This window comes from Dipteris shenzhenensis, chromosome 23 (assembly GCF_047967505.1).
Source record: "Dipteris shenzhenensis isolate YYH24624 ecotype China chromosome 23, Dip_SZ_1.0, whole genome shotgun sequence".
Taxonomy (NCBI): Eukaryota; Viridiplantae; Streptophyta; class Polypodiopsida; order Gleicheniales; family Dipteridaceae; genus Dipteris; species Dipteris shenzhenensis.
Window position 1 is genome coordinate 53,213,109 of NC_141618.1, and position 144,179 is coordinate 53,357,287.

Sequence of the window (144,179 nt, forward strand, 5' to 3'; positions counted from 1 at the left end):
AAATTTGCAACTAACATGCTATCACAGGACTTTTGTTTATATGCCTCCAATAAGAGAGAGAATTGTGTCCTATTCTAGAAGGAGCTTCTCTCTTGTGGTACCATTGTAGACTCATGGATTATTGGAGGTGATTTTAACATGGAGTTGCCTTCAAATAAGCTATGGTTGTGACATAGGACAAGAAGGTTCCCACTAAGTCTATCATTGCCAAATACACAATACAACAAGAAGGTAAGAAGTCAATTTATTGGTAGGAACAAAACCCATTCGTGCCATAGTTACGGGATGGGTCCAAGAAAGATAGCCTCCAATGGTCGATGTATAAGGTCAAGACACTTTGACCTCCAGTGTAGCACGTTCACTATCAACTACCTATGGCAATGATGTGGTACACCACCCAAGCCTTGGATATTCCAACTAACAATCCTTTTCGGTGGGAGGAACTAGGTTGGAAAAACTTACCAGGGCTGGTGTCAAAAACAACTCCCTCTTGTGTGGCAGATCTCTCAGAGTAGTGTAAAGGAGGAAATCTAGAGGAGAAAGAATACCAACTCCTACAAGATGACACTCTATTGATATGCACTAAGAACTACATCATCAAAAGTAAATGCATAAACTATATCTCTCTAACATCATCCAAAGGAGGGAAAGGGTTCCTTTGAGCCAAACATGGCACCAAAGTATGTATTATCCATGCTTGCAAAAGATATGACAAGGCAATAGCCACATCCTTCCCTCGATCCATGAACGAAGACTAAGAGCTTAGGTAGAAGGGGGTTGTTTAGACAAAAGTCAAGGATCTAAAATAGGATCTGAAGGCAAAATACTAATGCCCCCATCACTAGCCATAACCAAAATTGGAATATCCACCACCCTAATCAATGTGGGGTTCAAGGCAAGAGAAGGGCCCTCCTGATCTAAAGGTGGTGGAGGAGTTGCAACTCTAACCACAACCCAATGAGGAATAGCAAGTTCTTGGACATGATGTTTGTCCTAGACACAATACTATTGCTAGACTAGCGGGATGTGCTATTCTCTAGTGAAATGTTGCAAATCTTGGATTGATCTTGCCTGCTTGCATGAGCCTACACCTGTAGCAAGCCATCCATACCCTAAAGCATAATATGGTCATCTCTGATGTTATGATTAGAAACAACAATCATAACTCTAGGAACCCAATCATACTTTTGCCTCCACTGAAAAAGAAGGCAAATTAGGGAGGGGGGATCTCTGTTACCAAACCAAAAGCAGCTCCAATGGTAGCAGGAAGTCAATGATAAAACTATGGAAGACCAAGAAAGTTAATAGAAAGAGAAGTGACCATCTATCCTCCTCTACTTGATGTGAAGGCTGAAAGGAAAATTCTCCCAAAACCAAGTGCCAAGTGTTAGCCTTGAGCATGGTGCTCTTGGCCTCAGGAGAATCAAAAGCCACCTAGAATAAGCCACATCCCAATTATCAAACATCAAAAAAGTGGGGAGCAAGGTCTTGAGGCATCAAAACTCTAGCCTATGATCTAGAAGGGTGGGAGCCATCAATGCACACAAAAATAGCGGTGAAGCTTTCAAGATCTAGATCCTTTTTGAGCTGTTGCCAACTCGTCTTTTGAAAATATATACATTCTTCCATCGATGAAATGGATTGAGGATTGGCTGAATGGGTATCCATTTGTCAATCAAGGGTGAAATACTGACTCAATCATAGGTAAAGTTCTGTCCATCAAAGACAAGGATGAAAGAAGGAGGCTAAGAGAAAAAGGGTAGAAGGAGATGCTAAGAGCCCGCTAAGAGGGTCTAGGCTATGAGGGAAGAGGCTGAGGGAGGGTCTAAGAGAAGTTAGGAAGAGAGGGGAGAAGTTGAGGGCATAGTTTACAGGGGAATAATGTATGAGAGGATGTTGGACTAGCTAAGAGTTGAGGCGGGGGTGCTACTAAAGGAGATGTTAGTAGGCAAGAGGGGCAGGTTTTAGGTTAGTGCTACGAGGTAAGACATGGGGATGAGAGGTGAGGCAGGGAGTTGGAGGGGAAATTGGGGGGTAGAGAAGAGAGGCAGGGAGTTGAGGGAGGGAGGTGGGGAGTAGGGACGAGAGAGGGGTTAGCAAGGAGGGTGGAGAGGGCAATAGGGGGAGAGGGAGAGGACAGTAGGGGAGGGAAATATAGAGAAGAGTAATAGCTCACCTGGCTTCAAGTATGGCATAGACCTAGTTTGTACATACATTTTAATTTGTTATAGATCTTATATAGTGTCACAATGAAACACATGGTATGGTTTACCCTTTGAGTGTACTTGCCTTGAGAGAGTATGATCCTAATTTCCTCACTCCATATTTCAATCCCAAGAAACATGGATCTCTCCCATATCCTTCATGTCAAGCTCTAAGGTGAGTTGATGCTTGGATTTTGAAATGAGACGCTTGTTGGATGCAGTGATGATCCAATCATCAACATAAACATCAATACTAGAAGGATGTCTTATATATCCTCTTGATGTAGAGGGACATATCTACATCTAGTGTCTAAAAACTAGACAATAGGAAATGATGGTGAATCCTTGCATTCCATGCACAAGGGGCCTATTTCAACCATAAGGTGACTCCTTAACTTGCAAAGTTTGTGTTCCATCCCAAAAATAGCATACCCTGGAGAGTATGTGATGTAGATCTCCTCATTTGAAAACCATTAAGGAAGGGATTCTTCATATCCATATGGTGGATGGTCTAGTGAGATGTAGATCACCTCATTAAAAAAACATTGAGGAAAGAAACCTTCATATCCATCATGTGGATGGTCTGGTGGATGTAGATCTCCTCATTAAAAAACCATGGAGGAATGGATCCTTCATATCCATTTGGTGGATGGTCTGAAAAGCAAGAATCATGGTCTTCCCAACTATGCTCATCGCTGGTACTACACATGCCATACTCTTGGACATATCCCTTACCTATACTAATCTAGCCTTGTATCTATCAACCTCTCCATCAGAGTTGATCTTGACTTTGTATACTCATTTGCATCCTATGGGATTCTTCTCTACAAGTATATCAAGTTCCAAGTATGGTGTTGGTGGATAAGAGCATTATACTCTTCATTCATTGCATGTTGCCACTTGGGAACTTGCACTGCTTCTTTGAGATAGGTCATCTCTTCAATTCCCATCACTGTGGTCATGAATACAAAGACTCTCTTATAGAGAGAGAGAGAGAGAGAGAGAGAGATTTCATTAAAAGTCTTTATAAGACCTAAGCACCTAATACAATGAGCTGAAAGGGTGGAGCCTCTAGGCTGGGATTGACACCAATGTGAATACAAAAAAGCCACAATCATAATAATGCCAATACACATTAAAGAGAAATCTATGAGCTCATGGAAAAGATGGGGGCTTGCAGCATTGTGATGATAATTTGGAAGCTAGCAAAGAGGTCAAGCCAAAGAGGGGGTCAACAATGTATAAGGCTTTAGTAGCATGAAGTTTGTAGTAGAGTGCTAACAAATGTCAGTATATGTGGTCTGCTATGGTCTCCTAGCTATGTCCCTATGACAAACAAGTGCCATTGTCACTCCATCCACCATGCCTCTGATCTAGCGAGCATGGAGGGAAGGTCCCCTAGTCTTATTTGTGCCTCACCCCATCTATTGTGTCTCTCGCGTTGGTCCTTAGATCTGTTGTCTCCTTGAGACTTGTCAATTAGCGTTATCTAGGGGGAACAACTTAGTGATCATGCTTTGGATGGAGTCTGGCTACACACTCTAATCTTACCTATCTACCCTAAGCAATGTTCCCTATGTTGAATAGCCTCATGGATGAAAGTCCCCATGCATCTCTGATCTTGGTAAGATAAGAAATAGATAGGGGTCTGCAATCATCCTTAAAGAGAAAGTGATGGTGACCTCAGATCTCATAGTATTGAACACATCTAAAAGCAAATTTCTCCTTTGATTCAATCTCCTACTGATCACATAAAGTGTAGGTACAACCCTCTCTGGGTACATCCCATTCACTCTCAATGCAAAGTTAGTATGATGGAATGCAAAATTGCCCAATTGGTATCCTCAAGGAGTGGGGGAGATGGATCTGTGTGTATCCTGGCAAATCGATGAACTCCTCTGTTGGAATTTGGAAGCAGTGGTCCCTGAAGAAGCTGAGCTTCATAGGAATCTTGTGAGGTGTCAACCAAGTTGTGAATGTGTAACTCTAAGAGATCCACTTGGATAACTTGGCTCACATCGTGATATGTGAGCAGGATGGAGGGGGCCTTAGTGATGTACTAAAAGGGGGGTAGTTTGTCTATGTGGAGCCCAAACTCTCAAACCATCTACATGTATGTGCATTCCAGCAGCTCTAGTCACCCTTAACTGCCAAAGCCATGGATGAAGATACGACCAACCACGGTAGCTTGTGTTGTCGTGTAATGCAAGAGACATTCTCCCTAACTCGGTAGAGGTGCATGATAACCTGGAATCTTGTATCAAGTTGTAGAGGGGATGTTCCAAAGTCAAGCAAGACTATCTGATGTGGGACTAAAAGGCTTCCTATGGATCATCCATGAAAGCAAGAGAATATGAAGCCTCTCCACTCTAGCCTAATTTGTCTCTGATAGATCTAACCCCCAACAAGGTCTACCATACATACTCATTAGGTGGACCAAAGAGTCAAAGAAAGAGACTTGGTCCAAGATCCTAGAAATAAGAGTGGAAGCACTGCTACTCGAGTCTAGCAAGCGTGGTGCATCCCCTACTCATTTAGGCTTGCAATGCTAGTTGCATCCTGAGATCAGGCTAGAAAAGAATTTGATGCAACCACCTCCATTGGTAGTCTATCTAGTGTGAAGTGCTCTCTATGCATGTCTACCCGAGATGTATTGAAGATCATGACCTTGGTTTTACCAAGGTTGACCTTTAAGTTAGGTGTATTGAAGATCATGACCTTGGTTTTACCAAGGTTGACCTTTAAGTTAGGTGTCTTACATAGAAAGTATGAAGTGCATCTACGTGTTGTTGGAGCACCTCTGTTGAGGATGAGAGTAAGACTACGTCATTTGAGGATCAGACAATCTGAAGCGAGTAAGGATCTAGCTAGAGAGTAGCCAGCCCTCCTAGAGCACCAGTGAAAGTCTTGAGCTTGTATATACAGAGACCAAAGAAGGTCGGTGATAACGGACAACCATATTTGACCGCAATAGTACTCATAATCTCCTCTGTCCACCCTGGCACCTGCATTTGTCCAAACCTTGCCAGAGACACTCTCATAAAGTGACATGACTACCCAAATGATCTCCTAATCATACCCCAACTCTTGTAGATGTCCAATGAATCGAGCTCTTGGCATTGTGTCAAAACCTTTGTGAAAATCTACAAAGCAACAATAACCCTCTGTCTCCATGCCCTAGCCTCTTCAATGACACCTCTGAGGGTCCTATGATCTCTCCAGAAGCCAGCTTATCCCATCGTTGTGAGTCCTCTAAGCTCTATATACTAGCTAGTCTCTACGCTGAGCATTGATGCATAGATCTTGGACATAACATGTCCAACCATAATGGTCTTGTAGTATTTTAAGCATGGGATCCCCTACTTTGTGAATGGGAGTGATGGTGTTATGAGTCTATATGTGAGGGAAATCGGTGCAAACCATTTCGTTAAAAAGATTTGCTAAGATCCGGAGCCAAAGTTTTTAATTCATATGCAATGAACTCAATACATAGGCCCTCATGGTCCTTCACTCCGTCATTGTGAAGCTTCAAGGCTCTGTGTGATACCAATGGCTTTGAAAAGTGTGCATGATGTAAGACGTGGTACATGCGAGAGATCGGGTGGTGCTTGGCTTGTTAGGGACATCATATAGCACGCGTACATAGGAGCACTAGAGTTTAGTGTCCATGAGAGGGAATAGGGCTCACTACTCAAGGTACTTCTTCCAAAAGTCTTCAGAGTTGTTACTAAACAAAATGCTTATTCAATCCTCCACATTCTCACAAACAAAAGCCTACTTCTTCCATCATACCTATCATCTATGCCTCACTTGGAAGATGATGATGCTTATTGAATTTGAGTTGTTGGCATAAAGTCTTACACTTTTCGTCATACCAACTATTTTAGGTATTGAGCCAAATAGCGGTGGACGAGTGGAACGGGTGGTGTGGAAAATGTGTAGGGTAGCTTCTTGGATGTAATCAGAGCAGCTCGATCCTCTAGAGCAAGATGTGGTTGATGTATGTGTGTTATGTGGTCGATGTATGTGTGTTGAGTGGAGAGGCATGCAAAGTTCTCAAGTGAACTGTTGTGATCAAAATGTATGTCATGATAAACAGTGTGAGTGGTGTCGTGGTGTGCATCGTGGATATTAAAATAGATAGGTGTGATTAGCTCCTGGAGGTGATGATGTGGACTGATGATGGTGTGGTAATGATGACATGGCTAATGATGATGTGGCAATGATGATGCGATCGATGATGATATGGCTAATGATGATGTGGTAATGATGACATGGCTAATGATGATGTGGTAATGGTGATGTGATCAATGATATGTCATTGTCGATGTGGCAATTGAGGTGGTTGTGCCGACGTGGAACTCTTAGGATGATGATGACATGGCAAATAAGGCGATATCTCTGCCACATGTCAGCCTTCCATTCCTTTGGTTACAAGGACAGGCTTTGAGCTACACTGAGTGATGGCGAGGTAGATATCCTATGGGAGAGCAACGATAGTGGGCGGCAGTAGACAAGGAGGGAGGAGCTATGGAGTAGCGTGGATGGTCAAACGATGGAGTCGTCAAGTAATTGAAGCATCGGTGGAGTAGGTTGAGCGGAGTAGCTTGGTGCAGGATCGACAACGGGGGCTTGGAATGTTTATTACGAGTCTTAGGAAGACCGATGGGACAAGGAACCTAAAGGTGGAACGACGAGGAAAGAGGGCAAGCCATAACTTGCTAAAACAAAACACGCTATTTGGGAGGAGGAAAGACGCTACCCGATAAACACCCCCATGGCCAAATCCATAGGCACGAGCAATTAATTAGATAAGAGGGGGTAATTATCAAACCAAGATGCTCCAATGTATGAAAGACATCTGTAGTGCTAGCACAAGGTCGGCAAAAGTCACACATTTTTTCTCAAAGATTCAATCTAAGGTCATAAGGTGGACAAAGTGCTAAAGACATCATCATCACTGAAGGCTATATGGTGTTTGGTGCATCCAAGTATCTTCTAATGTCCACTTTGGTACATGTGGAGGATGAAAACATGTTCATTTTGGAAGGATTGGCATGCAATCGCACTGGCGTTTACCATCACAAAATCTTTCTTCTTCGTGGTAGTCAATCAATGCTTATCTTGTGATTTCCTTAAGGTGATATAGTGAATATGCTCAAGGTGTAATAAGTTTGCATTATTATGAGATAATTCACCTAAATACATTTTGTATTGACTAGTCGCACCCATCCCTCTAAAATTATAAAAAGTCCACATTGCTGCAATTCAGTCTACACAAGCAAACCAACCACTCAAAACTTTGATAAATATGAAAACATCAAACAATTTGTTGTGGATCTCAAGACCGCTGGCCAATGAAGATAAATCATTGAAATAGGCTCATGCCATAATCCGTATGCATATTTGTATCAAATGCACATATTATCGCATTTAAGTAGTTGGATACAATACGCGAGTGTTAATTCAGACACATGTAGAACTTGTCAGGGTAAAGTACATAACATCATTTTGATGGTGAATGAAGAGGAGTTTAGTCTGCTCCAGGCTCAAAAGCCTATCCACTTTCTGCTTTGTAAGAGTAACTGATATCAAAGAACGAGTATTACTAGCTTAAGCTTGATGCACTCTAAAAATAGTTGCAAGGACCTGTGGAAATTCAAATACATTGCCCGATAGAATCCAATCTACTTTTAATACACTAGCGCCTTATCTACACTTAGCAACCTGGTAGGACTAAACATATAAGAACATCTAAGGTAATGCAGTCTCCATGCATCCTCATTTTTTAATGAAATGGAACCTAGAATAGGCAAAAAATTGCCACATCATGCTATGTGAATTACAACTGGAAGGAACATATGGAAAGTTTGTGTTAATTGCTGGAAAGTGCCAAACATATCACAATTCGTAACAAGATCTTAAAAACAGAGTTCCTGCAATACATTAAGATGACTTTTTTAATCTTTATTTCCATTTGCCAACTAGTCAAGATGAGAAATGAGCTACCAGTCGTTTTAACTAAAACTTGAAAATGGATTCTGCATATCCATTGCCATCCAACGAGCAGCAGGAAATTGGGTTTATTTACTGTCTAGAAGGGACAATTGTTGAATACAAAATCATTGTCCTCAATTTGTGATGCTCATTGTCAAATGATACTCAGCTGAAAATAGGCCTGCAATACAGTTAAACTAGGCTCTTGGAGCATCCACTTTCCCATCATTGTAGCAAGGCATACCACCCACTTCCTCAGTAACCTTAACAGTTGTAGCCAAGACATGCTTGTTCCATCCATAAAAAGTCCGCACGATATTGCTATAAACAAGCAGCTGGATGTTAGGGTTGAAATATCCATTGTAAGGGAAACTGCAAACGTCGGTTGCTGACCTAACTAGAGGTATGAAAAAATTTACACATTTCTGAATCAAAGGTGTTCTAAGATCACCTAAATATTGAAAATTATTGTCTTCTACAGTACAACCTTCCTCTACATTGCTTGTATCACCACTGTTAGCGTGGTTTCGATTTCACTAATGAACATGTGAAGCAAGAATTTACAGGTGAGCATCAATAGCTCTTTGAGAAATCTCAAAAAGAATTTTAAGCATTCTACAGGTATGTTACAGTGTACAGGTGCCAAAATTGTGGCAGTCGTACCAAGCTTTTTGGCAATGGACTGACCCATAACTATGTCTGCTATTTACAAGGACTGCTTTTTGGGTCGGCCTCGCCCACCACCACTGCTCCCTCGTTTGCGTTTCTTTCCTTTACCACTGTAATCATTATCGTTGTCATCATCCTCATCAGCAGCATCAATATCATCATCACTTCCTCCATTGTCCTCTTCAGCCAACCCAGCCTTAGTGGTCACTGATATACTTTTCCTTCGCAACGGTCGTAAATTAGGTGCATGGCCATTCATCTGAATTCCCAGGTTGTTTCCATCTTCAATCTGCTGCACCACCGGAGGAATAGACATCCGATTTCTCTTCTTTGGTATGTTAGCAGTATATGCAGCATAGTCCATTGAATCTTCCTTCATTAATTTTTTGAAAGCCTGTCAGTAAAAATTAAGCCTCCATTAGAATATGTGAGAATTGACGTGTGGTATTTAAAAACACAGAAAAAACAAGTGAAGAAAGTAAAAGGTGGAATAGGGCCCTTGTTATTTTACCCATGATTTTGTCGTGCATGCGCATGTGTGTGTGCGGGGGACCAGGAGGAAGAAGGAAGATAGAGAAGGGGGGGGGGGTTTGGATGGATGCAAAGGAATTTGAATGGTAGAAAGGGCTTGGCAGGGAACAATCTTTCAAACTGCTCCATAAGACCCAAAATGTCTGTAAGCTACTTGACAAGTTGCTGCTGTGTGGGCATATGTTCATGTGCGTGCATTGAAGTGAGACTAACAGATACTGGCGTAAGCCTGAGACTGAATGCAATTGTGCCTGTGGCTGCCAATGTAACAGTAATTATCACTGTCACGGTCAATCTTTGTGTGTGTGTGTGTGTGTGAGAGAGAGAGAGAGAGAGAACAGGGGGGATATATGTGCATGTACGCATCTTAACATGGCAGTGCAAGCGTACAAGGAGGGGTGCGAGCGAAAGAGAGAGAGAGAGAGAGAGAGAGAGAGAGAGACGTCCTTTGGAGGCCCCATGGGCCTATGACACAGTACACTCAAAAATATCATCATACAAGCTGCCATGGGCTGATGCAAGAGCTCACTAGGACCCTTGCTGAGTGCTATACTAAAAACCCCAAATCCAAAACTCAAAAGCATGATAGAACCAAAAGATCTAGAAACCAGAGCTATCAGCTATGATCAAGGTACCTCCCTACTCCTTAGTCAGAGAAGGACTAAGACATAAATTCCGGAAATTGATGATAAAGATATATATCTTTGTAAGACTAGAATATATCCAATCACACAATTTCAATTTTTGTTGTTCTAAAGTCCTAAACTCTACAATTTTTTAGCTGTTGGGGCTTCTGCACCCGCATGAGATATTTCGATAAAGTTGAACAGCTGATCACCACTTGAACGAAAATTCAAAGAATTTGCATGTCCGCTAAGGTGATAGAAAAATATACCTTTGTAAGACTAGACTATATCCAATCGTACAAATTCAGATTTCTGAAGAGAATCAACACTTTCCCAAACGCTATCATCATCCGAGCAATCTTTGCACTTAACCTTCAGCTCGAGAACAATCATATTCCTAAGCTGTCACTTCCTATAGTCCAGAAGGCATTCCTGTTCATGGAGTACATAAGTGAACAGAGCTTCCAGTCTTATGAGTTAATCCTCAGAGACCAAGTTATCTCACCCAATGCAAAGACTGGATGTACCAGAACTCTATTAGGTAATTGCAGCTTGTAAGCCGTGTCATGTGCCTATAAAGGGTATCTTCACCAAAGCTGAGCTATGATAACTGTCAACTTGTAACTTCCACCAATGGGAGTTTTCAAAGATATATAACTCCCCCATGTAAAAAAATTATAAAAATATCAGACTTGTGAGAGATGTTCCTATGCCACACTTCAATACCCAAACACTAATGCATAAGTACAAATTTTCCATTTCAAATGACTTGGGCAAATCAACCTTTATAACTATTACAAGGGGGCATCATTGTTTCTAGCTATGAGTCTTCACCCTCTCTGAAGAAAGTGTTGATTATGACGTACCATGCAGGTGCCTGCTTCCAACTGTATAGTAATCTGAACACAAGATGCTTATGTCCTTTGCCTACAAAGCCATCTGGTTGCTCACATTGACCCTTCTTCTAGATAGTCATTCAAAAATGCAGATTTAACATCCTACTGGAATCTGGGCTACATCTCCCTCCACAAGTCCACTTTGGCATGCTAAATTTGGTCATGCGAATCATAGGAGCTTGCCATTTATAACATGGCTGAGAGGTACGAGAGAATTGCAGTTCATGAATAGTGATGGTGGTGGGACTATGAACGTTACCACTCATCTGTTCCCTTTACTTTGTGTCCCTTACACACTACATTCGATTGGATTTTGCTATGAAAGTTAGTAGTGATTTCTCATTTATGGGATTTTTAAGCCCTTGGCAAAAAATCAAAGCGGTTGTAAACTCAAAACGCTCAAAAGTAACAAAGGAAATATCATGTGGATCCTATCATATGGCATCAGTACACTCCACCACAAAATGGGAGTGCCGAGAAGGGGGGAGTCATAGAAATGCCAAATGTTTGCTAAAAAACCAAAAACTGTCTTAAAGATTTTGGGTTGACGTTATAGTAACAGCTACATCGTACATTACCAACACATGCCCTACCAGAACTTTGCTGAATATTACTATGGTGTTAATAGCCCACTTTCGAGCTTTCAGATTTGTTGCTTATGCCTTGGTTCCTAGTCAAATAGGGGTGTCAAATATGTGCATACTTGAAGGATACAGCAATGAAAGTACCAGTACGAAATTTGGATTCCCAATACCAAAAAGATGATCAGCCAAGATATCTTCTTCCATAACGGTGCTCATCCTCCCACTCCTTTTTCATACAAAGCATGACACACATATAGATATTGAGTTTGATTAAATGCTTGATAATCAGCAAAATGTTATGTCACATGGTCAAGAGCAACTTAATACCCAAGATGCACCAAGTGTGCAGCCGCCTCTTGCTCCACAGGTGACAGCAAGGACTGAGAAGAGCTTACCGAGATGCTACATGAAAACATTTCAGCACAGCCATGCACACCCTACTTTTGGTAGAACTAGGGCAACCAGGAATGAAGAGGTCAAGTATGCATTGATGATCAGCTTGATGGATGCTACGAGCTACTCATATGAGGATGCTAAAAACCATGTGACATGGTAAAAGGCAATGGAATCTGAGTACAGATCAATTGATAAGAATGGTCGGTGGACCCGCCGCCAGGTAAACATATTGTGGGCACCAAATGGGTCTATAAACTTAAACATCACTCAGTTAGGACAGCAGAGAAGCATAAGGCAGCCACTCCATCAGAGAGAAATTCGAAAATCGATAAGCACAACACTGCATAGAAGATTCATATCACGGTCTACAAACAGCTTGTGGTCATCTTGATGTATGCGTGTTCCACAAGACCTGATATTTTCTATACAACTGGTCCACTTAGTCAATATATGCACTGCCCTACAATCACAAATTGGAAGGCAGCCAAGTGGTTATTGAGTACATATATGATGTACTTACTTTTGGCTTGTATCCTGCCAGAGGTACTGCTTTGAACTTCATGGGTTTACGAAGTTGATATATGAGGCTCCACTTCATGCTATTGTTGCTCTGCTTGGCTGAGTACGTAAAAGTATGTCTATCACATCAATTGAAGCATAATATAAGGCAGTCAATGCAGCGAGTATGGAATGAATGTGGTTCCGATAGTTATGCACCATACACCTGATACAAAAGAGATGGCCACTACCATTTCCTATGATAGGCAGAGTCTATTGCTATAGCAAATCTTTCATGTCTTCAAAAAACGTCAATTCAGAGTGTTACTCACATTGGTTGATTTATTTTAATTCAGGATGAACACGTACAACCATGGTAGGTTGTCCAGGGTACTTCATCCATTCCATTGAGCCTATAGGTGAATCCTCATATGACTAACCTACATGTCACTTTTAGATTCCAACTCTAATTAAGCTAAGGTGTCTTATATGTTAAAGGTGATAGTAACCCACATCATCGTCTTCTTAGGGTTATGTCAAAATTTTCTATGTGAGCTCATATATTTGATTTGTGGCTTTCGTCCTTCATCTGCCCTCTTTTGTGCTATCCTCGCCCTTTCAATTATAGAGGTTGACGTGATTTTGTATGAATCTGTGTGGGCACTAGGGTGTCTAGGACCGCAATCTAGTATTGCCTTTACAAAACCCTCATCCTAGCTCCAAAGTGGCACGCCACATTACTGTTGCGAGTCTATCCACAAAGCCAATATGATTGAGTGACCATCTGGGCTTGACTCCGCCTAGCCCAAGCAAATAAGTTTCCTAACAAGAGAACTACCATGATAGAGCTCTACAATGTGAGCAGGTAAGAATTGTGGCCTTCCTCACGAACCAAATATGACACACTAAAGAATTTTCTGGTGTGAGTCCAACAAGACACCTATTTTCAAAGCTACAATTTCCTGTTGCTAGCCGTGTGTGTGTGTGAGGCGTGCTCTCTCTCTCTCTCTCTCTCTCTCTCTCTCTCTCTCTCTGCTCAGCCTCCCCTCCGCTCAACCTCTCCACCTCAGCCCCCCCCTCCTCTCTCTCTCTCTCTCTAGAATATTACCAAGACAACATAAATCCCACATGTTGGTCTACATACATGTCCATAGAGACTCATACTCAGTCTTATATTAGCACACCTATCCCCCTTCTATATCGCAGAAACATCGCCAGGTTCCATACCAGATCTCATACATTTGCCATTGAGCAGGGAGCTTGGATACACCAGCCTAGACATGCTAGAGTCTGTACCCTTTGTGACATGCAAACAGTTGAGACGGAGGCACATGTAGCTCTACAGTGCCCCCGATATGCACATATCAGGGAGGACTACTAGCAGATACTGGGGGACTCCGCTCAGTTGACATCAGTTCTCTTCACTACCTCTCCGGCAGCATTGGGATCTTTTGTCACTCGTCTTTTTACCTGTCGTCGGAAACTCATAGACTCCTAACCCCTCTCCTTGAGGAGACTCTTTCTACATTGTATCGAGACGGGTCCCATGGGTCATTTTTAGCCCCCCGAGGACGCTAATAAATTCTACTTCTACTTCTCTAGACTCCTGACCCCTCTCCTTGAGGAGACTCTTTTTACATTGTATCGAGACGGGTCCCATGGGTCATTTTTTGGCCCCCCGAGGACGCTAATAAATTCTACTTCTACTACTACTCTCTCTCTCTCTCTCGTGCATAACTCGCCCTAACTTTCCCTCCCGTCCATACAGTCCATCGCCCGTCAACAGCAGTGCACCCGTACCTCTACATCAGCAACCCGTACCTCTACATCAACAACCCGTACCTCTCATTACCTTTTGGTACAGTCTGTCAACAGCAGCCCGTAACTAGTCCGTACCCCGTCCGTACCTCTCCGTACAGCTCATCAGCAACAGCCCATCCCATTAGCAACCCTCCACACTAACCCTAAACCCATCAGCCCTTTGCCTTAGCCAACAGTTACCTCGGCTAGCAGCCCAAACACACTAACCCTAACCCCGAGTTGGGCTAAACCCCCAACCCAACCCGAGGGTTAGGTTAAGCTAGATAGCCAATTATAAATTGGCTATCTAGATAGCCAACCCGAGGGGTCAATAGATAGCCAATTATAAATTGGCCTACCCTCTCCTCCAAGTCCCCCTCAACTCCTTCAACCTCCATCAGGACTCGGTACTCTACAGTTGTAGCCATGACACCCTCTCCATATGCACAGAATTACTAACAAGAAGGCTCAAAACGACCCATCCTTGAGCAACAAGATCAGATTTTTTATCCACAGCAGGCAGTGAGAGAGCTACGATTGGAACTTGCAAAAGTAAAGGCTCGACTTTACATTCTGGAAGGGCCTGGTAAGCAGGCAGCAATTGATGAGGCTGTACAATCTTGTAAGGCTTCCCCCCCTACCCCACAGCTAGTCTCTACAGTCAAAGATCTTGTTCACATTGAAGTGCAAAGTGCTAACAAGGAAGTGACTATGGAAGTGGACACCAAAGCAAGTAAGTTTGATATTCAAGCAGAGATTAAAGAACACGAAGCTAGATGTGATAATGCACTGAAGATTAGAATAGGGGGACTCCCAGAAGATTGGTACAAGAGGAGGACACATATACTGAAATATTGACAAAGATCAGAGCAAGCTTGCCCAACATTGAATGGGTAGATGGTGATGAGCAAGATGATGACGACTCCAGGCCAACTTCTATTATGCTATAAAGGTCATGCAATCCTTACACTGAAGTAAACAAATATGCGGATCAAGCTTCTTCGACAATCTTACAAGTTGAAGGGTACCAAAGTATGGATAGCAGAGGAGCTTACACAAGCTCAACTCAAGAATAAGGTAACTGAATTAGCTGAAGTCAGGGCTGCCAGAAAGGATGAAAAATGGGCAGTTTACCATGAGGGAGTAGCTCTAATCAGAGAGTTTAAATCAAAACTAAAAGACTCTCAGTCTTAAACTGATGTATGGCTGTTTACTCTTACAGACTATTATGTAGGTACTCTAAATAATGGGGTTTGTGTTTGCACTCCTTGGGAGCTGCCATGTGCCCTCCCTAAAGTAGATGTACTAGAGGGTTTCTTGCTGTCCCATAGACCTTTTTGGTTTCTAGTGGACGTTAATAGACTTTCTTTCTTTCTTTCTAAGAAAAGGACAAAGGTGTCCTTGAAGCAAACAAAGTAGCATGCAACCAATGAGACTATCGTCGCACACCTACATGAGGCCAACAGGATTGTCATCGGCTATATGCCAAAGAAAGTGAGGTGACAAAGATGCTGGCCGTGATGTTGTAGCAAGTACAAAAATGATACATTCAAAGATCTCCATGTTGCAATGCTTTACTTTCCACTGATGGCGTGATGGTCATGTGTGCAAAACTGCAGCCCTGTTGGGTCAAGCAGGATCACAGACTCCTTTGGCATCGGCTAAATCATCTGCTGCAAAGATTACACCAGCACACCATCACTTTGCCATCCATTTCTTCAAACAGCACCCAGGCTCATGCTCCAATAATGATCACACATGATACTAAGAATGTCAGGCTCCTTTGACATTGGCTCCATCATTTGCTGCAAAGGTAACCTTCACCACATGGAAGCCATCGCTTTGCATCCCATTGGCTGCAAGCCCTTGCTGGAGTAAAGATCAGACATGATCAACATGAACAACCTATGACTGAATAAATGTTCTCTAGGTGGCCCTCATCACTCTTTGCTTTCAGATCAACAAGGGAGAAGGAGAAGACAAAAATCTATACCCTGAAATAGCCGTAGGCCATTATGCTGCTCTTGTTTTCCTCCTAAATTGACATTGCTTAACACATAAATCAAAACTGAAACATTTCAAAGGAGGATAAATGTGTCAGGAAGTTGCAACTCAGGACTCAAAACAGAGACCACAAATTTGAATACAGAATCTTCTTCCTCCTGCAGAGATGGGTTCATAACACTTCAAAAATGGATTTCCTACTTAATAAAAAAATGGACAGCAACACCAGCACCACCAAAAAAAGGTTTACATACAATCACATTGGCTGTTCAATAAGCACAAATATATTCAGATGGAAGTTAAAATATTATATAAGAAGTACAGCTAATTCAACAATATTTGACAATAGTATGCCCAGATTGCTGTTGCAGATGCAGAATTTTGCCTACTCATTATTGGAAACCAGATGTTGCCTGGCTATAAAATATATCGAGTAATTAAGTAACAAAAAAAGGGGAAAAAAGCCTTCATACACACCTGATATTGCTCCAACATTTGCTTGATAGTCTTTGTGGAGCTTACTGGGATTTCTTTGAAACTAAAGTCCTTCACACTTTGTCTCGACAATACCTCTCCTGACTTGATGACTTCAGTTGGCGTGAAAGCCTATTCCAAAAAAACTCTTGAGATATCTCTCTCTCTCTCTCTCTCTCTCTCTCTCTCTCTCTCTCTCACATGTGCAAAGAGGGAGAGCCATTTCAACAAAGAGACGATATGTATAGGATGGATTGATATCCGTCTTATAATATTGGTTCTTTTGCATGTGAGCACTCCAAAAATCTAGTTTCAAAAGGCAGCCTGTTTGTTGGCATGCCTGTCACTTCGTGGATGTACATGGCTACTCTCTCCATTGCAAGTAGCTCAAGAGGTAGATGCCTAGTCAATAGAATATGGTGTTGTGTGGCCCTCTTTGATTTAACGGACCAGTCATAAACTGTTTTAAAGTTTTCATCTCATTCCATGTGTCTTGTAAAAGGCTGCCTCCTTAAAATTGAACCTCATACACTAACAGTGTGTGACATGTATTTAACAAACTATAGCAGCACGTGTTTGCTTTTTTGCAAATGGCATTAACCGGTCTCTGTTCTTTTTCCAGACATGTATTCCCATCTATGGTTGGAGGGAATCTCCTCGTCAGTCTTAACGACCTTGACCTTGTCTTTCAAATACTTTCATCAACTCTCTTTCTTTCTTGCTTGTCAATACTATAGTGCCAACTGTGCTGGCTGAGTTTTTGTTCTGTTCCTGGAGAAAGTTGGAGAGTTCTCCTTCTAGAATAATATTCTTGAACCTCTTCCTAATGTCACAGGGCACTATGCTATTTGCCCTCCCGCATGTGCACAGATGCAGACACACACAATGAAATGAAATGCTTGTATTCAAGTCTGCAGGAAACCCGTTCGGATTCATGGGACTGGAACAAAAGCACGTACCAAATACAAAGTCCAGAGAGTTCTACGCATAACTCCGCTGCACTAGGGTAAGTAAACCTACCCAACTCAATCTAGAGTTACGGAGACCATGAAACAAAATTACAATAATGTAGAACAAAAAATGAGAAAACTAGTTACAAAGAGTATGGACATATATGGTCCTAAAGAGAACTACATTTCCCTACAAGCCACCCAGTCTCCGGTGAAAGACTGTAGAGGACTTCTCTTAATCGTTTGTCATGGCTGTGTCATTGGCTGCACCAGTCCTTGTTGCAACTGCAGCCGGAAGCACCAAATCTGCCAGATGAGCAGAGGGACATGAATTGGTGGAGGCAGCATTGTTCCAACTTCCAAGGATGGAGGTTTTACATTGGAGCTTGGGTGAATATTGAGTGTAGTGATCCTTGGCTTTTGTCTCTCTGTACGTGCATACCAGCACCTCTGATCTCCTCCTGCTGCAAGTGCCATAGAAGAGGATAGAACTATCCATGGTAGCCTGCTACGCCCCGAGGTATAATCCCCATATTCCCTAACTCGGTACAGATATGTGATGACCTGAAATGCAGCATCTAGCTGTAAAGGGGGTGACCCAAACTCAGCCTGAATGATCTGGTAAGGAACGGATGACTTACCACGAATCATCCGTGATAGCATGAGAACATGTAGCCGCTCCACACGGGCCCACTCTGTATCCGCGACAAGTCTGGCCCAAGGACTACCGTACATCCCCGCTGGGCGAGCCAAGTAGTCAAAAAGCAACCCCTTGGTGCGTGGATCCTGAAAGTGTGAGCGGAAGCACTGCCTCTCTAGCCTGGCCAATGAGGCATACCCTCTACTCAAGCGTGCCTGCATCGCAGGTCTCATAGTGAAGCTCGGTCCGGAGAAGATAACCCCAAGATAGGTGTATGATGAAACTATCTCAACAGATGACCCCACAAATGTGAACTGATCCTGACGCATGATGGCTCGCGATGTATTGAAGATCATGACCTTGGTTTTACCCAGGTTAACCTTCAAATCATGAGACTCACAAAAGGACTGTAGTGCGTCTAGGTGTCTCTGAAGCCCCTCTACTGAGGAAGACAAGAGAGCCACGTCATCTGTATAGAGCAAAATCTGGATCAGCGTGCCCGCAAGAGAGCAACCTACACCCCCCTGTGTCTGCATCATTGTCGTCAATGTAGAGGCCAAACAAGGTAGGTGACAAAGGACACCCTTGATTGACCCCAATGGTAACTCATGATCTCGTCTGTCCACCCGGATCCTACCCGAACTCTACCAGAAACTCTCTCGTAAAGTGCCATGACAGCCCAAATGATCTCCTCGTCATAACCCAAAACCTGTAGGCGCCGTATGAGGCGGGCTCTCGGGACCGTCAAATGCCTTGCGAAAATCCACAAAGCAACAATAAACCCTTTGCTTCCGTGACCTCGCCTCCTCGATGATACATCTGAGCGTCAGAATGTGGTCCATGGTTCCATGATCACGTCGGAATCCGGCCTATCCTGCTGCTCTGAGTCCTCGACACTCTGCAAGTCTGCTAACCTCGGAGTCAAGTACTGATCCATAAATCTTGGACATGACATGTCCAATCATAATGGTCCTGTAGTTCTCCGGGCTCATGGGATCCCCTGCCTTGTGGATGGGTGAGATAGTGTTAATGGTCCAAGTGTGTGGAAATCCCAAACAAACCGCTTCATTAAAAAGCTTTGCTAAGATCGGGGCTAGGAGGTTAATCCCATATGCAATGAACTCAGTGCATAGTCCCTCATGATCCTTCGCTCGGCCATTATGAAGTTTCATTACAGCATCCTTTACCCCTCCTCTAGTGAAGAGGATGCAGGATGTGGGATGAGGCATGTGTGAGAGACTAGGGACTGGCTGATTTGGGATGTCATAAAGTGTGCGTGCATAATCAAACCAGATCTGGGTGTCAGTGAGTGGCGGAGGGGACCGTCCTTCTAGAAATCTCCACCAGAAGTCCTTAGAGTTGTTACTAAACAAAATGTTCAGTAGCTCCTCCTCGTTTCGACGAACAAGGTCTAGTTTCTTCCTCCGTACCAGTCTACGGTATTCACGTAGCGTATCTGGTGCGCTCGGAAGACTGTTTTTGGTTTCGAATATGAGTTGACGGCGTAAGGCCTTACACTCATCATCGTACTAACTATTACACGGTACGGTTCCAAGGGGTGGTGGGCGGGTGGAGCGGGTGGTGTGGGGAAAAGCGTGAATGGCAACCTCGTGTAGTGAGTGGGTGACAAGGGCAGCACGATCCTCTAAAAGGAGTATGAAGTCAATATAAGCGAGAAGTATGTACAAACGGCCAGAGTAAGAAGGTGAGTGATCCCGATCAAAGCGTATATCGTGGTAGGTGGAGTAAGCACTGAGTGGGGTGGAAGGTGCTGTGCGAAGGGAGGTGGAGATGCGAAAGAAAAGGTATGTATGATCAGCCCTTGGGGGGAGAGGTGCTACAGCGAAGTCAGTAATGCGAGATGTGAAGACAAGGGATCCCATGATGTAATCAACAACACTGGAGCCCCCCGCATGTGGAAAGCATGTGAAACCACCTGAAGCGGGCCATCTCTCAAGACCATTATAGATAATATATTCCGCCTAGGTCTAATAGGGTCTGCCCATAGGATGAGAGTGGACCTCGCCTGTCAGCCGAAACCCATAGCATACCTGCCTCCTCAAGGTCAACATCTGCCAGTAGAGTGGAATCATCTCTGAAATCAAGAAGTGGTACCTGACAGGCCCTTGTCCTCGCGTTGAAGTCCCCTACTAGAAGGACTTCTCCGCGGCTAGAAAAGTCAACGATGGACTAATAAAGGGTAGCAAATGGGGATGTCTCATCATCACCTTGAATATCTCTGGCAAAATGGGAGGTCTCCGAGGGGAAGTAGCAAACTGCGACAAACAGATCCTAGCTGTCCATGTGTCGTATCCAGATTCAAAGAAATCTGGAATGTGTATCTCTCTGCTCTACTGAAATGATCCCCCGAAGTGTGGATCTGAAAAGGACTGCAACTCCACCTGAACCTCAAACTCCTCCTGTACCCCTCACCTCATCTCTGTTGGCAGACTCCCATGTATATCCGCTAACTATTGGGAGAGGGCGCTCTGGACTCTGATGTGTCTCTGTATAGAAGACTATGTCATGGCATGTATAGGATTCCGAGAAGTTCCCTGGTTCTGACCATAAGGAACCATTACAGTTCCAAATGGTGCAGGACAGGGTCTCGGATATCTGAGTCTCATAGGCCCCGCTTCCCTATGTAGGGGAGGGGACAGGTGTCCTACGGGGGCCTGTAAGAAGTCGTCCCTCTCGTACCACTGTCCACTTCCCCTCCTTTCGGGCCTAATCCCGCTGCTGCAGCAAAGAGCGCCTCTCCTCAACCTGTAGAGGTGTGAGGTCCTCATCCATAGAGATCACAGGCTGATCTCGAAGGATTGACCTGCGTCGTAGAGGTGAAAGTCGTGCATGAGTGTCATGAAATCGTATGATCAAGGGTTGCTCTCGGTTGGGATCTCTCCCCACCCGCCATGCCCTCTCTATCCTGTGCTCAGCCACACCCAAGGTAGCGGTCACGAACGCAGTCGCATCTACCATCGGTGTAGCCTCAATGCGTGGGATCCCGCGTACTCTGATGTTGAGAGCCTTACTGGCTCTCTGCTACTGCTCCATGAGGGTAGCCGAAACGGTGACCCTTGCGGGTTCCCGTTTGGCCACGTCAACCCATCTGGAAGTCTCCTCAATAGCAGATTGCATGTTCACAATCTGTGCCTCGACCACCGGGGTACTCCCTGGGGCAGTATGTATGGCTGTGACCTCCTGTCGAAGCTGCATGATATCCTGTCTGAGTCTCTAAATAAGACCCGCCTGGTCCCAAATGGCCCTAGCCTGTTCCTGTATGATGCAGCTCTACTCATGGTTGAAGCGGACCTGCTCCCGTGCGAAGCGAGCCAGCTCCATCTCACGCTCACGAAAACTATATATCTCTGTGAGTAGGGTCTCACAGGCCTCTGGTGTGTCAATCCACCCATGTCCATGCTGAAACTGTGGTGACTGTGGCATGAAAGAGTCGGACTGAGTCCGAAAACTGGACGGTGGCTGAGTGAGGAACGGAGATGACAGTGGAATGGATGAGGCAGTCCCAACGGGGTGTGGGAGGGTGGGCTGACTGAGAGGGAGAGGGGAGAGTGAAGCGTAATGCGGCACAATGTATGACACCTCCGAAGTAGGGGTCATAAGCTGTGCGAGAGCTATAACAGGAGAAGAGGGAAAGGGAACAACAACTGGCGCCATGGGCATCAGTATGTCACTGATCGTAGATGGAGATGGAGCTGAGACTGGAACTAGAGTTGGGCCTGAAGCGGGGACTGAAGTCGACGTAGAGATAGAGATAGAGGGAGCTGAGGTTGGAGCTGAAAACGAAACTGACACAGGGAGCGAGCGGGGAGCGAGGGTGAGCGAGAGAGAGCGGGGAGCGAGGCTGAGCGAGGGAGCGGGGAGCAGAGAGGCTACCGAGGCTAGCGGAGAGCAGGGAGCGGGGAGCGGAGGGGCTAGCGAGGCTAGCGGAGAGCAGGGAGCGAGGGAGCGGGGAGGAGCACGGCAGGGAGCAGGAAGCGGGGAGGGGGAGGCTAGCGGAGAGCAGCGGGGGGGAGAGGGGCTAGTGGAGAGCAGATCTGACTGGTCTATTACAAGGAACTAGCTCCAAACAAGCTTAAACAAAAAACCACAGAACTCACCAAGGCAAAGGAGCAGAGCGCTTATGGAAGACTTCATGCCTAAAACCAAAGGCCCTCAGCCTTAATTGGTGTAATGAAGTTTTAGTTCACGTTAATTTGACCACATATACCTAGATGAGTCCAGGCACATGCCCAAACTCATCCTCTAAAAACACAACATAGTGCAGTTTCAATCTCATGATAGTTACTCACAAGGTTGAAAACAATAAGCTCGATCATGCATAGCAAGGACTAGCTACTATGACATCCCCACTGACGTCATCAACGCCCAACAATGGGTGTAGACCATGGTATAAACATATGCTCTCACACATACAAATTCAAACACTCACACATACTTAAGCATCCATTTATACAAAGTCTTCATACTGAGATTCTGTCGGACTCGTTAGGTAAGGGGCAGACTTAGCCATAACGAAGGCTAGCACTAAAGGAGAAGGCTAATTTGACCACAATATGCCTAATTGGTGTAATAAAGTTTTTGACACACAATATGCCAGCAGCAGCAAGTAGACATGATTTTTAGTGATTATGGAGTTGCTTGAGGGACACATGGAGACTTATCTCCCGAGAATATAGAGGCAGTTTGATTGGCACTAAAGCTAGTCTTGTCTTGTGTTCTCCCTCCCCTTTTTTTGGGGCACGTTTTCGCGTGCGGGGAGGAGGGGGGGTATTCTGATACGAAGATGTTGTCTGTGACAACCCATGGAAAGTTCAAATGGGTATTTTGGATTAGGCTAGTGTATTATAAAGTTCATCATCGGTGCTAAGGTATAGAACATATTGGTTGTAATAATCGTCCAAATCAAGAAAATATATACAGTATGTTGCTTTGTGTGGAGTATCTAAGGAATATAAAGTCAAAGAAGTCTTCAGTGAAAGTTAACCGGTACACACTTAACCCCAAAAAAAGGGAGGAAAAATGTTGAAACTTGAACTTTGAGTTCCTATATTCTATACCTACCCCTTTCACACTTCCCCTTTTTGTCTCTATTGTGCCTTTTTCGACTCTCTTAATTCATAGAAAGAGGCCATAGGCTGCTCTTCATGATGAGCCATTACATATGTAATGGCATACCTTCTACAAGACCAGCTATCTAAAGGATTCCACCATACCGTTAATGCTAACTTGGTGGAGATATTGAGCTATTCCCACAGTAAATCACAGATCCCACAGGATCCGATGGACGCCAAGCCGGCTAAATGGTGGCATCCGACAAGAGCTATATATTGAGAAGCTTGCAAGGTCATCAATTTCACATGAAAAAATGAAGCCTAGGAAAATGTATGAGACAGATCACCCTGGAACTATACACAAACCTTCATCAATTTAACACAAAGTTAGATGAAAGAATGCATCTCATGATATGAGCATATGCACTGCCAGGTCACAATAAAAGAGGGTATCAGAGTTTTTCACCAATTATGTTGGATCAAGCAATCCTTTCCGCTCTCCACAGTTTGCTTGACCTATGTAGTACACACAGGCAAGGTTGAATAAAATGTGCACAACAAAGGGGACCCATGTGCCCACAACTACAAGCGATCATGGTTTTATTGTCTGTGGGTCCTCTTCTTATGCTAACAAGAAGGGCAAAAACTAGGACATGCACTGAAGCAATTCTATTAACAAACTTACACTAGATGTGGGCCAAACAAAAATCATGTTAGGACTGACAAATTGCACTTGCCCCCAACTTCCTTTTTCGTTGCAGCCAAGCTGAGGGCGCAGACACTTTGAAATATCTAGGGACTGGCTTCTCCCAATCAAAGAAGACCAACGTTTGGTGAAAACATCAGCACACCAGTACGATGCCATGCCTCCAAGAACACATGCAGATCGGAAAAATTTTGGTATTGGGGTTTGAAGAGTACATCTTTCATGTACTAGAGGCCATTCTTATCCATAGAAAATTGCAATTTACCTTTGAATCTTGAGAAATGTAAAGCAAGCGAGGACATTTGCAAGTGGGAGGAAATAATCGAGAGCACCCAATCAACATGGATACAAGACACATTATATTTGTATAAGAGCCCCTAATAGACAACCTCCTTGGATGGAGATGTCCAATAGCGCTAAGTTTTTGGAGTGATAGGAGGGAGGCACTCAAGACCTACTATGTGTGGCACCTATATCCACCACGTAAGGGATGCTCACCATAGTTGCAAGCAAACGTAGCAAAAGAAAAACAATTACATTTAAAATGTTTTATCAGGGGTGGTGCTGGAACAAACGTGTGCCCAAAATACCCTCTTTAATATAATAGTTTTAGGTCTCCACATTTATAAACAGAAATTAGAAATCACAATTTTGGGTATGAAATTCACAGCAAGCATCAATGATCATGATCCGTGGTTTAGCCTACATCCACGTCTGAACGGCAGGAGCAGCTGGACCATTTGCAGGAACATCTGAATATCTAGGTTCACATTTTCTGAGACCAGGCAAGAAAACGTAGGATTAAAAACATGCTATGTGTGCAGTGCATTTATGAGTGAAATTTCACCATATTTCATTTCCTCACAGAAGGGTTTTGCAGGAATGCTATGTGTGCAGGTATACACATGTGAGCACGCACAGCACCTACATTGCTGAGTATGGAGGCCCGAAAAAAACATCAGCAACCTCATGACACTATGCACACTAACCCAGCAACCACTGGTGTTGCTTTCAAGCCATAATTTAATACCCTTGCAATGTGTTATGTACCATAGGCTGTAAATTGGTTGTCAACACAATCATTACCGTCCTCATCTCTCCGATAGCTTTTTTTTTCCGGATTCCTAAGGACAATGTCAAATGATAGGGAAGGCCCTTTGCCCTACAAGGACTAAAGAGGATAAAAGAATTTGTACATTGTGATAAAAGAGACCAAAAACATATTCATATCTTTTAGAGAACTCATTCCATTGCGCATTGCCAAGTCACACAAAAGCACTAACAAAAGCTTCACCCAATTTACGTAGTACAAGGAAATGAGAGACACACACTGGTCAACCAAACCATGCATAGCAAAATGCATCAATCAGCTGAAACGTTTTCGGAAGTAGGTCAAATCAGAATTCCCTGCTCCATCATGTGTATTAGAACCAACATTAAGCACGTATAGTCAGACTTATACAAGGAGCAAGGAGCTGCCTTCAACAGCAAGGCACTCCCATGGTGAGAATCTTTACCTGACAACGAGCATCATTGAGGTTGTACACTACTTTCAAGTGACGTTTTAACCGCAGCAACAATGCCAGTGCTGCTGCTGCAAGGCATTCAGCCTGACAAAAACAAAAACGCATAACCTTTACAATCTCTTTCTTGGGGGTGGTTGTTGTTGTTGTGTGTGTGTATGTTTGGGGCGGGGAGAGGAAGGCAGCGGGGGTTTGAAAACTTCCTATCTCAGAAGAAGAACTACCATGAACCTTTTTCATTGATCCGTTTATTTCCATGTACTAGTATTTCCATGGCCACACTAGCCTTTTTGAATTATGATAATTGCAAAGGGGATATGCACAAGGGAATCACATAAATATCATAATTGTACTAAAATTGACCTTTAACTTTGACACAGAATCTTCTGGAAGGCCTTCAGTGTCATCGACACAGAGGTCTTCATTCTTCTGATGCTGTACTGCATCCAGGTTATAGACATTCTCAGCCTCTCTTTGCCTTTCAGCTGCCAAAGTCTCTGTCACTTGCTTTGCAACAACTCCAAGTGGACCCTCAGAAATTAAAGCTTTGACATTGGCTTCAATCCCTCCTGCTCGAACTTGCATGATGCGATTGATTGCATATATAAGATATAGAGGCTCATCTGGTAAAGCAAAAGGTAAGGATGCAAGTACCTCTGTGCAATACCTGAAAAACACAATCAAGGCAGCCAATTTTTAGAACATTCGTCAAGAAATCGTACATTAACACACAGGCAGAATACCATAAAAATGCATTAGGGAAACCACACATATGTAGCTATCATCCTCAAGATGTGTACTCTTGTAGGCCCCATGGACAACTGTTAGAAAAGAGAGTGTGAGAGCAAGAGAGAGCTGAACGTAGTGCTTGCAATAGAAGAAGTAAGTAATACAAGAAGTGGGATAGCTTTTGTCTAAGTGACAAAACCTTATCATTCACTAACCGTAGTTAGTGAACTAACTCTGGTTAGGGGAAAAAGCCTCTAAATGAGGGAAAAGTGCCCCTAACCTACTTATTACATTACATTGGTCACTGCTAAATTATAATAATAATTCTAATAATTCTAACACCCCCCTGCGGTGCCAATGTCATGTACAAGGAAATGATCAATCACCAAAAGGAGATAAGTTCAGGGCATTGCGAAATGCCTCAAACTTTTCACGTGGAAGTGCTTTGGTGAAGATGTCTGCAACATTGTCATGTGTTGACACATAGATCATACCGATCTCTCCTGCATGCAACTTCTCTCTGACATAGTGATAGTGAACCTCAATGTGCTTCGTGCAAGCATGAAACACAGGATTAGCACTCTAGCTATCAGTAAGAATCGGAGAAGGACCCTCCAATGAAAGATGAAGATCATTGGAGGTAGCCAGCTGTAGATTGTTTCTTGCTGCCCTGTACTCAGCTTCACATGAGGAGGTAGCCACTGTAGATTGTTTCTTGCTCAACCAAGAAATGCAAGCATGTCCTAGAAAGAAACAATTCCCACTGGTGGACTGCCTAGTATCATAGTCTCCAGCCCAATCTGAGTCACTATAAGCATGCATCTGCAAGTCACCCCCCTTGGGAAACATCAAGCCAAAAGACTTTGTACCTTGCAAGTAACGAAAGATGTGTTTTACAGCCTACCAATGCATAATCTTTGGGCTGTGCATATACCTGTTCACATGAGAAACTGAAAACTGAATATCAGGTCGTGTATTGCAGAGATAAATGAGGCATCCAACAGCCTGACTATAGAGTGTGAAATCAATTGATTCACCCCCATCATGCATTGTAAGCTTCAGCCCCGGCTCCATGGGAGTTGACATAGGCTTGCAATCATGCATGTTGAATCTGTCCAAGAGCTTTTGAACATACTTGGACTGAGACATAACAATGCCACGTTTCTCTTGAATAAACTGGATCCCCAAAAAGAAATGTAACAAGCCCAAGTCTGACATATCAAATGTAGCTTTCAATTGGGCCTTGAAATCTTCAATTAGTTCCTCATTTGATCCGGTGAGCAGCATGTCATCTACATAAAGAATGATGACCAGAATATCCCCCCCATCCTTCTTGATGTAGAGGGTGCTCTCAGTTGGACTATTGTGCAGCCCCTTGCTGGTCAGGAAGGCATCAATTTTGGCATACCATGCACGTGGGGCTTGTTTCAGCCCATACAAAGCTTTATTCAGCTTGCATACCTGAAGTGCATTTCCTGAAATTTCAAAGCCCGGAGGTTGTTTGACATAAACCTCTTCCAACAAGTCTCCATTAAGGAAAGCTTTTTTAATGTCCAACTGATGAACATTCCATTCAAAATTTGCAGTTATGGCTATAACTGACCTGATGGTGGTCATCTTGAATGTAGGAGCAAAAGTCTCCTCATAATCTATGCCTTTTTTATGAGCACATCCTTTTGCAACCAGCCTTGCCTTGTACCGATCAACGGACCCATCTGGCTTTCTTTTGACTTTGAAAACCCACGGTGCACCTATGGCATTTTTACCTGGTGGCAAATCCACAACATCCCAAGTCTGATTTTTATGAATGGACTGCAACTCATCGTGCATGGCATTCATCCAATGCACATTATCTTTTGCTATAACTGACCTGATGGTGGTCATCTTGAATGTAGGAGCAAAAGTCTCCTCATAATCTATGCCTTTTTTATGAGCACATCCTTTTGCAACCAGCCTTGCCTTGTACCGATCAACGGACCCATCTGGCTTTCTTTTGACTTTGAAAACCCACGGTGCACCTATGGCATTTTTACCTGGTGGCAAATCCACAACATCCCAAGTCTGATTTTTATGAATGGACTGCAACTCATCGTGCATGGCATTCATCCAATGCACATTATCTTTTGCTATAACTGACCTGATGGTGGTCATCTTGAATGTAGGAGCAAAAGTCTCCTCATAATCTATGCCTTTTTTATGAGCACATCCTTTTGCAACCAGCCTTGCCTTGTACCGATCAACGGACCCATCTGGCTTTCTTTTGACTTTGAAAACCCACAGTGCACCTATGGCATTTTTACCTGGTGGCAAATCCACAACATCCCAAGTCTGATTTTTATGAATGGACTGCAACTCATCGTGCATGGCATTCATCCAATGCACATTATCTTTTGCTTCTTCAAATGTCTCAGGCTCTTCCTCATCAAGAAGAGTACCTGCATAAGCTGATTCAACTGAATGAGCTCCCCCCATGTGCCTTACTGCACTACGAGTTCTGCCAGGCAATGGAGCTTCAAGCCTACTCTCCCTGAGAGTCTGAAGCAACCATGCGGGACTGTTTTGGCTGCGTTTATCTCTTGAATTTCTTGCCTGATAACTTCATCCACACCCTAGAGACGATAGCCTTTGCTTTGTGAACTATATCCCACAAAAATGCATTTTAGTGCCTTATCTGACAACTTGTGTTTGAACGCCACAGGCACGTGGGCATATGCAACACAACCAAAAACTCTGAAGTGGTCCGCTGAAGGCTTTCTCCCATGCCATGCCTCATAGGGAGTGACAGTCTTCAAAGCCTTTGTAGGAGCCCGATTTAAAATATAGTTGGCACACATGAGGCCTTCCAGCCAAAACCTGTGAGGCAACTTCTTACTTGTGAGCATGCATCTATCCATTTCCATGGCGGTGCGATTCTTCCGCTCAGCTTTGCCATTCTGTTGAGGTGTAATTCTCACTGTAAGCTTATGCATAATGCCTTTTTTCTTTCAGAAATGTCTCAAATTCATGAGACATGTACTCCCCCCCTCGATCTGTGCAAAGTGTCTACACCTTGAGTCCTGTCTCATTCTCAACCATAGCCACGAAGTGTTTGAAATGCATAAACACTTCTGATTTTACAAAATAGACAACCCCCAAAAGCAGGTGTCCTCATGGGACCGCAGACATCACTGTGAATAAGCTGCAATTTTCTTGTAGCTTTCACTGCACCATCCTTTTTGAAGGGAAGCCTATGCATTTTGCCAAGAATGCAACCTTCACATGCATGAGGAGGAGGCGACTCCAAAGGAGGTAATGCATCAACCATATCATGCCTCTGAAGTGTCATTAAGCTGGTCATGTGTCCATACCTAGCATGCCATAACTCTGCATTCTGCATCGCAGCAGTGGGAGTGCTAACTGATAATGCAAGATGGGATCTTTTTTCATACAGATCAAGCTGAAAAAAACCCCGATACAAAGTGCCAGACAACCTCAAAGCATATTCATTTTCTTTGTCTCTGACTGTACACTTGTCATCATCAAAAACAACCTGAAATCCTCCTCTATTGAGTGACGACACTGAAAGCAAATTCTTCTTTATACCTGGCACATAGAGTACATCTGAAATTCTGAAATCTGTGCCATCAGTGGATATGAGAATAATGTCTCCCACTCCACACACTGAATAAGAAGAATTATTTGCACAAGTTACCTTCTTCTTGGTGGGTGAAGAATGCAGAGTTACAAACAGATTTTTCTTGGAAGTAATGTGCTTTGAAGCACCACTATCAAAATACCAAGTATGTAGTGTTTCATCAACACTGAAAGAGCATTCATCCTTTGAAGGATCGTAACTGCAAGTCAAAAAACCATATGGGTCATCATGATTAGTGGCTGTAGTATCTGAACTACCCACTGAAAAATCTGAAGTGCAAGACAAAAAGGCATAGTGCTGTTCAACCAAGTTGGCTGCAACATCTCCTCCATCATGGCAATGTGGACCTGATGCATCTGATACAGCCATACCGGAATCCCTTTTCTTTACTTTGGCTATGCGCTTCTTGCACTCTCCAATATAATGACCGATGCCCTTCTTTTTCTGCTTGTCTGTATCACCCTGTGCCTTATAAAAAGGCTGTCCAGAATCAGCTTTATGCTGATGTGTGGGCTGATTGGCATGTGGCTTATGCTGCCCTTTACCCTTGGGCTTGAACTTAGAGAGCATAGCATGCTCGCCAGCCCGGGTTGCCATATTTCTGCGTGTTTGTTCCTCCTGCAACAAAAGTCCTACCATTCGTCAAAGGAGAGAAAGAAAGAAAGAAAGTTTATTAAAGTCTTCGGAAGACCGATGGGTCTATGAGACTGTGAAAATCCTGATACAACGAGCTATGGTAGTGGAGCTACTAAACGAGCGTCCATACCAATGCAAAAAAATGAAAAAATGCAGAATGGCAGTACTAAGTCCTAGGTCCTAAGTACAACATAGTCATGTCAATGGTCGACTATATATCAATCTCAGCATCATCATCAATATCATCATCATCCCCAGCAACAGCAAGATATCAGGATGGATGAGGCAGTGGAGGCATGAAGTCGGCAATAGAGTGCTGTGGGCCACTCAAAGGTGCTGTCCTGGCACGTCTCTTGGTCGTAGCTCTGCGTCTAACCAGGGCTAATGTGACCCCCGTCAGCCGGGCTCCGACTCTAAACAAGGAGGGGATGTCTCCAAGTGTGATCTGTGTGTCGACCCTCTATCTGAGCTGTCGGGTCATGGGCTCTGGGTCACGGTCATGTCGGGGCCTCGTCTCGTCGATTGCTGCCCCCCCTCAATGACAAATTCAGCCAGGTGTGGAAACCGAGATAGGACTCAGGAAGAGAGTTCAAAGTGGTGGAGATCATCTCTGAATCCAGAATCACTTCATCAATGTTAAGCAATTGTTCCCTGAGATCCTGAAGCTTTGTGAGGTGAGAATTCATGGAATCTCCCTCCTCCATGTGTATGGGAAAGTTCTCACTTCAGAAAGAAAACCCTTGCATCGTTCCTTGCTGCAAACATACTCTCAAGTATTACCCAAGCTGCCATAGATGTCTTGCATGACCGAATATGAGGTATAATGAACCTCTTGACAGAAAGAGAAATTACTTAAAGAGCTTGTGCATCTCTAGAGTCCCATCTTTTCTGCTCTGTTGTGGGAGCTCCTGGAGCGGCTGCTCCAATCACCTGTGCTGTATTTGTACCTCTACCCCTGCCTCCAGCTGTAGGAGTGACAGGTATAGGCCTTGTATCTGGTCTTTCTTCATCTCCATTGACATAATCCCAAAGATTTCTGCCAACCAAGATATTGCGAACCATGAAACTCCACAAGGAGTAGTTGGTGCCATCCAACTTATCCTCCTGTGTGAGAACCCCGAACACCGCATTTGAGTTGTTCTGAGCCATTTTCACCAAATAATCTCAGAAAAAATACAGCAGACAGACCAAGTGAAATCCCTTCCTGGGATATAAAATGCACAAGTCTAGTCTGCAAAGAATAATATGCCCACAGTGACAAATACTGTCACAGCCTGTCAAAGGCTCAAAATGCACCACACTGCTCTGCTCAATGCCCCAAAAATCTGCAAATAGAATCTGCAAAAAGTGGCAAAAGTCTGCAATTTGACTCGTACTGAGTCCAAAACTGTTTGCAAGCTTCCGAAATGCCCTTTTACCTGCAAAATTGCAACCCAAATGCAAAAGCCCCAATTTCTTGTGGGAAATTGCATACAAAAGAGGGCAAATGGTCTGAAAGCCCCAAATGTTGCACAAATTGCACTCTGCCTGCAAAAGCCCCAAATTTCACTGCAAAATTGTAGTGTGATTGCAAAAGCACCAAATTTTATAGCCAAACAATGGCTCAAATGCAAAAATGCGTGACAAAAGCGCCTTTCAAAATGTCCTGCAAAGGAAAACTACTCAAGGTACTAACGCCTCCAAGCTATACGGACTGACAGTACGGAACTATCAGTACGGCTAAGTACAATTGTACGGTCGGTACAGCTTGTACGGATGGACTCCGTATACTTGTACGGAACAGTACTGCGTTGAAGTACGAACGAGCTGCCAGCTGTTGTACGGCAGCCTGTACGAAAATGCTGGTACTCTGACAGTACGGATGGCGTGCATGTACGGATGACAGTACGGCGCAAAAGTTGTACAGAATGCTACAACGTTGTACGGAATGATGGCGTAAGAACTGTACGACGGATCAGTACGGATGTCGAAGTGTACGGACGACTGCTGCACTGAAACTTTTATGAAATGGCGGCACAGGCTGGTACAGAGCAGGCAGTACGGATCCGTACATTCGTACAGATTGTACGGACAAAAAGTTGTGGGCTGGAGCTGTACGGACGGGAGCTTAGTGCAAGGAGCAAAGAGCAAGTATGGAAGCAGGGAGCAGGGAGCTTGCGGGCTAGGAAGCAACAAAAAAGCAGAACCTGGGCTCTGATACCAAATGTTAGAAAAGAGAGTGTGAGAGCAAGAGAGAGCTGAACGTAGTGCTTGCAATAGAAGAAGTAAGTAATACAAGAAGTGGGATAGGTTTTGTCTAAGTGACAAAACCTTATCCTTCACTAACCGTAGTTAGTGAACTAACTGTGGTTAGGGGAAAAACCTCTAAATGAGGGAAAAGTGCCCCTGACCTACTTATTACATTACATTGGTCACTGCTAAATTATAATAATAATTCTAACAACCACCACCAAGAGAAACAGCTTAAAAGAGAATGAATGCCGGTTCAGTATGCATATAGAGGAATAGACTACTCCTGGCATTCAATGCAGACTCAATAGAACATCTAGAAACAAAGTAGCTATGAATGAAAGAGGATGCCCTTCAAGCTCATCGTCCTCTTGATTAGAGCACCTTGGGGTGCATTAGTCTTAGGATTTAATAGAAATAACTTCACAAGCATGTCATTAGCAAGTAACCATTGAGCTGATCTGAGTTGTTTTGCCACAGCATTGCCCAACAACCAAGAGGGTCAGTAGAAAGAAAACCAAAACTGCTCCCAGAAACTGCACCAAATTTTACTGTATAATCCCATCTACTGTATATTCCCAGAAAACCAAAACTGCTCCCGGAAACTGCACCAAATTCTACTGTAAATTCCCATCTAGGATATGACTACAAAAAGCATTAAAGAAATAACCAGTTAAGCCTCTTGCACAGCATTTCCCAATCCAGATATCAAGATCTTTCCTTGCACAGCCTTATGAAAGTTCCAAGGCCCATAAAACACAGCTAATAAAACATGTATAAACTCCAGTATATCATAGGAACCTATCCAACTGGAATAAATAAGCATGAAGTACACCCTGACAAACTTTAAAACAAGAGTAAACAAGGGCCTATCATGATGGAAAACCTTAACATATGGACTTACACAAGGAAGGAAAGTGAAGAAGGGCCCCACGTTCCAACGTCAAACTTCCGAACAACAGATGAAATAAATTTGTTCCTTGACACACGGCTACTCCGAATAAGCTTGTATGTGCGACTGATCCCTGACTTAGCAGAGACCGCCAAAGTTGCTTCACCTTTGTATCTTGAGCTAATGGAGACTTTTACCCCATTTGACGTCTGGTAAGAGCTCGCCGCACCAGATTCAATAAACTTGAAAGAAAGCTGAAGTCCATCTCCCAAACGACTCTCAAAAAAGGAAGGATACCTGTAGGGATAACTAAGCACCAATGAGTTCAAAGAATCTGCAAACATGCATTGCAAAATGCTCAAGCAAAACTACGCACTTTTCATTCATTTGAGCCAGTAGACGGTGAGCAATCTTTGAATTCGGTTCCTGTTGATCCACTTCAAGGGCTATTAGATGTGGTACACAGGTCATAGGGTGAACTAAGCCCTGCCGCAAAACAATCTCAACAACCTGCAATTACCATACATCACAGTTAAGAAAGTTCATACCAGACATTTACAGAGTAAAAGCACTGCAGCTGATTGAAAACTTCTTAAGCTGGAAGCCAAGTAGCTGCATATTCATCACACACCTTGACAGCTGCCTGACGGACCTGATCGTTCATATCCAGACACCTTTCCAGTATATGTTCCCAGTGCAACTGAATGATACCTCCGCAAATATTACTATCGCCAGCTCCAGCAGCCACTGGCACAGCCCCCACTTCATGCCTACTTCTATTCGATGTCTCATTGCCAGCTTCCTCACAGCCCATTTTTTCCTCAACATCTACCAGATAGTCATTAAAGTTCCTCAATGACTGTATCTACATGAACAATTTGTAAGTCAGCAATATCCTGCAAGATTGCCTGGTTTAGTCATTAGTGCTACAGGCCTTGTACCAGTTTCTCTTTAGTTCATCCATGATGTTAGTCCTTGTGGAAGATTAAGGTGGAAAGAAGGATATACAGCAATTTCAACTTGCAAGAACTAAAAGCTTTGAAGCAAAGCTCATGCTTGCTAGATTCTCTATACCAGCGGCAATGGTATATTGACTTGAACATCATGCATGTAGAGCCTAATATACCTTAATCCGGGAATCAGCAGAAGCAGAAAGAGTAGCCTCTAACATTTTCCCCATGTCTTTCTCCAGCATAAATTCTGGCCTTGCTATGAAAAAAAATCCTAGCGCCTGCATGTATTCTTCTGTTAGAATCAAAAATTAAAACCTCCTTAAGGCATACTTCCAATATTAATACCATAATTCTGAAGGATAAAGGGGTGGTTACTTGTAGTGAGCGGGCTTTAACATCAAAATCCTCAGATAAAAGATAGTGTTTATAGAGAGATAACAGTTGCTCCATGGTTGTCTCCTTATCATCCATAGAATCTATATTGTCGGCACCATATCGCACCAGCAAACCAAGGCAAAACAAGCAGCGCAAGACATTCTGCAATTGAGAAACCACTTGATCCAGTTAGATATTTACAGAAAGAATAGCTCACTCCATCACTCCAAGTATATAGCTTACTCTCTTGTACTTCACAATTCAAACATCCACAGCACTCTAGAAAATCCAAGCTCTTAGCTCTTGAAATGGCATGAAGAAAGTAACCATAATTCTGAAATGTATAACTGTAATCACTTCAAATATGAAAAAAGATCTAATACGCATTGACATCAAGAGGATCACATCTGACAACTACCGAAAGATGAAGAGGAAGGGAGTCACAATCTCTAGTTAAGAGAAAGCATGAAGAACATCATGAACAAGAAGATCATTTTGCAAATGGTATTTAGCTTATGGAGATCCAAGAGATTACTCTCTCCTTTGTTTCACACAATTAGTTCTAAAGATGGCTCACATAATGGAAGTCAAGGCTAAAACGATCTCATTCAATACACAATCCTAGCAACTATAGACCACCAAATGAACTCTCTACTGCATCTAACATTCTCTCTCTCCAACCAAAGTAATGCAAGACACATTATAGTGTGATCCTTCCAAATGACTGTTCGCTAGTAACACTTCCTTGTGTATATCCCTTAGCCAATACTAGATGGATATCATCTTGAGTGTGGATGCCCGCCGTAGTAGCTCCACCCATAGTTTTCTCATTATATCCGGTTTTCTTCAGTCTCATAAACCGCTTGGTCTTTTGAAGAATACAATAAACTTTCTTTCTTCCTTTCTTTCTCTCTCCAAAGAATGGTCTTAAAAGAAATCTGCTTTTAGTTACAGCCATGTGTGATGATGGAAACATCATTCTCTTCACAAAGGACAAATATATCCATCCATTCTTTAAGGCTAAGGGCACAAGCACTAGACATGAGAACATGTACGTGGCATAGTGGTGAAAAAACACGTATGTACTTCTAAGTAGCTTACTATTGACCTGTTGGAAATGGAAGCGAGAGAATGGGACTGAGAGAATGGAACTGACGCAAATATCTAGATGAATGCAAGAACATGCCCAAACTCACCCACACCCACGATCCAACAGTGGGTCTAGCAGGACAATAGTATAAACATATGCTCTTACACATACAAATCCATACACCCACACATACTTGAGCATCCATTTATACAAAGGTCTTCGTAATGAGTTTCTGTTAGCACTCCAGAGATGAAGGGCAGACTCAGCTGTCGCCAATTGCTGCTTCTCCCAAGAAATAAAGAGGAATCTTTATTAGATTGACTTCGATCAAAGAAAGTTGACTTCTGTTTACTAGAATAAGTTTTAATTTGCTTTGCATTGATTTGGGGATGCCCACAAGGGACAAGGATTAGTCCAAGAACTAGAATGCATGCATTTGACTAACCTTTAATGGGTTAAGGCGTTGGTGTATGTTTAATTGATGTGTAGGACTTGGAAGAGTGCAAAAACGCCAATAATTAATGGAGCAAGTGCCAAAAAGCAGGCCCCACAATGTAAAAAGAACCACGAACTCCTAGAAAGTGGTGCCCCATTAATGAAGGAGCCACTAGGGTTAAAAAGGCCATTACAAGTGCCCTACAAATGGGCAAAAGCGAAAAAGCCAGCTATTTGTAAACATTAGCTTTTAGAAAGCAGGTCTAGCTTTTTGCTAGGCCAAGTCCAGCCTCATAGCTCCAAGTATAAAGAAGTATTCATGCTCTTCTTATAGCCAATTGTACAAATTTATTTCTATTGCAATAAAGACCTTCCGGGGACAACCCTTCTTTCTGGCCCCTAGTGATGTGTGCCTCTCTTTCCCCCATCTCCCAGCTCACCCTCTTTGCTACGATTTTACTCCACCATCCCTTGCACGGTTTCCAAGCATTGTATGCTTAATCCGTGCGAACTATTCCAGAGGGAGAGCCCTTGCTGCAATGTACTTTCCTATCACCGGTTAGTGCTTCTTCCAAGAAATAGAGAGAAATCTTTATTAACTTTTCCCCAAACACATCATCCTATGCACGAGAAGTCACCATTGACGGACACAAACCATATGAGACTATTCATGATGATATCACGGAGTTCTCCAGACAAGGGGACACTGTCATTCTTGGTGACTTCAATGCACGTACTGGGAACAAATGGGTGGGCCTGTTAGTGTAAGACTTTACGCCGTCAGCTCAAATTCGAAACCAAAAACAGCCTTCCGAGAGCACTAGATACACTACGCGAGTACCGTAGACTAGTACGGAGGAAGAAACTAGACTTCGTTCGTCAAAACAAGGAGGAGCTACTAAACATTTTGTTTAGTAACAACTCTAAGGACTTCTGGTGGAGATTTCTAGAAGGATGCTCCCCCCCACCACTCACTTACACTCAAATCTGGTTTGATTATGCACGCACACTTTATGAAATCTCAAATCAACCAATCCCTAATCTCTCACACATGTCCCGCCCCACATCCTGCACCCTCTTCACTCGAGGAAAGGTAAAGGATGCCATTATGAAACTTCATAATGGCCGAGCGAAGGATCATGAGGGACTATGCACTGAATTCATTGCATATGGGATTAACCTCCTAGCCCTAATCTTAGCAATGCTTTTTAATGAAGTTGGTTGTTTGGGGTTTCCACGCACCTAGACCATTAACACTATCTCACCCATCCACAAGGCAGGGGATCCCATGAGCCGAAAGAACTACAGGACCATTATGATTAGACATGTCATGTCCAAGGTTTATGCATCAATACTTGACTCCGAGGTTAGCAGATTTGCAGAGTGTCGAGGACTTAGAGCAGCAAGACAGGCCAGATTCCGGCATGATCATGGAACCATGGACCACATTCTCACGCTCAGATGTATCATCGAGGAGGCGAGGGCACGGAAGCAGAGGGTTTATTGTTGCTTTGTGGATTTCCGCAAGGCATTTAACACGGTTCCGAGAGCCCACCTCTTACGGCGCCTACAGGACTTGGGTTATGACCAAGAGATCATTTGGGCTATCATGGCCCTTTACGAGAGAGTTTCAGGCAAAGTTCGAGTAGGATCCGAATGGATAGATGAGATCATGAGCACTATCGGGATCAAACAAGGGTGTCCTTTATCGCCTACCTTGTTTGGCCTCTACATTGACAAGCTTGAGACAGTGATGCAAACACAAGGGGGTGTAGGTTGCTCTCTTGCGGGCACGCTGAGCCAAATATTGCTCTATGCAGATGACGTGGCTCTCGTCTTCCTCAACAAAGGGGCTTCAAAGACACCTAGACGCACTACAGTCCTTTTGTGAGTCTCATGATTTGAAGGTCAGCCTGGGTAAAACCAAGGTCATGATCTTAAATACATCTCGAGCCATCATGTGTCAGGAGCAGTTCACATTTGAGGGATCACCTATTGAGATAGTTTCATCATACACTTATCTTGGGGTTATCTTTTCCGGACCAAGCTTCACTATGAGACCCACGATGCAGGCACGCTTGAGCAGAGGGTATACTTCATTGGCCAGACTAGAGAGGTAGTGCTTCCGCTCGCACTTTCAAGATCCACGCACCAAGGGGTTGCTTTTTGACTCCTTGCTTCGCCCAGCAGGGATGTACGGCAGCCCATGTTGGGGGCTAGACTTGTCAGATACAGAGTGGGCCCGCGTCGACCAACTACAGGTTCTCATGTTATCACGGATGATTCGTTGGTAAGCCATCCGTTCCTCACCAGATCATTCAGGTTGAGTTTGGGTCACCCCCTTTACAACTAGATGCTGCATTTCAGGTCATCACGTATCTGTACCAAGTCAAGGAATATGGGGATTACACCTTGGGGCGTAGCAGGCTACCATGGATAGCTCTATCCTCTTCTATGGCACTTGCAACAGGAGGGGACCAAAGGTGCTGGTATGCACGTACAGAGAGATGGTTTAAGCGACTGGAGCTCCACATGGATAGACTACCTCCCTTCCAGTACAGCATGGATGCTCCGTTTTCTCCCCTCCTATCACACGAGGTCAACCAAGTTATCCGTGAGGATCTACTACAGCTACACACATTTCGGATCTGGTTGGGACCGAGTGAACTCCCAGTGAAGCTTAGCTTCTACAAAGATCACTTCTTACATATCATAGCGGAGGGTTTCATTGACCCACCAAGATACACGCAGATTCACCTACCCCAATCGCTGAGGATCTCTCTTGGGCATTTTCGGGTCTCTTCACACAGACTTCGCATCGAGAGCAGCAGAGCAGAGCGACTACCAAGGAAGAGGCGCATATGCACACTGTGTGACATGCAAGAGGTTGAGACAAAGGAGCAGTTCATCTTCAAGTGTCCTATTTACTATGAGATCCGAGGGCGTTTCTACTGTCTCTTCAAAGATAGCTATGGGATTTTGGCCCGTTTCCTCTCCTACCCAGACCAGCGGTGTTTGGCAGGTTTCATTCATGAGGCACTTAGACACCGCAAGAAGATACTCCGAGCACGGAGACAGGAGCAGACTTCTTCCTCGACTGATCCCTCTCAGAGCTCTATCATGGAGTTCTTTCAGCCAGATAACATGGACCCCCACGAGACGAGGCCTCGACATGACCGTGACCTGGAGCTTGTGACCAGATAGCTCGGATAGAGGGTCGACACAAAGATCACACTTGGGGACATCCCCTCCTTGTTTAGACACTAGCCGTCAGCCTTCAACCCACTTCGCCAGCCCTCAAACAGCTCAAGAAGTCCTCAGCTCCAATCGCTGTGCCTCCACACCTCGACTTCAAGCTGCAAAAAAAAACAAGGGAAAGAAGGCCTCAGCCACATTACAATGAAAGTGGGGATAGGGATGGGAACATGAAGGGCGGGCAGAAAAGCACTATTTGATTGAAGCACCATGCCTACAAGAGCAGAAGTAGAAGACACATGGAGCAAACTAGCTTTGGAGACAGCCATGGCAGCCCTCTCTAGAGGGACAGCTCACAAAGGCACTACAAAGTACTCACATGCCTCAACAAAATTTACCTCGTGTTGATAGAAAAAATAGACAGTTTGACCACCCCTCTTGTATTGAACCATCTCCATCTTCAGCCAAAGAAAGACCCAATACGCAGCAACAAAACCAGGGTTTATATACAGCAAGAAATGCTTGAACAAAAGCAAGGTTTAGGGAGAGTAAAAGGCACTGTGGTTTAGGGAGAGTAAAAGGCACTGTGAACACTGTTCTATGACAGCCTTGTAGACAGCAGAAAAAATCAGGGTTTAGGGAGAGCAAAGAAGCTTGCCAAAGAGGGATTTTAGACAAGGAAAGAGTAGGTCATACAAGCTTATGGACAGGTCGTACAAAAGAGCTATGAATATGTCATTGAAGCAGGAGACCAAAAGCTACGAGCAGCAAAATTCCAGCAGACAGGACTGCACATGCCCCCCCCCCTCCTCCCTCCTCAGGCACTCACACACCCTGTGGACAACAGCAGAAGCAAGCTAAATCAGGCAGCACATGCCCCCCCCCCCTCCTCCCTCCTCAAGCACTCACACACCCTCCTTGGTCTAAGAGGTGTAAGAGGTGGCCCCCTCCTAGGTGTAAGAGGTGGGATCAACTGGGCTTAACCCACCTAGGTAGGGGGGGTTAGGACTCCCTTGGACCCCACAAGAAGACTTGCATTAGGCCTAATCCATTTCTTAACCCATTCCTTATGAGGCCCTTTGGCTCAGGGAGTGGCACACAGCTGGCGACTACAACATTTGAGGGTTCTAGGGGCTGCGTGAACCAGCAGGGGACCCAAATGAAGGGGTAAGGAGGCTGGAAACCCCCATAGGGGCTGGCTATCCGACTTGCACACAAAAAAGGGAAGGGGGGAGCTCCACCGACCTGCTCTCTCTCTCCCACACACACCCTTTTTTTTGTAAAAGAAGCTCTTCATTAAGAAGAATGAAAATTCATAGCTGTCCCAGAGATGGACAGCTGCTACTCAAGACTAAAAGCACTGATAGAAAACTTCCAACTGGGCCAAAGGAAGGTCTCTAAGAAAATGTGCATCTTGGAGAGATCAAAGCAAGGATGAACAAAAGAAATGAAAGGCATCCACACAACAATGCCCATACAGTCGAATGTTACGGGCATGATTCTCTCTCCCCCACACACACACGCGCGCGCGCACATATACACACACACCTGTATGCGCACATACAAGCGCGCTCACATACACACACACACACACGTGGTGTTCCCAAATATAAATTGTTGGTCACACAAGCAACGACGGAACATATAATAACTTGTGGCAATTCAGAAATATAGAAACAAATGTTCAGTTCTCACAGGCTTCTCTGAAGCTCCAAAATGACCTTTTCGCCAGCTATCGAGTAATTTGTAAAATTTACGAATGAGAAATTCAAATGAGGAAACTCCTTTTGCCGCCACCTTGCCAAGAGCACATAGGCACCTGCAAAAGACACAACCCATAACATCAATTATCATTGTGGGACCAACTTATGATGAAGATAACCTAAACATCATGCCATAAACTTTGTAAAATGAGACGAGACAGATTGGGAGCTCACTTGATACATGCATGTACAACAGTAAGGAAAGAATAGCGAACTATCAGCTGCCTCAAGTCCCGCTCAAGCTCTTCAACAAAGTTTGGGGGCGGTCTGCGAAGCAATGGCAATACAGTGTCTATAACAAACACGATACTCTGAAGCAGCTGTGCCACATCTCGGTTGTCAACCTGCCCAATTAGAGAAAACAAGTAAATATTGGACTACCACGTTTGTTCTCCACGAACCTTTCAAAGGCCCGAGTTCTTGAAATACAGCAATCAACATAAAATCTCATCAAACTCCATAGTAAGAGAGGTTGATAATCATACCCAGGCACCAAAGGCAGAAAATACACCTGACCTGTGTCTTCAGATAAGGCTGCAAAGTTACAGCATATCGTGATGGATCGGCTGCAGGAGCACAAAGAGTTGGGTCTACCATACAAAAGGAATGCAAAGCAAGAACGTATGGTAGTGCCCGTGTCTCAGCTTCTTCACTGGTCCCCTCCTCAGCCTGCAAGACAGAAAGGCAAACGCAATCACAAAAGGCCATAGTTTGAACCCATAGTCAATAATCTAGAAAGGGTAACTCTACATATGTGCTCGGAAGAAAGATCAAAACAAGAATAGAGCATAAAATAGAATGAAATTATTGTGTTCAGAGCCTAAAAGACACTCGAACTCAGAGTGATAAACTATGTGAGCATTTAAGATCATGTCATCAGATTCACACACCTTCAATATGCTCTCCATCAAACATTTACACATTAACTCGCAACGATTTCTCACAGTGGCTTGAGATACTAGACTCGTAGCAGAGTTCTTAGCTGTCTGAGGGCAAAAGTCGAGTGCCAGACTCCTCCTGATAATAGTAACCATTGCTTGGTTGTTTGGCAGACCCCTGAGAACATCTACTAGCTGCTGTGCACGCTCTGATATCTCAGAAGGAACACTACTGCTATCTCCAACGTAAAGGCTGTGATGATTCGCTGGTTCTTCAAACCACAACTCATAGAATGTCTTACAAACAAGGTCCTGCATCAGAAACATAACATGAGCACAAGTCTAAAAAACTTCTTACGCTTTCACTCTAAACTTATGAATCCTGAAGGGGGCAATGAATATATTTCCCAAGGAATGAATTGGCACTAACACCACAGAAGACTTGGGGAGAATACATGATCTTGTCATCTACAATGGCCTGATCGCTGACCCTCTTCTGATGGGTTTACCTGTTTTCCTCACAAAGGGGGGTTTAGTGTAGTTGACTACCTCATGGGATCTTTTGCCTTCACCTCACACATTATTGACTTCTTTGTGCAATGAAGGGCTGAAATGGTGAAGGCTAGAGATGGCAGGAGAGGGGGAAGAGGGGAGGGGAGAAGGAGGAGGAGAGAGAGATAGGAGGGAAAGGGGTAGAGAAGAAGAAGAAGAAGAAGAAGAAGAATATATTATCGTCCTCTGAAGACCAAAAATCGGCCTATGGGACCTGAAACAATACAAAACCTTACATACATAAAGACTCCTCCCTCAAAGGGGAGGGTAATAAGAGAAACTACCTTTATGTCTAGGTGAGTTTCTGTGCTTGAAAAGCTTAGATACAAATGTTCCTAAAGCTGAGGGTGACGCTTTATGTAGCAAATCAGCCAGTTTGTTATGTCCCTCAAGAAGAGAGCTGAACTTTTTCCTAATGTGTGCATAGTAAGGGCATATCATTACCATGTGTTCTTCTGTTTCTAGCATACCCTAGTCACATAATTGGCATATTCTGCTCTCTCTTGGCATGTCTTTCCATCCTCCCATTTCAATTTGCAGCTGGTGTGATCGGGTGCGAAGTGAATCCAAAGCCCTCCGCTTATGCATTGCCATAGGTGTGCAAATGTACTTCTGCGTGGCTGACTCCTCTGCCGCATAAGTGGGCCAATATTGGGGGTTGATAAATGTGCAGTAGTACTCGAACTTATCTCTAATTTTAGCTGTTCGCCATTTCCTGTGTAGTGCATTCAGCAGGTCACGATGAAAAGCATCTTCATCTACCTCCTCTGGTGAGTAGTTCAAGTACTCCTCTACCTCCCACTTCCTGAACCAATTTCTCAGATCTAGTGCCCATCCAGATGCCAAAATCTTGCTCTTGTTTGTCTTTTGGGGCTTTTGACTTTCTCCCCATGCCCTCTTTGGCAGCCTTTCAGCATCCATGCCTTTGACCTTTGTAATGTATCTGAGTACCTTCTTTAAAGCATGTAATGCCATGGTCGGGGACCCCCATGGTGGTGGTCACAAAGGTGATCGCCTCCTCCATGGGCGTCATAGTGGTGCTGGTGCTGTCTCGCGTGATCCCTCGTATCCGGATGTTGAGGTCCTTCGAAGCCCTCTGCTGCTGCTGCTCCTGTATGGCGGCTGAAACCGTTGCCTCCATCTCTGTGACTAGGGTCCCTCCAAGCGCTGCTCTGAGGGTCCCGAGCTCCTCTCGAAGCTGTGTGATGTCGTGCCTAAGTCCCTGGATACAAGAGTTGGGATACGATCAAGAGATCATCTGGGAAGTCATGGCACTATATGAGAGAGTCTCAAGTAGGGTTCAGACTGGTACAGGATGGACTGAGGAGATCATGAGCACCATCGGGTTCAAACAAGGGTCTCCTTTATCAATGACCTTGTTTCACCTCTACATAGATGAGCATGAGACTTTTATCAGAGACCGGTTGCTCTCTAGCCGGATGATTTCTTCAAATACTTATATATGTAGACGACGTGGTCCTATTATCTTCTTCCACAGAGCGTCCCCAGCGACACTTGGACACGCTACATACTTCTGTGACACACATCACTTGAAGGTCAACCTTGGTAAAACCAAGGTCATGATCTTCAACACATCCCGAGCAGCCATGCACAGAGAGGATTTTAACTTGGATGGGTTACCAGTGGAGGTGGTTGCATCCTACACATACCTGGGAGTCCTATTCTCCTGCGTGATCTTTATGATGCGACCAACACTACATGCCCGAATGAGCAAGGGTGTATGCCACGCTAGCCAAACTCGAGCGACAATGCTTTTACTCTCGCTTCCCGAACCCTCAGACCAAGTCTCTCCTCTTCGACTCTTTGATTTGCTCTGCAGTTGGGAGTCCTTGTTGGGGACCTAGCATATCAGAGATGAAGTGGGCTCGAGTTGAGAGGCTTCAAGTTCTCATGCTTTCACGGATAATCCGTAGTAAGCCTCTGTTCCACATCAGATAGTTCTCGCTGAGTTCTAGGCATCCCCAATATAGCTCAATGCAGTGTTCGAGGTCATCACGTATCCCTTCCACATTCAACAGTATGGATCTTGCACTACAGGGCAACGTAGGCTTCCCTGGCTGGCTTTATGCTCCTCCATCACACTAGGGACCATATGTGTTAATATGCACGTACTTACAGATGGTTTGAGAGCCTTGGGCTCGATATAGATAGGCTAACCCCCTTCCAATACAGCGTTGAGAGCCCCTCTATCCCACTCACATACCACGAGGTGAAACATGCCATCCGGGAGGATCTCCTAAAATTACATACCTTCAGGATCTGGTTGGCACCCCGTGAAGCTTAGTTTCTACAGAGACCACTGCCTAGGGATTTCGGAAGAGGGCTTCATCGACCCACCGGGATATACGCGGATCCACCTCCCCCACTCTATGAGCATTTTGATTGGGCAGTTCCGAGTTTCATCACACTACCTCCGTATAGAGAGTGGTCGAGTGGAGGGGATACCCACCTTGTGCAATTTCCGCCCAATGTACTACAAGATTAGATGCCAATACCACTGCCTTTTCAGAGATAGCTTCAGCTCTCTCAGTGGCCGACAGCACTCTATTGCCGACTTCATGCCTCCACTGCCTCATCCATCCTGATATCTTGCTGTTGCTGGGGATGATGATGATATTGATGATGATGCTGAGATTGGTATATAGTCGACCATCGACATGACTATGTTGTACTTAGGACTTAGTACTGCCATTCTGCATTTTTTGCATTTTTTGCATTTTGCATTTTGCATTGGTATGGACGCTCGTTTCGTAGCTCCACTACCACAGCTCGTTGTATCAGGATTTTCATAGTCTCATAGACCCATCGGTCTTCCAAAGACTTTAATAAACTTTCTTTCTTTCTTTCTCTACCCAGCCTCCTATCCTACCCAAACCAGAGATGCTTGGCAACCTTCATTCATGAGGCTGTGCAGCACAAAGAGCGGCTTCTCAAGGCCCACAAGGGAGTTCCCGACACACACACACAGACTCCACTCACAACACAATCACTGAGTTTTGAAGAATGATGGCCAGGGGGCTGCCTTTTATAGGCTCCCTTGGGCCCTAAAAATGGCTGACTGAGGCTGATGTTGCATCGACTAGAAGACTGCTGCTGCACCGACCCTGGAACCTGCACCGACCCGTTGACATGGCAGTCAACGTTGACTGCCGATGTCATCGCGGGTCTTGCACCTACTCTTGCACTCCGTCTCTACCTGGGTCTTCCATGGGCTGAACAGCAGTCCATGTGGTTATTGTGCTACCAGTCAGCAAGCATGGCCACGGGCTTGTGGATGCTTGTGTCAACTCAGTACCTTCTCTTGAGATTCGACTGTCTCAAAGACTAGGTTCTTGGATGATCATGGTTGCCCTGCACTACTATTAGATGATATCATGTTTGCATCTTTGTATAAGGTTTTGCTGCCTCCTCCTTGGTGTTTCAGACAGTACTGACCCACAAGGCTCACAGAGGCGGTGACCGCGGGGACCCGAGATAGAGTCAGAGACACACCAAACTCGGCAACGCACTAAGGCACAGATCACGCTAGGGGACCTCACTGCCATGCTCACTAGGTCAGACACGCAACCTAGAGGAGTGATCGTGGCAATTGTTCACTGCAGAGCTACGACCAAGAGACTTCAGCGGGCTGTACATGTCGACAGCCGCCAGCGCTCTATTACAGGATTTCTACAACCACTACAGCCACGCACACCTCAAGCCTCTCTTAGGGCTGACACTCCCGCTGGCCTCTACACTCATTCTGTGCACCAACTCCATTATGGGCATGACTATGGATAAAGGATTTTGCATTCCATCTGGGTGTTGACGCTAGTCTAGTGGCTCCACCCATCAATTCATCATATGAGTTTTCTTTCCATTTCACATATTCTTTTTTGTCCGATCAGTTCATTGTATCACTTTTCTTTCAGTCTCACAGATCCTTTTTTGTCTCTCTCTCTCTCTCTCTCTCTCTCTCTCTCTCTCTCATGCCTACACGAGTCATACAAATATTGCTCTACGCTGATGACATAGTCCTCATATCATCCGCAGAGACAGCTGGAGGGTCTAGAGGTGTTCTACACAGAGAGAGAGAGAGAGAGACTTGACTGTCAACCTTGGGAAGACCAAGGTTATGGTCTTCAATACCTCACATGTAGTGACTTGTCAACTCAGCTTCACTTATCGTGGTGAGCCAGTGGAGATAGTGCAGTCTTACACATATCTAGGAGCAATCTTCACAAGACCTCTTTTCACAATGACCCATGTAGCCCAGGTACGAGTCACTCGAGGACAAGGTGCTTTGGCCCGACTAAAGACAGTGCTTCCACGCACACTTTCAAGACCCACCGACGAAGAGCTGGCTCTTCGACGCACTAGTGCGACGGCCATGTATGCAGCACCCTTCTGGGGGTGTGATCTACCGAAGACCTAGTGGAGGAAATTTGAGCGGCTACCAAGTGACAATGGGGTCCAAGATGATTCGGAGTAAGCCCTCAATTCCACATGAGATAGTAGAGAGTAAGTTCGCCATGACTCCCATACAGATTGATGCTTTCAAACATGACTTTCATCCATAGAGCCTGGGACTTACCTCGATGGAGATTACCAAGACTCGCCCTCGAGTCATCCAGACGACTAGCAGAGAGTGGAGCAAACACATGGTATGCACGGATATCCACATGGTTTACCAAGCACAATATTCAGATGGACAGGCCCCCCCCTTTTTAGTGCAGCATGGACGCACCCCTTGAGTCGATCCCGTGAGATGAGATTAACCGTATCATACGGTTAGATCTCCTCTAGCTCTACACGTCTCGAACTTTTGGAGAGGGGGGGGGACCAGGAGCTTCCCACCAAGTCCCAGTTCTACGGGGAGCACTTCTTGAAAGTATCGGAGGAAGGATTCATCATCAGACCCCCAGTATCTCGAAGACAGAGAGTCTCGCATGCAATGAGGATTGCCATTGTACACATGTGCATTTCATCCCATCAGTTGAGGATCAGGACGGGGAGAGCAACAAGCATACCCAAAGACTAGCAAATATGTATGCTATGCACACTAGAAATGATTGAGACAGAGGAGCAATTTCTATGTGCCAGCCCTGCCTATTATGAGATCAGGGGACGATACCATTGCCTCTACCAGGAGGGGAGCGGCTTCGGCCCACTCTCACGAATGATCCACTTCCATGACCAGGTCTGCATTGGCCTATATCTACTTGAGATGCGCCGACACACGCACAGAGGCATGAGCCCACCTCAAACGAGTGCAAGCCCTACACACAGGATGGATGAGATTATCAGATCATTTCAAGGAGGAGATCCGACCACTAGATAGGAGCTCTTATCAGAGAGGAAGCCACTTATTCCCATCACTGATCCGCGTGTGTGGCACACTTATGCATGCTCTCTATAAGATTTTCCAATGCAGGCACCACCAGACATGTCCTCTATGCCCAGGTCCACTACCTGTCAGTTGCACTCCACTGGCAACAAAACTGTAAAGCACGGGATCATGAGGGCACATACTAAGCATTTTGCACATGGACGGGAGGTCTTGGCCCCGGTTTTAGCACAGATGTGCAACCATGTATGCCACAGCTTCCCACCTACTTGGAGCACTACCACTATTGTACCGATACACAAAGTAGGAGACCCCATGGATACTGGAAACTACCGCACCCTCATGATTGGCCACACATTGGCCAAGATTTATAAATCAATACTAGAGAGGAAGATCAGCCGGACATGTCCTCTATGCCTAGGCCCACTACCTGTCAACTGCACTTCGTTTTGGCGACATAACTGTAAAGCACAGGATCATGAGGGCACATACTGAGCATTTTGCACATGGACAGGAGGTCTTCGCCTCGGTTCTAGCACAGATGTTCAACCATGTATGCCACGGCTTCCCACCTGCTTGGAGCACTACCACTATTGTACCGATACACAAAGCAGGAGATCCCTTGGATACTGGAAACTACCGCACTCTCATGATTGGCCACACATTGGCCAAGATTTATAAATCAGTACTAGAGAGGAAGATCAGCAGTCATGCAGAGGCTCGGGGGCAATAGGCACTAGAGCAGGTACGATTCCAGAGGCAACATTCCACTCTAGACCACATCTTCACTTTGAGGGCTATCATTTAGGAGGCAAAGTCTAGACACCAGAAAGTCTTCGCTTGCTTTAGACTTTCGACAGGCTTTCGATACTATCTGCGATCCCTTTTCGCTTAAGAAGGTATCAAAAGAGATCTTGTAAACACAGGCACCCTATCCGACAATAGGGTGGCTGAGAGAGAAACCAGACAGTGGTGGAGATGGCATAGCCCATGTGGAGCACCCTGAAGTTCCTCGTTTTCTCTAGAGGAGGCTACATCAACAGCAGTTCACATCATAAATCGTTCTCTGACGACTCCAATCCCGAAGGTAACTCCTTATGAGGCATATTTTGGTAGAAAGCCTAATATGTCTTAGTTTTGGGTGTTTATATGGATGCATATGTCCATTTTTGCCAAAAGCAGAGAGGGAAGATAGGTGCAAAATCCCAGAAGCTGGTCTTTGTTCGGAACAACTCACAGTCTACATGGTATAGGTTACATGACCCTGTAATGATGGAGCCGCAGCTTCAGACGACATCAAATTTGGACATGTGATACTTATTTTATTAATTAACATATGCACATACGTGTCTAGGTCCTAGGGGCAATAGGAAGGGAAGGGTGCATTAAGGTGCATTGAATGGTAGATGCATGGGTCATAGAATAAGGGTAGGTGTAAATGGGAACATGGAACTTGAGTGATCTCAAGGGACATTAATGAAAGGGTATTACCCTTCATTATGAATCTCATGTAGCATTCTCTATGTTTACCTTGCATTCATTATGAATCTTCACTAGAGGAGGGGTAAAGGATGCCTTAATGAAACTTCCTAATGGCCGAGCGAAGGATCATGAGGGGCTATGTACTGAATTCATTGCATATGGGATTAACCTCCTAGCCCCGATCTTAGCAAAGCTTTTTAATGAAGCTGTCTGTTTGGGATTTCCACACACTTGGAACATTAACACTATCTCACCCATCCACAAGGCAGGGGATCCCATGAGCCCAGAGAACTACAGGACCATTATGATTGGACATGTCATGTCCAAGATTTATGCATCAATACTTGACTCTGAGGTTAGCAGACTTGCAGAGTGTCGAGGACTTAGAGCAACAGGACAAGGCAGATTCCGATGTGATCATGGAACCATGGACCACATCCTCACGCTCAGATGTATCATTGAGGAGGCGAGGTCACGGAAGCAGAGGGTTTATTGTTGCTTTGTGGATTTCCGCAAGGCATTTGACACCGTTCCGAGAGCCCGCCTCATACGGCGCCTACACGACTTGGGCTATGGCCAAGAGATCATTTCGGCTGTCATGGCACTTTACGAGAGAGTTTCTGGCAGAGTTCGCTGGGTGGACAGACGAGATCATGAGCACCATCGGGGTCAAACAAGGGTGTCCTTTGTCGCCTACCTTGTTTGGCCTCTACATTGACGAGCTTGAGACAGTGATGCAGACACAAGGGGGTGTAGGTTGCTCTCTTGCGGGCACACTGATCCAGATTCTGCTCTATGCAGATGACGTGGCTCTCTTGTCTTCCTCAGCAGAGGGGCTTCAAAGACACCTAGACGCACTACGGTCCTTTTGTGAGTCTCATGATTTGAAGGTCAACCTGGGTAAAACCAAGGTCATGATCTTCAATACATCTCGAGCCATGAGAGAGAGAGAGAGGAGAGAGAGAGAAAGAGATTGTTAAAGTCTCTGAAAGACCAAAGTGAATGGCCTGAAGGGGGAAGAAGAGCAAGAGGGAGAGAGTGAGAAAGAGAGAGGACTCCAAATGTGCGGGTGTGAAGTGATGAGCCACACCACAAACTCATTAGTTTTATTAGGATTAGGTTTTATCCTATGACTGTCTTAAGACAGTCATAGATGTCTTAACTTTAATAAAGGGGTGGCAATGTGCCTTTACCCCAACAACCTCCCACCTAAAGGCCAATGTGCCTAAAGGGGAGAAAAGAATAAAAATTACAGCAATATACAGTTACTGTATACAGGACCATAAAATAAGAATGGTCTCATCCTAATCCCATGATGTGGCGGCAATGTGCAAATCGCTCAGTAGGCAAGCTCTTAGTGAGCAAATCTGCAGGATTATCATCAGTATGCACCTTCACAAGCTCAAGTCGCTTGTCTTCCAGTACCTCCCTGATAAAATGATATTTCACATCTATGTGCTTGGTCTTCTGATGAAAGACCGGATTCTTTGCCAACATGATAGCACTCTGACTATCACAATGCAAAACTGGCATATCTCCTGTAATGCCCAAGTCTCCCACCAGCCGAGTAAGCCATATTGCTTCCTTGCAAGCCTCAGTGGCTGCAACATATTCAGCTTCAGTAGTTGACAGTGCAATGCATTTTTGCAACCGAGACACCCATGATATAGCACCTCCTGCAAATGTGAAAATATAACCGGTAGTAGACTTCCGGTTATCTGCATTCCCTGCATAGTCTGAATCTGTAAAACCATGCACCAATGCATCCTGCCTACCATAGCATATGCACAAGTCTTTGGTACCCTTGAGATACCTCAAGACACCTTTCACTGCTTCCCAGTGCCTCTTGCCTGGATTTGCCATATACCTGCGGATGACTCCCACCGCAAAAGCAATATCCGGACGAGTGGCAACCATGGCATACATCAAAGATCCAACTGCAGATGCATACAGAACCTTGGCCATTTCAGCCTTATCATCATCTGATCTAGGGCTGTCCTTACTGTTGAGTTTTAAATGTGGAGGCAACGGGGTACTAATAGACTCCCCCCCTCCATTTTAAAGCGCTGCAGTACTTTGTCAATGTACTCTTTCTGTGACAGAAACAAAAGTCCCTTGGAACTGTCACGAGTAATCCGCATGCCAAGAATATGATTTGCATCACCCAAGTCTTTCATGTCAAAAGACTTATGCAGTTGTTTCTTCAAAGCACTAATCTCATGCTGAGATTTACTGGCAATAAGCATGTCATCCACATATAGAATGAGTAGCATCAAACTGCCATCCTTTGCCCGTTTGGTGTACAAGCAATGATCAGTCTCACACCTATGATACCCTTGGGACTGCATGAACGCATCAAACTTCTTGTACCATTCTCTTGGCGCCTGCTTGAGTCCATACAAGCTCCTCTTGAGCTTACACACAAGCTGCTCTTTCCCTTTAACAGCATATCCCTCTGGCTGACTCATATAGATCTCATCATGGAGATCTCCGTGAAGAAAAGCTGTCTTCACATCCATCTGACATAAATCCATGTCGTCATGAGCAACAAGAGCTAACACTGCTCTCAAAGTAGTCATCTTGACTACAGGGGAAAAGATCTCATCAAAGTCAATGCCCTTCTCCTGCTTAAATCCCTTGGCAACCAATCTGGCCTTATACCTCGGTAAAGCATTTGAATCCACTTTGACTTTGTAAACCCACTTGCATGGCAAAACCTTTCTGCCTGCAGGTAACTGCACCAAGTCCCATGTATCATTTTGAAGTAGGGAGTCCATTTCTGACTGCATGGCTTTCTCCCACTTCTTTTTCTCTGTTCTTCCCATAGCTTCCTTGAAGCTGGAAGGCTCACCACAATCTGTCAGCATGATAAAATCAGCCACATTATTGGCTCCTGGAACAAACCTGGCAGGAGGCCGTAGTACACGGGTGCTCCTCCTAACAAAATGTTCCGGAATAGGCTGCTGTCCAGCCTGTTCTTCATGCATGACGGGTGGCTGTACCACCATATCTGGCTGTTCTACAGCCCCATCTGCTGGCATATCCAGTGGTGCATCATTGGCAAAATTATCTGGCTGATTTTCAGCCTGTATACCCTCTTGAACAGGGTTATCTGCAGCAGTCTGCTGCTGCATATAAATGGGCATTCTTTGTTGTCCAACATCATCATAAATAACCCTCCTGTATTCCACAGGTTGCACAGGTTCCTTGTGTACACTATCCTCTTTAAAGATGACATCATTGCTGCGTATAATCTTCCGTTTAACGGGATCCCATAACCTGTACCCCATTTCACCTTCGTCACCATAACCCATAAAGATGCATCTAATAGACTTTGGATCCAGTTTGGTGCGCAGTTCTTTGCGTACATGAGCAAAGCACTCGCAGCCAAATACACGTAAGTGCTTATATGAAGGTGGCTTGCCAGACCGCACCTCCTCTGGCACTTTCAACTCCAAAGCCTTGTTTGGCGACCTGTTAATAATGTGAACTGCTGTTTGCACGGCTTCTGCCCAAAAGCCATGGGGTAATGCAGCATAAGACAACATACATCGAACCTTCTCCTGAATAGTTCGATTCATCCGCTCACTTGCACCATTTTGAGATGCATTATGAGGAGCTGTGAGTTCCTGTTTGATGCCCTTAGCTTGGCAAAACTGTACAAAAGCATGTGACACATACTCACCCCCATTATCGGATCTGAGGCATTTCAGCCTGTAGAACAGAAAATTCTCCCAGTTACTGTACCTTCTGAAACACTGTACCGTGCTCAAATAGGCATAAAAACAGTAATTTCAGACTGCTGCAGCTGCTCAACAAGTGCTTAACAGTGCATAATCAGCTGACAAAGCACAAACACTGCTGTAAACACTGCTGTACTGGCTGTACTGATCACTTCTCCCACCTCAGATGAGGTATTGCACTGAGTTAATATGCATAAACCACTTGGCAAACACCCAAAAAAAAATGACACTTCAGCCTGTCACAAAACCTGCAACAGAAAATGGGATAAATCCCAAGCAATCACCCTTCTGCCAAGGGGATAAAATGCATCTGAAGATCTCTGTCGGTGACCCAAGTGCTATCAAACAAAATCTGGGCAAAAGCCCCTTGATCTGACACCTGAACCAAGTGAAGAACACCTCAACACTGAGGTAGCATGCAATATGAAAATCTCTCTGACAAAATCATCCAACAGTGTAATGCATATACTGCCCTGTGTAGAAATGACATACACAGATCCCAACGTACAAACACTCAATGAGGAACCTTTTGAGCACTGTCAACGATGGACAGTTAGGGACCGAGTAAACTCGATGCGCCCTGGCCAAGCGTGGTTCAACTGAGGTTCTCTGAGTTTTTGCACAAGAAATGTGACCTGCAAGAAAATGTCACCTCGACACTGCGGAAATCAAGACAAATGTGTGCTCTCTGGCACCACACTGCCTCAAGGCATACAAAGCATCACCTGCCGGGGAAAAGCCCTATGATCTGCTCACCTGTAAACTGAGATTCAAACCCAGTAAAAGCATATGTCCTCTTGCAAAATCAAGGCATTACCTTCCCAGAACAAAATAACTGTGCAATCAACCACACACTGTGGTTCTCTTTTCCTCAAGCACGAGGTAAATGAAGGTACTTGCTGTACTTTCAAGAAAACACAGTTCTGTGAACTGAAAGATGATCCTGAATCAAGAGGAATGAAGAGCAGAGTGCTCTTTCTCCTCTCTTTCTTCCCCAAACAAAAAAAATATGCGCCTGCTGTACTTCCTGTACCTGCGCAGTGTACGGAATCCCAAAAGAGGGAAAACAAAAAATTTCGAAAGTGTTGCCCTGATGTAGCTCCCTGCAGGTACGGCGGCGTCGTCCGTACTATACGGACGCCCGTCGTACGGACTGCCGTACAGTCGTGTACCTGTAGACTGTGCGACGCCCGAGAGCTGCTATGCAGCTGCTGGCGTGACGCGGCGCCGCCCTGCTGCAGCTGCTATACAGCCCGCGCCCGCGCCTGAGCTAGCTCTCGTGCCCTGCTCGATGCTCGCGCCCGCGCCCTGATCCGATGCGTGCCCACGCTAGATGCCCGCGCCTGCGATGCAAGCCGTCGCTGCTCGATGCCCGTCCGTACGGATGTACGGACGACGTACGTCCGTACGGCTGCTGCTTGCTGGCTAGGTAGAGGTCGAGGGGTAAGGGCTAGGCTAGGGTAGAGGGGAAAGGTGGCTCTGATACCAGTTGAAGGGCCTGAAGGGGGAAGAAGAGCAAGAGGGAGAGAGTGAGAAAGAGAGAGGACTCCAAATGTGCGGGTGTGAAGTGATGAGCCACACCACAAACTCATTAGTTTTATTAGGATTAGGTTTTATCCTATGACTGTCTTAAGACAGTCATAGATGTCTTAACTTTAATAAAGGGGTGGCAATGTGCCTTTACCCCAACACAAAGGGTATACGAGACTGAAAAAAACAGATACAATGAGAAAATCTGAATGGGTGGAGCCACTAAGCAAGCATCCACACCCAAGACTAATACTTATATGTAAACCTCACACACACACACACACACACACACACACAGCTCTGAAACGGAGTTCTCACCTGAATGCTGGTTTCTTCATCATTGATACGAGATATGATGCGAACACAAGCATCAGTTGCCTTGGAAAATGCATGTCTAGATATACAAATATCACGAATAATTTTTATCACCCGCTTACGTACGCTAACACCTGTGTCCATGATCCGCTCTGCTATTTTCTCAAAATACTGCAAAATATGCGTAACAAAAGCAAATATCATATTGAATTCACTCTGCAAACAGGGATATTTCAATGAAATAGAAATTCATCTCAATAATTTACGCGTAACAACTATAGAAATAACTTAAATTTTGCAAGGAAACTTTCTTAAATCCCTTCAGTAGAGAAGGGTGATCAGGAATTTGATGCATACTTTAACAGCAACATCTGGATGAGAAGCAATATGCCTGCCAACAAGTTCCATTGCAGCTTCACGTACTGATATGGCGGAGTCCAGAAACCGACCTTCCACCGCCCGTTGAACTCTTTCATCACCTAAGACACCAGGATCTACCTCCACAATTGCACTAACCTGAGAAACAGGGACATATCAAGCATCCAGAATAAAAATGGAGAAAACAATATAAATGAGTATTTAGCATAAACAAAGATTGAGGCATCCCCACAGCATCAATCATAAGGGGAACTATTTTGATTTAGAAAGACCACTCCAATGAACATGAAAATTTTGATGTGAAGATTTTGTAATGGGTAACCTAAGTTTAAGCATGAACCTTCACTTAAAATCAATTCCACGTCATCCACTATGACCTTGCAGGATGTGTTCAGTTCAAAACCTCAAATGCTGGCATCACCCCCCTCATGTAGGGCCTCCAAAATAAATGCCTTAATTAAGCTATGTGATATTACAAGAATGTTAAATTCAAGAAATTTGTAACCATAAAAAAGCATAAGAAGAAGTGCAACGTTGGAATTTTTACTTTTGACACAATGAATAGCAATTTAGGAAGGACAGCAGAAGATGAAAAGTAACAGACCACTATGCACCATCCATACAAAATAGCCTTGAGAAAAGAAATACACAGACTTGTCACACGAGGTCTAAAGCTGATATGGCAAGCCCTCCAGAAGCAATCATCGACAGCAAACCCACACTTTCAAGAGATATGTAGAAGGAAATGAAAGATGAGTTTTGTGTGTTGACTCTGACTTGAAAGTAGCTAGAGTAATATGATGGATCTCGCAAACAAAAGCAGATGTAATCTTCTTGCTAAAGAAAATTGAGGAAATTATGAGTATGAAGCCAAGTTGAGTGCAAGAGACCCCAAAAGGTATTGGCTGAGGGTCCCAAGAGGTTAGACTGCAACACTAGCGAACATAAGACAACAACAATAACAAATATGTACACAAGGCCTGCAAACAAGAGAAGGGGTGGGAATTTTAGGGCTATCATAGATTCTCTCTAGGTGACACACAATAGGATAAAAAAGCTGCCAAGGATGTTGGGCAAGCCAAAAACGTGCAAGAGCACACGTTCTCCCTTGGACCAGAAGGTTCACCCTTGCTTTGAATTGAGGTAAAGTTTGGCTAGGAAGGAAGCAACAACAAAAAAACTGCATCCCTGCCCGCTGCTCCCCGTCTCCCCTCCCCCCCCAAAAAAACTCAGATCCTCCCCTCCGCCCCTTCCACCCGTGCATTTCTGCTTTGCTCCTTTCCTTCTTCCTGCCCTGTTTGTCGCCTCTCTCCCCTTGTATCCTCGCCTCCCTTTGCTGAGACCCGACCACACTCCGAGTGGTCGGGTGGTTTGCTGGAGCGGCTGGGTCACAGAAGCAGCCTTCCTAGCTGCCCCTCAGGTCGCATTTGCCCCCAGGGACAGCTGCTCGGTTGTCGTGCATCCTCCGGTCGTGTTCCAGGCAGCAGGCATTGCACTCAAGAGTCCTCTTGCGAGTCACATTTCTGCAGGCCTGCCTTGAGAAGTGCGCCAACCCATTGGACAGCCATAGGGAGGCTCTCTGAGCCTCGCAACGTGCAGAGTTCCAAGGTTTTTTGGTGGCAGTTTTGTACTGTTCTTTGAGCTGCTCTTGCAATGGGAACAGCCCTCTCCATTCGTGCGCCTTCTTAGCAGGCTAAGGCTTTCCTTTTGAGGACTCTTGGCAAAGGTTTTCTTTTTTTTTTTCAAAAAAGAGACTTCTATTAAGTAAGAAAGAAAACCGCTAGAGCAAACTCTGTGCGGAAATACACCATGCTAAGTATGTAATAAAAACACCTCAAAGGAATGAGGTAGAAAGAAACCAAGGCTGAGGCTGAAAATGCCATCTCAACCCTGTAGAAGTCTCAACAAAGAAAGGAGAGTCTCTCCAATCTCTGAGAAAAGTAACTCTCTTGGAGGAGGCTGCTCGAGATGATCCTTGCATGGTCGCCCAAATGGCCATCAAAGTGTGTATCGTATCTGTCCAAGTATTGGCCAAGATCTGAGAAGGGTGAACCTGAGAACCCTCCAAAGCCTCAGTGCACCTGGCTCTCCAAATGTGCCATGCTGCAATGCTAGCTAGGATCTCCCATGGAGAGTCGACCGAGGAGTGAGCAGCCCTGAAAAGAGTGGCCGGAACATCCTCTAGAGAGCACGACTCCACAAGGTGTCGTCGGATGTGAAGAGCCCAAGAGGAGTCAAGTCTCTCAAAAAATACCTGGGGCCCTGAAAGCCAAGCCACTGATCCCTAGGTCATATAGAAAGGTAGGCGAACAAAAGTGCTGAAAAGTCTTGCAATCCCCTTCCATATGATTCTCGCCTGTCTGCAATCCCATAGGCAGTGTTGTATTGTCTCCAAAGCAGAAAGGCAGCGAGGGCAAGACGGGTCAGCTCCGAACTTGGATCTCCAATGATTCACTGCTATCCCACCATGAATAAAAAGCCAAAAGAAGAGAGTGATTTTTCTATTCCGGTGGGATTTCCAGAGCCTCTGCCAAAAAATTCTCTGCAAGTCAGCAGAAATCTGAAAGTTCTCCCAATGAGGAGCTCTAGTAGGCTTCCAACCCCTAGAGCTGAGCTGGAATTTCCTAGCATTACTGACCGTGTAACGAAAGAAGGGGATGCCCTTCTCTTTTCCAGATTGGGAGTTCCTTTACAGGTGATTGCTTTTCTTGACCCACATGAGGACGCCTTAGTATTTGATGTTTCTTTAGGGGGCAGGTTGTCCAGATCCACAGACGATATCTTGTTGGAGGTACCATTTCAGCCAGTCAGGATAGTGGGCTTCATGGAGCATGGCTCTATTTCACAGCGGTACTTGGATCCTGACCCGCTTCTCCTCGCCCTTCGCTCATGGAGGCTGTGGCTCTATGGAGGTGTCCCAATTAAGTTTTTGCAGTGGGACCCTGGGGAATGGGAATGGATAGATGAAGGGCACCGAGAGAAGGGCATCCCCTTCTTTCGTTACACGGTCAGTAATGCTAGGAAATTCCAGCTCAGCTCTAGGGGTTGGAAGCCTACCAGAGCTCCTCATTGGGAGAACTTTCAGATTCCTCTTGACTTGCAGAGAATTTTTTGACAGAGGCTCTGGAAATCCCACCGGAATAGAAAAATCACTCTCTTCTTTTGGCTTTTTATTCATGGTGGGATAGCAGTGAACCATTGGAGATCCAAGTTCGGAGCTCACCCTTCTTGCCCTCCTTGCCTTTCTGCTTTGGAGACAATACAGCACTGCCTATGGGATTGCAGACACGCGAGAATCATATGGAAGGGGATTGCAACACTTTTCAGCACTTTTGTTCGCCTACCTTTCTATATGACTTGGAGGCCAAGTCAAGTTTCGCTGAGCTCCAGAAAAGGAGCTTCCTTCTGATGCTTTCCAACACCGGAGCAAACTGTTGTGAGGGAGAGATGCCCACCCCAACATGGCAGCCCAAATATCTGACGGAGAAGCCCCTCTGTACCCAAGTGAAGCCAATATCATTACCCCAATTTGGGGTGTCATCCTCGCAAATCCAAAAACCACTGGATTTATGCCAATTAATGTGTGCACCTGCAGCCGTGCAAAACAAATCCAAGGCTGTCCAGAAGGAAGTGAGTGTCCTGGGGGAGGCATCCAAAAAAACAGCCGTGTCATCTGCCAACTCACTATCCAAGAGCTCTTCTTCCCGATGGATAGGAAGCCTCGGCCCATAAATATCAACTTCAGATCTAATGTAGATACTCATAGCTTCCGCCACAAACAGAAAAAGAAATGGGGCAAGAGGACATCCCTGGCGGACGGATCTAGAAATCTGAAACCTGTCCCCTCTTACCCCCCCAATGAGCATCCTCCGGTCGTGTTCCAGGCAGCAGGCATTGCACTCAAGAGTCCTCTTGCGAGTCACGTTTCTGCAGGCCTGCCTTAAGAAGTGCGCCAACCCATTGGACAGCCATAGGGAGGAGGCTCTCTGAGCCTCGCAACGTGCAGAGTTCCAAGGTTTTTTGGTGGCAGTTTTGTACTGTTCTTTGAGCTGCTCTTGCAGTGGGAACAGCCCTCTCCATTCGTGCGCCTTCTTAGCAGGCTAAGGCTTTCCTTTTGAGGACTCTTGGCAAAGGTTTTCTTTTTTTTTTTCAAAAAAGAGACTTCTATTAAGTAAGAAAGAAACCCGCTAGAGCAAGCTCTGTGCAGAAATACACCATGCTAAGCATGTAATAAACACACCTCAGAGGAATGAGGTAGAAAGAAACCAAGGCTGAGGCTGAAAATGCCATCTCAACCCTGTAGAAGTCTCAGCAAAGAAGGGAGAGTCTCTCCAATCTTTGAGAAAAGTAACTCTCCTGGAGGAGGCTGCTCGAGATGATCCTTGCATGGTCGCCCAAATGGCCATCAAAGTGTGTATCGTATCTGTCCAAGTACTGGCCAAGATCTGAGAAGGGTGAACCTGAGAACCCTCCAAAGCCTCAGTGCACCTGACTCTCCAAATGTGCCATGCTGCAATGCTAGCTAGGATCTCCCATGGAGAGTCGACCGAGGAGTGAGCAGCCCTGAAAAGAGTGGCCGGAACATCCTCTAGAGAGCACGACTCCACAAGGTGTCGTCGGATGTGAAGAGCCCAAGAGGAGTCAAGTCTCTCAAAAAATACCTGGGGCCCTGAAAGGTTTTCCAAAGGTCCATGCCTTCAATCTTTGCGGGGAGCCCTTTGTTGCTTCCACCAAGTCTATTGGAGGATCCCAATCCTCTCTTCTCCTCGTTTCCCAAGCACTGGTGCCTGTTTCATTAGGGGATCATACCTTGGTGGTGACCCTTAGTCAGGCAAAAGGGGCTCTCATGGCACCTGCCTTGATGCCCCTATGCCGTTAAGGTCCTCCTTTCCCCAGCAAACAATCAGCAGGTTCAGATTTGCAATTAACGCCATTCAAGGAGGTAGAGTCGAGATGGTCGTTGTGTTTGCAGTTGATGGATGCTAGGATGAAGCCATGTTGCCAGGGTCGGAGCTCTAATCCCAATGTAGAAAAGGGGGTAGGGGCAGTTTAGAGGAAGAGGGTAGAGGAGCGGAAGGGAGGAAGAATGAGGGAGAAAGAAAGAAAGAAAGAAAGTTTATTAGAGTCTTTGGAAGACCGATGGGTCTATGAGACTGTGAAAATCCTGATACAACAAGCTGTGGTAGTGGAGCTACTAAACGAGCATCCATACCAATGCAAAATGCAAAAATGCAGAATGGCAGTACTAAGTCCTAAGTACAACATAGTCATGTCGATGGTCGACTACATATCAATCTCAGCTTCGTCATCAATATCACCATCATCGGCAAGAGCAAGATATCAAGATGGATGAGGCAGTGGAGGCATGAAGTCGGCAATAGAGTGCTATCGACCACTCAGAGGTGCGAACCTGGCACATCTCCTAGTCGTAGCTCTGCGTCTGACCAGGGCTACTATGACCCCCGTCGGTCGGCCTCCAACTCTAAACAAGGAGGGGATGTCCCCAAGTGTGATCTGTGTGTCGACCCTCTGTTTGAGCTGGCAAGTCATAGGCTCCGGGTCACGGTCATGTCGAGGCCTTGTCTCGTGGGGGTCCATGTGATCTAGCGGAAAGAACTCCGTGATAGAGCTCTGAGAGGGATCAGCCGAGAAGAAGTCTACTCCTGTCTCTGTGCTCGAAGTATCCTCTCACGGTGTCTAAGTGCCTCATGAATGAAACCTGCCAAACACCGTTGGTCTGGGTACGAGAGGAAACAGGCCAAAATCCCATAACTATCCCTGAAGAGGCAGTGGAAACGCCCTCAGATCTCATAGTACACAGGACACCTGAAGATGAAATGCTCCTCTGTCTCAACCTCCTGCATGACACACAGTGTGCATATGCGCCTCTCCCTAGATAGTCGCTCTGCTCTGCCGCTCTCGATGCGAAGTCTGTGTAAAGACCCGGAACTGCCCAAGAGAGATCCTCAGCGAGGGGGGTAGGTAAATCTGCGTGTATCCTGGTGGGTCAATGAAACCCTCCCCTGTGAAATGTAAGAAGTGATCTCTGTAGACGCTAAGCTTCACTAGGAGTTCACTCGGTCCCAACCCGGTCCGAAATGTGTGTAGCTGTAGTAGATCCTCACGGATAACTTGGTTGACCTCGTGTGATAAGAGGGGAGAAAACGGAGCATCCATGCTGTACTGGAAGGGAGATAGTCTATCCATGTGGAGCCCCAATTGCTCAAACCATCTCTCTGTACGTGCATACCAGCACCTCTGGTCTCCTCTTGCTCCAAGTGCCATAGAAGAGGATAGAGCTATCCATGGTAGCCTGCTACGTCCAGAGGTATAATCCCCATATTCCCTAACTCGGTACATATCCGTGATGACCTGAAATGCAGCATCTAGCTGTAAAGGGGGTGACCCAAACTCACCCTGAATGATCTGGTGAGGAACGGATGACTTACCACGAATCATCCGTGATAACATGAGAAGCTGTAGCCACTCCACACGGGCCCACTTTGTATCCGATAAGTCTGGCCCCCAACAAGGGCTGCCGTACATACCCGCTAGGCGGACCAAGGAGTCAAAAAGCAACCCCTTGGTGCGGGGATCCTGAAAGTGCGAGCGGAAGCACTGTCTCTCTAGTTTGGCCAATGAAGCATACCCTCTACTCAAGCGTGCCTGCATCACGGGTCTCATTGTGAAGCTGGGTCCAGAGAAGATAACCCCAAGATAAGTGTATGATGAAACTATCTCAACAGATGACCCCGCAAATGTGAACTGCTCCTAGCGCATGATGGCTCAAGATGTATTGAAGATCATGACCTTGGTTTTACCCAGGTTGACCTTCAAATCATGAGACTCACAAAAGGACCGTAGTGCGTCTAGGTGTCTCTAAAGCCCCTCTGCTGAGGAAGACGAGAGCCACGTCATCTACGTAGAGCAAAATCTAGATCAACGTGCCCGCAAGAGAGCAACCTCCACCCCCTTGTGTCTGCATCACTGTCTCAAGCTCATCAATGTAGAGGCCAAACAAGGTAGGCGACAAAGGACACCCTAGTTTGACCCCGATGGTGCTCATGATCTCGTCTGTCCACTCGGATCCTACCCGAACTCTGCCTGAAACTCTCTCGTAAAGTGCCATGACAGCCCAAATGATCTCCTCGTCATAACCCAAGTCTTGTAGGCGCCGTATGAGGCGGGCTCTCGGAACCGTGTCAAATGCCTTGCGGAAATCCACAAAGCAACAATAAACCCTCTACTTCCGTGACCTCACCTCCTCGATGATACATCTGAGCGTGAGAATGTGGTCCATGGTTCCATGATCATGCCGAAATCCGGCCTGTCCTGGTACTCTAAGTCCTCGACACTCTGCAAGTCTTCTAACCTCGAAGTCAAGTACTGATACATAAATCTTGGACATGACATGTCCAATCATGCCTGTCCTGGCACTCTAAGTCCTTGACACTCTGCAAGTCTGCTAACCTCGAAGTCAAGTACTGATGCATAAATCTTGGACATGACATGTCCATAGTTCTTCGGGCTTATGGGATCCCCTTCCTTGTGGATGGGTGAGATAGTGTTAATGGTCCAAGTGTGTGAAATTCCCAAACAAACAGCTTCATTAAAAAGCTTTGCTAAGATTGGGACTAGGAGGTTAATCCCATATGCAATGAACTCGGTGCATAGCCCCTCATGATCCTTCGCTCGGTCATTATGAAGTTTCATTACGGCATCCTGTACGCCTCCTCTAGTGAAGAGGGTACAGGATGTGGGACGAGGCATGTGTAGGAGGTTAGCGACTGGCTGATTTGGGATGTCATAAAGTATGCGTGCATAATCAAACCAGATCTGAGTGTGTGTGAGTGGCGGAGGGGACCGTCCTTCTAGAAATCTCCGCCATAAGTCTTCGAGTTGTTACTAAACAAAATGTTCAGTAGCTCCTCCTCGTTCGGATGAACAAAGTCTAGTTTCTTCCTCCATACCAGTCTACGGTATTCGCGTAGCGTATCTGGTGCACTTGAAAGACTGTTTTTGGTTTCGAATATAAGTTGACGGCTTAAAGCCTTACACTCATCATCGTACCAACTATTACAGAGTACGGTTCCAAGGGAGGAGGGTGGTGGGCAGGTGGAGCGGGTGGTGTGGGGGTAAGCATGAATGGCAGCCTCGTGTAGTGAGCGGGTGACAAGGACAACACGATCCTCTAAAAGGGGTACGAAGTCAATATAAGCAAAAAGTATGTACAAACGGCCAGAGTAAGAAGGTGAGTGATCCCGATCAAAGAGTGGGGTGAAAGGTGCTGTGCGAAGGGAGGTGGAGATGCTAAAGAAAAGATATGTATGATCAGCCCCTGGGGGGAGAGGTGCTACAGTGAAGTGAGTAATCCGAGATGTGAAGATAGGGGATCCCATGCTGTAATCAACACTGGAGCCCCCCCCATGTGGAAAGCATGTGAAACCACTTGAAGCGGGCCATCTGTCAAGACCATTATAGATAATGAGATCATGTCTCCTGCCGAGGTCTAATAGGGCTTGCCCATAAGATGAGAATGGACCTCACCTGTCAGCCGAAACCCGTAGCATACATGCCTCCTCAAGGTCAATATCTGGCAATAGAGTGGAATCATCTCTGAAGTCAAAAAGTGGTCTGAGGGGCCCTTGTCCTCGCGTTGAAGTCCCCCACTAGGAGGACTTCTCCGCAGCTAGAGAAGTCATCGATGGACTGATAAAGGGCAGCAAATGGGGATGTCTCATCATCACCTCGGATATCTCTGGCAAAGTGGGAGGTCTCAGGGGGAAACTAGCAAACTGCGACAAACAAATCCCAGCTGTCCATGTGTCAAATCCGGATCCAAAGAAATCTGGAATGTGTATCTCTCTGCTCTACTGAAATGATCCCCCGAAGTGTGGATCTGAAAAGGACTGCAACTCCACCTAAACCTCGAACTTCTCATGTACCCCTCGTCTCATCTCTGTAGGCTGACTCCCATGTATATCCGCCGACTATTGGAAGAGGGCGCTCTGGACTCTGATGTGTCTCTGTATAAAAGACTATGTCGTGGCCTGTATAGGATTCCGAGAAGTTCCCTGATTCTGACCATAAGATACTATTACAGTTTCAAATGGTGCAGGATAGGGTCTCGGATATATGAGTCTCATAGACCCCGCTTTCCTATATAGAGGAGGGGACAGGTGCCCTACAGGGGCCTGTAAGAAGTCGTCTCTCTCGTACCACTGCCCACTTCCCCTCTTTCCGGGCTTGATCCCGCTGCTGCAGCAAAGAGCGCCTCTCCTCAACCTGTAGAGGTGTGAGGTCCTCATCCATATAGATTGCTGGCTGATCTCAAAGGACTGACCTACGTCGTAGAGCTAAAAGTCGTGCCTGAGTGTCATGGAACCGTATGATCAGGGGTTGCTCTCAGTTGGGATCTCTCTCCACCCGCCATGCCCTCTCTATCCTGTGCTCAGCCACACCCAGGGTAGCGGCCACGAACACAGTCGCATCTACCATCGTTGTAGCCTCAATGCGTGGGATCCCACGTACTCTGATGTTGAGAGTCTTACTGGCTCTCTGCTACTGCTCCATGAGGGTAGCCGAAACGGTTACCCTTGCGGGTTCCCATTTGGCCACATCAACCCATCTGGAAGTCTCCTCAATAGCAAATTGCATGCTCGCAATCTGTGCCTCAACCACCGGGGTACTCCCTGGGGCAGTGTGTATGGCTGTGACCTCCTGTCGCAGCTGCATGATATCATGTCTGAGTCCCTGAATAAGACCCACCTGCTCCCGAATGGCCCTAGCCTGCTCTTGTATGATGCGGCTCTGCTCCTAGTTGAAGCAGACCTGCTCTCGTGCGAAGCGAGTCAGCTCCATCTCACGCTCACGAAAACTATGTATCTCCATGAGCAAGGTCTCACGGGTCTCTAGTGTATCAGCCCACCCATGTCCATGCTGAAACTGTGGTAACTGTGGCATGAAAGTGTGGGACTGAGTCCGAAAACTGGACGGTGACTGGGTGAACTAGGTGAGGAACGGAGATGACAGTGGAATGGATGAGGCAGTCCCAACGGGGTGTGGGAGCGTGGACTGACTGAGAGGGACAGGGGAGAGTGAAGCGTAATGCGGAACAGTGTATGACACCTCCGAAGTAGGGGTCATAAGCGGTGCGAGAGCTGTAACAGGAGAGGAGGGGAAGGGAACAACAACCAGCGCCATGGGCATGAGTATGTCATTGATCGTAGATGTAGAGGGAGCTGAGACTGGAACTAGAGCTAAGCCTGAAGCGGGGGCTGAAGTTGAAGTAGAGATAGAGATAGAGGGAGCTGAGGCTGGAGTTGAAACCGAAACTCAAACTATAGCCAGGATGAGGTTGAGGTAGAGATAGAGGTTGACGAAGCTGAGGCGGGTCCTGCCTTTGCCTTGCTGTCTACCTTGAGTCCCCTTCGGTTGTAACGTGTGTTCACATCCTCCATGCAATCTGCTATTGAGGAGACTTCCAGATGGGTTGACGTAGCCAAACGGGAACCCGCAAGGGTCACCGTTTCGGCTATCCTAATGGAGCAGCAGCAGAGAGCCGATAAAGCTCTCAACATCAGAGTACGCGGGATCCCACGCACTGAGGCTACACCGTTGGTAGATGCGACTGCGTTCGTCCCCGCCACCCTGGGTGTGGCTGAGCACAGGATAGAGAGGGCATGGCGGGTGGGGAGAGATCCTAACCGAGAGCAACCCTTGATCATACGATTTCATGACACTCATGCACAACTTTCAGCTCTACGACGCAGGTCAGTCCTTCGAGATCAGCCAGCGATCTCTATGGATGAGGACCTCACACCTCTACAGGTTGAGGAGAGGCGCTCTTTGTTGCAGCAGCGTGATCACGCCCAAAAGGAGGGAAAGTGGGTAGTGGTACGAGAGGGACGACTTCTTACAGGCCCCCGTAGGACACATGTCCCCTCCCCTACATAGGCAAGCGGGCTCTATGAGACTCAGATATCCAAGACCCTGTCCTGCACCATTTGGAACTATAATGGTACCTTATGGTCAGAACAAGGGAACTTCTCGGAATCCTATACAGGCCACGACATAGTCTTCTATACAGAGACACATCAGAGTCCAGAGCGCCCTCTTCCAATAGTCAGCGGATATACATGGGAGTCAGCCTGGGAGTCAGCCTATAGAGATGAGACGAGGGGTACATGAGGAGTTTGAGGTTCAGGTGGAGCTGCAGTCCTTTTCAAATCCACACTTCGGGGGATCATTTCAATAGAGCAAAGAGATACACATTCCAAATTTCTTTGGATCCGGATACGACACATGGACAGTCAGGATCTGTTTGTCGTAGTTTGCTACTCCCCCTCGGAGACCTCCCACTTTGCCAGAGATATTCGAGGTGATGATGAGACATCCCCATTTGCTGCCCTTCATCAGTCCATCGTTGACTTTTCTAGCCGCGGAGAAGTCCTTCTAGTGGGGGACTTCAACGCGAGGACAAGGGCCCGTCAAGTACCACTTCTTGATTTCAGAGATGATTCCACTCTACTGGCAGATGTTGACCTTGAGGAGGCAAGTATGCTTCAGGCTTCGGCTGACAGGCGAGATCCATTCTCATCCTATGGGCAGGCCCTATTAGACCTAGGCAGGATATATGATCTCATTATCTATAATGGTCTTGACAGATGGCCCCGTTCAGGTGGTTTCACATGCTTTCAACATGGGGGGGGCTCCAGTGTTGTTGATTACATCATGGGATCCCCTGTCTTCACATCTCGCATTACTGACTTCACTGTAGCACCTCTCCCCCTAAGGGTTGATCATACATACCTTTTCTTTCGCATCTCCACCTCCATTCGCACAGCACCTTCCATCCCACTCAGTGCTTACTCCACCTACCACGATATACGCTTTGATCGGGATCACTCACCTTCTTACTCTGGCCGTCTGTACATACTTCTCGCTTATATTGACTTCATACCCCTTTTAGAGGATCGTGCTGCCCTTGTCACCCGCTCACTACACGAGGTTGCCATTCACGCTTTTCCCCACACCACCGGTTCCATCCGCCCACCACCCCCTGGAACCGTACCCTGTAATAGTTGGTACAATGATGAGTGTAAGGCCTTACGCCGTCAACTCAGATTCGAAACCAAAAACAGACTTCCGAGCGCACCAGATACGCTACGTGAATACCGTAGACTGGTACGGAAGAAGAAACTAGACTTCATTCGTCGAAACGAGGAGGAGCTACTGAACATTTTGTTTGGTAACAACTCTAAGGACTTTTGGAGGAGATTTCTAGAAGGACGGTCCCCTCCGCCACTCACTGATACCCAGATCTGGTTTGATTATGCACGCACACTTTATGACATCCCAAATCAGCCAGTCCCTAGCCTCTCACACATGCCTCGTCCCACATCCTGCACCCTCTTCACTAGAAGAGGGGTAAAGGATGCTGTAATGAAACTTCATAATGACCGAGCGAAGGATCATGAGGGACTATGCACTGAGTTCATTGCATATGGGATTAACCTCCTAGCCCCGATCTTGGCAAAGCTTTTTAATGAAGCAGTTTGTTTGGGATTTCCACACACTTGGACCATTAACACTATCTCACCCATCCACAAGGCAGGGGATCCCATGAGCCCGGAGCACTACAGGACCATTATGATTGGACACGTCATGTCCAAGATTTATGCATCAGTACTTGACTCCGAGGTTAGCAGACTTGCAGAGTGTCCAGGGCTCAGAGCAGCAGGACAGGCCGGATTCCGACATGATCATGGAACCATGGACCACATTCTGACACTCAGATGTATCATCGAGGAGGCGAGGTCACGGAAGCAAAGGGTTTATTGTTGCTTTGTGGATTTTCGCAAGGCATTTGACACGGTCCCAAGAGTTCGCCTCATAGGGCGCCTACAGGACTTGGGTTATGACTAGGAAATCATTTGGGCTGTCATGGCAGTTTACTAGAGAGTTTCTGGCAGAGTTCAGGCAGGATCCGGGTGGACAGACGAGATCATGAGTACCGTCGGGGTCAAACAAGGGTGTCCTTTGTCGCCTACCTTGTTTGGCCTCTACATTGACGAGCTTGAGACAGTGATGCAGACACAGGGCGGTGTAGGTTGCTCTCTTGCGGGCACGCTGATCCAGATTTTGCTCTATCCAGATGACGTGGCTCTCTTGTCTTTCGCAGCACAGGGGCTTCAGAGACACCTAGACGCACTACAGTCCTTTTGTGAGTCTCATGATTTGAAGGTCAACCTGGGTAAAACCAAGGTCATGATCTTCAATACATCTCGAGCCATCATGCGTTAGGAGCAGTTCACATTTGCGGGGTCATCTGTTGAGATAGTTTCATCATACACTTATCTTGGGGTTATCTTCTCCGGACCGAGCTTCACTATGAGACCCACGATGCAAGCACGCTTGAGTAGAGGGTATGCCTCATTGGCTAGGCTAGAGAGGCAGTGCTTCCGCTCACACTTTCAGGATCCACGCACCAAGGGGTTGCTTTTTGACTCCTTGGCTTGCCGAGCAGGGATGTACGACAGCCCTTGTTGGGGGCCAGACTTGTCCGATACAGAGTGGGCCAGTGTGGAGCGGCTACAGGTTCTCATGCTATCACGGATGATTCATGGTAAGTCATCCGTTCCTCACCAGAGCATTCAGGCTGAGTTTGGGTCACCCCCTTTACAGCTAGATGCTGCATTTCACGACATCACATATCTGTACCGAGTTAGGGATTATGGGAATTATACCTCGGGGCGTAGCAGGCTACCATGGATAGCTCTATCCTCTTCTATGGCACTTGCAGCAGGAGGCAATCAGAGGTGCTGGTATGCACGTACAAAGAGATGGTTTGAGCGACTAGGGCTCCACATGGTTAGACTACCTCCCTTCCAGTATAGCATGGATGCTCCGTTCTCTCCCCTCTTATCACACGAGGTCAACCAGGTTATCCGTGAGCATCTACTACAGCTACACACTTTTCGGGCCTGGTTGGAACCGAGTGAACTCCCAGTGAAGCTTAGCTTCTACAGAGATCACTTCTTACATATCACAGCGGAGGGTTTCATTGACCCACCAGGATACGCACAGATTCACCTACCCCACTCGATGAGGATCTCTCTTGGGCAGTTCCGGGACTCTTCACACAGACTTCGCATCAAGAGCGGCAGAGCAGAGCGACTACCTAGGGAGCGGCGCATATGCACACTATGTGACATACAGGAGGTTGAGACAGAGGAGCATTTCATCTTCAGGTGTCCTGTGTACTATGAGATCCGAGGACATTTCCACTGCCTCTTCAAAGATAGTTATGAGATTTTAGCCCATTTCCTCTCCTACCCAAACCAGCGGTGTTTGGCAGGTTTCATTCATGAGGCACTTAGACACCGCGAGAGGATACTCCGAGCACGGAGACTTCTTCATCGGTTGATCCCTCTCAGAGCTCTATCACGGAGTTCTTTCAACTAGATCACATGGACCCCAACGAGACGAGGCCCCGACATGACCGTGACTTGGAGCCCGTGACCCAACAGCTCAGATAGAGGGTCGACACACAGATCACACTTGGAGACATCCCCTCCTTGTTTAGAATCGGAGCCCGACCGACGGGGGTCACAGTAGCCCTAGTTAGACGCAGAGCTACGACCAAGAGACATGCCAAGACCGCACCTCGGAGTGGCCGACATCACTGTATTGCCGACTTCATGCCTCCACTGCCTCATCCATCCTGGTATCTTGCTTTTGCTGGGGATGATGGTGATATTGATGATGATGCTCAGATTGATATATAGTCGACCATCGACATGACTATGTTGTACTTAGGACTTAGTACTGCCATTCTGCATTTTTGTATTTTGCATTGGTATGGACGCTCGTTTAGTAGCTCCACTACCATAGCTCGGTTTATCAGGATTTTCACAGTCTCATAGACCCATCGCTCTTCCGAAGACTTTAATGAACTTTCTTTCTTTCTTTCTTTCTTTGATCGATTTGACCTCATTGGTAACCATGTCATGGACTTTGGTTACCAACTGTGGTGCAGGTTCTACTTCCATGTGTATCTGTAGTACTTCATGTATAATGTCTTGTTTGCCATTGTTCTCCATCTCCTTCACTTTCTTCCCCAGAGCTTCAACCATAAGTCTAACCTCCCTTACTTCCTGCTGTAGAAAATATATCAGCTCCTGTGGGTCTGAGCCAACCCTCCTCTTTTAATGCAATGTGTATGGGCTGGTTGTTGCTGCGATGTCGGAGTAGGAGGGTTTTCCGATAGGGGTTGAAACAAAGGGCTCCATGATGGCCTGTGAATAATTGGGGGGCCTCTTGCCATCTCTAACACCCAAGACTGAGCCCAGGGCTCAGCTCAACCTGCGCGCTAAAGATAGGTTGCTCTTAAGCTGATGATGTGTGAAAAGAAGGCTGCTCCCTCCCACGTGACCTGGGTTTGAGACGAACTACTGCTACTGACACTTCCACTGCCACGAGCTAGTACTGGGACTGCCCCTTTGCTGCTGTGTGATGTGCTATTGTGACAACAGCAGCCCCGCTAGGCGGGAGCGGGAAAGGAGATGGGAGGAGCCGGGGGAGCTAGGCGCTAGGCGGGTGACGCAAGCGCAGGTGCAGGCGGGAGGAGCTAGACAACGCAGGGGGGGGGGGAGAGAGAGAGAGAGAGAGAGAGAGAGAAGAAAGAAATTTTACATTAGTCTTCGGAAGACCGATGGGTCTATGAGACTGGAAGAAAACCTGATACAAATCACAGTAAGGGTGGAGCTACTGAAACGAGCATCATCACCTGTGTTGAATCCTAAGTCTACTAATCATACATAATCAAATACATCTGGGTGTAACAATGAAAAGAAAAAGACTGGAGCGGAGCGGAATCCTCCGTATGTCATGTCGCCTGGCTGGTGCATAGCCGATGATGGGACGCTGGTGCCCGTCAAGGGGTGCCGTGCGTCTCGGTCTCTGAGACAAGGCTCGACGCAAGACCAAAGCCACCGTGACTCCCGTGGGACGTATCCAGGGTCTAAACAATGATGGGAGGTCCCCCACAGTGATCTGTGTGTTCCCTCGATGTCTCGTGTGTCGTGCTGCGATCATCGGGTCGGGGTCTCTGTCACGTCTGCGGCTAGAGACTGAACTATCAATGTCACTCGATGGAAGAACTCTCTGATCCTACTCTGAGAGGTGTCTGATGATGTGGCCAAGCCCCCTCGCCCAAGTAAGTACTCTCTGTGTCGGACCCCCTCGTGAATGAAGGCCACGAGGCATATACCTAGATGAATCTAAGAACATTCCCAAACTCATTCTCTAAAAACACAACATAGTGCAGTTTCGATCTCATGATAGTCACTCACAAGGTTGAAAACCATTAAGTCCATCATGCATAGCAGGGACTAGCTACTATGACATCCCCACTGACGTCATCAGCGCCCAACGGTGGGTGTAGACCATAGTATAAAAATATGCTCTCACACATACAAATCCACACACCCACACATACTTGAGCATCCATTTATACAAAGCCTTCGTACTGAGTTTCTGTCGGCACTCCGGAGGTGAAGGGCAGACTCAGCCATGACGAAGGCTAGCACTAAAGGAGAAGGCTAATCAAAAGGTAGTCCAAAATCTCTTCATTCAAGCTACAACTGCTTGTGAAGTCTATAAACGTTTTCATTTTAGTCTCTCCCCAACGAGCATCTAAATCTAAATCTAGCTCATAGGGCAACGCACCATTTAAGATAGAAAGAATTATCACAATAACAGCCGGCCGCAACTTGGATGAAAACTTCACAAGGTGAAACTTGCATGTCCGTTAATACGGCAAAAGCATATACCAGCTCAAGCAATGCTATATGGAACTTCAACGACGCGGCTCTCTCGGATGATGAAAGCTTTACGGCAGCTCTAGCGTGTGTATTATGTCTCAACCCCAGCTGAAAGGTTGCATAAACAACCAAAAGCTACTCTCACCCCCACTCCATTGCACATCGAGCCAACTCGCGTCTTCACCCATCAAGCATTTTTTTCCTTGAAATGAAGATGTTTGTTAAAGCAAGACTAGCTTAAACTCATAGGGAACCAAGGCTCTGATACCAAAATACTAGGTTTGGGGATGAGAGGAGTACACCAAAGCATGGAGTTGTATTGAGAATGCAAGAGTTGTATATGTTATTAGAATAACCAAAATGTTATATCCAATGCCTAGGAGACTAACCCTAATAGTAACCCAAGGGGGAAAGGTGTCCCAAGGCACATTCACACCACACAACTCATAATCTAACAACTCTGGGACAGTCAATACAGTGACAGTACTCACCCATGCATGTGTGTTAACGCATTCTTATTGAGCTCACAGTGTCAGTGCCACATAGAAGTGGACTGAAGCCCTAGCCATTTTATGATGCCACAGGATGGCTTCTCCCTCACACCTCCTCAGTTAGGGTTTGATTCATATGGTTCAATCATTGCTGCATTTTCAGTAGTGTAGCCAGTAATTGTCATTCTCTATGTGCAGCGAGTCAGTTCTTTGTGTGATTCTATCTCAGTGTGGGAGCGCACTTCAATCTAGTAGGCCTCTCCTTTGTATTTTTTCTTAAACATAATGAGATCCATTATCCACCAGATCAGGTTGCAAGGGTTAGCTAGACAGAAACGACCATACAAACAAGCAGTATTTTTATGTATATTTGAATCATCTTGGTTGTTCCTCTTGATTTCAAGTCACAATGCCAAAAGCAAGTAGTGTTAGAACCCATACCGCCCTCAATGCTTTAGCACGAGGTGTAGGAGAGTTTTCCTGCAGACTAACCTGAAAAGAATCAGAAGGAAGGATAAGCATGGCCCCAAAATATAATTCCATAAGCATGATAAATAGTCTGCACAAAAACAATCAAAACATAGTATACCAGCAGCCTTTCCAGGATCCTGTCAAAACCTCGAGCTAGAGGTCTTTGCTGACCTAGCACCGCAGCAATTCGTACAATCACATCCCTTGTAAAAGGAGAGGGAGCAATTCCAAAGCCATGAAGAGAAGCTTGTGATGTCCACCTTCCATGATAGAAGGGGAGATTCTGTTCCCCTTGAGGATCATCCCGATACCACTGCCATAGGTAGAAGCTGCACAAAATTCAGACAAAAATGCATTTAACCCTTTCAGTATGGTTGAAACCAAATGAGTTCAGGATTGAAAGAAAAAAGCAAGAAAGGTCACCTCCGTGCATATGCAGCTGTACTATCATTTGCAGCAGCATCTTGAAGGTAATTCAACAACATCTGTTGAAGAATAGCAGACCCTGTCTTTGGAACTGTGACTTCAGAAGGAATCCGGGACTCAATAACCCCCTTACTGCTTTTATACTTTAATTTACCCTCTGTGGCTCGTGCTTTTAAAAAAGACTCCAAAGAAATGAGTTGCTTTTTACACAGGCAGCAGTGACAAAGCCAACCACGACCAATAAAATCATGTCCTGTGATTCCAACACAGTCACCATGGAACCACTGATGACAGCTATCACAATGGACAATGAGCTTAGAACCTCTTCCCCCACTGCATGCGACACAACTGTCCTTCAATGTGCTACTATCACTTTCCATGCCTTGTGCCTCCTTGAAGACCCATAATTGATCTCTGCTGCATGAAATTTCATCCTGCTTTAGGCGAGCTGCAATCTGACCAAGTAGCTCAATTGCTGTGGCACGGACAATTGCGTCTTTTGATTTCAGGCCTGCAGAGCCAAACAGCAGCACACACAGCACCTGCACAGGAAAGCTGCTGTCATGTGCTCCACCTAAGCCTTCCAATATGTTACATGCATGTGTCTGCTGGTGTATCTTTGAAATAGAATGTGATAGAATTTACCTGAAGCAAAAGGCTTGCAGCTGGAAACTCAGGTGCACTTAACGTCGTCAAAAGATCCACAATTAGGTTCTCCACTAAACCCCTAATATCAGCCCCTTCATGAGCTTTTGGCATGGTCCAACGTTGCAAGACATTTCTCCAAAAATACGTACTAGCATCCATAGCTGGCTCAACACACTTGACTGCATTATTAGATCCATCGCTGGCACCTAAATCAGCATGGGAAACTGTCGGCTTTTCGCAAACCTCTGGAAGTTTCACACTAGATTGAACCAGTTGAAGTAACAAGGCAGTCAACATTTGAATCTGCTTTGGTTCTTCATCTGGCAAATGGTATGTGCGAAGGTTCCGCTTTGAAGATGGAAGTTTCCAAAGCAAAGAAAGGATCTCATCCATTATCATTGTTCTATGTTGTGAGTATGATGTAAACACCTGCAGATGTAATAGAACAATATTTTCACTCAGGCTCTACCACTCCCATGAGCACACTTCAATGACAAGTCTCTGCATACAATTTATTAATCTAACTAAAACAATCACAAAATCTTCCACAAATACGTCTCAGGGAATTGTATTACCGTACACGCAACACCTATTGCTTTTAGCTGTAAGAGCTGTATATTTTCCACTCCAAATGTTGCTAAAACTGTCTTGATTAACTGAAGTACACTACTGTCCATTAATCGCTCAGCAGAAAGTAGATCCTTCATTGAGCCAAGGATACTGCATAGTTTTTGCAGCACACAAGATACCGGACCTGAGACCCTGCAACAGACAAAATCTTTGGCCTTTTAAAAGTAAGAACGTGAACTATCTGCTCTTCTCAAGAATCGGGACTCCTTTCAAGAGTCCATTCAAGAGTCCATACTCTTGTTTTTAAGATGAAGAAACTCAATTAGTTAAACATTATATGGACAAAATCAACAGGGTGGAGAATTTCATCTATCCCTTCAAAGTGCACAATCTTCAAAAGTTATAATACACCACACATGTATCTCTTAATGCTCCTATTGTTAGCCATACTTTTCCCTTCTCTCACAGGTTATTTACTATTGGAAGACTTTTCTTGTCATCTATTAAGCCACTGAGCAATAACATAGGCAACACATGGCAGAAATTAAACCCTCAATAGCGAAGCCACAAACGTGCCTCCCCAACCCCCAAAATTTGTAAAAGGAAATGCAGCCTTTCATGGGCACAGATTTCAATCTGTGACACCTCCATTTGCACTAGCCTTCTAAATATAAGCTGCGCCTACGATATATAAACAAGCAATTGTAGATGTTCATGAGCATCTTGTGTCTCTTTTTCACAAGCAGAAAAATCGTGGAAAATGAAACATATAAATCAATGGAGGCTTAGCAACAACATTACCAATTCTTAGCTTATGTTAGAGTGACCAGGAATGACATATAGAAAATACAACACTCAACACTCACTTATTTATATTTGCCCGCTTAACCTTGTGTCCTTTACTCTTTCGACGACCTTTCTTTGCTGATCCCGTTCCATTATCCATGTCGATATCATCATCCTCTAAATCTGCTTTCAAATACAACACACAGTATCATCTTTTGCATGTAATATTTACAAGAACTGCAGCTCTTAGACATGCAAGAAAGTTCCCTGATACTTACCGTCCTCCATCTCACCACCTTTGTGAAGCTGTCTATACAAGGGATCATATGCTGTGAAAATACTGTGTACAATTTGATACCGGGAGAATTCTATTATTCTATCTATAATCTGCAAGACAAATGAAAGTTTCAGAGTTGGTGTCAAATTCAGGCTAGCATGTTCACAGGATTCACACATCAGGCTTGTATACAGAAACAGGGATCGTCATGCTCACACAATCAATTGTTACTAAACATATACTACAAAACTATGTGACACCACATTCCCTGCCATACCTCCTCCTTGTAGACTTGTTTTGGCATCTCCGGATGTGTCATGATCATAAGAGATGTTTGAACAGCCTCCAAAGCAGACATAATCACTGTGAAATTTTCTGACTCGTTCTGGAAGCAGCATTTAAAACAGCACAAGCATCAGAGATCTGCAAAGTAAGATATTACAAGTTGCAAACAAAATGGTGAGCATTGACATCTTGCGTTAACAGGAATGTCTGTAATCTGTAAGCCAAGAGCATTCTCAGAAAGCACATTCTGGCTTCCCAAATTCATTCACTGAAACTACACAGAATCTCTACACATAGAAGAAAATAATTTGCAAGAAAACATGCAGCTACCAAAAAATGCTATTTTGACACGATTAGTATGTCAGAAGGATTTGGACCCAGGCTTCTACACTAGAGACAACGTTAGGGTGTGAAAGTCGAAGGAGATCAATACCAAAATGTTGAAAGGATATCAAAAGATAAGACAAAGCTAGGGCTTGCAGAAGTTGCACAATGGCAAAATCAGTACTAGGTGCCTATTTGCCTAAACTCAAAGAAGCTTCCAATACATTATTTCATCATCATTCAAACCTACAGGAGCACCTAGTATACAATGGATATATATGGGCAGGATGCATGATCTGATCAGATACAATAGTTTAGAGCAATGGCCATCTATTGATAGGCTCACTTGTTTCACACATGTTGGAGGAACAAGCGTAGTTGACTATATCATGGGATCCCCTACCTTCGCCTCTCACATCACAGATTTCTCAATTCCCCAACCCCCCTGGAGCTGATCGTACATACATGTTCTTTAGCTTATCCATCCCTCTCCCACCACAAAGCAGATCATGTCCCACTTTGTCACTCCTCAGCAAACTTGTATACACTTGCTTGGTAATTTTTCTTTTACATTTCAATTTTAATAGCATGTTTTGCAAAAAGTAGATGAAAGTTTTCCTGCAGTTTCAATTAGGTCATGGGGGCTAGGTCTAGCATTTGAGGGTGAACCCCCTTGCCTGAGGTTATGGGCATTATTGACCCACAAGAGTGATGCCTTCTCTTTGAGAAAGGACATCAAGAAATCACACCCCACCTGAGTACCCATCTTTGGGACCAATCAAATCCACAGATTGCAGACCAACCTAGCTACCATCCAAGAGAACGTTTTTAGGGCCTTGGGTGTGAGCCAGGAAACACAAGATAAGATGCCAAACAAAACAAGCCTTTAGAGTACGTCAATGTATAGAACTACCTGCTAGGACCCCAATGGTGAAGTCAGAATTCAATTCTGACAACTTTGAAATTTTAGGGTTTTTGGGTGACACGTGGCAGGCTGAGGTGGCAGCAGGGCCAGCTGGTCCAGCCACTTGGCCATAGGAAGAAGTGTAGGAGTGGGGTAAGTGTAAGGAGGAGTGGGGCAAGTGTAGGAGGAATGGGACGAGTGTAAGGGCTAAAAAGGTGGGCTGATCTCCTTGCCATCTTTGGGGATTGTGGGCTGGGACTATAAAAGAAGGCCTTCCCTCCCTCACTCTTCACAAAATCCCATGTCCCTCCTCCCTCCTTGGTGCACCCTCCCTTCTCCATCTTGGTGCAGCCAGCCTCTCTCCAGGCCCTCTTGGTGGTGCAGCAGGCTTTCTCTCTCTGCTGCCAGTCTCTACAGCAGATTTTCTCTCTCTACAATTTCAGATGGAAGAAATCTCTACTTTTCTTCACCCCTGGAGCAGCAGCAGCATCCCTTTCTCTTCCCCCTAGCATTCTCTCTCTTCTGCCAGTCTCTGTTTCTCTACAGCAGATTCTCTCTCTACAGTTTCAGACTTCTCTCTCTGCAGAAATCTCTCCTTTTCTTCACCCCTGGAGCAGCAGTAGCATCCCTTTCTCTTCCCTTTGCCTATTCCAGCAAGAGGGGCTGCAATTTCACCAAGGACTCCGTAACCAAATGGACCACAAGTACAAGGAGGGTTTGAGTCTGATATTTGTTCATTCCTGCATTGATTTCTCTCTCTTTCCTAGAGATCTAGTATGTGCAACTAATGTGGGACGAAGTTGTGATTATGCAGGCATCCTCCTTGCAAATTGTGGTGCCCAGGGAGTCTGGTTCACTCTAGTTGCAGCATTGAGTCATTCCTAGTGTTCGTACTTCCACTCACATTTTCAGGATCCCAAAACCAAGTCTCTTCTCTTTGACTCACAGTTCGGCCCAACAAGGATGTATGATAGTCCCTTCAGGGGGGAAGACTTATCAGAGATAGACTAATCCACACAGAGAGACTTCAGGTTCTGCTTCTTACTCAAATGATCCATGCAAGCCATTAGTCCCACATCAGATCATATTAGCAGAGTTTGGGATTACGCCTTCATAGGCTTGATGCAACCTTCCAGGTGGTCACTTAGCTCCATAGGGTCAAGGACTATGGTACCACAACATCCAGATGACGTAGATTGCATGGCTAGCCCTAACTTCATCTACGGCATTGGAGGAGGAGGGGGATCTAAGGAGCCGGTATGCTCGGACATGCAGATGGATTGCAAGCTTGGGACGACAGGGACAGATTCCCACCGTTTCAGTAAAGCCTTGATGCTCCATCCATTCCCCTCGCCTTTCAGAAGGTGAACCAGCAGATCATCAGAGTGGATCTCTTGCAACTTCGCACATACAAGACCTTGTTAGCACCTACTGAGCTTTCAGTAAAACTCTGCTTCTACAGAAATCATTGCTTGCGGATCTCCAAGGAGGGGTTAACCAAACCAACGGGCTACACACAAATCCATCTCCCGTGTGTGCTTAGGATCTCGATCAGCAATTCCATGGTGTTGCTGGCCCACTTCCCAAAAACATAAAAGGAGCTTCAGCTGTACTTAACACTAGTACAAGTATACATCTTTCATCGAGTGTTTGTACCTCCTAAGCATCAGCTTGAAAGCTGTACATGCAAGAGGGGCAGCCATTCTAGCCAGCCCACGTGGGAGCTACCAATTCCCAAGCCCACTTCATGTAAGAGGGACCTTCTCCTTTACCCCCATTTCTGTGTTTCCTGCTAATTCTTGCTATTCCCAGGTGTTCTAGTCCCCTAAACTAGTAACAGATAGCAGATTTAGGGATCTATCTAATCGAGATGCGACGACACAGAGAGACACTACTACAACAGATTAGACAACAACAGCAGGCATTGATAGCACCACAGGATGCTGAGATAGACTGATCACAGTGCATTGAGGATCGCCATTGGACAGATGCAGGTCTCGTCACATCAGATGGGGATCGACGCAAGGAGAGTTAGCTACGTCAAAGGTTGTTGCTTCACCAATCCACTCTTGCATAGGCTGTCACTCTTGCAACTTACAAATTTTGGCTCCTCTTTTCCGCAGGAGGAGTAGATGGAATTTTATCATCTCGATTTGCCTAATTACCTTCCTTTGATTGAACGTCGGTTCTTCTTCTTCTTCTTACCTGATTGCATTTCTTTTGGTACCATCTCTGAGAGAAATGGGAAGCCCACGCATCTCTAGTAACGACACTAACAACTCCAAATTCTAAGACCATTAACAACATCCCACTTGTTAGCTCCAGTTTTTGCTTTGAGATTTTAAGACTTTATATATATAGCTTAGTTTCGCATAGTCCTCAGTAGGGGCCCTAGAGCGTTCTTTGCTTCAGCCCTTTGTGGCTTGTATGAGTTTCTTTCCATCTGCTGTAATTTGTCCCATAGGCCCGTGAGGCCTCCCGCGGACGTTAATACATCTTTCTTTCTTTCTTTCTCAGTCCACGAGCATGCAGGGTTACTGCTTGAGTGAGAGAGATGAACTAAGAGAAACGCGGACTCACTGAGAGAGTCGAGTGAAAATTGAGAGATGAAGTGCTGAAATATAAACTGAAATAAACTGTTGAAATAGACTGCCCAAACCTCGACCTTGTTTGCTGTCCAAACCCACTTGTGTGCTGCGTGTAGATGCTGCCAGGAATTGTGATCTACTGGAGGAGGATTCGATGCTCTTTGGACCAGTATGGCATTGCAAGGGGGCTAGAAGTTGGAACAAGGCTCGAAGTGGCTGGAACTGAATGAGGAAAAGGGGCAGCAAAGGGCCCTCTGACTAATCAGCTAGTTTGATCGACTGGCCAGTCAGGTTGACCAACCCAATGGTCACGTCAATCGACCTACTTGGTCGGGTCAGCCTCACCCAACTTGGTCAGCTAACTTGAGGCGACCCAACTGACCCTTGATTGGGCTGCTGGAAGGCCTTCAGATGGCAGCCTTTTGTCTGTCTTTTTTAACTAACCTGTTGCTAACTTATCCCTAACTATTAGGCTGACTTCTAACTACATCCCTAGGGCTCCAAGCTGATGTATTGTCACATGGGCATCCACAACCAGTGGCATGCTGCCTACATGCTGCAGCACCATCAAATACTCCGAGCAGCCTTAGAAGACAAGGCAGGTCAAAAAACACATAGTTGACTTTTGTCCAAAAAGTCAACGGATTGACTTTTTGGTCAATGTTGATTTTTAACCAAACTGGTCAACAGACGGCGTTGACCAGCCGATTAGTCGACCAGGGGCCGGCCAATCTGCCCTGAAAGCCTATATAAGGCAGCCCCCATGGGCCTCATTCTTCATCTACCTTTAGAGCTCCAACCTTCAACCAGCAGCAGTTCTACAGGCCAGGATCGAGGTAGGAGAGTCTACAGCAATCCAACAAGCTCTTACAGGTCTTTCTTAGTGTTCCCTCAGCCGGTTTAGTCAGGTACAGTAGCAGACAGGGACTAACCCATAGCAGCCCTCCGTTCCATCGCTTTACCCCTCTGTATAGTAATGCTCCTTTGTATTTTGTAGTTAGGGTTTATTCCCTTCACACAGTTCTTATTCTTTCATCGTATTCAGCTCTATGAAACAGACAAATATTCAGTAATTTATTCCCTCTTCGGAGGCCCCTTTTACATTCCTCGCTTAGAGTCTCTCACTCACTCTACAGTTCCACATGTGTTGGGAAATTCGTTTTTACCCAGGGGCCAGTTTCAAGTGATCCACGGCCTCCAAGGGAAATTCGTTTTTACCCAGGGGCCAGTTTCAGGTGTTCCAGAGCCTGCCAGGGAAATTTGTTTTAACCCAAGGGCCAGTTTTAGGTGTTCCAGAGCCTGCCAGGGAAATTCGTTTTTACCCAAGGGCCAGTTTCAGGTGATCCAAAGCCTACCAAGTAAATTCGTTTTTACCCAGGGGCCAATTTCAAGTGTTCCAGAGCCTGCCAGATAATTCGTTTTTACCCAGAGCCAGTTCCAGGTGATCCACGGCCTACCAGAGCAAATCACAATTGATCCAGGAGTCTGTTGCAGGTGGCGATTTCTGCCAGGGTGTCTGTTCCAGTTTGCGATTTGCTTTTGGGCTCTTCCAAGCTGTTCCAGGTGCTTGCGATTGGTTCTAGGGCTGTTCCAGGAGTTCTGGAACTAACCAAGCTGCTCCGGGTGAACTGCAACTTGCTTTTTTCAGGCTTTCAGGCTCTGCAGGAGATTTAGACCTGATTTTCTAGAGCTTTCTGGGTTTGTGACTGGTTTCGGTATCTTTCCAGGCATGGGTGTTCTATTCTAGGCTGCTTCTGGGCTGTGCTAGGGCGGAATCAGCTTATCTCCGCAAGATCTAGGGTTTTCCAGCCAAGGTGACCTTTCTTCTGTGGATTCCGAGTAGAAGAAGGCTTGTCTTTGCCTGGTTTTGCCGTTTCCTGATTGGTTGCTGGTTAGTTATTGCGTTTGGGTTTCTTTCCTCGCGAAGAAGGGTTGATTTATGCTGTTGGGCAGTGGCCAGGGAGGCTATAGATTGAAGAAACTCGCTGGGAAGTGTTTGGTTGTTTGATTGCACCAGAGTTCAGCTGTTGAGGGCTTTGTCTTGCAGTTGTTCAGCCGTGTTTGGCTGCTTGGGCACTTGGATGTGCGATTGCAGGAGTGGTTCAAACAGTGGATGCTATTGGGGTCTCTGTTGCATACTTTGGTTGGCTGAGGATATAGGATTGTCTAGTGATTGGATGTTGTTCACCGTTTTAACTTGAGCAGGGAATTACAGGGTGGGCTGGACGGGGAGTCTGCGGGCGTTGGTTTGCCTGTGGTGCAGCTTCCCAGAGACCTTTGTAATCAGCCGCTTGGCTTCAAATGAATGTTAAATAAATACCGCAAGGAGCGCCAACGTTTGGGACCAATCGGTGTCTTGTTTCTGAGTAGGAGCGCTCTAGCTCCAATGTGATTTGTTCTGTGGTGCATATTTACTTGTCTATTTACTGTGTATGCTGTATTTAAGTGGATCCTACCACCCTTTACGTTGTTGAGGCTGGTTTCACGTGGGCTGGCTAGCATGGATGCTAGATGCTGTCCTCCTTGCATGTACAGCTTTCAAGCTGATGCTTAGGACGTACAAACACTCAATGAAAGATGTGTACTTGTATGAGTGTTGAATGAGAATGAAGAATAGCTGAAGCCCTTTTTATATTTTTGGGAAGTGGGCCAGCAACACCATTGCTTATGGGATAAGTACAACAGGCTGCCACATGGCAAACCCCCTAGAACCCCTATTAAAAGTACAAGAGAGTACCAAAGTATTTACAATGAATGGGACCCCGATTTTAAGGTTAACTGAGCCCATTTAAGTGGCTAATGCTATCGCTAGTGTACCCTACTATTACAATCCTCCCATACTTATAGAAATTTTGCCCTCAAAATGAAGACAAGTAATTTAAGTAGCTGGAAAGAAGAGTGCAAAAGTACTCTGGCCTGGCATGAACAGAGAGGGCTTCAATTCAGCTCAGTAGTTCTGGGAACCGCTGCAAAATACTGCCAGGCTGCCATGTGGATTCCTCCTCTGGTAAGCCCTCCACTTGATGTAGTGCTCCACCAACACCTTGTCCTGAGGATTTTATCCCTGTAGCCCAATATCCTTTTTGGAAAATACTCTATCTGGCCAGATTCATCCATGGGAGGTAACTCTATGACAACTGGAATTTCTGCCCCCCTATGCTTCTTCAGCAAGGATACACAGAATACATTATGAATTCTGGTGGTAGGAGGCAGGTCCAGCTGGTAGGCTAAGTCGCCAACCCTTGTTAGAATTTATATGAGCCAGCTTGGTGTTAATGTCCCCCTTCAATGAAGCATACTTGTGTGGTATACCCAATCCCCCTCCTCAAATTCCACATGCCTTCTCTTCTGGTCTGCATATTCCTTCATCGTGGATTGTGCCCTCAGAAGGTTATCCTCCGCTAGGTGTAAAATGGCTTGCATTCTGTCCACTTCATCCCACGCATGCTGATTGAGAAGAATCTGATATCTGATGGTGGAAGGGAATTAGAGGTGTGCTTTATGGAATTGTAGAAAAATTCTGCCAAACACAACCACCTATCCCAAGACTTTCATGTTTCAAAACAAAAGTGTCTCAGAGACTACCCAAAATTATTAAGCCTTTCTAATTGGCCATCTGTTTGGCTGTGCTAGGGGCCAATTTAGTCCCTATTTGGGAGAAGAGCTCCTTCCAAAAACCACTCATGAATTTTACATCCCTATCACTCACAATCTCGAGTGGAAGGACATGCAACCTGAATATATTCTCCACAAAGTGGTTGGCCACTTGTGAGGAAGTATAAGTGGTTTTGGTAGAATGAAGTAGGCTTTCTTGGTAATCCTAACCACAACCACAAAGATACTATTCCATCCCTTGGTTGTAGTGGGCAAACCTCTAATAAAATCCATGCTGATGTGTGTCCACTTGCCCTCAGGGATGGGTAGGGGATGTAAAAGACCTGCAGATGAGTGTTCTCAGTCCTATTTTGCTGGCAATGCTCACAATTCTTGACATACTTCATTACATCGTTCCACAAACCTTTCTAATAGAAGCTTTGCTTAACCCTTTCATAGGACTTGCCCAGCCCAATGTGTCTTGCCATAGGAGAGCTATGTAACTCAGCCAAGATCTGATTTTTAACTGAGGAATGAGGAACCAAACAGACCCTATCCAAGTACCAAAGGAGTCCATTCTTTAAGGCATATTGTGGATAGTCCATACAAGAGGGATCTTGAAGAGCCATAAACATAGCAGCTGACTCGGGATGTTCCAAATACTCTCCTGAATATCATGGATCCAGTCCTTATAGATGGTGGAGACTGCGTAGCATTGGCATGCCCACAACCTAGAAAGTGCATCCACCACCACATTCTCTTTCTCCCTCTTAAATTCAATGTCATAGTCATAGCCTTGAACAAATTCCAGCCACATCCTTTGCCTTGGGGTGAGAGTACTCTGAGATAGAAAATATCTCAATGACTTATGATCAGTTCTTAATTTAAAGTGGCTGCCCTATAAGTAATGGTGCCATTTCTTAATGGCATGTACAATGGCAAGCATTTCCTTATCATGAGTGGGGAAAATAAACACCTTATACTCAGCTTCCAACTTTCATATGCAATGATACCATGGCCTTATATGCCCTTCCCACTAGCATCAGCCTCAATGAAGAAAGGTTTTGAAAAATCTGGGCATGTCAAAACGGGTGCTGTTATGAGAGCTTCCTTGAGATCATTGAAAGTTGCTTAGGCAGATGGACTCCATGCAAAAGCTCCTTTCTCTTTAGCAAATCTCTAAGTGCTGCAGCTCTCTTGGCATAATGTCTAATGAACCTTCTGTAAACAAAGGTTGAGCCAAGGAAGCCCCTGAACTGTGTGAGTGTAGAGGGGGTTGGCCATTGTTTACCCACCTGCACTTTAGTTGAAACCAGCCTCAACAACGTAAAGGGTGGTAGGATCCACTTAATTACAGCACACACAGTAATTTGACAAATGAATATGCACCATAGATCAAATCACAGGGGAGCTAGAGCGCTCCTAATCAGAAACAAGGACACCGGTTGGCCCCAAACGTTGGTGCCCCTTGCGGTATTTATTTAACATTCATTTGAAGCCAAGCGGCTGATTACAAAGGTCTCTAGGAAGTTGCACCACAGGCAAACCAATGCCCACAGACTCCCCGTCCAACCCACCATGTAATTCCTTGCTCAACTCCAAATGGTGAAACGGCATCCAGTTACAAGTCAACGCTGTATCCTCAACCAACCAAAGCATGCAAGAGAGAGACCCCAAAAGCATCCACTGTATGTGCCACACCTGCAATTGCATAGCAGCCAATGATGCACGACATAGACCACTTCCAAGAATTGCGCATTCCGAACCAAGGTCTACGGGAACTCATTCTCTTTTTGCGAAACCACATGACACAAAAGAGCATTCCCATCTTGTCGAATCCTCGTGACAAGAATAACATGCATATTTTACCGAAACCTCATGGCAAAAAAACATTCTTATTTTTGTTGAAACCTCATGACAAAAGGGCATCCAAAAGTAGCAAGGAAAACACCATCTTGCAAACCGTATAACATACATCATCCAGAATCAGATGCCAAAAAGAGTGGCAAACTCTGCCATACAAAATTCTTTTTACAAGTACATGTATACGGCGCTATACAAAACCAGTCGTAAACAACCCGCTATGGAATTAGGAACTCTTGCCCTTCGGAACATTCAGTGGCTCATCCGTGTCACTAGCCGGCTCCTTCCTCTTAACAATCTCTAGACCAATGTCCCGCCTCTTTGCAAATAAAACATTTGCCACCTTCATATAAAGCGTGCCGTTCCTCTAGAGACAAACGATTGCGTTCATCCTTTTGACGATTAGCTTTTCTATCTATCCGATGAAGGACAAGAGGAAAAATGGAGCTTGTGGGTATAAGTCTGATATCATGCTTCTAACCACCTTTGAACCCAGAAGTCCTCCCTTGCATCAAAGCATATGCTGTGCTAGCATTCTCGATAAGCTGAGACATATTGGACACTTTAGTCTTTGTGCAGTAGTCTCTAAACTCCTTAGGCAGCCCGCAGTAATATTTCTCAACCTGCTCCATGAAAGGAACAATCCGGTAGGAGCTAACAGGCAACAAAGCCGCCCAAAACTTGCTGTTATACTTCTCAAAATTACGGCAATAATTGGAATTCGGCTCATGCCAAGCAGCCATGATATCCACCTCAAAAGTCACGGTAAGCCACGCACCTGAAAACACCTGCTTGAAACCTACCCACATGTTTGGTGCGGTGTTTTGCATGAGCATAGTGGTCCACCATTGAAGTGTTGGAAAGGTCACCTCCCCATCTGTAAGCCCCCAAATGAGGAGAGCATGGGGGAGGGAGACCTGGGGCAAGGTATGCCCAGAGAAAGGGGACATCCACAATACGGATCAGTACGGGCTGCTGCAGGGCAGTGTACGGAAGGTGTGCAAGGTGCGCCAGAGTCCGGACAAGGGCTGAACAGAGGCGGAACAGTAGCAGCATGGAGTCGCACTGTTGCAGCAGGTATTGGGCAGGTCTATGGCCTGCAAGCAGGGCTGGCAGGTGGCGGGGTAAGCAGTCCAAAGGGGCTGGGCCCTGCATGGAACAAAGGGCCCTAAATAGGGCTGGATAGGCAGCCAACCAGCCAACGAACTGATCAGTTGGTTAGGGCTGCTACAGACCAGCCAGTCGGCCCAATTAGGGCTGGCTGGTCGGTTGGTTCTAGAGGGCCTTGTGCCCTATATAAGCAGGGCCTTTGTGCCCTCATAACTCATTCTCTAAAGCAGCCAACCACCAGCAGATTGAAGCAGCAGGAGGACCTTCCTTGGGCCTACATCACAGGAGGTGAAGGAGGCACATAGAAGCTGCAGACAAAGCTGAGAAAGGGCTGCCTACCTAGGCTGATCTACATGCAGTAAGGTAGAGAGAACCATTCTGGACAGAAAGTCTACAGACGCTCGAGGTGGAGCACGCGGGCTCGAGTCTAGAGATAGCCAACAGATATGAGAAGTACCTTGTGGTAAGATCAGAGGACCACACGACTCTGGATCTCTCTCTTTTGTATTGTGTCCATAGCTTTGGACGGAAATATATTATTTTGGTGGTTTCTCTATCTGGTTGGTTCATTGTCTATTGATGAGTCTGCACATCTATTCTATGCACATAAGTTGAAGAAGTTTGTGATTCCACACCCCACACCACACTGTGTGAGCTCCTGAGCATTACTATCAGTCTTCCGCTGTGCGTACCCTCTATTGGGTCATTTCTAACATGAAGTGCATTCCCCTTTAGAAAACTTGCACGCCGACGTATTTTGAATGACTCTATGAAATTTCCTCCTGTGTAGGCTGCATCAAACTGCTGCAAAAAGGTCAAGGCCTTAAGTTTATCCTACATGCCACTAAATGTCTCAAATTATCGTATATAGGTGCCTGGGCAAAAGGGACAGCAGCACTCACTCTATCTCCCACACTACCAGCAATTCAGACCAGCACCCATAATTTGCATATTTCCCAAAGCTAGGTTACCTGCTGCTGCATTAGGCATACCTATTTGCATCCCTGGGGCTGCTCCAACATTTGCATACATCATATTCGGCCCCATGGGCTGCAAACTAGGCTGAAACCCAACTATTTGACTGGCAAGCATAAAAATTGGGCTTGTGGGCTCACCATGGCCTGAAACATTGAACGACCACCAAAATAACCCGGTTGCACCGGGTTTGCCATAACTCCTTGCTGTCCGGAAACCATGGACTGAAAACTATTACCTTGAGTTGGCCCCGGAATAGCATTAGGCTGCTGCTGACCATCATCAAGCTTCCTTTTCTTCGGTTGCACATCAGAATTCATCATCTGTTGGAAGCTAGGATACTGTGTGAACTGCGTGAAAGCACTCATGAAACTCTGCATCTGTGCCTTGAATAATTCCACATCCTCCTCATCAGTCCAATCATCCTGATGCTCAACAACATGAGACTCCTCTCTTGCACCCTGGTCATCATCATGAGACCGAGACATCCGCTCTTCCTCTTCCTCTCCAATAAGACTCAGAGATCTCTCCCTGTGAGACATATTTACTAAATCGTATGATGTCTTCTTCACCTAGTCTGTTGGACTTGCACCAAGCCAACTACAGGCTTCCCTCTTGAAGAAGATAGGCGGATCCAAGCAATGGAACCACTAAAACCAGCCTCAACAACGTAAAGGGTGGTAGGATCCACTTAATTACAGTATACACAGTAATTTGACAAATAAATATCCATCATAGATCAAATCATAGGGAAGCTAGAGCGCTCCTACTTAGAAACAAGGACACCGGTTGGCCCCAAACATTGGCACTGCTTGCGGTATTTATTTAACATTCATTTGAAGCCAAGCGGCTGATTACAAAGGTCTCTAGGAAGCTGCACCAATGGCCAAACCAACACCCACAAACTCCCCGTCCAGCCCACCTTGTAATTCCCTGCTCAGCTCCAAATGGTGAAACGGCATCCAATTACTAGTCAACCCTGTATCCTCAACCAACCAAAGCATGCAACAGAGATCCCAAAAGCATCCAATGTCTCTGCAACACCTACAATTGCACAACCAAGCGCCCAACCAGCCAGACACGGCTGAACAACTGCAAGACAAAGCCTTCAACAACCAAACTCTAGTGCAATCAATCGACAAAGCACTCCCCAAACGGGTTGCTTCAATCTATAGCCTCTCTGGCCACTACCCAACAACATAAGTCAACCTTTCTTCGCGAGGAAAGAAACCCAAACGCAATAACTAGCCAGCAACCAATCAGGGAACGGAAAAAGTAGGCAAAAGCGAGCCTTCTTCTACCCAATTTCCACAGAAGATAGGTCACCGAGGCTGCAAAACCCTAGATCCTGTAGAAAGAAAGAAATAAAGTTTATTAAAGTCTTCAAAAGACCGTGAAGGTCTATGAGACTAAAGATAACTGATACAATGAGCATAATGGTGGCGGTCTCAAAACGGGCCAGCCAACTGTTTCTACAAAAAAGAGGTTATGAAGGACTATGTGTCTAGTCCTGATACAAAAAATATGTGTCTACCTCCAGATGATACAAAAAAGAAGGGGGGGCACCAAAAATGGGACAGAGGGGGGAGATACAGTATATATGTGCAGGTGGTGATCGTCAGAGACCAATCATAGAGGGGCCGTCAAATGGGAGGTCGGAAAAAACCCTACAATAGATGATTGGCCTCTGACGTCACGCGGCCTAGTCGAGCTCGGTCGTCAGGGGCGGCGGGTGGCCCTGTGGATGAGGGCAACGGTAACCCCGGTGGGCCGGGCAGAGAGCAGAGACGAGATGTCATGGACCCGGATGTGTGAGTCTGTCCGCTGGCGCAGCTGCCGTGGCTCTGGCTCTCGCTCACGTCCGCGTCGTCGGCTAGACTGAGGAGAGGTGTCCTGTGACTGGAAGAAATCAGTGATAGGCCAATGGGTGTCCTCACGCTGTGTGTGATGCTCGTGTCGCCGTGCTCGGAGAGAGGTATCTCGGTGGCGAGTCATCTCATGTAAGAAAGCGGCTAGGCATCGCTGATCCGGGAACTGCAGCATGTGTGGGAGGGAGCCGAATCCGTCGCGGAAGAGGCAGTGGTACCGGCCTCGAATGGCATAATAGATAGGACATCTGAAAGCAAAGTGCTCCTCCGACTCGATCTCCTGCAAGTCGCAAAGTGGGCAAAGGCGGTCCTCTCGTGGGATACCCTCTGCGCGTCCGCTCTCGATCCGTAATCGGTGTGATGAGACCCTAAACTGACCGAGGGAGATCCGGAGCGCATGTGGTAGATGAAGCTGTGTGTAACCCGGAGGTGTGATGAAACCCTCCTGTGAGATCTGGAGGCAGTGTCAGCGGTAGAAGTCGAGCTTCACAGGAAGCTCGGAGTGAAGAAACCATGTCCGCCAGGTGTGGAGCTGGAGCAGATCCGCTCGAATGAGCCGGTTGACCTCCTGGTCAGTGGGGGAGAGGGGAGATGGTGGAGCGTCGAGGCTGTACTGAAAAGGAGGCAACCGGTCTAAGTCGAGACCCAGTCGGGTGAACCAACTGGAAAGACGACTATACCAGCATCGCTGGTCCCCATCAACGGATAAGGCCATAGAGGAGGATAGGGCTAGCCAAGGTAGGCGGAGGCGACCATCGGCGGAGGAGCTGAAATCCCTGACTCTGTGGAGATAGGTGATAGCCTAAAAAGCCGCATCAAGCTATAGGGGTGAGGCGCCGAACTCTGCTAGAATGATCTGGTGTGGTACCGATGGTTTGCTGCGGATCATCCGAGCAAACATCAGTATCTGTAGGCGCTCGACTCGAGCCCACTCTGTGTCTGAAAGGTCGACTCCCCACCAAGGACTACTGTACATGCCTGCTGGGCGGACCAAAGAATCAAAAAGGAGAGACTTGGTCCGCGGGTCCTGGAAGTGGGAGTGGTAGCACTGTCGCTCCAACCTGGCAAGAGCGGCGTATCCCCTGCTAATCCTGGCCTACATGGCCGGCGCATCGTGAAGATCGGGCCTGAGAAGACAACGCCCAAGTATGTGTAAGAGTCAACTATCTCAGCAGGGTCGCCGGCGAAGAGGAACTGCTCTCGGTGCATAGCGGGTCTGGAAGTGTTGAAGATCATCACCTTGGTTTTCCCAAGGTTGACCTTCAAGTCATGTGTATCACAGAAGACCTAAAGTCTATCCAGGTGTCGCTGAAGACCAATAGCAGAAGAGGATAGTAGTACTACATCGCGTATAGGAGAATTTGGATGACAGCCTCCGCAAGAGAGCAGCCTGCACCTCCGAGTAGAGAAAAGATGATTCTGCTCTGACACAGCCCCAAAAGCATCTTAGAAGATAACACCCACGCCTGGAAAGTTACCAGAATCAGCAGCAACACCCACAAAGCTCCAGAAATCAGGTTGAAATCTCTTGCAGAGCCTAGAAAGCCTGAAAAAGCAAATCGCAATCTTCTACAGCAGCCTGGACAGCTTGGAAACACTTGGAACAGCCCTGGAATAGGTCGCAGTCCCTTGGCACAGCCCGGAAGACCTGGGGAACAAATCGCAATTTGAAGAAGACACCCTGGCTGAAATCGCAATCTGCAACAAGCTCCTAGATCAGGTGCGATTTCCTCTAGCAGGCCCTGGATGCACTGAAACTGGCCCTTGGCTGATGGCGATTTTCCCTCGCAGGCTCTGCCAGCTCACAACTGATGATTGGCTCCTTCTGGAACTGATTTTGGCCTTCTGAGTCCAAAAGAAGGGCTCTCTCCCTCTTTTTAGAACCCTATGCTAAAAATAGCAATTTTTAATTGCACCACTCTTTTCATGATACCCCCCTCAACATGAGCAAACGGAATGCCCAAATAATAGTGTAGCTGTCCCATGTCTGACATTACAAAAGCCTGCTGCAAATCAGCCTTGAAAGCTGCAATATGCTGAGTATCTGGGCCCGTGATTAGCATATCATCCACATATAAAATCAGCACTAAAAAATCAGATCCACTCCCACAGACATAAAGAGTGGGCTCTGTGAGGCTATTCTGAAAACCAAGGGAGAGTAAGTGTGCATGAATTTTGGCATACCATGCCCTGGGTGCCTGCTTCAAACCATAAAGGGCTTTTCTAAGCCGGCATACCTTGTTTTCAGAATTAACAACCTCAAAGCCAGGAGGTTGTGTCACATAAACTTCTTCCTGCAGATCCCCATGAAGAAAAGCAATCTTGATGTCAAGTTGGTGCACTTGCCAATGGTGATGGGCTGCAATGGCAATGACACATCTAATAGTAGTAATCCGGGATGTGGGAGGAAAGGCCTCCTCAAATTCAATGCCTTGTTGTTGGGCATACCCTTTTGCAACAAGGCGGGCTTTGTGTCAATCTATACTGCCATCACATTTCCTTTTTTATTTTTAGACCCACCGGGTACCAATGGCATGCTTGCCGGGAGGGAGATCTACTAATTCCCATGTGTCATTTTTGTCAATGGATTGTAACTCAGCTCTCATTGCATCCATCCACTCTTTGCTGTCAAAAGCATCTTTATGGCACAAAGGCTCTTCATTGCAAGCTGTAGCAAGGAGTGCAAATTCAAGAAAGTGACCATGCATCTGTCTATTCCCTGATCTTGTCCGGCCTGATCTTGTTTGCTGTCCCTTAATGTATCAAGAAGCCATCTGGAAACTTGCCTTTGCTGTCTATTGACAGCTCTTTCTTCAATCACTGCATCATGAATAGTGGGATCATTTTGTGCTGGAAGAGAAACCTGCAAATCAGCATGTGATACAGGCTGATCATTGCTTGTTGGAGGGCCTGCAGGAGGCTCATGTTGCTGGTCAAAGTCTCCCTCTGAGGAAGGAAGAGGTAACCAAGAGTCAAAGGCATCAAACATGTCAACTTCTAGCTTAGCTTTGCAGTCCACAAGAGGAGAAGCCGAATGTTCAGCAAAGATTACATCTCTACTGACAATAATCTTCCCAGTATTTGGTTGGTATAACCTATACCCTCTGCTCTCCTGGCACTAGATCTGAGAAATTGGTTCAGGAAGTGGGAGGTAGAGGAGTACTTGAACTACTCACCAGAGGAGGTAGATGAAGATGCTTTTCATCGTGACCTGCAGAATGCACTACACAGGAAATGGCAAACAGCTAAAAATAGAGATAAGTTCGAGTACTACTGCACATTTATCAACCCCCAATATTGGCCCACTTATGCGGCAAAGGAGTCAGCCACGCAGAAGTACATTTGCACACCTATGGCAATGCATAAGCGGAGGGCTTTGGCTTCACTTCGCACCTGATCACACCAGCTGCAAATTGAAATAGGAGGATGGAAAGACATGCCAAGAGAGAGCAGAATATGCCAATTATGTGACCAGGGTATGCCAGAAACAAAAGAACACATGGTAATGATATGCCCTTACTATGCCCACATTAGGAAAAAGTTCAGCTCTCTTCTTGAGGGACATAACAGACTGGCTGATTTGCTACATAAGGCATCACCCTCAGCTTTAGGAACATTTGTATCTAAGCTTTTGAAGCACAGAAACTCACCTAGACATAAAGGTAGTTTCTCTTATTACCCTCCCCTTTGAGGGAGAAGTCTTTAAGTGTGTAAGGTTTTGTATTGTTTCAGGTCCCATAGGCCGATTTTTGGTCTTCAGAGGACGATAATATATTCTTCTTCTTCTTCTTCCTGGCTGTAACCAATAAATATGCATTTGATTGCCTTGTCATCAAGCTTATGTCTCAGCTGAGATGGTACATGAACATATGCAAGAGATCCAAAAACTCTCATGTGTGAAAGTGAAGGCTTCCTACCTTTCCATGCTTCATAAGGTGTAACAGTCTTCAATGCCCTTGTAGGTGATCTATTCAGCACATAGTTGGCACACATTACTGCATCAAGCCAAAATTTATTGGGCAAGGACTTAGCCTTAAGCATGCATCTGGCCATCTCCATAGTGGACCTGTTCTTCCTTTGAGGAACGGGATTATGCTGAGGAGTGTAAGGAGTAGTGCATGAGTGAACAATGCCCCGTGAAGACAAAAATGCATCAAACTCCTTTGACATATACTCCCCCCCCTATCTGTGTTGAGGGTGACAAGCTTGCATCTTGATTCATTCTCAACCATATTTAGCCACCTCTGAAAGCATGAGAACACTTCAGATTTGGCTTTTAAAGCATATACCCAGCAATATCTTGTGAAGTCATCAATGAGAGTCATGAAATATTTGTACCCCCCAATGGCATTTGTCCTCATTGGGCCACAGACATCACGGTGCACTAGCTGCAATTTCCTTTGTGAGAGTTTTGGACAATTCTTTTGAAAAGGAAACCGATGCAGCTTACCCAAAAGACAACCCTCACACACATATTTGGAAACTGTGTGAATTTGAGGTACATCATTTGCCATGTCCTGTGAATGTAACTTGGCAAGAGCTCTATAATTGAGATGACCCATTCTCTCATGCCAAAGATAAGTTTCAACAAGCTGTGAATCTGAAATAGCAAATGCTTCAATAGAGAGTGCAGCTGAGTGATCATCAAGGTGATAAAGCCCCTTTTTCAAAGTGCCAGTGAGAACTATGGCATTGTCATCACGAAGATCATATACTAGGCATCTATATCCATCAAAAATCACTCTGAAACCTGAAGTGGCAATTGCTGAAATTGAAATCAAGTGGACTTCTATTCCAAGCACGAAAAGAACATTAGTCAAAGTGACAAGATGGCTTGAAATGGATGTGAGCTGCACATCTCCAAGTCCTTTTACAGCATAGGAGGCATTATTAGCACATGTGACAGTTCCCCCACGAGGTGCATTAGCTAAGGAATGAAACAACTGTCTGCAAGATGTGACGTGCTTGGAAGCACCACTATCAAAATACCTAGACTGAGCATCATTAGCAGTAAAGAGTGCATCAACTTGGGAGCGATCAAATGAGCAATGGACAGCCCATGCCCAATCATCCTAGAGAGCATGTGCATGTGAAGTATCTGCCGGCTCGTGGGATTTAATTGCATGTGAGGCATTAACTGTCAATCCTGCTTTCTTTTTCTCCGACGCAATGCGCTTCCTACATTCTGAAATGTCATGTCTAGGCTTGCGACAATAGTTGCATCTTTTCTTCTTTGACTTATCTGCTGTATTTTTAGAAGCATTGGAGGAATTGCCACTGCTAGGCCCATATTTAGGCTTACCCATAGGCTTGGAAGCCTTGCCTCTTCCTGTCTGCTGTGAAGCAAATGCATGGTCAGGAATAATAGCTTATCTATTAGCTCGACTTTGCTCTTCCTGCAACAGCAAAGTGACAAGCTCATCAAAAGAGTAGTGATCTAGATTACCCATGGCCACTAAGGGTCATGGTTGTTAAGACACTCGTGTCTTATCGTAAGACACTTAAGACACTTAAGACACGTGTCTTACCTTAAGACACCTTTAGACACTCTTGTTTTTTTTTTTTTTTGGTGGGTGGGGAGTAACAACAACATTGAGTTTGACTTAGCCATGCTATCATCGATGGTGACTTTGGATCTAGCAGTGGTAGTGACCTCGTAGATTCGGATTAGGATGAATCTTCAGAGATTTGAGTCTTGAGAGTCGAAAGTTTCCTTTCAATTATATGTATCGAGATGCAGATTTCATTCATATCACATGTGACAAGATTCAATTGTCCATTTAAACCTTTAAGTACTCAATACTTGCGAGCTCTTGAGTCGCAAGTCTTAACTTTAAGTTTTAAGTCTTGAGTGACGAGTCTTGACTCTTAACTGCATTGTACAAGTGCCTTCTTGCATTGTTTAAGTGTAGCTTATTGTACTTCTAGAATCTAGCAACGAGCTATGCTAGCAAGTTGTACATTTGTATACTTATACATATATTATTCAAATATAATCACAATGGCGTGTCTTACGTGTCTTATCTTTAAGACACTTTAGACACTCGTGTCTGAAGCGTGTCTAACGTGTCGTGTCTTAACGTGTCTTACAACCATGCGAAGGGTTGTAGCAAACCCTTGATATGTATCTGGCAGTCCATTCAACGTGGTACTGACAAGTTGAGAATTTGGCACCACCTCATCAATATTGGCAAGTTGTTCCATGAGGTCCTTGACCTTTGTCAGGTATGCATCCATAGAGTCACCTTCATTCATACTGACTTCCTACAATTGCCTTCTTAAATATGCAACACGTGCCTCATTGCGAATCTGATAAAAAGAAACCAATTTGTCCCAAGCATCCTTTGCTGTCCTGCAAGACCAGATGTGTGGAATATTGATTCTCTTACATGATAAAGCAATACAAGAATGTGCATTTGCATCTCTTGCATCCCATCTTGATTGTTCCTAAGTTGGAGGAGCAGCAGCAGGGGTGCTAGAGGATAAGGCATCAGGAGGAGTACCCTCTGCAGAGGGACCAGCAGTAGGGGCAGCCACTGGAGCATTGGCTGGCCTCATATCAATCCCAGAAACAATATTCCAAAAATGCCTTGCAACAAGAATATGTTTCATGAGATTAAACCACATCGGATAGTTGGTGCCATCCAACTTATCATCTTCACGAAGAATGCCAAATAGATCATGATTGTTGCCAACCATTGCAAATGGGATACCCTGAAAAGAAGAAACCTGTAAACCCAAAAGCCTCAAGGCTATCACTGCGAAGAGCTGGCTGTCCAAAAATGACAGCAAATGTCTGCAAGTAAATGTTCTACAAATTTCCAGCCCAAATCAAGGGGCAAATGCAAATTTGACCCAAATGTGACTGTGTCAGGCAATGTTCACTGCAAAAAACAGCAAATCTGGCAAAAGCCCCAAATTTAATGAGGGCAAATAAGCCAAAAAGAGGGCAAATGCAGGAAAGCCCCAAATTTTGCTGAGATTTTTGCAAATGTGACCCAATGTATTATAATCTGACCCAATGTCCTGCAAATGTGACTCAATATCCTGCAATCTAACCCAAATGTACTGCAATCAAACAAGAAATTGTAGACCAAATCCCAAAACTCCAGTGTTCTTGCAAGAAATTGCAACCAAAGGAGGTGAAAGGTATTGAAAACCCCAAATTTTGCCAATGTCCTGTATATAGCTTTGCACATGCAAAACCTGTACGAAACTCCCGGAACAAGTACGAGTTGTACGGACATCTGTTCTGTACGGACGGTACAAATGCACTTGTACGGATGTACGGAGTAGGTCCAATGTATGGCGTAAGTACTATGTACGATGTACGACGCAAGTACAACGTGCGGAGAAGGTACGTAGCTGTACGACGGCGCAAGTACGGAGCCGACACGTGACTGTACAGAACATAGGTACAAAGCGCTCTGTACGGTGCAGTGTACGGCTGTACGGAAGGTGTACGACGCTGGTAGCATACAGACGTCCGTACAATTGTACGGACTGTACAGATGGGGGTACAGGGAGCAGGTGCAAATGCGGGGGCAGGAGACAAGTCGAACCAAGCTCTGATACCACTATAGGATCGATAAACGAGAGAGCAAGCACAAGATTCAAGAGTCAATGGATATCAGCCGTCACGTCAACTAGATAAAAAATGAAAAGAGAAATACATGATACTTGAAGGTACACCCTAGGACTAAGTGTCCTAGGTGTCACATAGGACTAAATGTTCGTGGCATAAAAGGCACTGAAACACTAGAGTGCCTATAACTATGCCTACAAGGCACATACCAAGGCCCATAGGGCATCACTAGAACTAGGAGAAGATGGCCTACAAACCCCCCTCCATGGTATGGGCTGAAGTATTCTGGAAACGTCTCATAATACCTGGTATTTTCTGGTCATGGTGGCACATGTTCATCCAAAAGGATATAGCCACCTATGAATGTACAAGGTATGTCAGATCATGTAACAAAGGGAACCAAGTGTAAAGCCTGTCGGAAGACTTCGAACTTGGGACGAGCAAGTGCCTTTGTACACATATATGCTATGTTGTCCTCTGTGGGAAGGTAGGACAACTCTATGTCTCCTGCTGACAACCGCTCTCGAACATAGTGATAGTGAACTTCAATGTGCTTGGTACGCGCGTGAAACACTGGGTTACACGCAATGGCCAAAGCACTCTGGCTGTTAGTGTAGACCATGGTGGAGGATGTCTGGCGAATACCAAGATCTGTAAGTAACTGTCGAAGCCAGACACACTCTATTGTAGCAGTGAAGGCTGCCCTGTACTCAGCCTCATAGCTAGATGTGGCAACTGTTGGTTGCTTCTTGCTGAGCCAAGAGATACATGAATTGCCAAGCAAAAAACAATTGCCGGTATGTGACACTCTGGTGTCGGAACAACCTGCCCAGTCACTATCCGTGTAAGCATGCATGGTAAGTGAACCCTGATCACCATAGAAGAGAGCTAAATCCTGAGTGCCTCTGAGATATCTGAAGACTCTCTTCACTACCTGCCAATGCTGTGAACTGGGCATGTGCATGAACCTGCTGAGCTGAGATACTGCATAGTGTAAGTCAGGTCTGGTGTGACATAAGTAAATGAGACATCCAACAGCCTACTGGTAAGAAGTGATATCACATGGTGAGCTCCCATCATGAGCTGAAAATTTGAAGCCAGGGTCCACTGGTGTAGAGATTGGCTTGCAATCCTCAAACTAAAAACGATCAAGGAGCTGTCCAATATACTTAAACTGTGACATCATGATACCCCCCTCAACATGAGCAAACTGAATGCCCAAATAATAGTATAGCTGTCCCATGTCTTCCGACAGGCTTTACACTTGGTTCCCTTTGTTACAGCATTGGCAGGCAGTGAAGAGAGTCTTCAAATATCTCAGAGGCACTCAGGATTTAGCCCTCTTCTATGGTGATTAGGGTTCACTTACCATGCATGCTTACACGGATAGTGACTGGGCAGGTTGTTCCGACACCAGAGTGTCACATACCGGCAATTGTTTTTGCTTGGCAATTCATGTATCTCTTGGCTCAGCAAGAAGCAACCAACAGTTGCCACATCTAGCTGTGAGGCTGAGTACAAGGCAGCCTTCACTGCTACAATAGAGTGTGTCTGGCTTCGACAATTACTTACAGATCTTGGTATTCGCCAGACATCCTCCACCATGGTCTACACTAACAGCCAGAGTGCTTTGGCCATTGCGTGTAACCCATTGTTTCATGTGGTACCAAGCACATTGAAGTTCACTATCATTATGTTCGAGAGCGGTTGTCAGCAGGAGACATAGAGTTGTCCTACCTTCCCACAAAGGACAACATAGCAGATATGTTTACAAAGGCACTTGCTCGTCCCAAGTTCGAAGTCTTCCGACAGGCTTTACACTTGGTTCCCTTTGTTACATGATCTGACATACCTTGTACATTCATAGGTGGCTATATCCTTTTGGATGAACATGTGCCACCATGACCAGAAAATACCAGGTATTATGAGACGTTTCCAGAATACTTCAGCCCATACCATGGAGGGGGGTTTGTAGGCCATCTTCTCCCAGTTCTAGTGATGCCCTATGGGTGGTATGTGCCTTGTAGGCATAGTTATAGGCACTCTAGTGTTTTAGTGCATTTATGCCACATAGGACATTTAGTCCTATGTGACACCTAGGACACTTAGTCCTAGGGTCTACCTTCAAGTACCATGTATTTCTCTTTTCATTTTTTATCTAGTTGACGTGACGGCTGATATCCATCGACTCTTGAATCTTGTGCTTGCTCTCTCGTTTATCGATCCTACATCTTTTGTCCCCCCTATTGCACACTTTGGCCCTAAGAATTAATTGCCTAGTAACTGGGCGCACATTCACAATTTCCAAGGACCCACTAGGGAATTTTAATTCCCCAAGTCCCGCCCCATGGCCGGACCCTCGCGTCCCAGAGGCTCAAGGCAATCACGCACAAATTACGAGAGTCGCAAATCAAAAGTCCCATAATTTCACGTCCTCGTGACATTAGTTGGATCAACTGAGATACAGATAATGTGGCGTAAGTTCCATCCTTTGTACCATGAAAGATCACTTGGAAGGTTTGGCATATAGCTGGTGCATCCCGAAAATCCAAAACCTTAGCAACATGCTGCAAGTGCTCTTCCTTACTCCTGCTGTATATAAGTATATCATCAAAGAACACAAGCACAGACTTGAAAAGATGAGGCCCCAAAATTTGGTTCATCAAGTACTAGAAGGTAGCAGAGGCGGTAGTGAGCCCAAAGGGCATCAATTTGAACTCATAATGTCCTCGTTCAGTCCTGAAGGCAGTTTTACTCTCATCTCCTTCCTTGATCCTTATTTGATGATACCGAAGCCTAAGGTCTATCTTTGAGAAATATTTGGATCCCTTGAGCTCATCTAATAAGTCATCCACCCTAGGAGTTGGGAACCTGTTTTTGTAGTCATGTTGTTCAGCTCTCTATAATCAATACACAATCTGAAAGTGACAAAAGAGGGGAGGCAAATGGGGATGGCAATGGCTGATGCTTTGGACAGCCTGTAGGGAGCCTTCTTGACAGTTCTAGAGCCTTCCTCTAAATAAATGGCATGGGGGTCCATGAATATGTCTTTGTATTACTGTAACAGTCCCAGCATGTCCACATCCTCCACCTTGAAGTCTTTTTCAGATTTCTGGGCACTTCCAGCTTCCAACTTCAAGACAAATAGGCTGACCTCCTTGAGGAGTTTCTTTATTTGCTTAGCTGTCACCATCTGTAATTTCTGAGAGTGAATTCCAGACAGACAAACCTCCTTGTCCATGTCTAGGAAAGTCATGGTCATGTTCTGCAAATTCATTGTAAACCTTCCTAGAGTCTTGAGCCAATCTCAGCCAAGTATAATGTCAATAGGTCCGAGATTCAAGGCAAAGAGATCAATAGTACATGAGTATTATGAGGAGAGATTAATTGCAACTTCAGGACAGATTCTCTGACTAGTGGTAAAGGTGCCATTAGCCACTTCAACCTTTAAGCTGTGAGGTAGATCATTCACTGGCAGCTTCAAAGAATGGATAGACTTAGAATTATAATGCAGTGATCCCACTGCATATCCCAAAATCAACACCCCTCCCTTGCAATTTGAAATCACAGCTCAAAGCTAGGCTAGCTCTAAAAAAGACATGCATTTTTCTACTTCATCCCAAACTTATACAACAATATCAGTGGATACTTACACCTGATTTCCTCTAGGAGTGAAATGACCGGGCAGAGAATTTATGGTAGTCAATATAAAACTGGTGTTCTACATGTAGACTGTTCAACCAACCTGCCCCCCATTTTACACACCACATTTAGCATCCGTGACAGCTTAGATCAAACATTCTCATACACGAAAATGACATAGCAATAAATATGTCACGATAAAGCCATCAAATAGCCAGCTACTTAACCAACAACTACCCATTTACCACTATGCACATTGATTTCACAAAATATACTCTTGCTCGAAAATGGAATGAGTCGACCTCAAAACCAAATGAAAATACCAAATGATTACTTACATCATCATCATCATCAACACTTCGTTCATGAGCATGTTGAACATGACGATCAAGCAATTCTAATAACTTGACTACATGACCCTTGGAAAGAAGCTGCAAGACGTTCTTTGCATGTGCCGCTGCAACTTCATCCGCAACAGCTTTGATGTCCGAAAGAGGTAAAAAAATCCCCCCTTCCTCACCCTCATCGTCATCAGGTGAGTCTGCCTTCTCGAACACTCCCTCCAGTACTTCACACACACCCCTTAAAACAGCATCTGCAATCAAAACACTTCAGAAACCTCATCAAAGCTTAAAAGAAGACTTGCCAGTAAAAACACATGGTCACTCACCACGATCACAATCAAGGTGCCCTTGTCCAGTGGTAGTAGGATCTATCCCTTCTAAATGTCCTTTTCTTTTCATCCTCGACTTTCGCGCTGATGTGGAAGGTGCCAGATCCTGCAAAATGTTAGCAGTAGTTTAAGTTGATAATGAAGAACATGAGAAAATGATTTACTAATCCAGTCCCTCCAAAAAAAGAAGATTAAACACTGAATCAAGGCCAGCAAATATAATGAAGCAGTATAAATAAAGCTCAATGCTAGCTAAATTTTGCCATTAGATTCTCCACCACATAAGAAAGGTGTTGAGACATGGTTGTGCCCCCCCCAAAAACCCCCCCCTCTTCCAATCTCCCAAAAAAGGGTTGGAAAGAGTCAATAAAGAAGACATCATAAGAAGGAAAAGGTACGGGCACTGAAAAGCTACAAATTCCAAGGAGAGAAAGGGGCATAGGGCAGCACAAAGGGAAGGATGTCTTAAGGTTTAGACTGCAGATACATATCTCATTTACAATTCCATGTATTTTAAACACTGACAGGAAACTTTAAAGGTGCTTTGTCTAGCAGTCACAGGATCCTAGTAAAAGGGTCTCCATTTATTTAGAGATGCTAGAATACAAGCCCAAGGTAGAGCGCCTAGCAAGAGCCCTGCAATGGCTCACCCAAGTGAAGCACATGGATCATCATCAATCCGTGGTGCCCAATATCTTGCTGTGAATGGTGAACATGCAGCAGACGAATTGGTGACCATGGATATTTTTTGGCAAGCGTAGGGCAGGGCAGGCATGAAAGTGTGTCAACGCAAAGTGTGGAGGCAAAGACATGCATGGAAAAGTGTTGTTGAATTGATGATTAAAGGCAACTCCATCATAAAGTTTTCTACTTTAAGAGCTAGATCTTTATTGTATGAATGGACTTCATGTGCACGTACAGAGAGATGGTTTGAGCGATTGGGGCTCCACATGGATAGACTACCTCCCTTCCAGTACAGCATGGATGCTCCCTCTTATCACACGAGGTCAACCAGGTTATCCGTGAGGATCTATTACAACTACACACATTTCCGACCTGGTTGGGACCAAGTGAACTCCCAGTGAAGCTTAGCTTCTACAGAGATCACTTCTTACATATCACAGCGGAGGGTTTCATTGACCCACTAGGATACATGCAGATTCACCTACCCCACTCGCTGAGGATCTCTCTTGGGCAGTTCTGGGTCTCTTCACACAGACTTCGCATCGAGAGCGGCAGAGTAGAGCGACTACCCAAGGAGAGGCGCATATGCACACTATGTGACATGCAGGAAGTTGAGACGACATGCATTTCATCTTCACATGTCCTGTGTACTATGAGATCCGAGGGCGTTTCCACTGCCTCTTCAGGGATAGTTATGGGGAAAATGGCCAGAGATTCTATCTAGCTTGCTTGTCAAGCATCCTTAACAAGTGTCCAAGTAAAAGCATACTGTATGTGGAACTTTTTCTACTGGCCACATGGTCCTTGGTGCAGGAAGAATTATTGTATGTACATGCCATTGGTGCCAAAAAGCGGTATTGCATGTATGGCTATATTAGGTAGAATTGGGCGAGTGGATAAGGCTTAAGTGGCCCCATGGTCGCCTTATTTAGCTAGATCTGTATGGAAGGTTTTTGTGTAGATCTTGGGCACCTAGCTCTTTCTAGACCTGCCTGCTTTGGATGTGATAATCTTAGGCTAGAAGGCTACTTTGTAAAAGGATGACTGAAAAATCATATGGAATCCCTCTATATAAGCACTAGTATTGATGTTCATGTTGCAATAAAAACCAGCAAGATCCAGGACACGTAAGGAGGAATTTCCCATGTTAGGAGGAGCAAGCAAATGCCAATACAAGATAGACGCTAGCGGCTTTACTGACACATAAGGTTGTTGATAGTGAAGAGGAGCCTAAGGTCATGATGGCTACATGGACTAGGAAAGGAAAAGAGAAGATGGCCGACAGGAGCAGACTTCTTCCTCGGCTGATCCCTCTCAGAGCTCTATCACGGAGTTCTTTCAGCTAGATCACAAGTGAACTCCCAGTGAAGCTTAGCTTCTACAGAGATCACTTCTTACATATCACAGCGGAGGGTTTCATTGACCCACTAGGATACATGCAGATTCACCTACCCCACTCGCTGAGGATCTCTCTTGGGCAGTTCTGGGTCTCTTCACACAGACTTCGCATTGAGAGCGGCAGAGTAGAGCGACTACCCAAGGAGAGGCGCATATGCACACTATGTGACATGCAGGAAGTTGAGACGACATGCATTTCATCTTCACATGTCCTGTGTACTATGAGATCCGAGGGCGTTTCCACTGCCTCTTCAGGGATAGTTATGGGGTTTTGGCATGTTTCCTCTCCTACCCCGACCAGCGGTGTTTGGCAAGTTTCATTCATGAGGCACTTAGACACCGTGAGGGGATACTTCGAGCACGGAGACAGGAGCAGACTTCTTCCTCGGCTGATCCCTCTCAGAGCTCTATCACGGAGTTCTTTCAGCTAGATCACATGGACCCCCACGAGACGAGGCCTCGACATGACCGTGACCCGGAGCCTGTGACCCGACAGCTCAGACAGAGGGTCGACACACATATCACACTTGGAGACATCCCCTCCTTCTTTAGAGTCGGAGGCCGACCGACGGGGGTCACAGTAGCCCTGGTCAGACGCAGAGCTACGACCAGGAGACATGCCAGGACCGCACCTCTGAGTGGCCGATAGCACTCTATTGCCGACTTCATGCCTCCACTACCTCATCCATCCTAATATCTTGTTGCTGCCGATGATGATAAGGATATTGATGACGATGCTGAGACTGATATATAGTCGACCATCGACATGACTATGTTGTACTTAGGACTTAGTACTGCCATTCTGCATTTTTGCATTTTGCATTGGTATGGACGCTTGTTCAGTAGCTCCACTACCACAGCTTGTTGTATCAGGATTTTCACAGTCTCATAGACCCATCGGTCTTCCGAAGACTTTAATAAACTTTCTTTCTCTCAATTTCATTATGTGGACCTTAGACGAGACCTTGGGATATTGGACTGGATTCGAGTGGGATGTAGTGAGAAAGAAAGAAAATTTTATTAAAATTCTTTGAAAGACGTCTATGAGATTGTAAAAAAACAGATACAACGAGCTGAAAGGTAGAGCCTCTAAGCGGGCATCTACACCCAAGAAAAGTGCAACATAAACATAGAAACACTAGTATAAAAAAAGTCTGAGCCCACGGAGACGATGAAGCTGTGGTGCGGCGTCACTGCGGTGGTCCTTTGGATGTTAATGGAGGAGTCAAGCCCACCAGAGTCCTGGTTATGTACGAGGCTGCGGTGGCAGAATGGCTGCAGCAGGTATCTCACAAGGATTGGCTCCAGGTGGGACAGGTTTGACAACAGAACGAGATTAGAGACTGCATGATATCTTATAGCTAGTTTGTGGACTGAGTGCTCCTCCTTGAGCTTGAGGGATCAGTGGTATGCATTTGGTTTCTTTATGAAACCTCACTAATTTTAAAGGCATTCCATGTGATCACACAAACTTCAGTGTGTCTCTATGATGCAACTGCAACTTTCTTGGCTCCTCCTATTATTTCTCGTCACAAGCATCAGACTTGGGTAGGGGTACCCATTTTAGTGGCCCCACCCTTAGGTTTCATTGTATCTGGTTTCTTTTCAGTCTCATAGACCCTTTGGTCTTTCATAGATGTTAAACTTTATTTCTTTCTTTCTTTCTAGCAAAACTTACATGGGTCTCACTTGCTGTCCCCTGTTTGAATAGGATTCATCTCTTGTAGACCCTTCTTGTTCATAAACACCTTAGGCTGGAGGGCATGAAGAGTCCTTTTATTACTTCTGGCATGATGTATGAATGACCACTCGACTAAATACCCCTTTAGATTGTTCTCTCTCGGCCCATTAGAATTGACTTTATGCTTGAACTTTTCAAATGTCTGCAGTTAGGTTACATTGAACATATGTACGAGCTTGGGAAGATACATTTTTGTGCTGAATCGTAAATCACTTGATATGTTTCTGTTTGAGATATCTGCCCTAGAGACTGAAACCAGCCTCTAATCACTTAGAGGGTAGTGGAACTAAACCTTTAATCACTTCAGCACTTATTTACAGCTCACAAAGCATATATCACAACCATTAACCATTGCATGATCACCATTTGGCATTTACCCATTTGTTCACAAACAAAACCATTGAAAAAGGAATGGAGGCTAGAATGCTCCTGCTCAACAAACATAGACAAGTGCACCCGATTGGCCCCAAACACCGTGGCGCCCCTTTCGGTATTTCTTTATATTTCACAGTGAAATGATTACAAGTTGCATCTGGGAGACCTTCCCTGCAACTGAGCACGCAGCCCCAGTTCACTAAGCCTTCGCAAGGCTTTCAAGCATAGAACACCATCACATAAGTGCACTTAACCCATACGCTCAACACAAAGGCATTCTCTTTTCCGAGTGCAATTCCATTGGCTGTCCAGATGCAATCACACTGCACCCCAGCTGCACTCTCTTTGAGTGGTTTCCAGATGGCATTCACAAAGCTTTTCAAAGCTCCAAAAAGCACTGCCTGGGCACCTGTGAGCCAAGAAAGAGGCGGCACACGAGGCCAACCAATAGCTTATGGCAAAAAGAAATTGCAGCAGCAAAATCACAACTCACCAAGTCCTAAAAACTCGAAGCAAGTCCTCAATCGCCAAGAGGACGTAGTAGCCAATGCCTAATTGCATTCTCAGCCAAAGAGGAGTACAAAGGCATGAAGAAAGAGCATTTACAAGAGCCGACCAGCAAGAATTCCACTGAAAAATGTCTGTCGCGAAGTTCTTGGGCTCAAAAGAAGCGTGCTTTAGAGAGGAATGCATTGAGAAGGTTTTGGAGAAGTTTCATCGCCGGAAAGTCCTCCAAAACTGAGAAAAACCAGTCAACCAGCGTGTGGGACCACTCGAAATTCAACAGAAAGCTGTAGCTTTGCAAGAGGAGAGGCCCAGGAGGCGGTAGAAGCAAAAAGGTCCAGAAAAAGCCACTTTTGCAAATTCGACCAGCAAAAGAAGTGCTCAGCTCTGCCCATTCTACCAAACGCACGGAGGGAAAAGCATATCACTGCGAAGGGGAGGCACAAGGGAAGCCATCAGGCCAAACGGAAGTCCAAGAATCCGAACGGGTGAGGAGTTATGAAGAAAAACGGAATTCAACTGAAGGAGGCTGAAAAACCAGTCCAAAAATCTCAACAAAGGGAGAAGATGAGAGAGAAAACCACACATGTGAAGTTTAGAAGGCCCAGGAAGGTCCAGGAATGGCAAAGGAGCATGTAGAAGGCACTGGAACTCTAGGGGGGCCACTGAAGGTACATGGTCCTCTAGGGCGCCCATTAAAAATGCCACATCATCATTTCCCAACAACCACTCTTTTAATTCCTTAAAATGCCTTTGGGCCTAGGGATTAATTACGCTTATGTGCTAGGCACCATGCCGCGTTTAATTACACGTTATTAAGCCCATGCTTGGACTTTTAAAACCAAAGTTGTCACGGTCTTATAGTACATTAAAGTACTTAGAATTTCACACCCCCGTGACATTTGTCACAGTCTTGCAGTACATTGAAGTACTTAGAATTTCACGCCCCCGTGACATACCCCTCTCTTGAAACAGCAAACCAGAGTTTGCTGCCCCAAAACACAAGAGTGAGCATGAAATATAGCATAAAAGAGTATACAAGAAAGCCGCAGCTATAGTATACACAGACAGTGAAAATATGGCTATGCATAAATCTATGTGATCCTCGGCGATCAATAGTCAAGATGCATCAATATCATGAAGTCTCACAGCAAAAACATTGTCAGCTCAGTATCTCGGATGAAACATATAATGTCATCAAGCGACCTCATGAAATCACGGTGAGCCCGTCTGTACTGAGGGAGTGAAGGTGCTATCCCCCTCTCGAACACCAAGTAATGCTCCAGACGCTCGCTCTGTTGAACTACCTGTAGGAGCCCGGACCGCAGTCGGCTCTAGCTGGAAAGCATCAAGGTAAAGCTGCAATATCCTAGATGAATTTGCCAGTTCACCTTCCTCCATCCATTTCGCATCAAGTGATGGGTAATTTTGAAATTTTACCTAGTGACAGATAACTTTACCCTTGAGCTTTCTATCCCTGTGTGCCAGAATCTGCTCTGGGACCAGAAGTTCATCCTGTTCTTCCACTTCAAGCTGCACCTCATCAGGTAAATCCTCGGGAATATCTCCATGATATTGCTTTAATAAGCTCACATGAAAGGCATTATGTATCTTCCAATGCGGAGGATGTAAGCTACCTCGTTTATCTTTTCAGAAACCTGAAAATGACCATAGTAACGCATGTTCAGCTTTGTGTATAACCTTTCCTTGCCTTTCTTATTTTTCAGCCTTGCCTTCTGAAAACGCAGCAAAACCCAATCACCTTCTATGAATACCAATTCCCTGCGGTGCTTATCTGCTGCTCTTTTCTGCTTGTCCTAACTTCTTTGCAAGGCATATTTAATCTTCTTGTAAGCCTCTTCAAGGCTTTCCACAAAACGATCAGCTTCGAAGATTTTCTCTTTTGTATGCAAAATGGGAGGTATCTTCCTGGCACCTTCCACTATTTCGGGTTCAGAACACAACTTTTGCTTCAGCTCTTCAAAAGCTGCATTTTCCTTTGGTCCCCACCGAAACGGTACAACTTTCTTTTGTAAAGCATGCAAGGGAGAAGCAATTTCTGCAAAGTACTTTATAAACCTCAAATAGTATGAACACAACCCAGAAAGCTTTTGACTTCATGCAGATTTTTCAAAATTGGCCAACTCCTTATGGCCTCAACTTTTGCAGGATCCATCTTGACTCCATCCTTTGACACTATATGACCGAGAAAATGAATCTCATGCATAAAGAACTCACTTTTCTTGGTGTTAATTAATAGCTTGTGTCTTTTCAACTCTTGAAACACAATAGTGAGGTGTTTCTTGTGCTCCTGCTCATTTTTAGAGAACACAATGATGTCAAAGAAGAAAGTGCCTACAAACTTTCTGTGTGCTCTAAAAATTATGTCCATCATTCTATTAAAAGTGGCAGGTGCATTAGTCAAACCAAAAGGCATCACAAGGAACTCATATAAGCCAAATGAAGTGCGGAAGGCAGTCTTGTAGACATCTTCAGGCTGTATCCTTATCTGATGGTATCCACTTTTAAGGTCAATACAGTCTGAACATTTGAGAAACCTTCCAACCGATCCAATATATCATCAATGCATGGAATTGGAAAACCATTCTTAATTGTGACTTTATTCAAAGCCCTATAATCAATACACATTCTCCAACTGCCATCCTTCTTTTGCACAAGCAACACAGGGGAACAGTAAGGAGAATTACTTGGCTGTATTAATTCCTTTTCCAAGAGTTCCTTCACTTGTGACATTATCTCTTCCTGTTGTGCCTTACTGACATGATAGGGAGGTATATTAGGCGGTGAGCTTCCTGGAATTATATCAATTTGATGATCCTCGGGCCTCTTGGGAGGTATTTCTTGAGGAAGTGCATCTGAGAAACAATCCTGAAAATCTGAAATAAAAGCAGCCCTTTCTCTATCTAAAGCAGAAAGAGTAGAGCCTTCCTGAACTGATTGGCTGTCCTCTTTGACAAAAATCAAGTACGCTGAAATATGACGCTTTATTACATTGGAAATACAAGAAGCTGAAACTACAGCGATGGACTCCCCTTTCAACTTTACATCAAGTACATGATTTTTGCCTCTATGAGTTAAAGAATCTTCTTGTTTCTCATCTGCACATCAGCCCCCACCCTGTACATCCAAGGCATCCCAAGCAAAGCATCGCACTCTGGCAAAGGCATAATGTAGAAGTCCTCTGCATCCTAATATCCCTGGATATGCATCCTCAACTTGCCAATGATAGGAGTGACAGGTGTGTTGAGTTCAGGGTTGGCCATATCACACATGCCGGATGGCCCCATTTCCTCAGGCTTGATGCCAAGCCTTCCTGCCATATCAGGAGTTATAAAATTCGCCTTTGCTCCAGAATCAAAGAAAAACAAACAATTCTGATTTTTTATTTTTCCCCATGCTCTGCACATCTCAGTCTTTTTCGTTTCTTCTTCATCATGTACATGTGGCAAACTCCCAATCACATCTGGAAGAAGTCCTGCGGAAGGTTTAGGCCTTTTGCCCTTCCGATCAGCCTGTTTATCACCATTCTTATCATCATCTGACCTGTCTCTTTTCTTGAATGGGCAATCATAAGAGCGGTGTCCCACTCCTTTGCATATAAAACATTTGTTTTGCTCCACGAGTGACTTTTTCTCTTCATCAGATAACTTGGTACGGGGCTGTTTATTAGGCTGTCCACGCCTTTGACCAGCTTTGAAATGGGCTTTTCCTCCCTTTTGAAGCGGTCATTTGCCATAATTTTTATTTTCAGATTTGATATCCTTATCCTGGTGTTTGGCAGCCTGTTTGTTGTCTTCTTTCTTAATGTCCATAAAGCCCAAATTCTTCTCCTGCATCCATGCATATGCTATCCTTGCATTCTCAATTAATTGAGTCATAGAACCCATCTTGGTTTTGATGCAATAATCACGTAGCTCACTAGGCAATCCACAACAGTACCTCTCTATTTGCTCTTTCAAAGAAACATGCCTGTAAGAGCTCAATGGCAGCAAAACATCCCAAAACCTTTGGGTGTAATCATCAAGATTCTTACAAAGTTTGTATGACAAGTCATGCCAGTGTGAAAGTACTTCAACTTCAAAAGTTGGAGTAAGCCAAGTAGAAGAGAACACTTGCTTAAATTCCAGCCAAGTAGCAGGTGCATCTCAATGAAGCATAAGGTTGGTGTACCACTTAAGTGCATTGCCTTTCAAAAATGTGGCGACCTTCCTCATCTTGGATGCTTCTGTAAACAAACCCCCAAGAAATGCAGCATCAAACTGTTGAAGGAATGTGAGGGCTTTGTACCTGTCCTGTACTCCATTATATGTATCAAACTTGACATGAGAACCAATCCTTAAATTCTTTATATACATTTGGTATTGGCTATCCCAAAGATGGCTGTATATTTGCAGCATTCCCTTCACTAGGGAGAGCCATGCTTGGCTGAACATTAGGCATGGGAGCATATGCTGTGGCTTGCATGCCTGGCTGCATTCCCACATTATCATACATGGCTTGCTTTCTATGCCCAATTGGCGGTGGAATCAACATAGCATCAAAGATAGAATCTGTACCAAAATATTCAGGTTGCTGCCTCAAATATGGCTGAGGAGGTTGAGCCACATTTATGGACTGCACATTATTATTTTGAGGAGTAGAAGTACCCAAACCAAGGCCTTGTGCTGGCTGCTCATACTGTTGCACTGGCTGTACTTTTTGTACCTCTTTCTCAAGTGCTCTTTTGGGTGATCCCTCTCTCTTGGAAGTCACTTTCTGAGTCATTTTTGATGGCTGTCCCTCATGGGAAACTGATGCAAAGTGTACAGTCCGCCATGAGAAGCTGATGCATGTGTGTTGATTTCTTCTTCTTCTTGGCATTTGTTTGCACAATCTGAGCCAATTTTGAGCCACCTGAGTCAAAGCAGTCACTGCACTTGCAAGCTGTGCATTCAACATAGTAGCATCATCTGACTCACTGCTAGAACTAGTATCACCGTTCAGCTCAGTTGTAGCTTCATGTGTGGCTTGCTCAAAAGGCATTTGTTGTGCTCCCTGCAGCTGTACACTAGCTGGATCATTAAGGCTTTCCTGCCTTCTCCTTTGAGTACTCATGGGTACTCACCATGTTTATGGTTGTAATATTCAGCTGTCAAAAAGTGCAGCAAAGATATCCTTCCACCAAACTACCGAGGCCCACCTCTTGAGAAAGAGTGTGTGGTATCCCGGCAATGGAACCAATGAAACCGGCCTCTAATCACTCAGAGGGCAGTGGAACTAAACCTTTAATCACTTCAGCACTTATTTACAGCTCACAAAGCATATATCACAACCATTAACCATTGCATGATCACCATTTGGCATTTACCCATTTGTTCACAAACAAAAAACACTGAAAAAGAGATGGAGGCTAGAATGCCCCTGCTCAACAAACATAGACAAGTGCACCCGATTGGCCCCAAACACCGTGGCGCCCCTTTCGGTATTTCTTTACATTTCACAGTGAAATGATTACAAGTTGCATCTGGGAGACCTTCCTTGCAACTGAGCACGCAGCCCCAATTCACTAAGCCTTCGCAAGGCTTTCAAGCATAGAACACCATCACATAAGTGCACTTAACCCATACGCTCAACACAAAGGCATTCTCTTTTTCGAGTGCAATTCCATTGGCTGTCCAGATGCAATCACACTGCACCCCAGCTGCACTCTCTTTGAGTGGTTTCCAGATGGCATTCACAAAGCTTTTCAAAGCTCCAAAATAAAATAAGCAAAGTACCTAACCAAAGAATGACTCATGTAGCACTGCCTGGGCACCTGTGAGCCAAGAAAGAGGCGGCACACGAGGCCAACCAATAGCTTATGGCAAAAAGAAATTGCAGCAGCAAAATAACAACTCACCAAGTCCTAAAAACTCGAACCAAGTCCTCAATCACCAAGAGGACGTAGTAGCCAATGCCTAATTGCATTCTCGACCAAAGAGGAGTGCAAAGGCATGAAGAAAGAGCATTTACAAGAGCTGACCAGCAAGAATTCCACTGAAAAATGTGAAAAGAAGCACTTCTGTCGCGAAGAAGTGGGAGTTCTTGGGCTCAAAAGAAGCGTGCTTCAGAGAGGAATGCATTGAGAAGGTTTTGGAGAAGTTTCATCGCCGGAAAGTCCTCCAAAACTGAGAAAAACCAGTCAACCAGCGCGTGGGACCACTCGAAATTCAACAAAAAGCTGTAGCTTTGCAAGAGGAGAGGCCCAGGAGGCGGTAGAAGCAAAAAGGTCCAGAAAAAGCCACTTTTGCAAATTCGACCAGCAAAAGAAGTGCTCAGCTCTGCCCATTCTACCAAGCGCACGGAGGGAAAAGCATATCACTGCGAAGGGGAGGCAGAGGGGAAGCCATCGGGCCAAACGGAAGTCCAAGAATCCAAACGGGTGAGGAGTTATGAAGAAAAACGGAATTCAGCTGAAGGAGGCTGAAAAACCAGTCCAAAAATCTCAACAAAGGGAGAAGATGAGAGAGAAAACCACACATGTGAAGTTTAGAAGGCCCAAGAAGGTCCAGGAATGGCAAAGGAGCATGTAGAAGGCACTGGAACTCTAAGGGGGCCACTGAAGGTACATGGTCCTCTAGGGGGCCCATTAAAAATGCCACATCATCATTTCCCAACAACCACTCTTTTAATTCCTTGGACTGCCTTTGGGCCTAGGGATTAATTACGCTTATGGGCTAGGCACCATGCCGCGTTTAACTACACATTATTAAGCCCATGCTTGGACTTTTAAAATCAAAGTTGTCACGGTCTTGTAGTACATTAAAGTACTTAGAATTTCACGCCCCCGTGACATTTGTCACGGTCTTGTAGTACATTAAAGTACTTAGAATTTCACACCCCCGTGACAGAAACTCCCTCTATTGCTATTTTAAAGATGTATTGCTCATGGATAGTCCCGTCTCACAGCCTATTATGTTTCTAGTAGGCACACAATCTAGAGACGGAGAAGCACTTCCTATGTACATGCCTGGTGTTCTTTTGCCTTCATCTGATTATGTGCTACTGTCCTGTGCATGAAGGACTTTGCAAAGGACTTGTTATTTACTGCATTCATTTTTGCTTATGTATATCCATGCGGCCACCTTGCAGCAGCTAAACAATCCATCCCGGCCACTTTCTCCGAGTCCTTATTACCTCCTCTCTCTTTCTCTGCAAACCTTTATGCAGACCTTTGTACCTTAAAGAGCATAGCAGTCAATATATTGGCTCATACTTCTTTATAAACAAGGTCCAGATATATAACTGCATCTAATAAAATAGAACTGGCATGTGAATTAGAAGAAACATTTCTCATCTACCAAAAACAAAGGAGGCCTTGAGGGCTATTTAAAAACTACCTTCAAAAACTTCTAGCAGAGAGCAGCTGCTTACAATTTTGAATCGGTTCCTACTAATTAGCATAGTGGGAATTTGACTCCCATAAAAAGGCCTAAGCCCACGTCACCATTTCATGACTTCAAACCATAATGCTTCATCCCCACAATTGACAACTTGAAACAAAGAGTATACCAAATCTCCTGGAGCAAAAAGTATATCTAGATGAATCCGGGAGCATGCCCAAACTCATCCTCTAAAAAAACAGCACAGTGCACAGTTTCAATCTCATGATAATCACTCATAAGGTTGAAAACCACAAACTCCATCATGCACAGCAGGGATAAACTACTATGACATCCCCACCGCAGCATCAGCGCCCAACGGTAGGTGTAGACCATCATATAAACATATGCTCTCACACGTACAAATCCACACACCCGCACATACTTGAGCATCCATTTATACAAAAGTCTTCGTACTGAGTTCCTGTCCACACTCCGGAGATGAAGAACAGACACATCAATGACAAAGGCTAGCACTAAAGGAGAAGGCTGATCAAAGGCAAATCTCCTGGCGCAACAAGGTCCACAGATTGTTTGTGTTTGGATAATTAGGGGATTACGAGAGTATTACACAAATACCAAAATGATGCCCTTTTTGGCTCACCAATGCAGCAATGCTTTCTAATCATATTAAAACCTGCACATAAATTTCCAGGTGGCATAAAGCCGTTATTGGAGAAAATCCAATTTGTTTCTGTTCATATTATCAGAGCAAATCTATGTGCCATGACATCCAAGTGGTCTCAAGAAAGGCTTGGATTGACTATATATAACATCCCATAAACAGTGATTGTCTCCCTCTCCTGTCTTTTTCAATTTATCTCGTTTTTCTTTAGTCATCTCACTTTATTATTGTGATTTGTGGAGATAAAGTACTTGGAAACTCACAACCAGACAGGAAAACGTACCACTAGTACAAGATACCTGTGTCCACAAAAGCAGTAAGAGACTTCCAGAGAACCATAAATCAAACCACTTTACTTCAGAAGACAAAGGCAATGATAACTGTGTCCAGAAAGCAGTAAGAGACTTCAAAAGAACCATAAATCAAACCACTTTACCTCAGAAGGCAATGATAACTTAAAAGCATTTGGTGGTGTGTTCCCTCCATGTGCCTCCACTGCAGCAACCCCCAGATGTAGGGCAGGCCTCTTCTCCGTTGTAGAATTTTGCCGCCCCTGCTGATTAACTTGCTCTGCTGGAAGAGAAGACAAGATGGACATGATATGTGAATAATCACATACAACAGCAACTACAGAACTAATTTTACAAAGATAGAACCCTGAGGTCCTCCTTGCATATTGAAAGCCCTCTCTTTTGACGTCTCGCAATTCATAATAGATTATAAGTGCCTAGAATAGCAAGATTTGAAGTCCTTCCTGCATACTTAAAGCCCTCTCTTTTGAAGTCTCACAATTCTAAAATCACCTCTAGGTTAAGAGAATCCCACACTCTCATACTTCCTCTAGCTAATCCTAGCATAACCCTTTGAGCAATTAGCAAGCATGTAGATCATATGTGCCTAGAATGGAAATTTCTGATGAGTACTGCCGGCTTTGTTGGCCAGCTTATATACATCAAGTTATTTTACATAGTAACTCATTTCTGAGTGAGAGGAACATCACTTCATACGTAAAACTTCAAAGCAATAAAACTGAATCAGCTTAAAGTCCAACAGACGATCAACAGATTTTCTTAATAAACCTTTTGGAAAGATTAACCAAGAGAAATTTTCCAGCATGATGAGTGTTAAACCAAATCCATGGGGGTGTTCAAAAGGTGAATAATGAACTATGGATTTTGTTCACCTTGGCATAGGTAGGGTAGAGGCTTCCAATTATTACAACCTTTCAAATGTCGTAGGTTTGAACTTAGGAAAAGCCATGACTTCACGTCATTGGTCTGCTTAATGTGAAAAACCAGACTTCTTGAGAATGCAAATGTGTGCAATGCATGCAGAAATTGAATGCCAATTGGCCCTCCAATGGGGAAAGAGCACCCTCGTGAGAGTACTTGTTTCTCTTTTCGACCTACATGCAAGGTTGTAGAGAGATGGGGATAAATGTAAGGTGAATAGAGAATGCTCCTCGGAGGCATGAAAGTGGCCTTAAGATGCTCTACAAACTTGGACCATTGAAGAATAGGCTCTTTTCCCGTTTGTGATAAGGACCACCACATCAAAGCATCCTTCTATAGATGCAATGTGGCAAGAGCAAGCTTCTCATGATCAGTCTTATCTTGATGGGCAAAATATAGCTCAAAATGGTGAATCCAATTAAGGATTTTATCTGCCTCTCTTGCTCCATCATACTATGGAAATTCTATTCTCTCTCAGAGTGAGGGGGTACTTCAATCTTCATCCCAAAAATTCAGCACTCTCTTAGTCCCAAATTTTGTCATAATGGACTGTTCAATCATATGGCTGAGCTGAGAAACCAGCTTATCAATGGGAGACTCCTCTCTCACTCTTGCACCTGGATTATAATCCATGTGTATGGGATTTTGAGTTAAAGGCATAAACTCAGCGCCTTGGTGTTCTCTCCCTATCTCCTTGTGGTAGTGGAGGAAAAAGGACAAGATCATTATTAAATCTCCCTCCCTCTTCCATTCTTACCCTTTAGTAATACAAGATAGAAAATGACTTGCTGTAATTTCAGAAAAGGGGTTTATTTTACAGCAAAAGTCAAGTGTTGTAGAGTTGTTGGTACTTATCCAACTCCCGCTTCAATAGTGTCAAAAAACCACTTGAATTAAGCTCTTCTCCCTTCTCTTTTGGGCGTTTCTTCTTGCATTTCTGCTGTAAACTGGTACACTCCATTTGGGCTACTTGTTTTGAGCGGATTGGTACTCTAGATACCATTATAGGGGGTACTTGGTAGGCCAGGTCCCCTTGAAGCAAACCTAGGGATCATGGAGCAGCAGAAGGCTAAGACTCTAGCTCACCACAACAAGCAAGGTTCTAGTTTATAGCAAGATACTCGACATATCATATGCATTGTTAAGCAGTAATCCATCCAATGTGAACTACTCGGCTGCACGAGATGTGTTAAAGATTATGACTTGGTTTTACCAAGATTGACCTTCAGATCATGTGTCTTACAGAAGTTATGGAGTGCATCCAAGCGTTGATAGAGGCCCCTCAGCTCAAGGAGAGTACTGAGCTGATCATGTGACTCTAGATCACATACTCACACCCAGAGGCGTCATATTGAGGAGGTCAGAGCAGGGTTTTATGGACTTCCTCAAGGCTTTTGACACACTGCCAAGAGCTCACCTCATTAGACATATGGGGTTCCATCAGGAGATCATTTGGGTAGTCACGGCATTCTATGAGAGGGTCTCAGGTAGGGTTCGAACGGCTACAGGGGAGATCATGACCATTATTAGGGTGTCAAATAGGGTTGTATGTTATCACCAACCCTAATTGGCCTTTACATCGACGCGCTTGAGTCCTTCATTGGGACACTAGTCCAATCTGTTTGCTCTTTCATCGTATCCTTGATCCAGATTCTCCTCTATGTAGGTGATTTGGTCAAAGCATGCTTGTCCCTCGGCTCCGAGTCCTTGGAGCTCTGTAAACTGGCTAACCTCTACGTCAAACACTGATGCATACATCTTGGACATGACATGTCCAACCACTATGGTCCTGTAGTTTTTCGGGCTCATGTGATCCCTTGCCTTGTAAATGGGAATGTTGGTGTTAAGGGTCCAATACGAAGTCACTCTCAATTTTTGCTAGGAAATATGGAACGTAGTATTTAACTCCCCTTTGGTACATTTTGGAAGGTTAAGCAAGAAAATCAATACAATCAAGGAGCTATCAAAGACAAGGCAAATAGGAGGACATATATCTTAATAAATATTTTGCAAAACTTCAGCACATGTGATTTGGTCCAATCATGGTACTACTAAAAAAACTTACTATAATGGCTTTGCTTGTGTTTGGAATTTAACACAATTCTGTTTTCTTGATCTTCAAAATTGAATTCGACAAGCTTGCACCGAGTCAAAATCGTCAAACGTATATAATGTTGTGGTGATTTACACATTCAATTGAAGATGATATTATATATATATATGCCAAAATCATCTTCTATAAACAAATCAGATGGTGCAGTTTACCCTGATGATAGTAATCCACGAAGTTGACAGGCATAAACTCTATCGTGTAGGTGGTTATTCAACTTTAAAAAAACAACTCTTCAAAATTTGACACCGTGGTAAGTTTGGAACTAGAGATGTACGAGCCCACATGTGAGCAAAACCCTAAATACCACAACTTAATTGTAAATCAGACACCTCATTGGACCTCCGGTTACAGATTCGTAGTCTTATGATCCAATGAGGGAATTATCATTTTGCATACAATCTGAAGTGATCTATGGGGCCTAGACAGGTGGTTGGTCGGACTGTGGTGCTGTGCAGTCCAATATTTACCAATGTCAGCCTAAGATTTATCTGAGTTAAGGTTTCTCACCTTCTTTGACTTCAGAACATAATACGTGACCATTGACTGAAACAACAGCGTCAAATTCATTGGAGAGATGGGCAATGAAAGTGTCAAAGCAATGGGTAGGAACCCAAAGTACAGCTGAAAACGGGCTGATCCAAAGAACAATAGCCTTTACACAAAGAAGTTTGATAAAGGTAAAACTTACGGAGGAATCCGAACCCTAAATTTTTGCCCAGTTCATTTGAAGGCTGCATGCATTCAAAGACACAGCTTGACAACAATGCACATGCCATTCTGAAGGGTGATACCAAGCTATTCTGGTAAAGGGCGAATGGTATACACCAAGCCATTCTGATGAAGGACCCCGCATAACAGGAGGAAGGCCTTCTAATATCTAGGCCGACATATATAATTTTTAAAAATCAATGATCTTTAGGCTGAACATAGAAGTTGCACACCCTAAAGGCATTTAATTCACACTATGATACAAGGTAAAGGCTTCACTGCACCTTTTAAGGCATTGCAGCAGATGGCACTTTTAGGACTCCTCAGCAAAAATTTTAAAAAACAAATTCGACTCAACAATTTCTTGCAGTACCTGCAGTATAGCTGAAAGCGTTTGGATCTTGCTCAAGAACTGCAGCCAAGAGGCTCCCAGGTTCTGAAGGGACGCTGCCGATTCCATCCTTGGGACCTTCTCTCACAGACCTGTATGAGTTTTGCAAAAGAGCAGAACATTGTCAGACAAGCTTTTCCTACAGCCTCTCACGTAGCTCCTCATATATGAGCAGAGCATCTACTAAAGAATAAATTTTTATAGCACTCTAATTAGACTCTGGTTGTGGGAAAGCCTAAGGCATACAGTTAGTGCTCTTTGAGAACACCGCCGCATCAATTCTAAAATACTATAGTAAGTTGCGAGCGGTTAAGCTTGAACGAGCACAATCAAAGTAGCGGCGGAAAATTGTGATGCCCTTACGACATGAACTCTGAAGCAACACGTGCGCAACGAAAAGCCTCAATGAACGAAAATTCCTCCACACGAACCCTCAAGGTTGCCGCGGCAAAGCCGATAAAAGGGATACACTAGGAACAGGATAGAAAGTTTAAATCGAAGAGCGCTCCTTTGACACATTTCAAATTGGCATAAGTAGTCCAATCACGTGGGACAACAAAGCTATTTGCAGAAACCAATGCAAAGCCATAACACCTTAGACAGATTGAGGAAAACGACCAATTTCAAACGTCCCAGCGGGTCCAAACTTACAAATACGAGATATCGGTGGCTCCCAAAAGCTCAGCAATTTTCCCTGCATTTGCGATTAACGATGAGCCATCTCTCGTCTGCAATCGAGCGACATTATCCTTGTCTTCGAATAGAATCAAATCCTGACTTGTTGCTCCAAAGCAAACCGGAAGGTTTGGTAGCGGCAGACTCGGGGCCACTTCCGAGTGCGTCGTGTTTGTGAGCCTGTACATATTCGGAGCCTGTGCAAAACCTATCACGAGGCAGGTCCAAGGAAATCAGCCCGTCCCAAGCCGCCTGTTCTCCATGTTTGCATTTGCGAGGATACGAAATTTACCGCTACAGCAAGCCACCTGAATTCCACGACCAGCGTCGCGATTCCTTCAATTAGAACTCCCAGGCAGTGTGCGAAACTGATTACTTGGAAGACAGACGAGAGGTGGAAGCAGAATTTGTGAAACGAGCATGGAAGAGAGAACGAGATGCGGAATTGAAGGAAGGAAATCAGGCACCGACAAGACGAAGGAGCTGATGAGGAGAAGACCTAAGGCCAGAAAGTGGTGAGAGAGCTAAGAGGAAAGGGCAACCAAACCAATTCAGACACAGAAACAAAATTGGTGGGAAGCACACAGGCTTGAAGAGCAAGGTTCTCCTGCTCCCTCTCTATGTTATGTATGTATGTATGTATGTATGTACATCATAGTGACACTGAGCATGATCAGAGTTTGGGAAGGTATCATCAAGCATCGTTCCCCACTACGCTTTTGCCTCTTCGGGATTTTACCCAGCAAGAGCTTGATCTTTTTTTTCGCTACTTGGGACTCTAGACTCTCTGGAAAGATGGAAATCATAGAGTCTTTGGAGATTCTGCTTTTTCCAAGTTTCATTCACTACTTCCGGATGTCACTCGGGCAATCTTTCTACGATTGCTTGTCTGTTAGTCAAATAGATTTCTCTTATAATGAAATTTTCAGATATTGTAATTGCACGTCCCCTCTTTCGGCACTGCTTCTTGTAATATAAGCATACATGGATTTCACCCCAAAAATAAACAGAGTAGTTCCTCCTAAGTATCATGAAAATTTGGACAATTCAGGAAGCCGTGGCAACCCTTGTTCTCTCTCTTCTCCACCGTTTTCTCCCTCTTTTTCTCTTCTGTCTATTCCTTCCAACTATTTCTATTTCTATTTCAAGGCATATCTCATTGTACACATAGCTGCGTCGTGCCACATGTTCTCAGGGGCACGCCACTTGAATGCAAATTTAACTTGTGCACTCTTGTTTCCTCATTCCTTTCTTCCCCACATTCCTTAATTTTAGGGTCCAACACACATCTCCACTTACCTCCCCCTTTAGAGTCCACACCGAACATTTGCCTTATCATGTACTCACCCTATATGTTTTTTGGATGGGATTAGTACATCATTATCTGAACAAAATGCAACCAATAATAACGGCTAAGCACATCCTTGTAGGTTGTAGATGTGTACCTTTTCATAGATCAAAGGTTTAGGGTAGATGTTTAAACCTTGTTGGCAAGGCTTGATGTGAATTGTCCACCTTTTTGAGATACACAAATGCAATCTACAAAGCTTTGGTTTAGCTATTAGAGTGTGACTCAAGCTTTATTCCATGATATTGTACATAAGTTCATCTTTGTGACTCAAATATAAGTTTCAAACAATCCTTTGCGCAATTATTTGTGGCTTAAACTTGCCTCACACAAACCAATCACCCCATCCTTGATGTGTTGTATTGTGTATAGAGAGCATTCTCGTAAGACAAGCAACATTGATAACCCCCACCTAATATTCTCCTTCATCAAAAATAAATACTTATTTATTTATCGTTCTCCTTCATCATAACTCTTGCACAAAGTTCAATGAACTCTTGAGATGTACTTTCTCTCATATCAATTCTCAACTTTGGTTTGGGATAAATCAAAGGTTGGAATAAATGTTTAAACCTTCTTGGCAAGGCTTGATGTTGTCCAACTTTTTGAGACACACAAATGCAATCTACAAAGCTTTCGCTTAGCTACTATTAGAGTGCAAGCCTCCTTTCAAGAGGCAAGGAATGAAGTCATGCAAGCACCCTCTCATAAGTCCTCTCGGAAGGCAAAAAGAGGCCTAACTTGTGTACCACGTTGTCACAATATACATCAAATACCATGGATTCGGCTCCTCGATGTACAAACTAATATGTGATATGGAGAGTGGTCAATCCAATTGTCACAATGTAGCCTTAATAGAGTGCTACCTACAATCATGTTCATTGTCAATCATGCTTTTCCTTAATGGACTAGTAGAAGAGAAAAAGTTGGAAACATGCTTTATTCCATGATATCTTACACGAGTTTATCTTTGCAACTCAAGCATAAGTTTGAAACAATCCTTTCATATCTTTGTGCAACTGTTATGGCTTAACCTTGCCTCGCACACACCAATTACCTCTATTGAGTATACAGAAGATTTTGGTAAGATAGGCATTATCGATGGACCCCATCTAATCTTCTCCTTTTTCATAAATAGATAATGATTTATTTATCATTCTCCTTTATCGTAACTCTTGCACAAAGTTCAATGAACTCTCTTGTGATGTACTTTCTCCCACTATCAAATCTCAACGTTGGTTAGCTTCAAAGTGTTGGATTTTCTTCTATATAAACTCCAATGCTCTATATATCATGAAAGACCCCATACATTAAATTGGATCAATTAGGTCTCCCCCCAACTCATAAATGTCTTTAAATGTATTTATTAGTGGAAAGGGAGAAGGGGAGGTAATAAAGGAAGGGAGTGTTGAACCCAATTAAAATAAAATTGAAAAATATTAATTTGTAGATTGTAGAGGTGTCAAATCAAAATCTAACTCAAATTTTGTTCTTTTCTTCTCCCCATACAAAAGCCTCGTTCTCCATTATCTAGGCATATGAAGTCTACATGATAAATCTTCAGGATTAGATACGGCAATGGTGGTTCTCTTGAGGCACTGAAGCTTTTGGGAGTTGATGATGGATGGCTTGTGTAGAATGAGGATCTTGAGGACCTTTTTGGAAAACGATATTGGCGGTATCTTTCTACCCTTAGGCTTTTCATTAGCTTGGTTGTGATATTTGAATTTCCATACCAAAGAGTAGAAACACAAAAGAAACCACAAGTAGCTTATCATTGAGATCAAAAGATCATTTTCCTGCGATGGCATTGAAGAAGTGGATTTGGGTCAAAAATTGCAAAGGCAAAACCAATTTGATACACGCATCTATTTATTCTTTCTTTCTTTAACACTCTCGAGTTCCATGGGTGAGAATGTAGGGTGCAAATGCATCGATCTTACTTAATTCTATTCTAGGCAACAATGTAACGAAGGAGGTAGGGTTGAATTTGAGAAACCATGCTTGATTCTGAGTTATAAATGTTGAGTTACGGTTTTTGGAAGATCTAGGAGCCATTATGAGTAGCACTACATGTAACATTCACGTTGCTTCCTACACGCAACCACAACAACCAATGCAATGTGATGCCCCAATTGATGATGTGATTTCTCACCGATTGATCACAGCCTCTACCACCATGCTTTCTTGCATATGAGATATTACCTTAGGATACATTTTGCATTTCCCACAATGTGTTGTATGTGCAATGCATTTACGTATAATGCTAAGAGGGTATTCATTGATGGGTCCTCAACACCTTTCACAAGGATCAATGTCATGAGATTGGCCTTCCTCCATGAGGATCCTTGGATTTAAAGAAGAACTAACCATTGTTGCTCCATTACTCCCCTAAAATGGGGATGCCATTAGTCAAAGTAAAGCTAATATCTTGTCGGTGCTCTTCAAAACACAGTCTACCCAATAGTTTGTTAAAGTTCTCTTCAACTTGTCTATGTGTGCACAATGTTTTTTGCCCATCACAATTTAGTAGGTTGTCCTATATGAATGTAATCTATTTCTTTCAAAAGCCTTCTCAACCAATCTTAAATTTTTTTAATGTTGAACTAAAGGAACTATAGATTGTTTGTTTGGTTAGATATAGCACCATGTGCTCAAAACAATGGTTATCACATTGATCTTCACGTCCCATAACCACTTGCATAATCACAGTCACAATATCTATCCAAATTAGTGAACCTCAAGGATCTCTTAGCTTTGTTCAATTTTGATTGCTTGGATTTTGACATATATTGTTCTTTGACCTCACCATGCATACCTTATTGTTATCGTTAAGTAAATTAAATATTCGAGCACCATGTGCAGCATTTCCCATTCGTACTCTTATTCTTCATTTATTAATTTTAATTTCTGATGTGGAGTTGTAATCATTCATATGAAATAGTAAAGTATCTACGTATTTATAGGGAGGATCATATGCCAACTTTTGTGAGTGAGAATAAATGATAATTTACTATTTTATATGCATGATACTTCACTGTTTTATATGCATGATGCCTTACTATTTCATATGCTCATATTTCACTGCAAATATGTTGATACTTTACTACTTCATATGAATAGTTGATACTTCTTCATGTCAATGCATTTCTGCTCCTCACAAATTTTGTCACATGACCTCCCAACAATAGTTCCTAAGACCATAGTCTTCATGTTAAATATTGAAAACAAGCCTATCTTTACTTAGCCATTAGGCCTTCAATTCTTCTTGTAACTATTAGATTATGAACATAAGGTAGTGCTTTTGTAACGTTCTCTCTACCAATTTATTTTTGGACAGTTTTGTTAGTCAATCTTCTTGTAGTTCACTTTGTATATCCATTTAATTGCAATGGATTTGTGTTTGACCACAAGTCATCATGTCCCCTTGCCTCCCACATGCTCATATAGCCTTGCACACCCCCTCATCGGACCCTATCTTCTTATGCTCTTTCTTCCAGTCTCCAATTTGTGGGAAAAGCAGCTAGATATGTTATAGAATGCATGTGGCCAAACTGTAAACGCACCAATTTCAAGCCTGGTATTTTCACACATTGAAATGAATATGGTGACAAGGTAGCTAGAAGGACCCATTAAATCAAGAGGAGCCAAAAGAGCTAGGGATTCATCGGAAAGAAGAAAAGAAGATGGCTATTTTAGTAACTAAGACATTAAAGGAAGAAGAGCCCTTGATAGAACTAAGAGGAGAGTTACAAGGCAATTAGAGGATGAATCAATGCATAAAAGAGCCAAAATGTAGTTAGATAACGAATCAAAGTAGAGATAATCCATAATGCAAACATACAAATAACCAAAGATGCAAAGATAGCCAAAAAGTGACAATGAAATGGAAGGCACCTCATTGAAACATCAATGCAACTTGGGAGAAATCCAATGAGTTGAATGCCACAGGTTCAATAGGTCAATTGTTGGAAATCATTCCTCATGGCACCAAGTTCTTCCAAAACATTTAATAAGTTTCTATCAAGGTTCTCACCTCCACATGGGTTTGTTCAAGGTTCTCACCTCCATATGGTTTCAAAAGGTTTAGGAAAAAGTTGTAGGGTTTCGAAGGAGGATAGGGTTGAGAGATCTAACAAGGGGTTTAAGGTTAAGAGAGGGTTGAAGGGTTTAGCGCAAGAGGAGGATGAGGAAGGGGGAGGAGGGAGAGGGAGGGACGAGGAGGGAGGAGGAGGAGAAGGAGAAGGGAGGAGGAGGAGGAAGGAGGAGGAGGAGAAGGGAGAAGGAGGAGGAGGAGCAGATGGAGGAGAAGGGGGGAGGAGGGAGGAGGAGAGAGGAGAGAGGAGGGAAGGAAGAGGGGGAGGAGTGGTTGCTAGGAGATCAATCACATGAATACAAAAGTGGTTGCTAGGAGATCAATCACATGAATACAAAAGTGGACAAAATTATGAGCTCCAAAGAGCGGAAGCTTCTTTTCATTAAGCGATGTTTATAGACATTGCTGAGTTTCCATCTCTACATAGTGTATATGTTAAGGAATGTAGACTTTCTCTCTCCAGCGCAAATTGTATGATGGCTAAGTTAATATAGAATATACAGTATGATTGTCAAAATATGACAAAGACTCATTAACGATAACATCTCTAGATATAATAAGTCTCTATTTTATTGGACCATATAGCCTATATGACTTTGATTCTTCTACATACTCTATGAGATGCACTTGATTGACTTAACATCAAGCTTGTTCCTATGTGTATCTGGAACATGAGCATAGCCAAGAGAGCCAAATACTCTCAACTGATTGGAAAAGGGCTAAATTCTAGTGAATCCTCTTTTGGCCGCATGTTTTACAAAAGAACTATGGGAATCCTATTTATCAGATAAATGGTTGTATCACATGCTTTTGCCCAATATTGCCTTGGGATTTTCTTCTTGTTGAGAATTCATTAAATTGGATCTACACTGACTTTGTTCTTGTGCTCAGAGACTCCACTCTTCACATGAGTGTATCTGCATATGAACTACCATTTAATCCCATAATGCATTTAGCTCTATGGACTTGTGTTCTCCATTGTCAATAGGATCTTAACATACTTTCCGATCAACTTTTCCACCATGTCTTTGAAGTATTTATGTTGAGTGTGTCAAGATTATATGTTAGGAAGTATATCCAAGTCTTCTTAGAGTAGTCATCAATAAGTGTGATGTAAGTATAATGATTTTGAAAACTCTGTGGAAGCATAACCCCATACATCAAAATATATGATTTGAAGAACATGCATAGGTTGAGATCATGTTGGAAATCGGAACTTATGTTGATTTACCATGCAACCAGAGTCACAAACATCCTTCTAAACATATATCATTGGAAGTCCGTGTACCATATTTGTCTTTTTCAAGGACACCAAACTTTTAAATTTGAGGTGTCCATACCTCTTACATTATAGTGTATTTAGGTAAGTATCTTGACTCTGATGATGAGCTACTAGAAATAGTTTGAACATGTGGACTATTTTGACAGCTTGAGTAGTAATAAGGTTGGGGTTCTCAAGTCTGATTACTATACATCCATATTTGTATAAAGACAACCTCCATGTCACATTTTATGATTTGTCCAAGGGAAAGGAGATTTTGTGCTACTATGGGGATGTAAAATCTTTCTATGTTCTACATAGTGCCTACATCATTGTGCAAATACATGTATGTGAACCCTTGTATCTTCTTAGATGTGAACCCTTCTATCGTCTACAATATATGTCCTAGTATGCTACAGTATTTATAGTTGCCTTTTATTATAGGAAAATGACTCTCTAGTAAAATGATCTTGGACATGTTGTTGGCATTGAAACACCTTTGAAGAGCCTTCAATGCATCATGAAATCTGTATCATAGAAATTAATGATACGTAATGATAATTGTATCTTCTAATCCAATTTGAGTATTGCTTTGTTAGCTCTTGAACCTAATTAAACGTGAGTATTGCTTTGTTAGCTCTTGAAGCCCACTTAACCCATGCCATTGGCCCCCCTTCAACTCAACTAGCAGAAGGATTTCATAAATTTTTATTGTGACAAGTCACTTGCTATCAATGGACACCACACACTGCTACATTAATTAATTAGACCTCAATCAACACATGCCCAAAGTGATACACTTGCAAAGATTAATTTTAAAGCTCTCAAAACCTACTTTTCTCACCCCAAAATTTGATTTAATAATGTCCAAACTGATTAAGGAGACTTATAATAATAATTATATTTCCAGAGCTAAGAGTTGCCACAATTGGATGATGTGATGCTAAACTCGCAAGAGCTACATGTCTCTTCACTTCAAAAACCATATGTCGATGCAGGGTAACACCAAAAGATCAAGTCAAGTCCCTACAAAATATTACTTTTTGCCTCTACCTTGAAGAAACAACAATGTGCTATTGCAGTATCTTCAACTATTTTTCTAGATGCAAATGAAAGCAACAAACCATTCCAAATGCTGGCTGACACTAAAAGATCGAGTCAAGTCCCTACAAAATATTACTTTTTGCCTCTGTCTTGAAGAAACAACAATGTGCTATAATTGCATTACCATAGAACTTTTTTTGATTTAGCAAATGTAGCTTCATCATCATCCAAAGTAGACAAATGAGGTCACAGATGCATCATCTTTTTGCTTATTCTTCTTGCACGTCTCCATGGCACTTATAGCATTTGATTGATCAACTTTGGCTAGGTAAAACATTTTCTGATACTTGATATTCCATAGATCATTGATCGTCTCTTGCCTCCCATATGTTCTCCAGATACTTGATATTCCATAGATCATTTCAAATCGTCTCTTACCTCCCATATGTTCTCAATCCAACATTCCTCTTCACAACTCTCTTATCAGCAATTCGTAGGTTGAGAGGAACATGTTGAGCCCATTTGAGAAGGCTTCGCATGTAGCCATAAGATGATTCAAATGTACACGCTAGTTGCCTCGTCAAAAATCACCAAGTATAAACATCCGTACATAGATTCTTACTTCCAACTTTAGAAATGGAGTGAAACCATAGACAAGGGAGCATCGATAAGCCCCCTATGACTATCTCCTTTTGATCAGCAAATTTTTAGTGTTTGCTACTCTTGCAATTCACCTGCGGCTTCTCATTCATTTGCGTTGGAGTCCTTCACCAATTCCCTATTCACCTCCTTGCGGATGGATGCATCCAACCCTTCTACCGTGGATCAAGAGACGGCTACCCAACTCCTCGATCCTTCTTTTACAAACACTTTTAGCCAAATGTACCCCAGTACAACAGCTAATCATGATTCACTAGACAACGTTCTCTTCGAATCGGATAGTGAGAAGCAAAAACTCGTGGACTCCAACGTTCATAGTACCATTGTCTCATCAAGAGAACCTAAAAAGAAGCGACGATGAACGCCGGATGACCTACTACAACCCATCAGATGGTTCCACATGTTGTGTAGGGAGTTAAATCCCAGCTTTGTTTTTAAAGCTACAATGACGTATGGGGTGAGCCAAGGTTTGGGGGAGGTGTTGTATAAGGTTACGGGAAGCTACTACTTGGAAAGACGATAAAAAATTAAAGCCATCGATCGCCCACCTATACAAGAGCATTATCCATAGTGTTTGGGACTCGAAGCCTATCCAGGACCTCCACACTGGCTTAGTTCCAATCGCTGGATATCGGCTGCGTCCCTATTTCATATATATCTCCAAACGTTGTGAGCAGTCTTCATCATTTCCGATGATTCTTGGCTCTCTTCCTTAGGAATGCCCATGGAAAGCCCTAGGAAATGGGCTATGGAACAAGCAATATTTTGCACGGATTGTGGAGTTGGATCTGCCACTAGGAGGCGAAGGAATAAAGAATGGGTGAAGGAATTACAAAATTTGTCATAAATGGTGGTGTTGGGTTGCTCAATCTGCGGAGGAAACCATGGAACTGAGAGCAGGTGAGACCATGTAAGTTTGCCTTTGTAGCATAGCTCACCGGCGAGCTATGCCAAGGAGAGGGCCATTCTTTTATGAAGAGCTCATTTTTAAATCCTCTCTGGCATAGCTCGCCGGCGAGCTATGCAAGGAGGGGGTCTCATTTTTTGCACTTCCCCACCTATGCCCCATTTGAAACAAAGCATCCCAACTCTTTTTGTGCTCTCTCTTTTGTCAGCTGGCCATTGCGCTATGGGAGCAATGCTATCTATATCGCAATGCTAGCTTATCTTTGTATGTCTCCAACAACCCATCTGCTTTATACTATAGCTACGCTTGTAGCTAACTAGTCATCAAATCCATGAGCATCCAATTGCCTCCATTTCCACTTACATTACCTTTTCTTACATCATGAGATGTAAAAGGCTCCTCTTCCTCTTCATGAGCTTGAAAATCAAACTCATCATACCTTGTGGCATACTACTTGGTCATGTTGATCTATGTAGTGCTTTATCTTGATCTCTCTATTCGACCATTTGGGTTTCTTGCTAAGTTAATCTCTAGGCCCCTTGTTCTTAATAAGTACCTTCTTTGACTAGAATTAGAACATCTATCTTGTATCACACATGTAATGGCCTTTTTTAGAGTGAATTTCATCAAAGAGCACATTGCAAGATACAAACAAAATTCTCCTCGTATCATTGTACAATCGATATGCTTTTGGATTGCCACAATATCCCACTAGATAGCATGCTTCTTCCTTCTCATCCAATTTGTCTTATTATGCTTTAGGTACATAAGCATAGACTTGATTTTTTTTCTTGAATTTCCAAGAGAGAGCTAAATGTTTCCTCCTCTCTTGGCATACCTCACTTGGCATAGCTCGCTGGTGAGCTATGCCAAGAGACGAGGCAAATTTTAGCTCTGTGTTAAAAAAATGCCCCCTCATAGCATAGCTCGTCTCCATTTAAAAAATGCCCCCTTGTAGCATAGCTCACTGGTGAGCTATGCCAAGAGGGGGCAAAAAAAACATTTTTGTAATGGATGGGCCATTTTTTTAATGGAGAGCTCCTTTTTTTGCTCATTTTTTTGCCACCTCTTGGCATAGCTCGCCGATGAGCTATGCCTGGAGGGCCCAAAACATTTGCTCTCCATTCAAAAAAATCCTCCTCTAGGCAAGACTAGAGCAAACTTTTTTGCCCCCTTTTGGTATAGAGGGTCCATTTTTAAATGGAGAGCTCATTTTTTTGCCCCTCTTGGCATAGCTCGCTGGCGAGCTATGCTAGAAGGGCCCAAAAACATTTTTTCTCCATTCAAAAAAATCCCCCTCTTGGTAGGAGAGCAAAATGTTTTCCCCCACTTGGTATAGCTCACTGGCAGGATGGGCCAGATTTTTTTTCTCTCCATTCAAAAAAATCCCCTCCTACATAGCTTGCCGGTGAGCTATTCCAAGAGGGGGCTACTGCCTGTGGCCCATTTAAAACAAATAGCACAAAAAAATTTCCCTCTCTCTGGCATATCTCACTGATGAGTAATGTTGGAGGAGGGCGAAAAATGTCTTGGAGGAGGGGGAAAGATGCACGAGAGAGAGAGAGAGAGAGAGAGAGAGAGAGAGAGAGAGAGAGAGAGAGAGAGAGAGAGATGTTTATCTTATCTACAAGTTATGTTGTAGAAGTTATTTTTATACATGTTTCATGGATTATTTTAAAGAGTTTCAAAAAAAAAGTTTTAGCATGTTCTTTGATTTGATTGTGCTACATTCTTTAATTATTTTAGATGATAAATTTTAAGAGTTTTAATAAAGTAATTTTAGCATAATGTGGGGGGACTTACAAAATAAAATGTTTCTTTGCTTGGATGGAAGTGATCAAGGAGAACTATAGGTTTGATGCATGCAAGCATATTGAAATGAGGTCGAGCTTCATATTTATTGGTCTTGCAGATGAGTTACATTCGGTTGGAGCATTGAATAGGATAAACGTAATGTAGATGGGTTGTTTTGGTTATGCATATTAAAGCTAAGTGATAAAAAATATGATTCTATGGTTGTTGTTTTTATGTTTGTTTGTAAAATATTATATGGGGAGGCATTTGTCAAAATGGAGTTGAAGGATATTTTGTACTTTATTAGGAAATTCGGTGAAGTGAATGACTCTTCTTTTGTATTTAAGTTTACTTAGAGGACTCATGGAGCAAGTTTTGGTGTAAACTTAAAGTTTTGTAGTGTGCTATATGGTGTAAAGTATATAATGGAAGTTTCAATTTTGTGTAGCATGTTGGATGGAGTTATCTCTAAGCATGAATGCATTTGTTTCATTTCACTGTGCAAGCTAGAGTTGTTAGAGATGCAAAGCTAGAAAGGCATGGTGGATTGTCTTGGTACCCTCTCACCTATTAGATGTCGGCACAGACTCTATTCCAGGTAGGCCCTATTCCACATTATTTTTGTTTCTCATGTGGCTCATATAACAATTTACCACTCGAATCCATGAAATCCCTCAAGAACTCAAAGAAGAAGAATACCTCAAAGGAGGGCTTGTTTGATTTGACAAAATCAAGGCCTTTACATAATGAAAGGAGTGTGAGAACCATAGGCTTTGATACATGTTGGAGAATTGGCGAGGAGAGAGAGAGAGTGGAGTGCAAAAGAGATGACTCGCAATCCTTCAATCACTTTGGCTTCTACTTCAGTCATCCAACTCATTATAAGGTTGCCTTCTCCTTGTCTTCCTCATCCAATGGAATTTAAAGTATTCATCCAGTGGAATGTAATTATACCATTGTATTCATCCATGAAATAATACATCACTGGCCTACAACTTTATCTAAAAAAGGTATTTGTGAAAAGGAAAGGGAAAGGGTTAGTGATGGTTTAATCATTCAGGCTTCTATAATAAGCGCAAACCCTAAACTTTTTATTCTTCTTTGATGCTATTGTATTAGGCTTCTATAATAAGTGCAAACCCTGAACTTTTTAACCTTCTTTGATACTATCATGTAGCATTCATGGATGATTATAAGAGATACCACAGCGTCGACCTTCTCAAAACAAAGTCTAAAGTCTTAAGAGAATTTGACGTCATGGTAGAAAACCAAATAGGAAAAAATTTAAAGTAGTAAGATAAGAAAGAAGGGGCAAACATATGTCCACAACATTCATGAAGATCTTGGTATTATAAGACAATTTACTTGTCTACCATTTTAGAAAGAAAGAATAAAACACAAGCAAATAGTGCTAGAGCAATGATTAAAGAAAGATATTTTCCAAACCAATATTGGATGGAAGTGGATATGAATTAAGTTATAGGGTGCTAAAAAGGAAAAAGGACTTGGAAAAGCCTAACCCTAACCTTAGCCCTAAGGGGATGGTATATATTCATTCTTTATAACTATCGTAGACTTGGTCATTTTTGGTGTACTCCCTTATTGTGCCCTCTCTCCTCCATCTACACTTTCTCCTCCCCTCTCTTAATATTTTGTCAAATGTTATATAATTTTAATATTGGATCAACAATTTTGTCTCAAGTTGTAGAGTTGTAACCAATGTAAGAAGTAATTTTGTCTTGGCAAAGCAAGAAACAAATAATGTGACATTTTCATCAAGAGTAGGACAAGCAATTTGGCTCAAAATATTTCGTTTAAAGCTTGAAATTCTTTCCAATGAGCTTATTTTAATAGAAGACGAGCAAGATTCAACTAATAATAAGGAACCTAGTCTTTCATGCTAGAACAAAGTAGATGAAGTGCATTATTACTTTATCTAAGGAAAAATTCTCTATGAAGAAATCAACCTTGTTCACTCTCCAACACAAAAACAATTTGCATATATCTTCACTTTCCCTTGATATGTTCTATTACTTTCAAAAATGATTTGGTATTTGGAAGCTATGACTTAAGAGGGGCAAGTGATGATTAAGTTGTACTTGATGTATAGAAATCCATTGTAGAGTCATGATGTTCATGCACATACTTTGAATTCTTAGATCATTTTCTTTATTATCTTTTCTAACATTGTTCGCATAGGAAAATGACCACCCGAATAAGGGGAAAAAGTAAGTATGATCCGAAAGGATGATCCTTCCCTCACACATCATGCAGATTACATACTTGCAGTTAGAACCAATCTCCAAAAGTTACACCCTATGGAGGGGGGGATGCTAACCATCACAAGATGGTCAAGGTTAAATGGCAAGTGTGCATGATGCCCAAAGAAGCACGAGGGTTGGGGATTGTGAACATTGAGAGGTCAACGTGGCAAGATTCATGAATCAGTGGATAAGTAAGGCATTTCTAGACCCTATCGACCCAATCTGGGCTACCTTAATTCTACACAATCTTAAAAAAGTAAGACTCAAGAGATGCAGACACTAGAAACAGATGCCCTTTGAGGTGGCACTATTGGGTAATGAAACGTGTATCGCAAAAGGGTCAAAACTATGGAAGGGAATGTGACAAGCTTGGGAGTGAACACGCCCATATATCAAGTGGAAGGGCTTTTCAAGAAAGATGGGTACCTTTTGTAGTCAAGACTCAACATGGTTCCCTATAATCTGGCCGAATGCATAGGTAAGAGATGAGGACTTGAAAGGAGCCTCAGACTTAACAAGAAGGGAATAAGAATCTGGGGGGATATATGGAACCAAGAGCAGGGTAGCTGGATGGAAGATGGAAGGTTGATAGCCAAGTTTCAACTCAACAGATTCCACCTGAGACTTAGACACGATAGACAGCTTCTTTGGTTAAGAGAAAGCTTGTTGTGGATGGGAGGCTACCTCAAACTGTCTTTGAGGGAATTCATTGAATGTTTTTAAAAAAGTAAATGAGATCTGATTTACTGCTTTCCCTATCTATCTAAGTACTAAAAAATCTGTGATTATATTTTCAATTACGAAATGAGAGAGAGAGAGAGAGAGAGAGAGAGAGAGAGTTCCTTTTAGGACACGCATTGAGAATACTTTTGAGTGTGGCAAGAGTTTCAAATAGAAAGGTTTATCCTTTGCATTGCAACCATTTTAATCCAAACGAATCCAAACTATGTGAAGTTGATGAAGGAAGAAATCAACAAGTTACTCAGAGTTGGTTTTATCTATCTGGTGGTGGATAAGGTCACATGTCACCCATTGTGATTGTCCCAAAAAAGAATGGTGAATTATGGGTTTGTGCAGACTACATAAAACTTACTGTAGCTACTATAACTAATCCATTTCTGTTACACTTTTGCAACACGATGCTAGATGCAGTTGCTCGTCACCGGACATGAGGTAAACGGTTTTTTGGATGGCTTCAGTGGGGGGTATAACCAGATCCGAATGGCTGAGGAAGATAAAGACAAAATAGCATTTGTGACAAGGGTCTTTGCTAGTAATGTGATGAATTTTGGCTTAAAGAATGCACCACTTATGTTCCAAGGGTGGATACAAAAAGTGTTTGCTCTGTATCTCACAACATTTATGAGGGTATTCATGGATGATTTCAACATCTTTGGGAAAAAGGAAGATCATCTGGAACACCTCAAACTATGTTTCATCACATGTCGGGAGTCTCGACTTAGTATGAATCCATTGAAAAGTGGCGGCCATTCAAGAAGCAAAGGCACCACGAAATGCAAAGGAACTCATGCAATTTATTGGCCATATCAAGTGGCACAATTGATTTGTTCGGTACCTATCCCTCGTGTGTCAACCTCTAACAAAGTTGACAAAGAAGAATGAATAATACATTTGGAAAGAGGATCAGGAGAAAGCATTTCAGCTACTATTGAAGAAAATGCTAGTGGTAGCACCAATTCTAATTCCTTTGGACTAGAACCTGGAATTCCATGTGTTCATATAGACACATCAGACATTACTATTGGGGCAGTAGACACACAGCTCTGGGTGGTTCCAACTGATATATTATGCAAGCTGAACTCTATCGCCAATGGAAATGAATTATTCAGTCATCAAAACAGAGGGATTGGGTATGATTTAATCACTACAAAAGTTTTGACATTACCTTCTGGGTAATCAGGTGGTGTTCCATGTGGACCATCAAGCATTGTTGTACTTAATGAATAAGCCTCAACCATTAGGAAGGCTGGCACGGTGGATATTGTTGTTACAAGAATTTCAATACCGAGTGGTACATACACCAAGAAGACAACACTTGGTGGTAGATTACCTCGGGAAACTAGAAATAGGAGAAGGTGTGGGTGAAGGCATCCCGAATGATTTTACCGGATGCTGGACTATTTGCCATACAAGTGATGAAAGCAACAAACTAGTATGACCAGATGCTACAATTCCTCACAGACGAGGTTTATTTAGAGATACAAAGGACCAACGATGCCGATTAGCGCTAAGGAGTAAAACATTTATGGTGATTGTAGGCGCATTGTACAAGCATGGAATCGACCAGGTGATCCGATGCTGTGTCCTAGAACATGAGCAACATGTAGTGTTATAAGAGGCTCATCAGGGGGCGGCAGTCAGACATTTTGCTATCGAGATCATAGGGAAGAAAAATTTTCAGGACAGACTTTGGTGACTGACGGTGTTGAAGGACTCTCATGAGTTTGTGGCCAAGTGTTGGTGTTGCCAAAGAGATGGAAAACCTATTGATGCGGACTACTGGTTACCTCTGAATCTTGTCATGCCACTCGATCCATGTCAAAATTAGAGATTAGATTTCAAAGGTCTGATAAAGCCTATGGCATAGTTCACAAGGAATCAGTACATTTTGGTAGCAACAGTTTACTGCACCAAGTGGGTTGAGGCACAAGCAATCAGGGATAACTCCTCGGGAAGTACGATGAAGTTCCTATATCAAAAGATCATAACCCAGTTCGGATGTCCAATTGAATTGGTATTGGATCAAGGAGGCCTATTCTTAGGGAGCGTAGTGAAGAAACTAACAACAATTCTCATGATTGTACACAAATTGGAATCAATATATCACCCACAATGTAATGGGCAAGCACCAATAAAACAATCAAATGCTTTCTGAAAATGACAGTGTCAAAAAATAAGAAGGACTAGGATACCAAACTTGACTCAGCTTTGTGGGCATTCCGGAGAGCATACACAGATCACAAAAGAGAAATTGGATTTGGAACAGTAAATGGAATCTTGCCAAGGGAAGCTGACACATCTCGAAGAAGATAAGTTAAAAAGCTGGTATATAACACAAATAATTCAGTCACAAAGACAGGCATGGGTGAATAGGAACATAAAATACAGGGTGTCTAAAGAAGGGGATTGGGTTTTGATGTTCAACTCTGGATGTTGGGCAAACTAAAGTTGAGGTATGATGGGCCCTTCAAAATCATTGAGGATATGGGTAAAGGGACGTTCTGGTTAAGGGATATACATGGCTTTGTTTTGCCCAAACCCATAAATAGATTCTGATTGAAGCTGATTGAAGCCTTTTCTCGGCCTACAGAATTGGTTAGAAATAGTCAAGTCGGCTTGGCATGGATTTGACAAATTGGAGACGGTTCAAATCTGGTCGAAAATTGGAATCAAGCTGACATCTCGGATGTGGTAGTCCGATATCTCAGGGTTATAAAAGTGGCCATGAGTATTGGCAAAGGTGACAATGAGGGTTTGCACGTGTGGAGGTTACCGTTTAAAAATTTGTACTCCCATTGTGAGAATCCTCACAATCCCTACAACTCCATCCTTCAATGCAAGTTTGGAATCTTGATCCTTGTCAATCACATCAGAATTTGTTTAGCTCTCTCAACATGCGAGGTGCACTATGTAATCCCCTTGAGGATGAATACGATCAGTTCACAGAGAAGGTTGGAAGTAGTACAACAAGTTTGCAAGTAGTTGGGAACTGGATTTGACCCAACCACCATGAAAAAACACATAGTGACATGGGCGATGCAATGGTCATTCAGAAGCCAGGCCCCAAAGAAGATGATTAAACAGGATGGAACAAGAACAAAGGATTAAATGAACCACTAGATGTAGTTCCCATTCTGCAGAACCGGGGGAAAAGCCAAACATCCAAAGGAAGATTCTCCAAGGGAAAACCACACCAAGGAGACCAAACGACCCAAAAGGCAAGAAGAAAACTTTAATTCCCATAGCTAAACAATCAAAAGAGGAAGAGAAGGAACTAGAAAAGGAGGAGCAGATGCAAAGAGAGCCACAAATACCAGAACCTAACACAGTGCAAGAGAGCCCAGCACAACAAATTGAGCCAATGGATGAAGCTGCAGAGACACAGGCAAACGAATCTATATCTCCAGTGGAGGGGAGACAAAAGACAGAATCGTAAGACGAACCTCCAGAACAAACTTATATTATGTATAATGGGCAAGAAAGGCACTTGAATTTTTGGAAAAATTCCATCAACAGGAAGAACACAGGAGCATTCAAATGGAGCCAATGTATGATGAATGGAAAATTTTTAAATAGGACAATGACATCTTGGGACATCAGGTGGAGAGTCTCAAAGAGGATTTGCACTTCAAAGCCCAAGAAATGAGGATTATGACAGATGAATATGATGAGCAAAAGGCAAGCATGAAGCAGTCTATCCTACAATATAAAGAACAACTAGCAGAGAAGGAGGCTATGGAGCAGAGGCTATAGATTTGGTCCAAGAACATAGACATGTGAGGGAGGAAATAGACCAATTGGCACAGGCAATCAAAAGTTTGCATGTGGAAAATATTATGTTGAAGGAGCAACTATCAGCATTAAAACCCATGGAAGAACAACTAAAGACTATGGTAGATGAGGAGACTGAAATAATGGGCACCTTCATGCCAGATGTAGAGGTGGAAAGCATGAAAGTGCAAGTCACAGAGTACATGACAGGTTTACGCGCCCAAATCCAAAACAGACTAGTCCATCTAGAAAAACAACCAATGCAAGCTTGACTATAAAAAAGAAGCCACAACAAACTTTTTGTTGAGAGAATAGGCAAAGGAATTGCAAAAAGAAGTATATAACTTGAGATCTGAAGTCCCTATCGTGGAGAGTTTTGGGATGACAGACTCATTGATGGAGGGAGATAGCCCACTAGTCCTTGGGGAAATAGAAACTTCTTCAGCAAGGTTAAGATCTCCTTTCAGAACTCTTTTGTCAATAGATTTTTCTAACAAAACAATTGATTTACCAGATATTGCAGGACAAAGAGCAGATCTGGAGCAATTGGACATTCCAGTAAATTAACCCATGGAAGACAAACTGGCTGCTGAATCCTTGAGTAAAGGTTTCTGTATTTCTGATCTTGTTGAGCATGAACCAATGCCCAAACAAGACATGAAAATGGATGCTGCCATTCCTCAAAATTTAGATGATTTAATTCAAAAAATTACTGATAGTTGTGATAATCTTTCACCTATTGATGAGCAAAGGACTGTTGATGATGGACACATGGAGACAGTCCATAGACCTATCATTTGATTGGTGTTGTATTAGAATTCCAAAAGTCTGGAGGAGGAACCTTATGTTTAGGGGAAGTCTGAAATAGGGGAACAATCTATAGAAAATTCCAGATGAGTACTGCACATGAATGTGGATTAACTATGTCCCATAGAAGTTTAAAAGTAGTCAAAATATTGTGACTGTTATCATTTGGCACATTTTTAAATTGTATTCAGACTCTATACTGTAGTTGACAACCACATTTGAAGGTAAATAGAATCTTGGTACTGCACCAAGCTTTTCCATTTATTTTTCAACATGGTCCTGGCTTGATGAGATGTTGCACCAGAAAGGGGGTTAATTAAAGTTGGAGGATGAAGTACAATAAAAATCTGATCAAGCTCTTATGGGTTTTGGTAAAAAATTTTATTTCAAGAATTTCTACCCATCGGGATGTGCCACGTGTTAGCATAGGAAAATGACCACTCGAATAAGGGGAAAAAGTATGTGTGATCTGAAAGGATACAATTGTAAGGGTGTAACTTTTGGAGATCGGTTGTAACTGCTACAAGTATATAATTTGCATGATGTGTGAGGGAAGGATCATCTGTCAGGATTGAGAATGTATTATGTGAATGTTTTTGAAAAGTAAATGAAATTTGATTTATTGCTTTCCATGTCTATTTGTATACTAAATATCTTTGATCATCTTTACCTGAAATCCCATAATACGAAATGAGAGAGAGAGAGAGAGAGAGAGAGAGAGAGAGAGAGAGAGAGAGAGAGAGAGAGTTCCTTTTAGAACACGAATTGAGAATACGTGGTCAGAGTTTGAAGCAGAAACGTTTACCCTTTGCATTGTAACCTATTTAATCCGAACACAATTGTGAAGTATTCAACCCAATTAACAACCACAATGAAATATTCTTATTTGAAGAAATCCAAAAACATTTTGTTGTGCGCCCTCTACTTAGTGCTTATATAGAGAAATTCAAGAGGGGCTACTAGACAGAACCCCAAAAGGGGACATTGGAAAACCCTAACCCTAAACCTAATGAAAAGATGTATATATGACATTTTCCTTCATTTATGATTCAATATACAGCTAGCCATCTTAGTTGTGTGCACTCTCTCTCTCTCTCTCTCTCTCTCTCTCTCTCTCTCTCTCTCTCTCTCTCTCTCTCTCTCTCTCTCTGTGTGTCTCTCTCTCGATCCCTCTCAGCCCATTCACGTCACTCAGCCCTAAGTGGAAGGGTGGCACCACTCGGCCCTCATGCCACTCAGCCCTAAGCCCCTTCACTGCCGTAGTTCTCCTCTCCACTTAGCCCTCATCCCTCTCACAACTCAGCCAACCCACTCCCCTCGCCACTCCACTTAGCCCCTCTTCTTCCCTCATCCCCCTTGCTACTCTCAGCTTGTAGCCCCCCTCATCCCACTTCAACCTCTTCCCCCCATTGTCTCTTGCTAATGAGGCCGATGCTGCCATTATGGGCTGGTGTGCTCTCATGAGGGATTGTAGCTCTCCCTAGATTGTATTGCTTCACTCACCTACAAAAAGAGAGAGATAAAAATAAATGTCAAAGAATGGGGAAAGGAGAAAGGAACAATGACAAAGACAAGGGGAGAAACAAGAAAGAAGATAAGAATCCAAAGCAATCGAATCTAGAGGATGTGAATACACGCATCACTCGAAGTAGACTAGGAGTGTGGACATCAAAGAAATAATGAAGAACACTACATCATCCACCTCGGCTACATCATCTTCATAAACGTCCACCTCGATTGCTTCAGCCTCAATTGTGACATCCATAGTGATTGCTACTATAGTTGCTACACCAGGTTCACTGCTTACCTCGCAGTCTTTGGAGATCCATATTGGTGCACAATACTCTTTCTTCTCTCTCACCTCTCCCTCTTAGCCAGCCCTCCTTCCACTATTCTCAAAGTAACTTCATCATTGTCTAGAATATCTCCTACCATCCAGCCCCACCCCTCCACCTTTGTACGAGCTCCCTTTCGGCTCGAGATCCCGTGAGGACTCAGCTTCCCACTAGTTGATCCACCGGATGCCTAGGAGTCTCTTCTCATAGAGGTACATAGAATTTATATGTGTGAGATGGAGGTGACTCGATTTCCACAAGAGCAGGCACGCTTCACTCAGGAGCAGGCACTTACTATATAGCAGCAAGCCAGTCTTATTCAAGAGCTCAAGCAGTTAAGCATAGAGCTAAAAAAGGAGGTGTCTTCTTTGAGCACTTCCTGAAGGGGCACACCACCAGCAACAATGGAGGCCTAGATAGCCACCATGCAATTGACGATTGTAGAGACATCCAAATGGATAAATGTGGTGAAGCGTGAATTGCAGAGACATCCAAATGGGTAAATGTGGTGAAGCGTGAACTTGTGAAAGCAACCTTCTTGACTACCCTTTCGGAGCAGAAGCAGAGGGCCTCTAAGACTCTCAACATCAGAGTACGTGGGATCCCACGAATAGATATCACACTGATAGACGACGCGACCACCTTTGTTGCAACCACTCTAGGGATTTTTTATCATGGTATTGTGGGAGCATGACAAGTGGGGAGAGATCTCAATAGAAAGTAGCATCTCATTATACGATTCGGAGACACTCAAACACACTTGGCAACTTTGTGTCACAAATCGTCCTTACAAGATCACCCCTCAATATTCATGGATGAGGACCTGAGAGATCTATAGATAGAGGAGAGCCATGCTCTTTTGGAGAGTGGGATGCGACCTTGAAAGAGGGAAAGTGGGCAGTACTATGGGATGGACGTCTCATCATCGGGCTCGAACATCAGGGCAACCTCCCACTTAGGGGGGCAAGGTCTATGAGATGCAGGATACTAAGACCCTTGCTTACACCATATGGGTTAGGGCTTGGGAATTTATCAGAGTCATACATAGGACAAGACATAGTTTTTTATACAGAGACACATCAAACTCCAAAGCGTCCCTTATCAATAGTTAGTGGATACACTTGGGTGTCATATTATAGGAAGGAGAGGAAAGAGACAAGTCTAGTACATGGTTCTGGAGGAGTGGTAGTACTATATAGATCCTCCCTCATTGGTGCGATCTTAGTTGAGCAGAGGGACTACACTCTATATTTCTTTGGATCCGATTACGATGCATGACTAGTCAAGTTCTCTTCAAAACAATCTGCTACTTCCCACCAAAGACATCACATTTTGTTAGGGCAATGCAAGAGGAGGTTGAGACATCACCATACACACCTCTTCACTAGGATATCACGGGTTTTTAAAGTCACAGAGATGTTGTCCTAGTAGGAGACTTCAATGTGTGTATGAGAGCATGTCAGGTACCGCTATTAGATTTTTGAGAGGATGCAGTTCTACTTCGCGACATAGATCTCATTGATAATGGCATATCATGAGTATCCGTAGATAGGTGCGTCCCCATTTCCTTTTATGGGCATGCATTTCTTAATCTAGGTATGGCACATGATCTCATTTTGTATAATGGTCTTGAGCAATGACCCTCCTTTGGTGGCTTCACCTACTTTCCACATGGAGGAGGGTCTAGCTTGGATGATTACATCTTGTGATCCCTTGCCTTCACATCACACATCACGGACTTCTCTAATTCACCACCTCCACCTAGGGTTGATCATATATATCTTTTCTTTAGCATCACCACTCCTCGCCTTGCCACACCATCCATCTCACACCCACTTGCACTATATATCAGGACATACACTTTGATCACAACCTTTCACCAAGTTACTCCACAAGACTCTACACATTACTCACCTATATTGACCACAAACCTCTCTTAGAGGACCGGGCCACTCTGATTAGCCAATCTCTACACGAGGCTTCCCTTCACACCTTCCCATACACCACATGCTACAATCATCCACTACCTCTAGGGTCTGTACCATGCAATAGCTAGAATGATGATGAGTGTAAGGCTCTTTGCCAACAACTCCAATTCAAATCCAAACATGGCCACTCGAGCTAATCAACATGATACGTGAGTACCATCGTCTAGTCTACGAAAGGAAAGAGCCTTTGTTTGCCAAAATGAGGACGAATTATTGAACATCTTGTTTAGTAATAACTCCAAGGACTTTGGCGGAGGTTCTTTGAATGGCAATCCCCCTCACCACTCACAAATACTCAGGTTTGGCACACCTATGTGGACACACTTAGCCCGCACTTGATCTCTCACACATACAATGACCCACCTCTTGTACTTTATTCACTAAGGGGGGTGTCAAGGACGTGGTAATGAAGTTTCACAATAGGCGAGTGAAAGATCACAAGGGTCTATGCATTGAGTTTGTTGCATACATGATTGATATCCTAGCCCCAATCCTAGCAAAGCTATTCAATGAAGCAGTTTGCCTCCATTTCCCATGCACATGGACCCTCAACACCATCACACCTATTCAAAGGCAAGGGATCCCATGAGCCTAGAAAACTATAAGACCATTATGATTGGGCATGTCATGTCCAAGATATATGCCTCAGTACTTGACATGTAGGTTAGCCGCCGCTATGTAGAGATGCAAGGACTCAAGGAAGAGGGGCAGGTAGGGTTCCGACATGATCATGGGGCCATGGACCACATATTTACACTCAGGAGTGCACAAAGGAGGATAGGGCACGGAAGCACAGGGTCTATTGCTGCTTTGTGGATTTTTGCAAAGCATTTAATACAATACCACGAGCACACTTCATCAGGCGATTACAAGAGCTAGGTTTTGACTAGGCTATTATGGCATTATATGAGAGGGTTTTCAATTGAATTTGGAGAGGCGGTGGTGTTGAGATATCGAGCTCCACTCGTGATATGCCAGGGTGACCGTTGTGCATTTATGTCACCGACTTGTTAGCTGCAGATGCGGTTGGTACACCACCCATGAATAATAGCTGGATGACAGCTATCTTTATGTACTCTAGTTAGTGGCTCAGTTAGTATGCCACCTAGGTTAGTTGAGTTTGGTTTGAGACCCACATATAGGGTTCACCTGTTCCTTTTGTACTAAGAGAGAGTTCTTTTGGCTTTCACAACTAAGAAGAGGAAAACTGTTTTCAGCCTCCACCTTTGTGTGTATTCTCCCATTGTGTATGTGAGAAAGCTGCAAGTGAGACTCCTTACATCCCTCCCACTCTCTTCACATGGTATCAGAGCCAAGTTCGTGGTAAGGAGCTCAAGAAAGCAAACCAAGTTCACGGTGTCTTGGTAAGAGGATCAGTGTTGCTTTCCTTTTTTCGAGTTTGGGAGCAAATCTCTGCAAGTAGCACAGCCGAAAAGTGCAAGAGTGCATTGTCTCAGATTGGGACGTCCTTTGCAATGCAGTGAGAGGGTGACATTATTTTTTTGATTCGAGGCCATTTCGGGGCCCGTTTTAGTGGCGGAAGTTTTTCGTAGGCACTTAGAAAAGTGCCCTGTTTTTGATGTGCGACCACTATTCCACAGGTCAGTGAAAAGTTACCGCAGAAATTGCATCGTATGCTTATGCGCAGAGATATTGGGAGTGACAGAATCATTCTTATTGTGTGTTGATGCATAATCGTCACTAGGAAGTGACTGTGTGGTCAAATACCACTTTCGTCAGTTTTGCAGGTTTGCTCTTGTGAGGCAGAAGTTGTGTTTTTTGTAGTGATAGAATATTTTTGCAATGTTTTGTAATGGCATCTAATGCTCTTTCACAGATTGTCACCAAAAAGCTTGACAAGAACAACTTCCAAGCATGGAAGTTTAGAATGATGAAATTGCTTAAGGGAAAAGGCTATTGGGAGTTCATTACTGGAGCTGAACAAGAACCAGTTATTCCTAATGTTCCCAATCAACAGGAGTTGCAGGCATTTAAAGGATGGCATGAGAGAGCCAGAAAAGTTATGTACTAGCTGTTTATCGGTATTTCAGATTCTATGATTGTGCATATTCAAGATGCAAGCATGTCGAAGGAGGCGTGGGATACTTTGACAAAAATGTATAGCACAAATATGCAAGCCAGGAAAATGTAGCTCAAGTAGGAG

At 44.3% G+C, this 144,179-nt stretch overlaps 1 protein-coding gene across 3 annotated transcripts; it reads right to left on the reverse strand.

The window, feature by feature from the left end:
* Positions 1–8,178: 8,178 nt before the first annotated feature.
* On the reverse strand, positions 8,179–120,170 carry EMB2773 (PHD finger family protein). Of its 3 annotated transcripts, none has more exons than XM_087394055.1 (28): positions 119,476–120,170; positions 118,807–118,916; positions 114,817–114,953; positions 101,630–101,738; positions 101,298–101,554; positions 76,499–76,606; positions 76,223–76,331; positions 76,025–76,127; positions 75,164–75,350; positions 74,586–75,017; positions 73,938–74,482; positions 73,633–73,843; positions 73,485–73,535; positions 55,706–55,864; positions 55,352–55,519; positions 42,392–42,691; positions 42,018–42,170; positions 41,676–41,845; positions 41,434–41,557; positions 35,019–35,180; positions 34,817–34,921; positions 34,322–34,549; positions 34,067–34,200; positions 33,703–33,987; positions 25,934–26,237; positions 25,565–25,657; positions 16,683–16,811; positions 8,179–9,264 (listed from the first exon to the last, which is right to left on the reverse strand). In XM_087394055.1, exons 1-28 carry the CDS (start codon positions 119,685–119,687, stop codon positions 8,908–8,910), a joined length of 5,442 nt encoding a protein of 1,813 aa, XP_087250181.1. In that variant the 5' UTR covers positions 119,688–120,170; the 3' UTR covers positions 8,179–8,907. The 3 variants fall into 3 exon arrangements, with proteins under 3 accessions (XP_087250181.1, XP_087250180.1, XP_087250179.1); XM_087394054.1 differs by having other exon boundaries at positions 34,322–34,555; positions 114,817–114,950; positions 119,476–120,169; XM_087394053.1 differs by having other exon boundaries at positions 34,322–34,555; positions 119,476–120,169.
* Positions 120,171–144,179: the final 24,009 nt, after the last annotated feature.

Excerpts from the sequence above, each read along its gene's own strand:
- EMB2773 (XM_087394053.1), bottom strand. The coding sequence starts at position 119,687 with ATGTACAGGCTCACAAACACGACGCACTCGGAAGTGGCCCCGAGTCTG. Across the intron at positions 73,536-73,632 it reads GGATCCTGGAAAGGCTGCTG|GTTAGTCTGCAGGAAAACTC; the intron begins GTATACTATGTT and ends GATTCTTTTCAG. Across the intron at positions 34,556-34,816 it reads CTGCTGATTCCCGGATTAAG|ATACAGTCATTGAGGAACTT; the intron begins GTATATTAGGCT and ends TTGTTCATGTAG.